The 116,377-nt window shown below is 40.5% G+C and overlaps 1 protein-coding gene across 2 annotated transcripts; it reads right to left on the bottom strand.

Annotated features, from left to right (window-relative positions):
- Window positions 1–7,266: 7,266 nt before the first annotated feature.
- Window positions 7,267–105,571, bottom strand: CUNH1orf21 (chromosome unknown C1orf21 homolog). Of its 2 annotated transcripts, none has more exons than XM_057426976.1 (6): window positions 105,485–105,571; window positions 80,921–81,124; window positions 57,386–57,480; window positions 20,096–20,172; window positions 16,277–16,337; window positions 7,267–8,033 (listed from the first exon to the last, which is right to left on the bottom strand). In XM_057426976.1, exons 2-6 carry the CDS (start codon window positions 81,012–81,014, stop codon window positions 7,995–7,997), a joined length of 366 nt encoding a protein of 121 aa, XP_057282959.1. In that variant the 5' UTR covers window positions 81,015–81,124; window positions 105,485–105,571; the 3' UTR covers window positions 7,267–7,994. The 2 variants fall into 2 exon arrangements, with proteins under 2 accessions (XP_057282959.1, XP_057282960.1); XM_057426977.1 differs by lacking the exon at window positions 105,485–105,571 and adding an exon at window positions 95,849–95,933.
- Between the last annotated feature and the right edge of the window lie 10,806 nt (window positions 105,572–116,377).

Here is a 116,377-nt window from a genome sequence, read left to right as displayed (position 1 = left end):
AAATGTAGTTATAATTCCTTTGCACAAATAACTGTATGGAGGTTTGGACTGAATGAGTAGGGCTTGAAGCAGCTGTGGTTTTTCAGTTGAGAATTTTTTTGTATAGGTTTTTTCGTTCTGTGAGTTTATGTCAGGCACTTGATCATAGGAGCCTTTTTAAGTGTCCTTTGTTACTTTGAGCCCCAGTGGTGCTGTGCTCCCCAGTAGTGCCCAGGCTCAAAGCGACGTGGCCAAGTGCAGTCAGCTACAGGCTCAAAACCATCAGGTGCAGATCACATGTTTTCACTCTGGTAATTCCTTTGATCTGTCAGTGTGCAGTGCCACAAAAGGAGCATTTTTGTTCCCGTGCTTTTCAACATAGACTACATCTTCATACTTGTTAGCTCTTTTGGTGGAAATAGAATTATTTTTATAGCTATAGAGGCCCTGTGGTCATTCTCCTAAGACTGTCAATATAGCAACTAAAGGTTTTCTTCTTTTTTACTTGCGGAAAATTTAGGTGTAGATGTAAAATTTTATTAAAAGATTAACTTTCTTTGCCATCACCAGCTCATTTTGATTTAACTGCTTTTTCTACATCTATTGCTAAAGCAGCAGACAGTAGCTCTCCTTTATGGGATTTTGAACGATCCCAGAGCTCTGTTTGGATTTGAAGCATTATTTTGGTGGTGGCCTACCTCAGATAACTGTTGCCTCCTTCCTTTTGGGTTGGGTTTTTTTTTTTTTTACTGTTTCAGTTTTCCTACTTTACTTTTGAAACCATCATGAGAGCCATAGCTTTGTTTACAGAACTGAATTGGGTATGGTTGACCATTGGGGAAAGAGGAGTAAACTGGGGAGGGGTGGGGGTAGTTTTATTCAGGTTAAGTTTGTAGTTCGTGATGAACTATGAAATGGGTTTTAGTTCAACCTTTCCGTATCATTTGGGAAATAATTCACTTTTCTGTCACTGTCATCTTAAAAAGTGAAAAGAATGTATTCATCAAAAAAATAAAAACCTTTTAGAGAGGGGAGTAAGTGTTCTTCCCAGATATTTAGAAGCCTGCTCCCTCTATGTGGAATATCGGTTGTACATTGTTAATCAGTAATCGCCTCTTTCTTTGGATAGTTTTGTACATTTATTTGTATGGTATTGAACACTGAAGAATTCAGGAATCACAGCTGGAACTAGCACTTATTCCATGACATGTAACTCGGATCAGCCAATTAATTTCATCTTAGTGAATCTTCTTAATTGTTTACATGTGTTGTTTCTTAATGAAGTTTCAAAATGAGCCCAGCTTTGGTTCTCCTCCTCCTGCCAGGGTAGCTGAAGGCGCAGTCATAGGCATGGCAAAGTGCATGTTGAGAGGTTAAAACCAGGACATCTTATGCAAAAGGCATCAGTCAGAACATAAAAAAAAAAGCAAAACCATTCTGTGAATGAAATATTGTATGTTCAGTTTTTATAAGATTTTTTTTTTTTTTTTAGCCAGCCCAATTTACAGCCCTATATTTTCTTATGAAAGATGTCTAATAACGGGTGCTGTAACACTACTGTGGGGTTTCACTGTCTGGTGATAAGTCTATACAATATATCTAAGGGCAACTATGTACTGTGATGTAAAAGTCTGGGCTAAAATGTATATAATCTGTGTACATAATTGTGTACTTGATTATAACTGCTGATTGTAAAGATTTAATAAAATGTAAATATTCTGGTCAGGCTCTGCTAAACTGATGCTAATTTCTGAATTACCCAGCCAGCCGTGTTTGCCTTCATTGTCAGCAAGATCTTTGGTAGTCACACCGGTACTCCATGGCAGGCACCAGAGGAAACCAGAGCCTGGTTTAACCTGTTGCCCTCCTGGCTGCTGGGTCCTTGTGGCTGGTGGAGAGGGGCTTGGAAGGAGGCTGAAGCAGAGCCATGAAGAGCAGCAACATTGTCTCTCTCTTGTCTCTGCTGGACTAACTGGAGAGATTTTTGAGCAAACCCTCAGCAAACAGCATTACTTTATACACACACACACACACACACACACACACACAAACTCTTAAAGGAATCGGTGTTTTCTCTTTGCAATACCCTTCCGCAGTCCTTGAAGGATCTGGCTTTATTGTTCCATGTTCTTCTTCATGACCTTGCTGGCCCTGATACCCAGATGTTTGAATTAAACCAGGAGCCACCATCCCATTGCAGATGGGCTCTGAAACGGCAAAACTATTTTGCAAAATCAATAGCTGGGGTGTACCCCCATTCCTGCTCCTCTTTATTTTATAACAAGGAATCAGGAATATTTAGTTATTTATTTTCCAGTCTGGACACATTCCAAACATTCTTACTCGTCAGGGACATTTGCACAAGTGCGGGGAAGGGTAAGTAAGGCATTGGTATGTCACACCTCTTATAAAAACTATCTTGGTAATTACCTTATACTAATGGTTGTATCAATGGTCTGTGACTCAATTTTCACATTTCCACTTTCTGGTTAGGTCACCCAAAGCTGGATCTTCAGCAGCTGTGACAAAAATTCAGCCTCAGCAGATGCTCATCTCGTCATTCGTGTCAGTGCAAAGCTGCTGGTGGCACGGATCCCATTTTCTTTGGAAGTGCTACTTAAAAAGGTAATGTTGCTATATGTTTCCAACTGGAATGGTCCCTAGAAACCACTATTTGCCTGGGAAGGTTCAACCAAACTATTAAGCCTCAGCATGGATGAGTTCATCTTTATTAATCCTTTGGTGGAGGGTGCAGCAGGTTGGCCTGGCACCAGGGTTGGTCTCTTGGCAGAGGCATTTAAGCCAAAATTGTGCAAAACAACGTGCAGTACTCGGTGACACCTGCACGGCTTCCGTGGAGCACCAGTGGGAGGGCTCAGGCACCCCACTGCCTGTGACGCCAGGACAGACCTGATGGCAGCAGTGCAGGGCAGCGAATGGGAACAAATACAGAAACCCGGTTTCACCCTAAACAAAAACCATCACAAACCCTAGCTGAGTGTTTCTCTGCCTTCGCACCCTTTGCTGGGTGCTGCCATCACCTTCACGGTGCTGTAGGCTGTGATCACTGTGCTGGGAAGGACTCCCTGAATTTGGGGCATAAGCCCCTGCCAAGGGGGTGCTCAGAGGGTTGCGCAGGAACAGGCGGAGCCAGTGAAGTGGCAACATGGGTGAAAAGAAATGAATGAGCAATTCAGAGCTGGCTGTACTGAATCTGATGCATTTGAGGATCTCTCTTGAACCTCTGCTCCTTGTGGGCAGCAGGTTGGCAATAGAGTAAATGTGATCATTAAGAATGTGCGTGATCCTCCCTTCACAGCAAAAGCTGGTTTCCCATCCCTCCTCTGGCCAAATGCTCCTCACACTCTGGTTTAAGATCCTTAGCAAAGGCATAGAAAGGTGTAAGGAAAAAGAAAAAAAGGCACAAGATGTGCAGGAAAGGCCAAAAAGGCATTTCCAACACGGGCTGGCTCTCACGGATCTTTTATGTAACTGAGCACGTGGCCCTCCACGTTTATCTTCAGGCTTGACATGGGTTATCTGATTGCCAAGTAGAGAGCATCTCTGTTAAATGATGTCAATCTTCACCACACTGGCATTACAGAATCATAAAAAATTACATAGCTGCTATTTTGGGCAGCAGCTCTCTCCGACTCAGTGAATAAATGCATCTCCATATGACTCACTCTGGGGGATTATTAATAGACACTAAAGCAGAATGCCAGAACACCAAGAATATTGCTCAGTTCCCACATGTAGCTTTCTAGTTTCTCACAGCAATTGCACTTGAGAACTTTTTGTCTCAAGATTGAATTTTTATATATATATTTTTATATGTGCATGTGTGTATACAAGGAGAATGAATTTTCTATTCAGCTCACACCTTGAAGGCTTGGTGGGGGGGAGGGAGAAAGTCTGTAGCGATGGAGGATGCTCGTTGCTCCAGTTCTAGGCGTGCACGGTACCACACTCCAGCCCTGCATCACACGCTGGGCACACACCCATCCAGGTCAGTGCCTCCTGCTACCAGGCCCATTCAGGTGAGGCTGCCATTATTAGCAAAGCTTGAAATAGAAGCTCAGTTTTGTGATTTAAACAAACCATGCAGGATGGCAGAACAGCAGGGAGGAAGCTAGTCATTCTGAGAGGAAAGAAATCACACACTTCTTTTGCTGTTTGACAGCTGGAGGATCGATCAGCAACAGGAAGCAACTGCCTGATTAAGATATGGCTCAAGCCTGGAGCTCACCCCACCCTGGGGCTCACCCCACCCTGGGGCTGCCTTCAAGCAGCTTTTCAGTAGTTAGGGTGAAAGTCATCCATGGGGTTCTCCACACCATCTTGGCCCCAGTGCCACACAGAACTGCTGCATTCAAGTAGTGTCAGCTTCTGTAACGCAGGTGAACCTTTATGAAAAAGGGGGCTTTTCCCATAAGATGTTTTGTTTTCCTGGTTTTTGTGAAGGATGGGATGAAGGTGCTCCTGGGTTGAAGATTCCACCTGTGGAGCCAGGATTTGGAAAGCACTGCTCCTCCTGCTGTGCAGAAAGGGATGGAGAGGTGCAGTAAGTCACCCTGGGTTCTGTGTGGCCCATCCACAGCTGCAAAGAGGTTGAGGCAGGGTAGGAGGCAGAGCTGGGTCTTCGGGTCCCAGCAGAGACTTAATTAAAAAAAATCCCAACTCTGACTGAAAGCAAAGGAAGAAATGAATGTGAAGGTTTGGATGGGTTGGGATGTTGAAGTCCAGTATCAGAGGAAGGTTCATGGTAATCAGGAAACAGCAGTAGTAGTCACATAATTAACTGGCTGCTTTGATAAAACTTTTCAAGGGTATTTGCTGAAGGGCTGCAGACTGGTTTCTCAGTTACATCAGTTTACCCATCCTCTCCATCTGACTGGTTTCCAGGCTGCTCTGCACTCTTTGATACTGTAATACCTGTGTGCGGCAACATCTACTTGTACCAGGCAAATAAAACAACTGCAGGCACAAGTCTTTGATGGGAAGTTGAAGTGGATCCTCCTTCCATCAGCCCAGGTGTGTTTTTAGAAGGTAAGTCCAAACAGAGATTAGGAGGAATAATTAGAGAAACATCTTAAAACCCACTATGCGGATGGTAGCAAAAAGTGCCATGGCCAAGGGTTTGATGACTTGATATAAATAGGAACATCCCACCATTCACTCCCACCTAATTCTTTTCACATTTCTTGCAGAAGGGTAGAACAAATAGAAGTCTTTCATCCTCACCCCAGTTGCACCAGCCTGGTGGCAGCCCTGGAGCACATCAACTCCAAAGACAGCTACGGACACCCTCCAATCCTTCTGCCCGTCCTCATGCCTCCACAACCAGCAGCAGAACAGACTACCCAGGCACTCACAAATACTGTCATCTAAAGGTCCAACAGTGAGGTTATAATTTATGCAGAAGACTAAAGCACTTGCTGCTGGTCACATTAAGTGCACAGGTTAAGATGGGAATTGCTTTTCCTCTCTCCAAAGCTTCCACTATAGCCCATGCCTTTGATGCCATCATTGGCAAGAAAACAAATATATTAAAAATAATATATTTAATATATTAAATATATATTAACATATGTATTATATATTAATATATAATATATTAAAACTAATGGGAAGCTGAAAGAAACTCCATGTAAAAGGAGGCTGGTGTACTGAAAGATGTACCTGTAACACAGGGTTTGTATAGGGGAATGTATGTAACAGCGTGTTCAGCAGGTAGAAAATGAACCATGTTTCAAAAGGACAGACCCAATTCCATCACTCTTGTATTGCTTGTGAAAGCTTTGTAAAGCACTTTTGGGAGCAGGATTTGTGGGCTCAAGCCCCAGGGCTCTTTATTAATTAAAGTGTTTAAATAATTGAAAAGCACAGTCTCCTGACTCCCCTTAGCACAGCTACCTGCTTGAGAGCTGCCATAAATTATGGAAAAAATCATATGCAAGAGGACAGAGCTACCCCTTGAAGAATTCATAACAGATCAAATGGCTCTGTAGCACTGCAAGGTGCCAACAGCCCTAAGAAGGATGATGTGATGGGAGTAGGTTAAGTCAGTGAGATCTCATCTCCATGGATTCCTGGGACTTGCTGCATGTCCAAAGCAGCTGCCAAAATGTGGTGAGAATTTAGGAGCATTAGAAGTGGCTGGCAATTTCTGACCATGAACAGGATAAAGATGCACATAGTGAAACATGCTAGAGTGAACTCTGCACTGAGTTTTTTGCATGGAAAGTTGCCGAAGCCAGGTAGTGCTTGAGTTGTCCCGTATCTGCGATACAGTAGCCACTCGATTCAAACCAAGGTTAAGAGGAGACCAGGGTAAAAGACTGAGCAGTTTGCAGCACTCAGAAATAGCTTCTACCTTAAGAAGAGGGCTTGATCCTGCAGCCTCACAAATGCTGCTGGGGAAGCTGCTCTTGCTGAAGGTGTTCACATCCAGTCCTGCTTAAGTCCCCTCTGGTGTGTCCTCCCTACCCCACTATCCCACCCACTGCCTTGAAAGCCAAAGGAAAATTCAGTTCAGGGAAGGAAGCACAAGCACTTTTTTGGGGGGGACACATTCTAGGTATGCCACAGCAGCGACAGGGAACAAAATCTGCTGGTGCAGACTGTCCAACCCTACTTGGAGTGAACATTGGAGGAAATCAAGAAAGTCCCTAATGTTTTAGAGATTTTCAGAAGTCACAGGTGATTTTTGAGGGACTTAAAATCCTTTAAAGAGCTCTGATTTTTCAGGAGGTCCAGTGAAAAATGGCCAGTGTTAAAGGGCTTTGGGGTGAGTGCCCCACTCATGGGTCAGCCACTTCAGCAAAAGATGCTATTAATGCAATCTCATGGTCTATCCCACATACATCACACAATTTAGAACAATGAAATCAATACAATACAGAAACCTGTGTCCTGATAAAGCATTCTCCATGGAATGCAATGCAAACCTGGCCCTTATATGGTGTCAAATCAGGAAAAAGTATCAGCACAGGTAACAATCTCCTTTCAAATAATAAATGCAAAAGCTGTATTGTTTCCCCCTTTTTTTTTCTTTTACTCATGACAGCATTTGTTAAAAATATTACGTCGTCTGCTTTTGAGAAGGTATTATCCTCTCCATATAATGTGGAAAAATAAAATCTACATGATACACAACATATACCCCTAGTTGGCAGAGCTGCTTTAGGAGATTAAATTCACAGACTCACCGATGCAGAGGGTTGGTTTTGCCTTCCTTGTCCCCAGACTCTTAAATTGTATTGTAGGAATGGTAAAAGACAAGAATACATAAAAACAGTAAAATGTTTATTTTCTTAGAAAAAAAGAGATTCAAAATGATTGTGATCACACTCCCATTCGTGCTCAGCAAAGCCAATACTGCAAGCTTAGTCCTTGATTAAGATACCTATTAAACAAAACTCTTTTTCCTCTTAAAATACAAATTCCTGCTCCTGTATCACTTCCAGTATTTCAGTGATAACATGCTTTTAATGGATAATAGTTTCTCAACTTCTTCTCAGTAGAGAAACAAGGCCTGCCACGGCAAAAAACATCCCGTCTCCAAAGCTTGCCATCACCAGCATTAATAAGCGCTCCGGCCTGAATGCAGACTGACAGACAGCTTAAGGGTGTTTCTTAGATGCTTGAATGTTCACTTATGGAAGCTTTGTATAACACTACCTCATCTGATAGAAAACAGGCCAGAAGCCTCAATAAAATCAACAACGTCTTTTGGATTAACTTTAAGGATTTGCTGCATATCTGGACACAGAAAAAAGTGAGAAGTTGCAACAAGTTTTAACTAGCAGCAACAAAAACAGTTCCTTACGAGTTCTTAGCAATATTCCTCATCTGTTCATTAAGAAACACTGTAACTGAATGGAGCATATAATGTGGAAATTATCTTCTTCTGTTATGTAGTGCTGTTCGCTCTAGAAGACTTCCAAAAGGTCTCGACTGGGTTGTAATCTATTTACACAGTAGTATTCCTGGTGTGAGTGGCAGAATTGGCACTATGTGACATCCTCCTCTTCTGAACAATAATCACGACCCTGTAAGGAGAAAAGCCAATTTTTAAATGACTACTTGAAGACAGGAATAACATAAATCAAGGGAGCACTTACTAATAATGCGTATCAGTTCCCTAAACTTACAAGATTTTAAGTTCAGAGCTGGGTATAAATCCTAAAAATAGGGAAGAGAGTTTGCACAACTCCTCCAACCATCTCTGGAAGGTCTGCATGGAACCAGGATAGGAGACCCTTCCCTTTCTGTCACCATTAATCTCATAAATTTCACCCCCTCTACTGAATTCCAGGGCGAGTCCAACAAACTGATTCACAAAACTATTTTATGTAAAGATACATTTTGATGGACACAACCCTAGAAATCCATTGAGAAGCCATAATCTCCAAGGCAAAAGCAATGAAGCACGTAACTCTATGAGCAACACAGCTCAGCTGCTGTGAACAGGAATACCTCATCCGATAACCTCATCAAGGGTTTAAGGTAAGAGCAGAAAGGCTACGCTTCACTAAACACAGACTTCTTAGTCATGTTATGCCTTCTATCCCATCCCAAACACAAGACTTGCAGCAGCACCTATCTAGGTAATACCCACAGAAAGGTCTGGAGAAGGTATGTCCCATCCATTACTAGTTGTTTCTTGCAAAGTGGCAAGAATAGGATCTGACAGGACCCACTGTCCCTGTTTCTCTACACAGAAACAGCTGGAGCTGAGCTTTTCAATACACAAGCCACCCAAGATAGCCTGTGTAAAACAAGTGCCTCAAATGTAGTACCAAAAATCTCAACCTCTGGACTATTTCTGTTGTTCCTATGTGCTAAGTGTATCCCAAGCAGTTGCATGGAAAATCTGAGTTCCTGAGCAAAAGGCTGGCAAAGAAGAAAAGGAGAAACACAGATCTCAGCCTGGCAATAACATGTAAAAGCCTGACAACACCCTGTAAGCAGGAGAGACCAACTGAGCAGTGGTAAAATGGGTGAAGCTCCACTCAGTCAAGGTGGGGTACCCAGCTGCCCAACAGTCAAACCTCTCACTGACTTGTCTAGAAAGAGGTGTAGGGATCAGCTTGTCCTGGGTTCAGCAGTAGCAGTCATTTTTTCTTTCTTAGTAGCTGATGCAGTGCTGGTTTTGGACTTTCTGTCTGGGAACAGCACTGCTAGCACCAATGTTTTTAGTTTCTGCTCAAATGTTTGGTCTGACCAAGGACTTTGTGAGCCTCATGCTCTGCCAGGGAGGAGGGGAAGCCAGGAGGAAGCAGAGACAGGACACCTGACCCAAACTGACCAAGAGGTATTCCATACCACAGCATGTCATGCCCAGGATGTAACTGGGGGTTACCTGGAAGGGCACTCACACAGTTCGTTTCGGTCGGGCTTGTTTCGGGTGGTATCGTATTCTCTTCCCTTGTTATTTCCTTTATCATTATTATCATTGGTGGTAGCAGTAGTGATTTGTGCTATACCTTAGTTACTAAACTGTTCTTATCTCAACCTGTGGGAGTTGCATTCTTTTGATTCTCCTCTCCATCCCTCTGCGAGCGGGGGGGGGGAAGGGTAGAAAGGAGGAGGGGGGGCGGTGCTGTAGACTGCGTGCCTGACTTGCCAACAGGGTTTAAACCACGACACAGCTCTACATTTTTTTTCAAGTAAAATATCAGACTCAGAAGGAATGCCAAAATACTTTGCAGAGAAGCCCAAATGCATCGTTTTTTTTCTATGCCAGGGACCACAATGCATTCAGACAAAACCATGAGACTAAGCTGTGGTGGTGATGAAGGCTTTGTCCAACATGCTTCAAGGGCTGTGAAAGCCACCTGTAGCAAATGATGACTGAGGCTCAGGGCATTTCCAGGAGATTCATTTGCCTGGATCCCCAGGCTCCCGCTCAAGAGAGAGACCCCACAATGCTCCACACCAGTGGCTATCAGGGATATTAAAGGCTCAAACAGACCCAAAACATGGAAGAAAGCTGTCCTGGACTTTTCCTTGCCCATTCCTCCTGCCATTCTGCTTCTGGGTTTGCTCTCTGGCAACCAAGTGCATTGCTCCTCAACAGGTTGCCAAGAAACTGCTTAAAAAGCAACATGCTGAAGAAGTCCTTGCCAGCGTGTGGAAATATCACCTCTCACCCACTGCCTGTAGGCTGCTGAGAGCCAGGCTGCTGCTGCCAGACACTTTATTTCCATCTTCACACCAGCAGGGATGGAGCCGTGTTGGTGTCTCAAGGACGGCCTTGGAGCCATGGACCTCAGTCACTGGTGGGCAGGGAGCTGCCACCACACCAAGCTTCCTGCCAGCCTGCTCCTTCCCGATAGCGCATGTGGGCAGCAGTGGCACAGCGGAGATGGGGAGGAGTGTGAGAGCTGCCACAGACACCAGAACATCTCCCACCCCTTCCTGCAGTGTGACACACACCCTCTCGCACCTGCACCCGGCACGGATCCACAACTCCGACCCCACCAGCTCATTTGATGCCCAAGCTGTGGTGACACCTGATGGCAAGGTGAGGAGCCCCGCTGCAGTCCCAGCCCGCTGTGCAGCTCTGCAAGGGAGCTCTTGCTTTAGAAGGGGGGGCCCTGCCAGAGCAACAGCTGGTGGGAAGGGAGAGGTGTGGCAAGGGAGCAGGGGATGAAAACAGCTCCTGGAGCCACTCAGCAGCAGGCTGAAGGCTTCACATCCCCTTCCCCACTCTGCCATGGAGCCATGTGGAGAAGCACACTGTGAGGCAGGGTAGGGATCCATTTGTTACACACCAAGAATCATGCAGCAGCAAAGGCACAGCAGGCTGGCAGCTTGCATACAAAATTGGGGGTTTTGCTCTCACTTGGGATTTACAGCAAGTTAAGAGGATGTTGCTTTTCTTTACCTGGAGAAAGAAGAACCATGACCATCCTCTCAGTAGTGGGATGCAAGACAACCTGTGGGACCACCCTGGTCTGGCAAGTTTAGCTTGTCAAGGGTGGGGATCAGCTGTGACAGCAAAAAAATAGCTTGCATATAGTCCTGCATCCATCCAGCTGTCCTACAACCACTGCCCCAGCTACACTGCGAAGGCCTACACCAACATGTGCCCAGCATTTAATCCCAGCACAGACAACAAACATGGATCTCAGCCTGACAAGGCCTAAAGTGTCTTGGCCCAGTTCAGCAGGGTTGAGCACATACTTGCCTTTAAAGACAAGGGAAACAGCACTTAAGCCCTGGAGCAGCTCATGAGCAGAAAGCTAACAGATGCTTTAGCACCTTCTTGAAGAAGGGCTTGTGATAAGTAAGATCTCCTTGAGTAAATACACAGCAATGGGTATTTATAGCAGTGGGTATTTATCCTCCTAAAAGGAGCAGGAATGGAAGAAACTATACTACAAGGAAGCCCAAAAAATTAGAATTCCCCCTTTTGTCTAAACTTATTCCCTAATTAAATTTTTATCAGTAATACAAGGGGGGTGTTCCTCAGAAAGATCAGTGAAGGAATAAAGTGCCCTGTGGGTTTTTTTGGGGGAGCAGATGTGTGTCAGGAAGAAAAAGAAGAAACCAGAGAACGTAAGTGACAACCCCCCAAACAGAGCAGACTCATAGACGGAAAATGAGGGTGCAGGATTGCCCTGCTGCCCAGGGGAGCAGGCTCCTGAATGCGGATGAGCCACAGGCACAGAGCATGCAGCAAATAACAAAAATGCATGGGTCATCCTTTAATAGCCCTTAATAGCATAGGCTTTTAAGTAAGTTTTAATGATTGGGAGGGTAAATGAACTGTACCAAGGAAGATGAGAGCAGGAACACATGCATCCAAGTCCAGGTAAATCCCCCAAAATCCTATCTTCCTCCCCTGCAGTTTCAAAATCCAACTTTCAACTTTTGTAGATGCTCACAGAAAGACCTTAACACAAGTGTGTGAATTTTAAGTAGTTTAAAAAAAGCCTTATGCTCCTTTCCTGCTGCTTGTTCCCAACCGGAAAAGCTCATTCCCCTGCTCTCCCCTCTTGCTGCATCTACCAGGGCATGCTTCATGGCTGCTGATACCCTTTTAGAGAGAAAAAAAAAAAAGAGAAAAAAGAAATCACAGGAAAAGCCCTTTCCCCCATTGTTGCGGGTGACAGGCCAATCAACAAAACTCCATGCCGCTGGAATGCAGAGGCCTTCCCACTTCAAAAGCCTTTTGTGCGGCTGGCAGACTTGCCCAGGGAGAGAAGGCAGCTAAGGAGATGCTTCTTCCGCCACAGCTCTGCAGCTTGGCACCAGAATCCTCACACCGTGGCCCTGGCTTGGAGAGGAGGAAGAGGAGGCCGGCCGGCCCGGGAAAGGAAAATGTGCTGCACCAAGCAGCCCTTTCTTCTGCAATGGCTGAAAGAGCTTGCGGGACACAGTGGCCCCTTTCAGAGGAGATGGCCGATGCTGGGAAATGTTAGCCTGGCTCTGTGGTGGGAACCCTTTTCATCAATCTGGTTTTGTTTACAGTGCTCACAGAAAGGACAGGAAGAAAATGCTGAGAGGCAGCACTAAATAATTGTATACTGTGCTAATTTTTGTCCGTTTCTGATTTTGTTAGAGGAAAATCAATCGAGTCATTAAGAGCAATCCAGTTTGCTAATGAGTTTTAGGCTAAGAATTCCACCCTTGCATACGTTTCAGTTAGCAACCCCCCTTTTTCTAACAGCAGTCTTTAAATACGATACAAGGAGCTGCATTGTGTCTTCCTCCTGCATTTCATGCCCAGTTTTACTAACAAGGAGATGGAGCGAATTGCCACCAGGCATCCCTCCCATGGCCTCCAACAACAAACTGGTAGTCTCCAACCCAGCTCCCAGTGGCCAGGTGTGTGGACTGGCAGAGAAAGTCTTGCAAAGCAATTTCAACACCAGTGCTGCTGATCAAGACCAAGTGATCTCTCCACCCACAATGACATCCCCTGTGGCAGTGGAAACACAATGCCCAGGGTCTCAGGATATCCACCGGCCAACATGAGTTTGTAGCAAGACATCTTCACATGCTATGACATTTCTTAATCTCTTTGTTCTTTCACAAGCATGTCTGCATTGTGATTACTTGCAAATCACTGTATCTAAGTAGGAAACAGCTTATGATGATGGGACCAGTGAGGATTTCCTCTGGTGCAGTTTTACCTGGATAGTTTTGGGTTTGTTTTTTTTTAAACTACAAAGCCAGAGACGATTCTGTTCTGGAGGTACAATCCCCAGATACAATCCTAGAAATCACTTGTCAACTGTTCAATTATACCTCAGCCTTGGTATTTTTTCCTACAGTGAGACAGCTGCCTACACACTGTGCCATGGCTTACAGTAATAATATATACTTAAAGGAGACAGATAATTTCTGATGATTGTTTCACTGCTCTGTATGTAGGATTCAGAGAAAGCAGTCATTTTTCAGATTGTTCTCCATGATAGCTATCATCAATATGTTTTCACTAGCAAATGCTGAATGGGGTAGATTTTCTGCGTTCAGCACTTCATGCATCATAGCTTTTAATTTTGCTTTTATTTCCTATTTTCATGCGAGCCCTGGTTGTACAGGGCTCCCTCAAGTCTATGGACTTGAGCCTGCAAAGACGGTCCAGGATTAACTCTCTCTTCCGAGTCATTCTGTTCAATTAATGGGATTTCTTCAAATTTTGTTGCCTCGGGGTTGACTCTAGCAGAATCATCTAACCCTATTGTGAGTCTGACTTTTACATTCTCGGTCAGTCCTACCTCAGCATTCAGTTTTGAGACTTTGTTCCAGCATTTTTCCCTTCCAACAAGCCCCATGAATTGAAGTACTATAATCATATACAGTTCCATACATGCAAGTTCAGCTCTAGCTCTCCAAGCAGGAACACACACTCACACAGAGAGAGGAACAAATGTCTCACTCTGAATATCTCTTGGTGTTCTGACACCAAATTTTGGTAGACAGAAGCTCCATGCACTGGGGTTGGCATTCTGGCTTTTACCTTTGTGTGGTACTTGCAGAAGGCAGTTCAGCTTTGTACATGCAGCCAGGAACACAGGCATGTGCTGGGTACCAACAGGCATTAGACTTTCAGAGAAATTCTGCAGACCATTTCATTGTATTTTTTTTTTGGATCTCCAGGATGATGATAATAATAATACTTCATAATAATAAATACTTCCTATTTTCAGTTGCTAAAACATCACCCTGTGTTCTTTCCATTTCACACTTTGATTGCAGAAATTCTATTTCAGCTGACTTTTCTGTTTATTTGTTCTGATGAGTCTGAAACGCCCATTTAATTTTCCTCTCTAGTTGTTAGAGTTGTTGTCACTTATTTGTACTACATGACCTAACATCCCTTGGAATTTCAGCACAAGTTGAAATCTCTCTGTTCCACAGTTTCTGTAGACACAGCCCATGAAGGCAGCGATGGACAACATGTCTCCATTACATATCCAACACTACTCATGGCTAGTTAACATGTGAACATTACAACATGTTTTGGGACCTCATCAACCACAGGCAATGACCCCCATCCCTGCAGACTATTTCAGGCGTAACTAGCAAGCTGTTCAGTGATATAGTTCTTTTAGCTCTTTGACTGCTGTCCTCTATTTCCCTGAAGAAGGGATTCAAAATAGTACTTAGGAATCAAATAAAGCCCATCATATTTTCCAATCTTTTTGGCACTTGTGGCAGATACCTAGAAAAACAACATATTGTGGGCAAATATTAATTAAAAAATGCCAAAATTCTCTTAGGAACACTATTTCCTTAGGCACAGAAGGTCCCCAGAGAAAGCAAATCCCATGTTCAGTTGTGCATTAACTCATGCCAATCTCATCAACTGTCAGCAGCTTGAAATGCATGGGAGCCATTTCCCTGTCTTTGATAGATAAACCCATGTATTTGCTCTAAATAGGCAATCTCCTAATCTAGAAGATAAACTAGTATAAGAGCCCTGTAGAACACCTGTAAGCATCTGAGAGTATGATCCAAACAGCAAGAAGACACAGTCAACTGCATCTCAATGTGGCAGCTGGTGAGTGAATACTATTACTGTCCTGAAACAAATCTCGAAAACAAAACCTGACCTCAATTCATAATTAGGTACAGACATCAGATGGTCTGCTCTGTAGATAAGATAGGTCTTTGGAAAATCCATTTCATTGGATATTTTGTGTTTGACATTATAGAAAGTGGTGATGCCCAGGAAAAGCAGAAGCAAAATGCATTCACCCAGCAAAATACATTGACCCAGCAAAATACAGACCAAATTCATTTATTCAAAAGAGATGTAGCTATACTATGGATATGTAGAAATTCTACTTTTAAATGCATATAGGTCAAGTAAGATCCTACCCCTGTGAAATACTAGATACCTCCTCACTTCCATTCAGGCATTGACCACCTCTTTAGGAAGCCTGTTCCAGTATTTGATCACCCTCTCAGTAAAGAAATGCTTCCTAATGTCCAGTCTAAACTTGGGAGTACAAATTACTTCATTGTAATTGGGGAAGCAAGTGTTAGTATGAAGTATTAAATAAGACACACCATTCCAAAATTTTAAGTGTAAAGAGTATATTGGTGAGTGAACATCAACTCAAGGAATAAGCAAAAGCTGAGCTCCAGACTCAATCCAAGTAGCCCATTTAATTACTTAAGTCTCAGTTTTCCATCTATGTTGTGGTGCAATTATTTACTACTGTCTCACGAAAAAGCTGAGATTCTCATTTTAAAGATTTGTGAAAAACATGAAAGCTGCTACCAGACAACGAGATAGGCAAAGAACTATTCAACCTCTTCTTCAAAACGTCGCCAGCATTATTTTGCTCAGTGTATGTCCTGAGGCAGGATTATCTGCATACACAGATACACTACTCCTTGGAGCCAGGAGCTATTTTGAAAAGATTTTGCAAGAAATTAGAAGGGTATCCCAGATACTACCGGCATTAAAATTCCAGTTGTTTCCCACAGAGGTTAAATGAAAGAGCAAATCACTAAGGGCATAAACTCCCATTTTGTTCTCCTTTATCCAGTAGGTTAATTTGCCCTTCATCCTAGACTGTTCATTTTTGATTTTCTTCAGTACCTCCTGCAACCTCTTTTACCTTTTCTTTTTTTTTTCTTTTTGCACTTGAACTACTTAACCAACAAGCTTTATCTAACCAAGGGGGATCTCAGATCAGAGCCCCTCCAAGTAGTGAAGAACATGGAGTGCTGCAACAGGCAATGTCGGATTGTCCTCCCCACAGAGCCAGAAAACCTGTGTGCCCGCCACCTGAGTGAAAATGTAACACACTTTATTGTGTCTTACCTTTTCAATCTTTTCATCAAGCATTCTGAAGAATTCTTGTTGGCTTTCAGAGATGTGCATGCTGAAAGTCAAAGGAACATTATGAGTACCAACAGGACTTACTCAATTTTAAAATACTGATGCTGCAGTCCAGGGTTGTCGAGGGGCCAGCTGTAAGCTTTTATCACTGTGCAAAATAAATCACTTTTCACTTTCAGATACAATTACAATTTTTTAAATTCCCCCCCCCCCCCTTTTTTGTTCGCCCATAGAAAGAATATTACATTTAGTTCGGTGTATACATACTAGGCTTGGGATGGTAACTAGGACTCACACGCATCCAGAGGAGACTATTCCCTTTCCCAGACTGCAGACAGCCCACTACCATTTCTTGGGGTAATGAGAGCCCTTTCTGTATCAAGAGAGAAGGTTTTCCAAGACTGTCAAACTCACCACCACAAAATGAGATGCCTGAAATGAGATATGAGATTAAAGCCTTGCACTGGAAGATCTGTGTGCCCTGCTACAGCTGGCTCTGCACTCAACACCTAGAAATGTCTACAAGCCCAGGCTGGTCCTTCCCTCCCAGAGAGGTAGTCCTTACTGCTCCCTAAGCAGACCCAGCAGATGATTCACTTCAATTAATTCTGTGGCACCAAGAGGCTCAGGGTTATTTATATGATTTTGCAAAACTTAAGAATGGAGGCTGGTGCCAGCAGCAGCAGTGATGTCAAATGGTCAGAAGGACACAATCTTGGAGATTTTCTCTGACACTGAAAGCTGATTTGGATTGCTGAATTCCTGCCCCAGTCCTCTCTTCCTCAGCATGATCCTTTCAGCTGTAATGAGCTAATACTTTTCTAAGTGCCCAACATGATGCACTTCCCTACAAAGCTCAGCATTCATACTTCACTTGCTATCAGGATGAACATATACAATGATTTGCTTATGCTGGACATAAATGAAGGCCCAGTTTCAGAAGAGAAGGTCTCAAAAGTGGCATTAAAACCTAAAGCTGGCAATTCAGGAAAGGGAACAATTCAGCTTTCAGTAGCTGTGGGATTTTGTGCCCCCAGCTGACTGCCTGTCCCTCAGGTTTCCACCTACACCTGAAACGGGAAAAAGATGTGTTTCGGGTAGCAGACCCCCTTGCCTGTATATTCAGGTGCCTTGGAGAAGGACCTTAGGACTGTACAGCCCTTTCTGGGTAGCTAAGATATTCTTGCCTTTGCAACATCATAGATTCAGTTTCTAATAAAATGAGATAATACACCCCAATCACAATTTATAAGGAAACTAAATGAAGGGGGGGAAAAATGGAATATTGTGTTGTCATACACATGAAAAGCCCCACAGGAGGTCTTCAAGCCCTTGTAGGCCATGATCTTCAGAGAAGTGTTGGGGTTGTTCAATGTGGAGGAGGCTCCAGGAAGACCTTATTGTGGCCTTTCAATATCCTGAAGGGCCTTACAAGAAACATGGATAGAGACTTTTTACTAGGACCTGTAGTGACAGGACACAGGGCAACCATTTTAGACTGAAAGAGGGCAGATTTAGACTGTACACAAGGAAGAAGTTTTTTATGACAAGCGTGGTGAGACACTGGAACAGGTTGCCCAAAGAAGTGGTCAATGCTCCATCTCTGGCAGTGTTGAAGGCCAGGCTGGACAGAGCCTTGGGCGACATGGTCTAGTGTGACAAGTCCCTGCCCATGGCATGGGGGTTGGAACCAGATGATCTTAAGGTTCTTTCCAACCCTAACTAACTAGCCTATGATTCTATGATTACCCAAACCATTCTGTGACTTTGTGATTTAGGAGAGTAAAAATGGTATCAAATACTATTTTCATTTTATGCTTCAGGCTGCTGTTACTCCATGAGTTATGAACATGTCTCCGTGTACTTGATGTGGCATGCCTTACCACATAGCAGTTTTGAGGATGATCAAACACATTAAGTGTCTAAGAGGTTGGGGCAGGGTGCAGGAATGAAGCCCCACGAAGGCATGGCAGGTATCAGGATGCAGTATAAGGGTGAAGGACCAATTTCTTGGCCTCCTTCAAAGACACATCTAAAGCTGGCTCCCTACATACAGTGCATTGAGGGTCCAGGGTTCTAGAAGTAAAAATCTGAATCCTTCTACAAAAAGGAAGAGCCCTCACAATCTTACTTTTACAGCCAACATATCAAAACTACCTCCATTGTAAATTAACTTATCATGTGGTACATAGTCCATGTTTTGTTTTGAAGTACCACCTGTTCTACAAGAACAGTCTTACAAGATGCATCTAATGAATTATCTATTTAATTTCTGCTCTTTTAGCTGCCACCCATTGCCACTCCTCCTTGCAGTCAGAATTACCAGGGTTTTTAGAGGATAAACCTTTAAAAAAAATTGCACATTATAACAGAGATTTGCTGGCTTGGTGCTTAGCAACTCAAACACATATAGCCACTTCATAAACAGAAACGCAATGGTAGGTTGGGTAAACAGCAGAGGCTTAGGCAAACAGTGGTTTTACTCAACAACCTAATGTTACATTCTGTAACTGAGAAGTTTCCTTATTTTTGCAAGGACTGCAATAGAAACCTCTGCCGATGCAATGTCTTTAGGTTTTTTGGTGAAAGAAGGTCAGTTCTGATTTCTGTGGAGACTTTCAAAAATATCAGATTTTGATGAAAAAATGGACCCCTTGACCCCATGCAGTTTCTCTGCCTTGGATGCACTAGAAGAGATGACCCATCAAAAGAAACAGACCTTTTTTAAGCCCAGGTTCATTAGCCTCCCATTAGAGCATCTTCAATACATTTCTAACCCTCCTGGGAAGGACCAAGCCACAGTTATGAAGCACAGCTTTGCTGAAGGGTGATTTTATCTCCACCTCCTTACTGCGAACTTCTTTGCAATTACATCTGACGCACTCCATTTTTCCTTTTGAAAGGAAGCTGAATTATACTGTCAGTTGATTAGAAAATTAGTAAAGTTTACAGACTTGAAACCGTGCACAATGCACTTGGTATGCAGCAAGTTTAAGTTAGTAAGTGCCCCAAAGGCACGGCATAAAGAACAGCATTTCTGCTATTGTTTAAATTCCAGCAGCAAAGCTGTATCACTTCTTTGTTATGAATCTGATACACGTCTCCATGTAATCTGTTATTTTCAATCCAATTAGTGATTAAAATGTAATAGTGATTTAGGTAAAGAAATGAGTTACTAATATCAATGACCAGCTCTGTCACAAGAGTTGAGTATTTCACGGCATATGTAATGTGGACTGATATCAGGCAGAGTACAGGCACAGAACAGCAAGCAAAGGATGGAAAAAGTATCAGCTACAGAACAATCCTCATTTTAAGAAACAAATTGACAATTTTCAATGGAAGAAGTTTACCATTCCTAATCCTAGACAGTATAGCTCCTAACCTAAGCTAAGAGCTAGCAAAAACTTTCCTGAGAACTTTACTGATAGCATTTAGGAACACTAGCGCATACAGAATTTTTGGTTATGAGTAAGTTGCATAGAAAGCTGAGAAGTAACATAGTATAGCACTCCTAAAAGGCATGGCAAGATGCATCTCATGCAATTTTAAATCCTGCTTCTTAGCTGGGCAAACGAGAGGATGATGCAGGGATGTTGGCACAAGTGCTGTCCAGTTGTGTTGGTGGTCTCAGAACATAAGTGACCATACCTATTTTATGTAAACTGAGCATGGTTTTAGGGCTGCTGGAACTGCCAGTTGGTTTTCACTAGGCAGTAATCGGGAATCTTACAGATACTCCTTAATTCTGTGTTTATTTGTATTACAATTAAAAAAAACCAAAAAAAACAATGAACTTACTTTGCTCTGGGCTGATGTACTAATCCTGGGATCTCTTTATTAGATTTAAGTCTTGCATTTGAACTGGCACTTTTTTCCTGAAACACACAAAACACACACAACAAAGATACCATCAGTATTTATTAACCACATAAACTGCAACAGGCATTTGTCATCATGGTGTCACAGTCTGCTGGATTCAAGCTCTTCTACCTGTACAACCAAGTAAGAAAAGATCATTGAAAACAAAATTAAAGACAACACAATGCAATGACCCTAGGCAGGCAATTTTTAAATGTCACTGGCTCGATGGCCTGGGGGATTGCCTCTGGGTTACCAGGCAAAATCCATCTGGGACATATAGCCATCAAACACTGCGCTATCTAGTAACTCTCCAGTGGTCCATGGAAAATGAGGTATGCAGCTGCAGCTTGGCTCCTCAGAGAGTCATATCAATAATAACACCAACTGGCACCCTTAACAGAGCAAGGCAAAGCACTGAAAAGACAGAATCCCAGATCACCCCAGACCTGCAGGTTTGCTCAGAAGAGAGGTGAGAAACCTCAGCATCATGTGGAATACCGTATGTGGGAGAAAGCATACATTGAATATGCCACGAAGAAGAGGAGCAATGGCAGACCTGCCCAGCCAGAAAACTGGACACAAGGGGGCCAAGAAAACAAACTGGAGTATAAGCAGGGACACAAACACGTCCTCCACAGAAGACCAGAACCATTTAGAACATCTAAAAAAGTCATGGGGAGGGAAGAGTTTGAGAGCCGACACTTCAAGGCAACATATTGTCCTCACATCAAAAATGTGAAACCCAAAGCTCAGTGCACACATATATCTATTGTCTGCAAAACCTGGAGAATGATACAGCCCCTTCTGGAACTTCCCAGCAGTGTGTTACAGCTCACCCACTCCACAAATCCACCTGAATTTCTTAGCCACACCATACCCATGACAACTTAAAGAGATGCAAACCCAAGAATTAGTGCTTTTGTAGGTAATTTTGGTGGTTTTGTTTTGTCTTAGTCTTTGAATGTCTGAATCACACAACACAATTTTAAGAGGGCTACTAAACCACTGAACAAAAAAAAAAAAAAAGAGGCTGTCTAGCAGTTATTTTTTTAATGAATAATTCTACAAGGGCTGTAAACATCAACTGCCTTAGCGTATTTAACACTGTTTAATACATATCTTCTAATCCTCCTAAACAGAAAACAGTGTCTTGCATGAAAGTAATAGCGAAAGAGAAACAAGCCTTTCTTCTAAGCCTTAACAAATACCTCTAAGTATCTGTATGTTTGTTACATCCTATCAGCCACTGCCTGCCCATGATCCCATGATGTCGAGTCAAAGCAGAACAGAAGACAAAATCCCTTGCTTTCAAAGAATCTTCTAATTTTAACAGTGTTAAGTGGAGATTACTATGTACCTGCATGCTATGCGTGTGGTAAACATGCATGTACTTAGTCGTATGATGACTATGCACTCATACAACTGCCAAGCAACTCGTACAATTGTCAAGCAAACTAAAGAGAGGGGGATATGCCTCATGGAGAAGACACCACAACCAGAAATAAGCTAAATGCCAACCTCATGCACCAGATGAGACTTTACCCTCAAATCTGCTCCACCAGTTTGCCACAGGTCAGGGGCAGAAAGTGGGAATGGTCTGCATTACATATGTGGAATGGTACATCTGGATGGTCCAGCCGTAGGCATGTTCTGCAGCTGTAGCACTTCCTGCCCACCTACCACAACACAAGTTTGGGCCACCTTCTGTATTTGCACACTGTCACCCTGGAGGCATGGACCTCTCGTCAGCCATAAACTGATGTGAATCCACTGCATTATTAAAAGGGGAGTAGAAGTTCTGATTTACAGCTCCTGTAGTGAGAGCTGTGATAAATCAGGACAGTGCACAGGTGGCTTTCCACACCTCAGCTTGAGGCTTGGTGTCAGTGCGGCTCTATCAGTAGCTGGAATCAGCACAAATCCCAGCCTAAATAAACTTTTGTCACTTAGGAACAAATAGAAACACACAAGAAAGATATACGAGGCCTCTTCTCTGTGGGTCCCACGGCAATATTCAGAATATTACTTGAGTCATGAGGAAGAGGGAAATAAAATTTCAGTTTACTTGACTTCAAGATCCCAAAGTTTGCTCTTTTCCTCCTGTTGCTTCTGATAATTAACATATCTCGATTACCTATTATGTACAATTCTTCTACTTGAGCAGGAAGTATGTTACCTTCTCCATCTGTTGCCCAGCAGGAACAAACAGAAAAAGAGGAGTTAAGAGAAAAATAAAACCTAACCAGGTCTGGAACTGGCTTGTTGCTTTGTTTATAGCTGTTATTTACAGCAGTGAAATTTCACTGCACTGACTGAAATATTGGCTTCAATAAAAATAGATATTAAAAAATAATTCTTCCAAATACAAACAAAAAGAATATTTTTTCCACATCACTTTGAAAACAAACTGACTCATCAGAAATTAACGGTCTGGATTCTACTATTGAGCTTATAAAAAAACCCCACACCAACCCAAAACCAAAACCAAAAATAAATTCTTTAATGCAGTCAGACTGCTCTTCCAGACTGACTTGACTTTGATTGAAAGGTCACTTCTTTCAGTCTAAACTCATTTTCTCCCTTGTTTAACATTAAATAAGTTACCATGCATCAACAGAACTGTAATTGGTTTAAGAGACCTAATCTACTGCAAATAGAAATTAATATGCAAAAGTTTGTTTTTAATCTAGTCCTGCTTATAAGGATTATTTAAAGTAAATGCAGCAAATGATACAACACAACAGACGCTTAGAAAGTAAACCCTCCAGGACGCTGTACTTGGATAGCAGCATTAGCTTGTCTATAGTAAAAAGGCAAATAGTGGACATTTTACTTCCCATTATTTTGCAATTAATCATTATCAAGATAAGGCTGGGATCAAATCAAGGTGATTTCATTTGACAGATTCACTAATTATTGTTAATTCCTCCATAAAGGATGCACTGTATTCAGAATTTCAGGGCATTAACAGATGGCAGTGACTGCTGCCAGATGCTATTAACACTGCAACAGCCACTACTGCCATTATAATTAAATATCTGTCAACATTTCCCTTGATGCTCCCCCTCTTACAAACTCATTTCTACAGAAATGTGAACTTCATTTGAAGTATTCCACTTTTTTTTTCATAAGACTGCCACAGATGGACTCAGGTAAGCTGCTAATGGTCCTTCTTCTCAACTCAACACTCATGGCTTAGTAGAGGACTGATTTTTAAGAGATCACAGTATCACAGTATGCTAGAGACTGGAAGGGACCTCGAAAGATCACCTAGTCCAATCCCCCTGCCAGAGCAGGAACACCTAGATAATGTTACACAGGAATGTGTCCAGGCGGGTTTTGAATGTCTCCAGGGAAGGAGACTCCACAACCTCCCTGGGCAGCCTGTTCCAGTGTTCCGTCACCCTCACTGAGAAGAAGTTTCTTCTCAAGTTTAAGTGGAACCTCTTGTGTTCCAGTTTGTACCCATTACTCCTTGTCCTATCATTGTTTGCCACTGAGTAGAGCCTGGCTCCATCCTCGTGACACTCCCCCTTTATATATTTATAGACACTTATAAGGTCACCCCTCAGTCTCCTCTTCTCCAAACTATAGAGACCCAGCTCCCTCAGTCTTTCCTCATAAGGGAGATGCTCCACTCCCTTAATCATCTTCGTTGCCCTGCGCTGGACTCTCTCCAGCAGCTCCCTGTCCTTCTTGAACTGAGGGGCCCAGAACTGGACACAATATTCCAGATGGGGTCTCACCAGGGCAGAGTAGAGGGGAAGGAGGACCTCTCTCGACCTACTAACCACCCCCTTCTAATACACCCCAGGATGCCATTGGCCTTCTTAGCCACAAGGGCACAGTGCTGGCTCATGGTCATCCTGTCGTCCACTAGGACCCCCAGGTCCCTCTCCCCTACAATGGTCTCTAACAGGTCGTTTCCCAACCTATACTGGAACCTGGGGTTTTTCCTGCCCAGATGCAGGACTCTACACTTTCCCTTGTTATATTTCATCAAGTTATTCCCTGCCCAACTCTCCAGCCTGTCCAGGTCTCGCTGGATGGCAGCACAGCCTTCTGGCATGTCAGCCACTCCTCCCAGCTTAGTGTCATCAGCAAACTTGCTGATAGTACACTCAATTCCCTCATCTAAATCGTTGATGAATATATTAAATAATACCGGTCCCAGTACTGACCCTTGAGGCACTCCACTAGTTACAGGCCTCCAACTAGATTCAGCCCCATAGACTACAACTCTCTGGCTTCTCTCCTTCAGCCAGTTCGCAGCCCACCTCACTACCTGATCATCCAGTCCGCACTTCCTCAATTTAGCTGTGAGGATGCTGTGGGAGACTGTGTCAAATGCTTTGCTGAAGTCAAGGTAGACCACATCCACCGCTCTGCCATCATCCATCCACCGTGTTATTTCCTCATAAAAGGCTAAGAGATTGGTCAAGCATGATTTCCCCTTGGTGAAGCCATGTTGACTGCCCCTCATAACTCTCTTATCCTTGATATGCCTTAAGATGGCACCAAGGATAAGGTGTTCCATCACTTTCCCAGGGATGGAGGTGAGGCTGACTGGTCTATAGTTACCTGGTCCTCCTTCTTGCCCTTTCTGAAGGCTGGAGTGACATTTGCTTTCCTCCAGTCCTCAGGCACCTCTCCCGTTTCCCAAGACTTGGTAAAGATGATGGAGAGTGGTCTAGCAATGACCTCCGCCAGTTCCCTCAGCACCCACGGGTGCATCCCATCTGGACCCATGGATTTATGGATGTCCAGATTGCTCAACTGATCTCCAACCCATTCCTCATCGACTAAGGCAAACCGCTCCGTCGACCTGACTTCATCTAAGGTCTCAGGGGTACAGGGCTCTTCAGGACTGCCTGCAGCAGAGTAGACAGAGACAAAGAAGTGCTAACACATTTTATGAAGAGCCTATACATTATTTTATGCATTTTTAATTGATTGAATTGGCCAGGAAAAATTGACTAAAGATGACAGCAGCAATTCTACTACCTAATCTAATGGCCAATTTTCACTAACTTTCACAATTTGGTCTTTTTTTTTCCTCTGAAGTAAGTATGACTAAACAAATACAGATTCAAATGGCAAAAAAAAACCCAACCAACCAAACCCACATAAACCAGTAAAATGCAGTGTAAGTAAAATGAGGGTCTTAGTTTCAAGGCTATTTTTTGTTTAGTTTGGAAAAGGCTGAAGTATCCAACTTCTATCTTGGAACCACCAACGTTTGAAGGTGGCATGTTCCCCCAGATCGATATAATTTTTACGATTAATTTGTCTCTGTAGATTTACTACTAAAATATATTGAGGTTGATAGAGTCACCAAGGTCTCTCTAGACAGTTATCATGTTTTACTCAATATAGGTTTACAGCTATTCAAATATTTATAAAATAATATTATTGATTTATACCAAGATGACACTTTTCTTCAAAGGAGCCCTCAGTGCTCTTCAAACTGCTTTCTGGAGCTATGTAATTCATTATTAAAATAATGTTATTTGAAAAGAAAAAAAACAAATGCATCAGTTAGAAATGGTATGAAAGATGACGGGTTAAAACTTAAATAGGGGAAGTTTAGATTGGATATAAGAAGGAAATTCTTTCCTGTTAGGGTGGTGAGGCACTGGAATAGGTTGCCCAGGGAGGTTGTGAATGCTCCATCCCTGGCAGTGTTCAAGACCAGGTTGGACGAGGCCTTGGGTGATATGATTTAGCATAAGGTGCCCCTGCCCATGGCAGGGGGGTTGGAACCAGATGATCTTAAGGTCCTTTCCAACCCTAATTATTCTATGATTCTATGTAAAATTTCAATATGCCAGCCAAGCACTTTTTATGTTCTTCAGCTATGAGGACCAGCCTCAGATAATAGCATTTTACATGGACTGTCTTGGTGTACCAGGGTGAAAGAGGGAGAAGTACTGACCTATGAGATTTTACTCAAGTTCCCTTGCTTTACATACATGGGCTTTTATTTTTTGTATTATAATTTGTCAGGAAGAGAGCCTTTCTGTTTCTCTAGCTTCCTGGAAGCAAAACCACTCAAAAATGTTATTTGGGATAACTTTATAATGAAGGGTGAAATCAAGCACTGAAAAATCTCAGATACTAGTCAAAGAAGATTATTCTTAGATGCAATTTCAGAGGAATCACATTATCCCTGCCATAACGTGTATATGTGTCTACATCGGCGCTATGCTGTCCAGAAGGGAGTCTAGGGCATGCTTGGTGACGAGGCAGGGAATGGTATGGATCATGTATATTGGCTGGCAGAGAGCCCATTCCCCTTCTCCTCTCATGTCCTGGGTTTAGCAGTAGCAGTCATTTTTCTCCTTCTTGGTAGCTGGTGCAATGCTGTGTTTTGACTGACGGCCTGAGAACAGAGCTGATAACAAGGATGTTTTGGTCTGGCCAAGGACTTTGTGACCCTCATGCTCTGCCAGGGAGGGGAAGCTGGGAGGAAGCAGAGACAGGACACTTGACCCAAGCTAAGCAAAGAGATATTCCATACCACAGCACGTCATGCCCAGGATGTAACAGGGAGTTACCCGGAAGGGCTGGGAGACTGCAGGGCTGGAGGAGGTATCAGTCGGTGCTTAGTTGGGTTGGGGGGGGCGAGTTATTGGTCAGCGGTTGGTGAGGTGTTGTATTCTCTTGCCTTGTTATTTCCTTTATCATTGTTATTACTGGTGGTAGCAGTAGTGATTTGTGTTATACCTTAGTTACTAAACTGTTCTTATCACAACCCGTGGGAATTGCATTCTTTTTGATTCTCCCCTCTGTCCCGCCGGGTGTAGGGGGAGGGAAGGAAGGGGGGAGTGAGTGAATGAGCTGCCTGACTGGGTTTAAACCACAACATCTCATGATCCTGTGTATGGGATGAGATGATGAAAATCATGAAGTTATCTCACAATGGAGGCAGGTGCCTGCATGGGCTGAGCTTTGGGAACCAGGATGGAGAGGGCCTCAGTTTGCACATACTCCACATGCTCCAGATGCACACTGGCTCCAAAATATACACTGGATCCTGAAGCTAGGGTCCATGAATTTAATCTTCACAGCATATACACAGAGAAATAGCTGGAATAAACAGCTCATAGTGAGAAGACACCTATGAAAGATGTTATCATCACAGCCATCAGAAGGACCTTCTATCTTTCCAAAATAAGTCTTTCTTAAAAGCAACCTTCTACCAGCAATGCTGATGAGAAGAGCCAATACTGGAAACAAAAACCCCTGATCTCTCCAATACACCTTCTAGTTGGCTGCAACTGTGGATGCAGTCACACAGACTCCTGAACACACAACTGTGACACAAGTCACCAAGTGCCGCATCACTCCACTATTGATGCCTGTCTTGCCCTCCGGCTCTTATAAAACATTTGCAATTCACCACAGGAACTCAGTTTTAAGGAGTACCTTATGAGGCAACTGAGGTAACAGTGTTCAGTCTGTCTATTTGAGCAAGTGCTGCCATCCTGCTGCCTGAAGCACCTTGGCCTTCACAATGATGAGTTGATAACACAGCTGTTATTTGTGGATCTGAATGAAGCTTGAAGCCGTGTTTCATAATAACACCTTAGTCTTAAGCGGAATATTTTAATAAATATTATTGCTGTATCAGGCCAAAATTTCCGCAACTAAGCATGAAGGATTTGCCCATCATGCCTCACCCCTATAGATACCTCCATCCTTGTAGATGTCTAAAAGCTGTCTGGACTTCGTCCTGGGCAGCCATCTCTGTGTGGCCCTGCTTGAGCAGGGAGGTTGGACCAGATGACCTCTAAAAGTCCTTTCCAACCTCAACCATCCTGTGATTCTGTTATAAAGTATCTTTCTTAATAAACTGGACAATAGGGGTGAGAGGAAAGTAGGTTTGTTGAGCTTTATTCCCAGATAACAGTGGGAGAAACTGAAGCCTGAAGACTTCAGAAGTTCAGTATGCATGGCTACTGAGGCATGCAAAGGGAAGGCAGATGCCTTTATTTTGGGAAAAGATCAGGTTCTGCAGACCCAGCCAACATCATGTAGTGAGCCTCCACTGACGCTGGATGTATAACCCAGGTTTGATAGAGAAAACCCCTCTGCTTTCACTAGAGGTTGATGGTTTTCTCCAATTTGTCCCAAAGGCAGGCCTTACCCTGAAATGAGCTCCTCCTTCCCAGCTATTAGTGGGAAATTTTGCTGTAGCAACTCTAGCTCCTGAAATCCAATATTGATTTGGAAAGCACAAAAAAACCCACCCCAAATTAATCAAAATGGGATAAAACCAGCTTAAAAAAAAAAAAAAGGAAAAAAAAAAGGAAGGTACAAATCCTGAGGAGCCTTTTAGAGCCCACCAAAAAAGCATCCATATGCTGCAACCTGAGAAATTAGATAATGCTGCTTTTAGTGTTTATTTACCAGTCATACATACATGTATGCACAAACCTAAGCATCTTGCTCAGCAAGACCTAGCTTAGAATCAGCAACAGTCTTTCAACTGAGGGCAAGGTGGCTTTCAGCCCGGCCTTCAAAACACAAAAGAGAAATGCTTGTTGTGCCTGTACAAAATAAGTACAACCTACATGGAGATCCTTCACCAGACTTGGATAAAAAGAAGTCAACACAGAAATTCAGGGCCACTGGGAGTGAGAACAAAATAATGCCACAGAAGAGCATGGAGTACAAGGAAACTGGGTGAATGTGGAAACCAAGAAAATGGGTGCCAGTTGAGAACATGCTACAAAGTCTGAGAGCAGTTCAAATGGTGCCTAATTTACCCCTTGAAGGGAGGAAGCAACCAATCTCCTTGCGGAATGCAGCACTGGCTAGAGGCAGGGCAATGAATTTGCTCTGTCTGCAGTTCTGGTCTCATTTCAGTTCTTGCCATGCTGTCTCTCTCATAGTGAGCTCCCTCCTCAAGGACATCTGGTCTCAAGTTACTTGCTTTCTGTTCAGGTTGTCACCAGGCCTGCTTATTTTATTTTCTTGGATCAGCTGTTTGTATATTTGGCTGAAACTGGTGCAGTAACTAATGTGTAGCTGCTTTTTAAAAATGCCTTTGAGATGTTAAAAACTGAGGGGGAAGGAGGGAAACTATTAGAAGAACTTCTAACATGACCACTACACTCAACTCAAGCTGCTGGATGCCAAAAGAACTGAAAAATCCAACCAGAAGTGTGAAATTGAAAAAAAAAGAGAAGGGGAGGAAAAAAAAAAGAAAAGGGGAAGGGGACGAAAAGAAGGCTGCCTCTGGAGAGAGCTGCTGCAGGACATCTCCTGCAGTATCTAAATATAGTTCACCCTTAGCCAAACCTACTGGTCTTTGAGCTTTGACAGAGAACACCATTAAAGAGCAGAGAAAAAAAAAAAAAGAAGGGCAATACCTAGCACTAAAGGCTTTTCAAAAAGGCATTAATACTTACTAAATCTAATAACTACAACTTTATAAATGTCCACATCAGCTTTTCAACTCCTTCTCCCTCCCAGACAGCACTGGAAATATTAGAAAGCCTGGATTAATTGATTATGGTAATTCCAATTAATTCCGTCAAGTAACCAAGTCCCAGGAACCCTGTAGATGAACTGAAGCAGCTGGCACGAAGACAGGAAATTAAGGCAGGTGAACAAATGAAATTACAAATGAGGAGCATAAATGATACATAAGTATGACCAGGGATACTCTTACATGTATCTTGCCACCCTAGTCAATTCCACAGCTCTGCGGTTTTATCACCCCACATATTTGAATCCTCTCCTTTTTATACACATTGACACACGAAGGTCCAGAAAAAAAAGAAGAAAAGTATACTTCTATCTCATTGTTCTTTCCTGCAGATAGATTGCTAAAGTTCAAAGTGTTCCCTACAGAAAATCAGTATTGTGATCATTAGAAAAATGCGTCTACTACACTGCTCTAAACATCAGGGTTTTCTGGTTCCTTCAGCCTCTGTGGTACTCTGAAAGGTCAGCCAGGATAAGAAAATGAACATCACATTCATAAACAAAGCCAAAACACCTGTATCTATATTACTGCATGAAGTTTCATTTAAAACAGGATATTATATTGCTCCTTCAGCAGGAGTGTTACCCACACAATAAAACTCTGTATGGATAACACAAACAGAAAGCAAAGGAAGGGACATATCTGCAAGATTTCCATTGGGAAGCAATCCATAAAGTGAAGTGTATTCCCCTCGAAGAACAACTTTGCAAGAGGCTGAAAACTGTTCCTCGCAGTTATATACACCAGAAATTAAGGTGACAAGGGATTGATTTAGAGCATGAAGAATCTTACATCAAAAGATACACAGAAATACTGCAAACAAAATGCTGTGGGCAGAAAGACCTGCTCTCCAACTCTCATTAATATACCAGATCTTTAATGGTTTTGGTACATCAGAGTGGTTGAAAGTTTTATCTAGCAAATAAAAAATGGATGGATAAAACTTAAAAACTGCTTTACTGATAACTTGGAAAGACTAGACTGACTTTTGATGAAACTTCAGGGGCACTTGGCACAAGTAACCTTGCTCTTTTGCAGGTATGTCACTCTTCTGGATTGTACAGCCACCCTGGACAACAAAACCTAGCTCAAAAATTAAATTTCTGCTTATTAAGCTTGTGTCATAAATTATTCTCTCTTGCTCAACAAGCTTTTACAAAAATAGTTATTTATAGTAAATGTACATATTACTCATGCTGTTAATTTTTCATGCGTGTCTCCTGAAGGCTGTTTCCGCCAAGTGGAAAGAACATGGCATTAAGCATGAAGCAACAGTGTTCCGTGAAGTCTGTAAAACATTTATAGCCACAAATAAATGGTATAGACAGTCTTGAGAGTAACATGGTGTATTATGCAGCTGGCCTGTATCCATTAGTTTTTGCTTCAAGAAGGCACTTCGCTGGGATGTCAAGCAGGTTATTGCTACTACAATTTTTGCACAGCTTTTTTACTGGGATGGCTTTGAAAAGCTTTATACCTTTCAAATATATACAAGAGAACATATCTGGAGAACAAGATGTACCCAGTTTTGTGGCTTTTTAAATAGCTGGGTCTAAAATTTCAGCAGCTGTAGTGATTTATAAAGCTGGTTTTCTAAAGGCAAATCTGAACTTTTTCAGCTGTTTTCTGGAACATGTCCTACACCCACCCTTTGTAAAATCAGTTCTCTGAGAGATGCCTCTACATACGGCACATGCAAGCAAAGCCTCCAGAGCTCTTCCTGCACTGTCAAAACCAAGACTCCCCATATGCACATATGCTACCTTGCTGCCTTAATACTAAGTTTTAGGGTACATTATAGACTGGGCTTATTAAAAAGAAGGTGATCATCAAACAGCCTCTTTGAGGAGATGTTAAAAGTAACACTTGCTTTTCTTCATTTGCAAAACAACAGCATGTTGATGGTATCTCCTCTTGTAGAGTCTGCAGAATCTCTGGCTTTTGTCCGTGAACTTAAAGTTTGACTATATTTAATGCATGCAAGCAGTCCCATGAAGAGCACCGAGATCCTCCTAGATGTTAGGACAATAGAAGTGCCTCATTAACCCAGTATTAATGGAGAATTTTGCAGGATAAATGAAAGATACTTTCCCCCTCTTGTTCAAACCTGAAGTTTATGAAGGATGGAACAAGGGAAAGCAAAGAAAAAAAAGTCTAGGTTTGTTGTTTACAATTAAGAGAAGAGGAAAACTGGAACTAATTAGAAGAAATGGTGGAAATTAAAAGACACTGTTAAGCCAAAAGAATAAAATGGTAGCAAGAAATTTTGATCAAAGCAAACCTGAGAACTGAGATGCCAGAAAACAGAGAGTAGTGCTACTCATCAATACAAATATATTTGCATCAGGAAGGTTTTGGGCACTAACAGCCTACAGGGATAAGTCTCAGGCATAAAACAAGTGCATAAATACAACCATCTTCATATGTCCCACTAACATGCAAGCATTCTCACACCCATTATTCCCACAATGATGTGTTTCCAGTTCCCACAAGCTGACGTCATGGAAACACATATGAATATGTGGAACATCATGCGCCACATGCAGCATAGATGGACACTGCTTGCTAACTGTACTTCTCACTTGCAGAATTGTGTGGCTGACAAACGGAAAAAAATGTATTATTGCCTGTTCCAACCAGCAAGAAATCCCTACAATGAGCTCTCATTCTCTTAGCCCTGTCCAAGGTTCAAATTTTTAGAATTTTGGTAGACTGCAGTTACATAAATGCCATTGCTAGAACATATTTTCAATGTCTCTCTTTTGCTCCTCTTAAAGTCTGTTTTATTTGCATTAATTCTCAAATTTGCACAAATGTAAGATTTAAGACCTGAGAGAATGAAGTTATAGCTCTTGCTACATGGCAAATTTCAGCAAATATGGATAAAATACACATTTTAAAGAACATAACAGTTTGAGTATTACTAAATATGATCCTCTCCAACATTAACTATTCTATGGTTCTATCTGTACTATGACACATATGAAAAGTATTATGGCTGCAGGATAAGTCTTAAATCTGATTTATGTATTTTGTGACATCTTTTCATTGGCTGGTTTTCTGTTACTTTTGAATAGTAGAAAGGATTATTATTATGTCACAAAGAATACAGTAGCCTGTTCACTTACTGAGTTTCCAGTACATAGATGTGTAAGAATGGATTTTTGCCTGGATTCTCAAAGCAAATTTTTCTGAGAGTAATACAGAGAACAGATACCATATACATCAGAAAGACAGAAATCATTAACAGTTAAAAAATTTTATACGCCATTTAAATCAGTAATGCAGGCTGGGCTTTAAGTGTTTATCTCTAAAGTTTCCTTGAAAAAAGAGCAGATAAAATAAGCATGTCTCAGTGTTAGCAAAAAGAGGCACTGATAAGTAAATATATTCCATCAAGGATGTATAAAAATAGCTTTGATGCTCAAGATGCTGCAGGTTAGAGGAAGATATCCAAGCCAATAGTGGGTAAAGAACTACCTGTTAAAATCCAGTAACAGGCCTGGAAATACTCATGTCCAATACTTAAGATGTCCAGTACCTAAGAGTCCCAAAATGACTGTATGTATGTTATGGCCTTTACTGTCCACTCTGATTTTAATGTGTCCATCATCTCACCTTCTGCAAAGCCACCCCTATAGGCGAGAGAGGACATGAAAAAGACTCAAAATCAGCTTACCCCTCCTTTTCCACAAAGCAGCAGATGTTTTCTCAAGGGAAGTATCAGTACCAGCTGAGGAAAGCAGCTGCTGTGCATCAGTCCCAGCAGTGGCATAGCCATGATGCAGGCCAGTGGTGGGATACAGTTTCTGCTCTCTTGGGAGAGATTAGCCATGGAAAAGGAAGTTTTGTACAATATCAGGCTGGCCAGGGATGGATCCTTCACTCACCCACAAAATTTCAATGGCTCCTTGATTAGACTGTGAAATACCATTGTGAAACTCTACAAGATGAGTCTTCTGAAAGTGTTACATGGTATCAACCACCATGACTGGAAGATATTTCAAAATATCACCTAACTGCATCACTGGAGGGCATGTATCCAAACCACTTCAACAGATTTGTCTTACCTATTCTTCAAATTCCTATCCTGCAGGTTTTCTTAACAGTCTGCCTTTCATTTTGACACATCCCTAAAAGTCCAAATGTTTATTCTACTGCCAAGCTCAAATCCTTGCATGATGTCTTCTTGCATCTCTCAGTGGTCACAGAAAAAGTAATTATTGTCATGCTTTTTAAAACAACCTTTTACATATTGGGTGACTTGTGTTTCTTTCTGTATTTTTAGGCTGAACAAATCAATTCCTTCCATTTCCATTACAGCTTATGTTTGTTAAGCCTCCTATTCTTGTCACTCCCCTTTGGGCTCTTTCCTATCTGCCTACTTCTTTCCTACAGAGCACATTTCCAATTTCAGTCACAGTATTTAAAGCCTTGCTGAAGTCAGGATGTATCACATGCACTGCCATATTTAAGGGCAAGAGAAGTTCCTGGTTTTAATGCGGTTATCTCAAACCAGCGAGGTTAACCTACTGTATTCAGAGATGGCATTTCTCTGTCTGCAGCAGCCCTATCTGAGACTAATAAGCAAATGGACGTGGTTCCACCAACTATTTTTACTGCTGAGGTTTCCCTAAAAAAGGAAAGCACGTTATTTTGTAAAGCAGGTCAGATTATATACGTGGGGATAAGAGAGCCCAACTCCAAAACCAGAGGCAGCTCCTGTTCAAATCTCTCAGACTTCTACAAGCTCTCTCTGAATGTACCCATTTTCTTACTGTAAATCATTGTTTGCCACTGAAATAACATCAAGTTTTATTACCACACATACAGGGGACATCTGTAAACTGTACATTCATACTTCAAAAAAATGTGGTAAATAAATGCTGAAGAAGAAATAAGCTGAGCTTCTCTAATGGGTACATTAAATTTTTGGTACAGTACTCAAGATCTCTCTGAAGCCAAAAAGCTGGTAGGGATGAGCTATTTTCCAGCCTCATCCCTTGGATTATTTAACAAAAATAAATATTTGGTGCTAACAGAGTTATCAGAAAGTAAAATATCTTCATGTTCCATGACTCACAGTCCAACAGGTCTTCCTAGAATTAATGGAATTCACATGAACAAGCAAAACAGGCATTCTTAAATAATTTCAATTTAGCTGTTTCTAATCAAAGCTAGCTTTCAAGTCTACAAGTTGGTTTCCAGCTATTTGCAGATGCCAAGTTTTAACGCACACTCTATTTTCTTTTCAAGTTAGGTAAGTGCAAAGAAGACAGACAGCTGCTCAGTTTCCTCTACCTTGCCCGGTCTTTCAATCGGGAGAAAGGGAAGCCAGGAGGAAGCAGAGACAGGACACCTGACCCAAACTAGCCAAAGAGGTATTCCATACCACAGCATGTCATGCCCAGTATATAAACTGGGGGGCAGTTCCCCGGAAGGGCTAGATCACTGCTTGGGTCAGGCTGGGTATCGGTCAGCGGGTGGTGAGCAGTTGTATTCTCTTCTCTTGTTATTTCCTTTATCATTATTATTATTGGTAGTAGCAGTAGTGATTTGTGTTATACCTTAGTTACTGGACTGTTCTTATCTCAACTCATAGGAGTTACATTCTTTTGATTGTCTTGGAACTCTCAGAGTTTATGAATCATTTCATCCACTGTTGGTGGTACTAGGTCATTCCAGGTTACTGCTGCCAATGAATGGGCATATGATGATGGTGCATTCCATGCAAATTTCCGCTACGTGGGTCATCTGGTGGGGGGGCTGGGAAGGTAAGGGAATGTCTCCTTCACAGGTTAACCACCTGAGTAGGGGAAAAAAAGATGTGTAATTGCTAATCTAAGTCCATCTGAGCCACTTCAATCTTAGCAGCTTTATCCACTTGTTGGCTGTTCTGGTGTTAAGCACTGGCAATATCAATTGTGGCATACCACTTGGCTGCCTTTGACCTCTAAAATTTAATAGGATTGTCCCATCACTGGAATGTTCAGAAAATGATAGACTGGCATGTTACTACCAAGAGATTCAGCACTGCCAAACACAAAAGCTTTCTGCCTAAATCTGAAGTATACTCCAATGCATGTTCATAGACATGGTACTTAGAACAAGGAGAAAACTAGAATTTAGTATGAAAATACCACCTAATTTTTCACTGCAGTGTTGCAGTATTAGCATTCAATTACTTCCCTACCCTTACTTAAGCCTATGCTGAACCTTATGTGATAATGAGAACTTTAATTCAAACAATATACCACATCAATGGTATGATCCTAACAGCAAAAATAATTTTATTAAAGTCACCAAAAGCCCCAGTGCTTTTCTATAAGACTGAGAGCCACATAAAAGCACAGCAGCTGCAACAGGCCAAGAATCTTCCCTGATTGCTGCCAAGAATATTAGCAAATAAAACGTATTTTGAAATAAAAATTCGTAAGCTGTAATTAATATTTCTCACTTGTTCATCTCTCCAGCAAAATGAAAAGCAGAAGAGACACAGTGATCAGGGCTCTCTGCAGATCCTCTACCTGTGTTCAATATTAAGTCATTTGTTCTGTCAATACTTTCAACTTTTGAACAAGCCATAGCAGAAACTCACAACATGTGCTCCTTCCTTGGCCTTTTTCTGGCCCAAGTTTTGTTAACTGTTTAAAACAGACTAGAGACATAGCAAGTTCTAGAAGATCATGACCTAGCAAGGAGCATACATGACCTTCAAGCAAGCTTATCAACTCTACAAGGAACAGCAACAAATGGATCATATAACTTTTACAAAGACAACTGAAAATACCATGCCTGACACTTAGCAGCCAATCTGACAATACTTACCCAAAACTTCTTAACCTGAAGGACTGCAAAATCAGTTTTAAAACAAACTGAGGCATGAACTGTGTGTCAGGATCACTTTTTCCTCTATCAATCAGTGAAATGCAGAATTGCTGGCATTCCCTGACTCTTCATGAAAAGCACAGCCTCCCACACCACTTAGGCTATGGGATGTGATGGAGCACATCTCTAAAAAATCATGTTCTTAAACTTCTTGTTAATAGCTTTCCCCAACACAAACTTTAACCTAGGCACATTTTGTTCCTGGATCTGCAAAGCACTTAAGGGCCCATTTCACCTCATGAAGGTGTCTAAATCCTCCTTAGGTCAATGGTGCATATGCCCATAACACTGCTCTCCTGAATTATGGTCTGCATGATTCTTCTAGCATAAGACCACATATGCTGAAGACTCATTCTGCAGCTTTTAAACATCATGATGACAACAAATGACTTTATGCTGGAAGGACTCTTTGCAACACTGCTATGTATGTTTAAAACAGCTGGGTAACACATGTAGGGAAAGCAAGCTGAAGGGGAAGACAGGCAACCAACCAGCTACAGTTACAGCATGGAGGCCAGCTCAAAAAAGCTGGTGCTATGTATAGGCAGAATTGATAAAATAACCTTCACCAGAGAAAAAAAAAGGGAAAACAGCAGATGGGGGACCACAAGATGGGGGCATATTTTATGATACTTAAACCTCACTTAAGCCAATGGGGATCAACTGAGTGTAACAAGCAGAAGGAAATAAGCTCCTTTCAGCTAAGATTCCTCTACTCATTTCTTCCAAAGGAAAGCACGGCAGCCACACATCACCCTCAACTTGCAGCTATAAATAGTGGGTAGTAACACTGCACCATCCTATTAAAGTTTAGGACCATTAAAACCTTTCTGCTACTATGTATAAGGGCTTGCTTCTTTGCCTCAGCAAACATAATGGCCTGGTGTGCACTTGCTTACAGATGCACTTGTCTCAAACATGAACTTCTGCGTCCATGGTTTCTCTTCTCCAACCCTTCTAAGGACTTTTCCGCCCCTCAAACAGCACCAAGTGAGCTATCTGTGATTATATCAATTCCAGACTGAGATGGTGCCCAGCTATTTCCCTGGTTCGCTCACTTCTGAAAGGGCACATTAAACAATTTGCCAACCAGCCAGCAGGTCAGAGATCACTCAGGATGCTTTCAAGGCTTAGCTGGGAAGACAAACACTTACAGGATTAGGTGGTCCCCTCCTAATCCTCAAATTCAGAGTTTAGCTTAAGCCCCAAATTCCTGGAGCTTAAAATCACTTTCAATTAATATTAGTTGAGCTTGCTGTGAGGGTGGCTTTTGGCCAGGCACAGCTGCCTACATGGACATTCAGCACATTCTCTCCTGGAACGATCAGAAACTCTGGCTAACATTAATAACACAATACATGTTCAGAGAATATTTATCAATACTGAAAGGTATTTATTGACCTCTTGGTAAGACTTTCTCTCTTTAAGAGTGCAGTTACATAGTAAATAGATAGCTCTTTGACTGAGGTCTGCTACTAAAAGGGTCCCAGCCATGCACTTCTGATATGTTCCTTCTGCCAGGACTCAGACTTGTCTGGCCCTGTAAGGAGTCCTATTAACTCACTGATCTGTTTAAAAAAAAACAAAACAATTTTAAGTCTTTTTCTCATGGCTCATTCACCAACTGACTCAAATGGCTGTGCAGCCCACCACATGCCAAAGCCAAAGCAGCAGGGAGGTGGCATAGCCAAGGGAAACCTTCCCCCTCTCTCGGCTACCACCACCACAAAGCTCACCTCCTCGGAAAGCTGCACATTGTTAGTTGTTCTCCCCTGTTCCCACTCTTACCTTGTCAGCCTTTAATTACATATGTATGAATGCTACTGTGAGCAGGAACAAAGATGTCTCTATTGTGGTTGATTCATGGATTTGCATTCACATTAGCCTTCTCCTTCCCTTTCCTCCTACCCATGAGGTACTTTTGCAAAGACTTTAAATAATGCCACTTGTGTCTTTGTGTGATTATAAAGTAGCGCCCATTGACATGGCTACAAAGAAGGTTTTAGAGGAGAAATCATAGATATATCAGGAGTAAGTTCTACATCACAGAGGTTCAATAAACTGGACTTCCCAAATGAATTATGAACATAAATTTCACAGTGTAATTATCTTGCTGAAAGACAAAAGGATCTTCCAAATGTTCTGTTTAAAATTATTTAACATCTAAGTATTGATGAAAACATTTTAGAATGACTATTTATCACAAAAGCCAGATTACAGTGAATAATTTCAAGATAAGAAAACCAATCTAATAATGAGCAACATGTTTTAATTCTACATGCTGTACTCTCTCTTGTTATATTTGGTCTAAGCTATCAGCTACTGTAAAAGCCAGCCAAGAATTCTTCAAGCCCTGCCAGAGCTAGAAATACTGGCCAGAAATATTTGGCATATCACGGCTCTGTTTCCAAAAAGCAAGTTGCTGGACCTTCATAGCCAGGAAAATACAAGGTGCAAAGGACAATAAAAAATGGACTTATTTAATATTGTTGGAATGCAGCAGATCAAATGAATCCATGTGCTCTTAATCCTGTAAGACTGCAGCATGACAAATACACTTCATTTAGATACTCAGTCCCCCTGAGTCAAATCAGTCTAGAAGATTCAGCCACACAACTGCTGGATGCTATTCAATTAGCATGAGGCAATGATTTCCAGTCCTCAGCAATGGAGGCAGTCTTCTCCTTTAAAGAGCCAGGCAGTTTTACCTAGAATTAAATTTATCGATTTTTCCACTATGTATAAATAACAGTGTTGTCAGGCTATTTCAGATGAGTTCACCAACCACAGTATTAATGGATTTTGCTGATTTTTTCAAAGCACTCATGAAATCAAAACAATGGTGTCTTGTAACAAGGTGTAACTGCAGATGCAGCTTCTACAATGCATCTATCTCCGAGAAAAATGTGTTGGCACAGACAAGCCCTTAAGAAGTCGGGGCTTTATATTTACATAAGGTAGGGTGCAATATCTTCAGCCACAACTAGCCCTGTTAGTTTCAGCAAGCTTACCTGTTGCACTAAGCCCTGTTCCCAGGAGAAGGGTACCGGAAAGAATGAGTATCTCTCAAAGAAACCATACCTCTGCTGTTTTATTCAGGACTCAGACCTTCACTAATTCTAGTCAAGATAAGATCCAGTGTATAAACCTAACAAATCAGAAAATTGCAAAAACTTAGAAACAAATCCTAATTCATCTTGGATCAGGAAAAAATTAGGAGCAAAACCTAATTTTTCATCTTGAATCAGTCACAGGCGTGCAGCTGCCTAGTCTCAAAGCCAGGAGAGCTGCTGCAAGATCATGTTTTTCAGCCACCTTACTTTCAAGGAGCAGCAATGTTCACTCATCCAGATAGCGTATTTACCTATTTACAGAGAAAACATGCCCTGAAAACTCTGATTGGAACTGGGAAGGTTCTCCAGATTAGTTCAAGTGTAAATATATAGGAGGTACTGATTCTGAAAGAAATCTATAGCAGGATTTTCATATTATTTCAAAGATGACATTACCCTTTTTCAAGCTCATTTTGACATTGTTTAATGATAAAGCTCACTAGTTACACACCTGTGTTAAATTGATCAGACTGAATCTGAGCTTTGACTAATACTGAAGCGTTGTATAATGAAGGCATTCAATGTTCTTCATTCTGCAGCAATAAAACCTGCTTCCAAAATTCACCCTTTTCCTCTCAATTATGCTTCACAACATAAGCTTGTATTTTAAAGAAAATATCCATTCTGTAGTATTAGTATTTTTAAGGAGAACCTTTACATGGAAAATATGTTGCAATCTATCAGTACTTGAAACTTTGGTTTAGAAAAAAGAAAATAACCAAACTCACATTAATGTAAATCCTGTATTTCAGTTATACTGGTTAGAGTGAACATGTCATACACCTTGATTTTTGTAAGCTCTGGGCATTTTTATAAACAAGTTAGGAAAATCGCGTCTGTCTAGACCTGCTAGTTGAAAGCACTCTAAGATAAGTGCAAAGCTGGCTAAGAAGCCATGCAGAAGGTAGTTTACAATGGCACATTGTTAAAATGAAAGAATCCATCAATCAAGATTTTGTTGGTATCTGTCCTGCAGTTGGATTTTTGTTAGGGACTGAGATCACAGAATCATAGAATAGTTAGGGGGTTGGAAAGGACCTTAAGATCAACCCCCCTGCCATGGGCAGAGATGATGAGTAATAATGAAGTGGAGACTACGACTGCTCTCCAAAACCACAGAGAGAATCAAGTCAGCATGGACTCTGCTTTGCAGGATTCAAAGTTATCCTAACAAATTGGAGAGATGTACTGAAAAAGACAGGACATAATTCAAACAGGGCCCAAGTGCTAGGTATAGGACTTTGGCATGAATAACCAACTGGATATACACAACATGGAAACACCAGCTTATGTAGTAATTCTGCTGAACACGATCTAGAAACTTGCTGAACAAGAGCCATCAATATCATGCTCTTTCAAAGAAAAACAAGCATCATACTGATGCGTGTAAAAGGCATCATGCACCAAGAAGGTCTCAAAGAACCAGAAGAGCAACTAGCTCTACACAAAGCATGACCATTGAGAAAACACTTCATGAACTACAGCTGCTCAACCTAAAAGGTGGCAGAAGTGAGACACAATGAACTTCTGTTCTCCGTATCTAGAGTGACCCCAATAACCATGATCACATACAACTTGACCATTAACTTGGAAGTTTGAATGGCAATTCTGTTAACTATTTCACTACCCAACATTTTGATGGTGGTATTCAGCTGAAGTCCCTGCTTCACAATACCAGTATGCCTCTCCTTTCCTTACAGCTATTGATCCCATTCTTAGTCCACTTCTATGACTTTGTTCCTGACAACTTCTTTATTCACATAAGGGGATGAGCTTGAAGCAAGAGCAGAGTAATCATTTGGTGTCTCCCACTCTAGTGTTAAGTTCCTCTAAACTCAACTAATCATGAAGAACCTCTGGCAGCTCACAATTTGCAAGAAAGATACACCAAAGTAATAAGCAATTTCACATTCTGCTTTTGAAGACAAGCTATTAAATTCACATGGTGCACTAGTTTAATCAGGAATCGTTAATTAACCTGTTCCCTTGATAAAAGTTCTTGTCATTCTGCACCAGCTATACATCACTTTCTTAGGATTCAGACTGTGGCCATAATGCTTCTTTGTAATCTGTCTTTCCAAGTTAATCTGTCACCATCCATAAACTCAAAGTGGATCCAATACATTTTGTTTCACTGGTAACTGAGCCAAGTCTGGGGACACTGAGGACTGGATGGTGAGTGATGCTAGAGCACCATTTCACAAAAAGGTATTGAGGGAAAGCTGTATTACAAATCCCTCCACAGTTTGTCACTCAACATGACAAAATACTTTATTATTTTACTGATATGCGTTATTTCCTTAACTGAACTCAGCTTTATGCTCTACGCTACCATCATAAAATCAATTTAATAACTTACATTCACATAGTAATCATCAGCATACATAATGCTGGAGTCGTAAGTATAGGCTATAAAACTAGGGAGATCTGTAGTGTCAGATTACTAAAAACATTAACATACGATAAGAATCTAAGTCTGAATTTATTACAAGCCAAAATTCCCGGTGATTTTCTATTACATTACCTGAGCAAAAAGACAGGCTAACGCAATGCTTTCCTAAAAAACAGAAAAAAAAAAACAAACAAACAAAAAAAAAAACAACCCAAAAAAATAAAACCCTGGCAACAAAGAAACACCAAAACACATGCCCCCCAACTTAAAACACAGCAGTCATAGGATCTAGATTTGAATCTCTTCTGTTTTAAAGCACTCACAGAAGTACGATACCAAGAAACTTCCATCACTACTTGGCTATGTGACTTAACTGCAAGAAAAGAGCTTTACGAAGTAAAAAAGTGAACAAAATGAAAACTTGGCCAAATTTTCCACATTGGCGCAGGAATCCTTAACTGGGAACACTCTGATATTCTTCCATAAGAATCTGCTAAAATTTACGCCCTGAAAAATGAGCACAGCAGACAAAGAAGGTGCAGAGAAGACAAGACATACCAAGCCTTCTATATAGTCATTTGACCAATTCAATTTAGGTTTTCTAAAAGGCAAACTTACGAGTTGATACCAACTGGCTCTTTTCACACCCTCACAATTCTACAGATAATTTGAAGGAAATACAACCAGAGGAGGCAGTTTAACATGAGACTACTGGATCCCCATCTCCATTAAGACTCCACTGAGCTGGCTCTGGAAAAGCCCCTATTTATGGAGGCAAAAGGAGAAGCATGGAAGGGCACTTATCCAAGTCACCTTTTTTTCTTTTTAATTAAGATAGGAAAATACAGGAAAATAATCTATAGTGTGTTTTATTTAAGTAAGAAATCAAGTACAGCCAGAAGATCAGCTTCCAAAACACAACCAAGCCCACAAGGAATATGCAAGTCCACTCAATAAGCCTTTGAACTGCCTGGTATCTCTTGGGCCTTCCATGTGTTTTTTCCCATTTAATAGTTAGATTTGTTTAGATAAACTCATAAATACAGTTATTTACATAGCAAGATAGAATGGTGTATTTAGGGATTTTAAGCAGAGGAAAATTCTTTCATGCTAATCGTAAAACAAAAGCATGCCAAACTTTAACTAAAGAAACATGTTCTAACACCGAGAAACTTTTATAATTAATCCTTGCCTTAGATCACCTCAGAAAGAGTTATGAGTCTAATTAACATCAGTTTAGAAATTGCTCATGTCTCTGAAATCGCTGAAACTAGACACTGAGTAACAGACAATCTGTATGCTTTCTATCCCATGACCAATTTATGGTTAAGCCCTGACTCACCACATTAAGTCCAAAAATATTTCTCCACATTAGCAATAGCTCAACGCATAGGCACAAGCGAAACAACAGACACCGTCCGTTGTGAGGGGAAAACAATCCCTTCCAAATTTCCCCTCTGTGGATCAGGGATGAAAACAATGCATTGCTAAAATCTTTTGGTGGGGAGGATGGGACCTTTTTTAAAGAGCACCAGTACTATTCTTAGAGGAGTTACATGGTGTGCAGGTTGTGGCTAGCAAAGGCTTGGCTGGCAGCCAGTCGTGGCTGGGTTTGCTGCAAGGCGAAGCAATGCCTTTAGCTCAGTAGAACAGTAGAAGGCTTCTGCAGAGAACTCAATACACAACCTCCTAAGAACAAGCTGTACTTTGGAAAGACATGCCACGTTGTCCTTGCATCTGCCATCACTACTTCCACACTGCTGCCTCAGTCCTGTTTCATTGCTGAATGTTTTCCCTAGGAAGGAAATGAGTGTAAACATCGCTCCAGAAACAGTGTTCCCACACAGATGTTAATCTTTGGAAAAGCTGGGCAGGACAGAGTAACTTAGAGAGCCAGGAGATCTCCAGAAGAAACAAATCCCACAAATATACAAGCTGCTAAACTTGTGCATCCAGCCAAGCCCTTATAAAAAATAAGGCATGATTTGACCTTGACTCACTCTTAGAGGTTATGAAGCAACTTGAAGCCAATTATTTAAGAGCCCTACCAGTCACCTGAGAAAGGGCTGAGGATTTCCTATGTTCAGCTCACGTATGCTGCTAAGGCAGTGTGCTCTCCAAACCTATTAAGAGAAGTCAATCTGGTAAACACACAATGTTTCACCAGCTAATGTTACCAGCATCTCTCCAACCCTGAAATCATCCCCTACTTTCCACCACACCTCACAGTCAAATCTGTCCCTCTTCTCTCTCTTATGGCAGCTACATTTCTCTGAATGGTTAAAGGAAAAAGGAAAAGGGCAGCTTGATGGTGTGCTCCCCCTCACATTCATCCAAACCGTCCTCTCTCACCACAGGGTCTGACATTCAAATGCTGGGGGTATAGGATGGCAGCACATCACACTCAGCTGCATAGCATACCTTTACCCCCTTCAGTGTTTGGCTTTTAATACCCTGGAGTTTGAAAACTTATCCCTAAGTCACTCTCCTGGAAGTACACAGATTTTGGAATAAAAGTGCTGGTTTAGACAAATTGTTTGGGAAGAATTGGTAATATATGAGCCCCGTTTTGCTGTGTTTGCAGGCAGAGTAGCTGCTTCTGATTCCCAGCTACTGCCTTCAGGTGCTGCTGCAATACAAGCTACATTTAAATACATATATATGTGCACACACACAATTATAATATTATTATGTTATTAAAACACATTGGTTTTGTATTCCCATGCATAGACTACCCAGCAGCTTGCTTATTTTAGTTAAAGCTGCCTGTCTTTGATGCTATCCCATGGAAAGATTATATATGAGATAGAACAGCACACAGAAGCACACAGCCAGTGTGGTTTGCACAGATCAAGTGTAGGAGATGAAAGTGGAGCACCGGAGAGCTGTGTTTGAACTCTAATAATGCTTCTTGTGGGAGCAAGGAGCAATTTAAAGTAAAAAAACGTTTTCTTCCCAGTGAGAACAAATACAAGATTGTTTGGTAAGCTGCATATTAGCTTAGTTCAGTATTACTTTGCTATCTGTGAAAACTAGTGCTTCACATTTAAAATTATTCATGTATACAGATTTATGTTACAACATACCTACATGTAATTCCAAACTGCATCATCCCGTGTATTCACAAGAGCCTGAATTATCTGCGCAGCATCTTCATAATATTGAATTGCTTGCTTTTACAAGCATAAATTTATTTTCATAGGGTTTTTTACTCCCTGACTTAAGTAATAAAAAAACAAAAACAACCAATCAAAAAAAAAACCCAACAAAAAAACCCTGAACCTGGGAAGGTTATAATCCTATACTCATTCCCCTTCTCCCAATCCAATTTTCTCTTCCTCTTTCCACCAGATCAAACGTGGAAATCCCTTCCAACGTATGTACTTGAATCTTTCAGCTGCCTGCAGAGCAGCTGGTCTTAGCCATCTTCAAAAGCAAAGGGAACAACTGAAGCTGAAAAGCAAGAATATAGTTAAAAAATAATCAGACTAAGCCCCTTCCAGCCCTGGTTTAAGCATATGTAGTACAGATGGACAGATATGCTCATTGTTCATCCTTAGAGGTGGCTGAAGCATTTCTAGTTCAAGTGGAGGCAGAGAGAGATCCAACACAGGGAATTTCACAACGACTAGCCAGAACTGGTAGCAATGCCAAAAGCATCAACAGTGCCCTATCACTTGCTGGAGAGGGAGTTTATGGATGCTGAGGAAATGAGAACCCCCAAAGTTCACACAGTCCCAAGTCCAGCCCCTATCACTCTATTTAAAACAGAAGCATAAGCTGCCACCTTCAGCTTCACAAGATTAAGAATTTTTTATGCTGACTATATTTGGCAGGTGCCTAACCATGTTCCAGGCATTACAGAAACAACACCACAATTGAAAAAGTCTCTCATTTACAAAAAGAAAAATAAAAATCCTTCAATTTCAGTTAATACATTTTAAAAATAATACTGAAAAAAGAGCCTGCAAGCATCACCTTTATTTCGGCCCCTTCCCCTTCACAGGTCTGTCTTTGTTTCTAGCTGTTTTTTTTTGTGAGGGGGTGCAGTGAGGCTTGGGCTGTACAGAGCATCAGTAATATCTCAAGAACACCAGAAATGTCGTTGGTCTCCCCTATATGGGTGATGTGTGCATAGCTTACATGACCTCGCTTTCATCCACCACTGGGAATAAATCCCCCCATCTTGGTTCACTTACCTCCTCACTGTGGATTGATTATTCCATGGCTTCACACTGCCCTGGAGATTTCTGCAGTGCCTGCCATGGCACCAGTAAATCCCCTTAGCAAGGTGGGTCAATGTAGGCTGAAGAATGTTAACTTCTCAATGGTCCCAAAATGCATGGCAGCCAAAGTATAAATGAGCAAGCTTCTGAGTTATTTCTCTTGAGGAGACCTGGATTTGCCAAACCTGTCAACCCAAGCATGCAGTAATTACGGCTAAACAGCTAAAGAAGCCGTTTAATACAGCTAATGAGCTTCCCCAGCAGCCACCTCCAGTTCTCTTCCACTTTCTTGAGAGGAGACATCATTAAATCATGATGTCCTCCACCCACATGGGGCCTTTACTGCAGCACTGTCCCAGCAAGCCTAAACTGATAAAATGCCTGGGTAGCCCAGCCCCTGCAGAGACCCCTCATTTCCCAGGGAGAATTAAAAAAAAAAAACAAACCAAATCAAACCAATTCACTTTACGATGTCCACAGTGCTTTCAAATAATTTTGTACTAAATATCACCATTTTCTCCATGGCAGATTTTAAATATTTACCAACTTAGTTCACACATTGTGATGAAGCACAATCAAAATATCAAGCAAGCAAACACAAAACAACTGATACAGCAGTGGAAAATGTTCCATTTCGGTAACAATGTGAGCATACAATTGCCTAACAGGTGGAAAACTTAACAAAAACAGTGACTACTGAAACAGGAAAATAACATTTCATACTCATTCAGTACAACAGGCATTGTCTTTTTGAACATTAAATAATTAGCTCTCTCCTGCTACAACTTTTATTCCTGTGAGTACTCCTTATTCTTGATCTTCTACTGTATGTGCTTCTAAAAGCAATTTTTTTTTTCCTATTTCTTACTAAATAATCAAGATAGGGGGAGTGGGATGTGAAAGCATGCAAAAATAATTTAGGTGATGAAGAAACTCTCACATGGATTGGACAGTGGAAGAAAATGACATTGCATATGTAAAAAAGGAGACAAAATGCAAGAGTCACAAAACAATAATGTTGCAAAATTGATTGGGAGCTCCTGTTTTTTAATCCTAGAACAAAGGAGAAATAGGGCTTTTCAGAGAAAAGCAGCAAATTCAAACTGATAATGTTCATTTGTTTATTTGTTCAAGATCAGTTAGAAAACTCTCATTTTCAAACGACAAATCTAGATTATGCAACATGCTGCTATCACATGCTGTCCATGGCAAAAGCTCAGAACTGCTTGTAGAAAGGCTCTGCACTTATTCAACCAGAGTGAAGACCACTAGAATGAAGCACAGACACACAGGACCTGACCCATCTTATACAGGACAACACTGGGTCTGACCACAGCAATCCCTCTTGGATTAAACTGGGAAAGATCACATAAAGTCACCATAATGTTCACAAAACACCTGGAAAGAAAAGCTATGAATAAGCTCCCATCTACATCAGAAAGGCCACATCAAAATAGTTTTTAGAGCTGATGAGTGCCTCAGCTATTGCTATGTGGATTTAACACCAAGTAAAACACTGGCTGGTGGTATGCTACCTTTGCTGAACAAAACCTGTGTGTCTTCCTACACATCCATAATGAGGTGTATGTCTCATTAAGGTAGCCCTATGGGCTACTTGGGATGCCCCATTTCTCATGGAAAGCATGTCTCTCCTCAGCTACGGCAAGCTGGGAAGTTCAGGGCTGTAACAGCCCTCTGAATCTCTTCTCACCTCTCCCTGTAGTGTTTCTGTTCCTTTTCCCCTTTTTTGCCTCGTCCTACTATTCCCCTCCAACCTCTTCCTAGGATAAGTCATTTAACTCCCGCTTGCTTTCAGCAGCTGCTAATACAGATTCCTTTACAGGGCTTTTGATTGTACTCCCCCTAGCAGCACTGCTGGCCACAGAAGATGCCACCTTTCTTGTCTGTCACTCAAGAAGATGCATTAAATTCCACCCAAGAGATATATCCAACACAGATGTCGAGGCCTACTTTGCACAAGAGCTGTCAAGCATCATCTGCTTCACTGCATCTGAGATTAAAGAATCAACAACCTCAGAAGACTGCAGAAGCAATCTCTTCCCCCAAAAACATGAACAAATCCCATCCTTTCATACCAGTCCTCACCTTCAAATTTGATCTCTGAATGTATACAAAGCCATCATAATTCAGCATGAGCAAGCTAAGTTCCCAGCTACTATAAACCACTTTAAAGACTCGTGTCTTTATAAACAGGCCAGGGGATCAAAGTGCTGGCACTGGTCAAAGAAACACACGACAAAGGTAGGAGAGAAGGAAGCATCTGTCACTGCAGAGTATTAAATCCTGAGAACTGAGTGCTGGAGATATTTTACGTACAGGAGACAGTAGTGAATTTGACTGGTTTCAAGTTCACCTCTCAACTGGTTTTTAAGACATCAGTTAGCAAAGTTCACAGAAGAAAACACTTTCCACTGCAAAAGACAGCCACAGTATAAACAGCTTGCAGCAAAAACCACCTCAGCGTCAACAAATCAAAATTAGTAAATCCAGTACTGGTTTGGAGTCTAAAATGGCACATCCCATCTCTCAGCACCTTGAAACTTCTTTTCCAGGTGCAATACTATATTCAAACTGAGAGATCAATAAGGCTGCATGGTTAAACATATAATTAAATATCTATGGATAAATTTGCTTGTTATCTCTTTGTACTTAAGTGGTCTGAAACTAGCATGTCACTGGATAAATATATCCTGGGAATTATGTTTTCTCCATAACCGCCTTAACTGAAGGAGTCTAATGCCTGAAAAGAAAGCTTGAGCAAATAATACCATCTATAACTAAATTTGAACAGATAAAAGGGTCAACTTCTAACCTTGGTGTTATCAAATGGAGGCAGGAGGACAGAAGACTGCAGCTCAGCAGTGGTCAGTGGTACTCTCACCCAGGACTCTTGGGCTAGCAGTCAGCACAACTGCCTGGATTTGCCACCTTTATTCTCTTGACAGTGACTTTTGATGATTTTAGGCATTTTTGTGTCTTCATTTCTGCCTGCATATTATCTTATTTTCTGTTCCAAAACAGCAGAATTAATAATCAACACCTACCAGGCAAGGTGTTGAAAAGCAAGTACCAGAGGACACAGAGAGCTTCTATTGTTGACAGCTTTCAAAATCTTATTGCTCATCCTTGTTAAAGTTTCAGTTCAAGTTTTGAGATACTCAAGCTCTTAAATAATAAAAATAAATAATAAAAATAATGGAAAATTATCTACTTTGACAAGCGATGGGAACATCTCTGCAAGTTTTGTGAGAATCCTTTACATCAATGATGCAAGCCAGTCCTGAAAATTTGCTCTAGACAGCTGCCCAAGGCTCCTGGGCATTAGAACTTCACTAGGTTATTTTTTTCTCCCAGCAAAAGACAGCAAGACTACGATTGCACGCTGCTTCTGTCCACTGTTATTTTAATATGCTTAGAAAGAAATATCATTATATTTTTTAAGTTTTCTACTTTAAAATTGCTTTCATCAAGAGCCTTATAAATTGTATCATTCTGCCTCTCAGCCGGGCAAGATGTAGGTGAAGACAGAAACAAGGTCTAGTCTGAAGATATGTACCTGGAGCAATTACTTTTTATGTTATTTTATGACTCGCTAAGAATATTTATTAATAGCATCCACTTATTTTCTAGATTTTCAAAAATTAACTAGAGGAAAAAATTCATCTTCCACCAAAACCATTTTTAATGGAATCCTGAAGAAAAAGAATATTAATACTCAGTGCAATCATTTACTTTGATGTCTATATAATATGCAGTGACCCATAAGTGGAATGAGCTAAAACTGTCATAAATTCATTATGAGAAGCTGTTCTTTGAAGAATATCACTGCAAATTTGAAATTAAATGGGCAATATGGAAATAAGCTAATTGCATGGCGTTTCAAATAACTAGTTCTAGTAACAATATCTTTTCTGTGCACTTCTCTTCCAGCTGCAAATGCACCTCTTTCAAAAAACATTGTAGAAACTGGTTTATGAAAATTGAAATGTTGTCATTACTTTGCACTGGGTGATATGGCAGCATTCATTTAAGCTCTCATTCTTGAAGGGAAAAAAATCCAAAAGATGATTTTATAATTTTAATTTTCCCGGGAAAAAGAACCTAGGAGTACATGGAGCATAAAATGCACCAATCCAGATTCTACAAATGAAGACTGGAAGAAAACACATCCGATAAATAACTGTATACTCCCAGGGGAATTTCTTAGGTATCATCTTACAAAAGCAAAAAGCGAAATTCTTCTTTACTTGCTTTGCCTGATCCCTCCTGGCACTGCTCAAAGTTGCTCTGCCTGAAGGAAACGACAGCTTTGCCCTTGCAGCTGCTAGGGGCAGGAAGGCTCATGGGTGCCGCAGCCTGCCTGTCTGTCTGCTGGGGTAGGGGATGCTCCCTCCTTTATACTAACACGAACCTTGCCACCACTGGCAGAAAGGAGCTTTATATTCGTTCATCACTCCTTCATTTAGTTACTTTTAAATTTTACTCCCTGGTTTTTGTTTACTTACTTACTCTGGTGGTGGCTTTTGTTATATGGTTTATTTCTTGAACTTGAGAGAGGAACAGTCCAGCTGGGGAGCACCTCTGCACTGGTCTGCGAAGAGCCTGTGGGATCTGTTTCCACAGACCTCCCTCAGGGCCCCAGGACTGGGCTGATTCAGCATTTAGGCAACGTGCCTTTCCTTGTGGGAAAACATGGGGGAGTAGCCTTGCTTTGTAGCCCTCAACTTCACTGCTCTATTTTTCAGCAATCAGGATTACAGGAGATGCAATGACTAGGTGGCACAGGAACCCCTGCATATTATCAAGTCTTTATGCACACCTGGCAGTGCTCAATTTGTTCTTATATTATTCTTATGCTCCAGGAACCAAACAGAAAAGATGCTTCAATTTCTTCTTTCCCTCCCAGAATGACCCAAGCTGTATTTTTCAGTGTTTTTGTGTGTTTTCCTGCCTGGATTCCAATACAAGGGACAACAACATCTTCAAGCTGTTGAGCTGAGGCTTTAGATCTAAAAACAGAAGAAAGGAAAATAAGGTGGCAAGAGGCAGAGAAGTAAATAGCCTCTCCTTGAGATACAGAAAATAGATACCCATCCACCCCAGTGGATGAACCAACATGATGAAATCATTCCAATGCTCATACCTGGAGCTTACACCATGCCAGCGGTGGGACATGAGCTCCTTCATGCTGGATGATGCTGCATACAGCACCGAAAGCAAACGAGGGATCAACACAGGACTTAACACAACAAAACTCTTCAGGATAGACAAAACCTGAGAAAATCTCTTCTTTCTAAGGGCTTGAGGGCTGTTAGTCTTGGTCATTTCTGGTTTCTTTCTCCTTATAAGCAGAGCATGAGCAAGTTCTATCCTGAAATCATGTGTTTCAAAACACGCTATCATTGCAAAATGGTTTAAAATAAATAATTAGGTAACTGCAGCCTGAAATCTTACTACTGTAGTATATGTATTATGATACTAATTTTAATTTTTACAAAGCTCTTCACCAATGTATTACAACAGTGCTGTTACACATTGTGCTGACTGTATTACAACAGTGCTGTGATAAATATATAATTATGCATTTAAAACACAGCAATTCAAAGCTTATCTAGTAACAGTAAGCAGCAATGGCTTTAAAGACTTAAAGGTACTAAATTAATTGTGTTTCCATGCTTAAATTTACACTTTCCCATGCTTAAATTTGCACTTTTAGAAAGGAAAGCACCACAAATACACAAATAAATTTAACTCCAGAGAGTGGTGGCTAGCTGATTTCTTTTAGCTAGCTTATTCTTCATATTCTTTTGTCTCCTAGATTGGGCATCTTGGCAACAGAATTAGAAAGATATTTTCCTAAATTGATGTGGAATTCAGACATACTCCAATATTTGCATCGCACATCACAAAATATTTATGATTGATGTATCTGTAATAAATGTTTTGTATAATACAAATATTTAATAGGCATCTTTCCTTTCACATATTACATTTTATATAGTAAATGCAGTTGTTTCATTCCTCATTTTCTGCTAGGCTTTTAATTTCATACACTTCATTTATCAGATACTACTGTCTACTTTTACTATATGATTGCAGAAAATAACTGGTGTTAAATACAGAGCTATGGAGACTGAAGTTTTGCAATACTAAGGATTACAGAGCTGGATGATAAATGGCAAAAAGCGGCTGGGCTGAGAAGCTCAAGGCATAAGAAATAATAGCACATGCAAGGCTGACAAAAAATTACATTTGCAGGTAAGTGGAGTGGAAATTTACACTTACTGGGAAAAAAAAACCCCAAACAACAAAAACATCATTATTAAAGGCAGAGTGAGAGATAGCAAGAGCAACAGAGAGAAACAATTTTCTTTCAATTCCATCACAAATTCATCTCAAGCTAACATACAATTTCACTACAGAGCTTCAGGACAAAACAGAGGATTATGCCCGATTGTTTTGAGGGTTTGGATAACAAAGCATAAAAATCCCAGTAAGTAGCCTTTTATGCCAATGAAAACCAGAAAAAGTTTTCTATACAAAATCATCTAAAAACTGAACTGCAATAAATATCAAGTTAACCACCTAACACACACACAAGTAGCTTTATGTATTTGATATTTTCAGAGGTATCTGTACTACTACAGACCGTTTCAGAGGAAAACTAATAAAGCTCATCAAGTCTGTTAAAGCATTGCTAAGCTGCATGAATACAACACACCTTCTTGTTTTATCTTTTTTGGCAGTAAAATTTTACAGTGGAAAGCCGTTAGTGCTGCAAGAGTATGGAAATGAGAACAATTAGATTTGTCCTTATTATGGACAAATTATGAATGTAAAGCAGGCTGTTATGATTGTAGCCTGTATATTTAACATGATGGTGTAGATCTGAACAGTGAGTCCTTTCCAAACTAAAAAAAATAAAATAAAATAGTTCTTTAGAAATGGTAAAATATATTATTTATTTTGAACATACCAGCTTGTGGCAGGTACATTTTAAAATAGATTTAAAAGTATTAATAGTCCCTAATTTTAGCATTTTAGCTTTCCAAAGCAACAAAACCAGGTAAGTTACATATGTGATTAGTTTTGGTAATATTTAGGGTCAGAAAAAAACCATCCAGAGCTGCTGAATGGTAAACTCAAATTTGGTAAAACTCTCTTTGCTTTAGAGAAGGCTCATCATAAATCCTTAGTCTGCCCCAAGAAGATGCAGAAATGCAGGAAAACTCATCTTTGTGGAATTACTGTAGATATGCAGGGAGTTGAGGTTTAGTTTTAACATATGTGGGTCCATTACTCCACTTGCCATGCTGGCATGTCCAAGCTGTGCATGGAGACACCACTGTCTCGGCTTTGCCTAAGACAACAACCTTCAGAGGCTGGCTCACGGTGGGCAAAGTCGGCTCACCTGCCTTCCCAGCCACACCAACCCTGGACCCTGATACAACATCACAGTCACCCATTCTGCTTCTCAATGCACAAATAACCATCACATTTGCTTATTTACCTCTAGAAATAATAACACACTTGAGACCTTCTATTCATGCTCACCATCTCATAGGAAAATTAGCATAATTTCAATTTTTTCTTAAATATATATAGCCCAACACTTGTGATTAAAAAACGTACGTAGTACAAACAACTTCTTCCTTTTGCCTATTTACTAGTTCTTTACAGATCAGAGTTCAAATATCCCTGATTTAGCTGAGCAGTTCTTAAAGCACATGGTACATAGTGCCAGCATGCAGCATAACCCCAGCTCTCCAGCACCTAATCCTGCTACATCTCATTCCTGTCTGCAGGCTACAAGGATACGTGTGACTTCCAGCTCAAGACTTTTCCCACCCAGTGGAACATGTCTTGCTTTATTTTGATGGAGAACCCAGGCAGGATGCTCAGGAAGGTACCAGGAGCCAGAGGTACTATGAATGAAACCAGGATCAGAGAGATCCCAGTGGCAAGTGGAGAAGCAGAGAAACTATCTGGATAAAGAAGTGAATCAGGCTGATGGATACAAAGGAACAGTAGGAAAATAAAAAGTGACTTTGGCAGAGTCTGAAACAAGCTTGGCTTTTTTATCTTTTCTTATTTTCTCCACACACCCCCCCTCCTATCCCCTCACCTCCTTTTCAAGAGCCTATATTTTAATTCAAAGACTTGATTATGCCAGAAAATGTCTTCACATGCAGCATTTTCTGTTTCACCTGGCAGACAGTTCTAGCGCAGCCATTCTTGTTGTTAATACATCTTAAAGAGTATTTCTGCTTTACAATTTCAGACTTACTCAGGTTTTGAGCCTTGCTTAAGGCTCAGGTTGAAGTGGAAAAGATTGTGGTTCACTGACAGAGCCCCATTTCTTCCACAGACACCCATGGCTCGTACCAGCCCTTCTCCAGCTTTCTCTCTGAACAGAATAAAAGCCTGGAACCCTGAATACAGTGCCCCAGTACAAAATGGAAATTTGCCTAGTGACTGCCATGTCGTCCCATTCTCTTTATCTACTTGTGTGACCTTTTTTCTTCCTGACTCAGAAATATTGCAACACTAAAGGCAGAGATGGCACCACATCAAAGAGCCTAAATTATAAGGGAAGCAGCTTTATTTTCACTTGAGCAGATTTTTTTTTTAAGCAAGACTTCAAAATATCTTAAAAAAGTAACAGTGTTGATAATGAGACCAAAAAATTTGATGGCATCTGCGTAAGCTAATTCAAACACAAGTTATCAGAGGATAAGACACCCCACACCAGGGCAGTTCCCAGGGAACAGACTATAATGAGATTCAGGTTACTCATCTCATCCGGGCTGCATTTCTGAAGGAGATGTGAATTAGCAGCCCTCTGACAATAAGGAAACGTGGGATTAAGAAACAAGAGAGCAGAGAAAAGAGCCAGTCGATTCTCCCACTGCCTTTTCTTGTTCCTAAAATTTCTGTTGCCTGGAAATGGCTGATGAGAAGATGGGATTATATAAGTGCTTGCCAACTTTTCACACGTTAAGAAAATTAAAGCCTGAGTGATGGGTAGCTTAACCCATCTTCTAAGCAGTGAACTAAAACATGTTTACTAAGGAGAACTCGAACTGTGAAACCCCTTTCAAAATCCTGGAGTGATGAGGACTTGACAATTCTCAGGATTAAAAACCTGCATACATTACAATGTAATCTCCTTATAGTAAGATGAGGAGAAGGAAAATAAAGCTTTTCTGGTGTGCAAGATGGTTTCTGTTTTAAAGTATATACATCCTGTCTGATCGAAGACTTTCTTGTGTTGTCTTTTTTTTTTCTTCTCTCCCAACAGACATGACAGAGAGCTATACCAGCCCTCCAACTCCATACTGATATGTTTTCCAAAACCAACTGCTCCCATTAAACATGATCTGTCAGTAATAAAATAAGAAGTACTCTGCTGTAGAAATGTCTCTTCCTAAATTTAATCAGGCTAACTTTTAAGTGCTAGAAGCAAGCGGGCACTAATGAAAGTGCAAAATATCTCTATCTAGTTTTGAATACAACTTCAGCAACTGCGTCACCTCAGCAGACCTAAGATGTCCTGAACTATTTGTTGTTATCATGTAAGTGGCATCTTATCTTCTGCAAATATTCTAATTTCATTACAGCTGAGGGGCAGTTTAAAATTTAGCCTGCTAAACTTTTCCCACTTTTTATACTAATAAAAAAAAAGGGAATGTGCTCATTTGCTCATTTTTCCTTTTTCTCTGTTTGTCAGCAAAGCATTGGGGTCTCTACAGTGAGGAAAAATTCTTGTAGTCACACTTCTTCCAGTTCAAAATAAACGTGCTTACATTGGCAATAAAGCTGAATGCACTGCAGATGCCGCTAGAAAAGGTGATATTCTCAGCAATGTTTCTCAGACACTGGAAAAAACTTCAAAACCCTGCTTCAAGCTGAAGTTGCGCCATCCACCAGAGCATCAGCAGTGCAAAATTGCAGGTGGCAAATACCTAATCTGGAGACTGAAATAAAAATTGTTTCCTGCTGTTCAACCAGTACTCGAGCAACAAGGCTAGAGCAGCAAAATAAACCCTCTTTATTACAGGAATACATGTGTTGTTATGTAATGCAAGTATGTGTGTCTAGAATATGGAATATGAAGTATCCAAGTTGCCTGGAGCTCACTTGTATCTTCAGGAAAAGAGAAAAAAAAAAAAACAGTGGATTTTTGTACAGCTGCCCAATGACAGCAAAAGGCAAATCCTCAGCTGGTGATAACAGTTATGGTTCCACTGAAATCTGATGATGGCATTTCCCCTTTGGTCTTACTGACGGAAGGGACTAAAAAAAAGCAACCCTACATGAAGAAATGATGCAATGAATGAGTGTAAACAGAAGTAAAATTTTGCACCTGAGTATCATAACTGTGGGATAAACTTCAAAAATTTAAACCTGGGAACCCCCCAGTCAGCCAATTACAAAAATCTACATTCCTTCAGCTCTAGAAATGAAGAAATGACTTATCAGAAATGCCAGATGTGACTCACCATGATTTTTAATTCGCTTCAACAGCATCCTAGTCATTTTAAATAGCATTAAGTTTACCTGTGACTTATTTCCAGAAAGTGAAACTACAAGCTGGCAAGGTGCTCAAATCAGGGAAAAAGAAACTTGCACAAAATGATTCTTTCAACTACTGTGTCACAAATATATTGCTTTTTCTATTCTGAACTGCCTTCTCTGTGAGTTTTAAAATATATAAAACCAGGAAGTACAGAGCAAATAGTACCTATATAAATAGGTCATTTTCTTAATGGTAGAGCACTGCTGGTTTACAACCAGCTTGTTTGCAAATATGCATTTCAAAGTGCATATATTTGGGCCTGTAAAGGAGGTGGGTGAGAGTAACTGGGGAAGCACTCATTCCAAGATCAAGTAGAGCCTAATTCAGAAAGACAAGCAGGAAAAAGTCGTATTTAGCACCTTCTATGTGAGCTTCACAGAGAGTTATGACATTTTGAAGAAAATCCTCTTGCCACATGTAAGCTGTAGTTTGAATGTGCTGCACGTTGCATATTTCATTACAAAAGCAGAGCCATGTTATTTCATTAGATAAGTGATAAGTTCGATCCTTACCAAGTTTTCTTGGTTCCTGGCTGCTATTTTCTGATCATCTTCTCCCCCATTTTTCATGTATTTGACCTCTTCCACTGGTTTGATCCTATACTCATCTGAGCACCAAGGAAAATAAAAAGGAAAAAAAAAAAAGAAAAAAAAATTTGAACCAGTGTAGTTCAGCAGCTGGGATAAAAACCAAACTAAAACCAAAACAGCTGACTAGAAAGGCCCTAGTTAACCAAAGCAACTAAAATCACATGTATATAGTTTCAAAGCTTTAAATGTGACTGATAACAAGGAAATTCTTCCTGACTGAAGCTTCAGTAAGAATTTCTAGCTCTGGTTTCCAGAAATTGTTGTGTAGCTATCTGGTCTGTTATAGCCACAGCACCACAAACAGGGGATGTTCAGTATGTACTCTCCCCCAGATCCCTATTTTTCTGTATAATACATTCAATACAAACAAGTTCTTGCTCCTGCATCATCCCTGGATTTTTATTTTCAGTGGGCAAACAAGCGATGTACAGTAGTTACTACAGGGAGAAGTCTACTCATGGATGTTCCTTGCATTGAAAAAAACTCCTTTGAAATGCAATGCTGATGGATGCCATTAAGTTAAAGCTGGGAGAGGGGGAACCCTCACCTAAACCCACTGTACTTATTTGTTTTCCCTGCACTGTTTGAACTGAGCTAAAGAAAAGGTACACACTGCAAAGTCTTACAACAATTTCTGAAGACCTTATATTGACCATCTTCCTACCCCCACTCCTCCCTCCTCTGACCATTTTTCTTGCACATGGTACCCAGACAGAAATCCAGCATGAAAATAACTTGTAAGAAAATAAAGATTCCTGGTTTGTCCTTAATTATTTATCAGCTCTTCAAACAATAAATTCCCAGCTCCAGTGTCAGCATGAAAATATTATCTAATGTACATGTGCTATCCCACTGTAAACAGCCTCACTAAAGGAATTTTTTCTTTGGTAGGACAAGATGGGATTTCAGTAGAAGTGATTCTTTTCTCCAGCCTGAGAATCCAGTGCTTGCAATATCAACACTACCTTTTCCCAGCTACTTTTTGCTCTGGTTATCTTTATAGCACGTTAAGTCTATCAGAAAAGCACCCAGAGTTTTGTGCCCACAGTCCTCCAGCCAGGATATATAAAACAGAAAAGAAACTTCACACCACAGAAGTGGAAAATGTTAATACAAAATGAAATGAGACACAGTACACTGGGAATAAAAGACAAAACCTCAGCAAATTAAAAGAAACTGCACAAAGTTTATTATTCTTCTTTGGGTTTTCATGCAATTTTATCTCACTTGCTAAGGAAAAAAATCAGAAGACAAACGGATTTTTCTGGGTCACTGTATTGTTTAAAAAAAAAAAAAAGAAAAAAAACAACCAAAAAAAAACAAACATCAAAACAATTTAGAAGGAAGCCTATTTTCAGGAACCCGTTAACCACAGAGTATACAGCTTAAATGAGCCCATCTTTGAAAACAATCTTTTTTTTAAAAAAATACAGTATGGTTTTGCATTTGGCCTAGTCTGTTTCTATATGCCTTTTTTATTACAGAATCTAAATAAAACTGTGAGTTTATGAAATCGGAGCATCTCAGATGCAGAGTCTCAAACAGATGGAAGAATTTAAGACAATATTAGATCAGTAAATGTGAGCAGCACTTTTTTTTTTTTCCTTTTTTAAATGTAATTGAGCTAGTCTAGAGGTGACAATTCATAAAACCAAAAAGGCTGAACACAATAAAGCCTGGGAATTAGAAGTACTTGATTGAGTGCAATTATCTAACTTACGTTTTTCTCACTGCTTCAGTGATCTCTGTTGTGATTAGGAATAAAACCCACATGCAGAAAAAGCATAAAACTCCCATGGTGGCATGTAGGGATTTGAACAGAAAAACAGATGAGAAAGAAAAAATAACAGAAAGGAAGCTTGCACAACCTGCAGCTAGTCCACATTAACTAAAAGCAAGAGGCATGTTCAACCCAGGCTTGTGAAAAACAAGTAAGGTATGGATGCCCTGATGTTCATTGGCAAAAATAAGCTCCAAAATGTGTCTCCTGCTTAATCCAAGAGATCAGCTGTGACTGAACAATAAGTGCATGCCCAGGAAGCAGGCCATCCTCTGTCGACTGTATGTAAGGGATGCTTCCTTGGAAGACATAGTCTCTTGTAGCAAGTGGAACATGATGAGCCTGTAACTAATACTCAGTATAATCAGATTCATAGATGAAAGTTTGAGACAGATTGACAGGATGGAGGCAAGACAGGAAGGAGGGTTTATGTTGGGAACTTAATTCTGTATTTTTTTCTGGAATTGATCTTATGAGAGTTCAGCCAAGTGTTGCTGTTTGGGTGTCTGAGCTGAGGACTTGCTTGTACCTGGCTTCCCAATATTCATCACCACCATTGTGACAACACTCTTGTGATTACTGCACTATTACTACTTACGGATTTATGCTGCTTTTACCAGGTGAGTACAACAGAACAGAACAGGTCAGTTGAAAGGGACTTACAGTGATCACTTAGTCCAACTACCTGACCAGTTCGGGGTGACCAAGCTAAAGCATGTTATTAAGGGCATAATCCAAACGCCTCTTAAACACTAACAGTTCTGAGGCATTGATCACTTCTCTAGGAATCCTGTTCCACAGTTTGACCACCCTCTCAGCAAACAAATGCCTCCTAATGTCCAGTCTAAACCTCCTCTGGCACATCTCTGAACCATGCCCATGTGTCCTATCACTACATCTCGGTGAAAAGATGTCAGCATCTCAGCCTCCACTTTCCCTCCTCAGGAAGCTATAGGGAGCAATTAGGTCACCCTTTTCAGCCCCCTTTTCTCCAAACTAAACGAACCCCAAGTCTTTAGCTGGTCCTCATAGGACATGCCTTCCAGCCCAGCTTGTCATGCTGTGTCTAATGCACATCAGGATGCAGTTTGATCTCTGGGCTGCCTGGGCTGACTCCTATTGAGCAGCCCCAGATCCCTTTCTGCAGGACTGTTCTCCCAGTTTTGTACTTGTGACAGCATCACTATACCCTAGGTGCAGAATTTGGCATTTGACTTGTTAAATTTCATCCCATTAATCATAGCCAAATGCTGCAATCTATCTTAGACACCTCTGCAAGGCCTCCTGTCCTTCATGAAAGGCAACTGCTCCTCCCACTTTGGTATCATCAGCAAACTTGCTAATCATGCTTTCAACTCCTGCATCCAGATAGTTGATAAATATACTGAACAGCACTTGCCCTAGGATTGAGCCCTGAGGAACACTACAGGGTGACCAGTTACCAGCCAGATGTAGTCCCATATACTACAACCCTTTGAGCTCTGCCTTTCAGCCAGTTCTTCATCCAGTGTCCTATGAACCCACTCAACAGCTGTATAACTTGTGCAGAAGGAAGCTGTGAAGGACAGAGTATCTGTGAAACCATGTTGACTGTGCCTGATGATTCCGTTACTCTTTAAATGCCTTTCAGTGGCACCCAGTAGAATCTTCTCCCTAATTTTTCCAGGTGCTGAGGTTAGACTAAGAAGTCTGTAGTTCCCTGGATCTTCCCTCATGCTCTTTTTGTGAATTAGAGTAACACTGGCTAACTTCCAGTCAGCCTGGACATCCCCAGACTTCCAAGACCTTTGGCAGATGATTGTAAGGGGTTCTGCTGTAACATGTGCTAGCTGCTTCAGAACTCTGGGAGGAGTTCCATCAGGCCCCATGGACCAGTGAACATTCAGCTGACAGAACTGGTCCCTTAGGAGATTATAAATTTAAAAAGAAAATCAGGAGGAACATGTAGAAGATACCTGTTTCTGTAGATGTTAGTGGAGTTAGTCTTTTAATGGAAAGTGTCTCACAAATTAATATTAATGTCATGGCTCTACTATATGGTAGGTGTTTGAGCAAGAGAAATATCTACCTGTATCTCAAAAAGCAACGTAAATTTCACAATCTTAAGCTCTGACCTTAAAAGCCAAGAGACTGCTTCTTGGGGATGAGGCACTTTAACGAAGAAGCAGGCTGACTGGCCAACTCAGGCTTCAGTGCCTACATAAATGATTAGCAGACAGGAGTGCCAAGCAGCTAGCAACAACATTAAACTCCTGTGTTTTGAGCAAGAGGTGCATGTACCAGTATCGGCCAACAAGGCACACACAGTGCCGGCCTGTGGAAAACAAGCGATTAAGATAATCTGGTTACTGGGAGAAGAGAGGACTGAGCCATGAACAGCTGTTTTATCAGATACACGAAAAGATGAAGGGAATGGATCAGTGATGTTGAGTTTGAAGTGATATTATTACTCATAAGCTCCAGTAATTTCCTATCACAGGCAAAATATTTTCCTTGAAACTAGGAGTACAAATATAATATATTGGCAACATTTGTTCATATTGAGTAGTCACTTGCTGGAGGCAGGTATAAACAAATAAGATTCCACTTTCAAAGGGGAAAAAAACAGCCAAGTAATTATACAGCCACAGAAAGAAAAAGGAGGAGTCTTCAGCTGACTACAAGCCCTACAGCTTGCCAGGTATGACAAGGCATACCTGGAAGCATCCACCTTTTGAGCCAGACAACACACTGAGGAAAAAACCCACCTCCAACTAATTTCACTAGCCAGTGAAGTAGGCTGCTTAAATATGAGTAACTACCTGAATCACAGTTAAAATGTTGATATATTTATAACTGCAACCTTGCTGCTATATGTAGAGAAACACTGAATTTTGCTACCAGGTCTCCCTCTAGCATTTACAGTACTCAGTAACACAAATTTTACCCTTGATGTTCATGTCAAACTCTCCCTTTTTCTTCCCCCTCTACCTTCCCTCCCCAGATCAACCTAACTTGTAAAATCGCTTCATTTTTATGGCCCACTCAAAAGTCTGTTAAGTAGAGACCTGACATGAGAAATGCAGAACAATTTATGAAACCAATGGGACTAGTCAATATTTAGCATGTTCCCCCAGCCAAGACTGTTTACTGCTATGAGCAGACAACGAAAAGGACAAAGGATGCAAAGGAGAAGGGGACAGCGAGCAGCTTAGCTAGGGAAGATATGGCTAGTTGGTGTAACAGGGAAGAAGTGAGTCTGACGCATAACACATTATTCACTGAGAAAATAACATTATTTCAAATATACTAAATATAGCAATTAAATTCAAATGATTATTTGCAGAAGACAGGTCTTGCACTATTATCATTGCACTCCCGTATTATTGGGAGGACAACTATATATGAACTTTTTGACTAGGTGACGATAACTTTTATCTTCTACAGATAAGGTGTTCAGAAACCACAGATTCTGAGCTATTTATGAAATTATTCTTGTTCTAAAGTTACTGTCAGAATGGAAGTGCTGCAAATGCAAAAGAACAGATGTTTAAGAAACAGACAGACCTTTAAGTATGTCATGAGAAGAATGGGCATTAACAGCTTTACGTGAATATGAAACTTAAAGACAGGTTGGAGGAATGGGCCTTTGATACCTCCCCTAAAAGTAACACCTTTAAACATTTGCAAAAACCTGTTAACTCTTACCTTGATAAGGTAAGAGTGCACCTGGAATTGAAGAATCACCTTTTGATTTTTACCTTCTTATTTCTACTGAAGTAAATACAGCATTTTGAGATACTTTGGTCTGAGTGATCAGAAACAAATTCAAGAGAAATCCTGAAATGCTGAATAAGATCAAGTAAGACCTAATTAAGTCTGACAGTCAACAAGACCTTTAAAATTGTAAGAGGTTCAGGATAAAGGAAATTATACAAAGTTCTATGCATATTTACCTTGCTCTATCTTGCTGAAGAGCAATACCCTTTTCCTTTTTCCTAAATATAGTTTTACATCAAAACCAGAAATGAAATATCTTTATGCCTCTTTCCTCTGCAAAACTAAAAATTGAGTAGTGAACATGATAAAAATTTTAGGACACTATTACTATGCTCCTTTCATGTGTAAAAGTAAAAATCAAGTACTGTCTTCCATTATGTGGTATATTACATAAAAAGACAAAGTTTCCAACAACTTAAACAGGTGAGGAATAGGTTTACAGGACTGCTACAGCAAATACCAAGTTGAAGAAAAGCAGCCCAACTGAATCAACATAAAACCAACATAAAAAAAATGTAAATAAAAGAAACATTATTGAGCATAACGCCCACCAAAGGATATAAACCAGAAAGCAGTAACACCTCTAGAATGAAGCTCTTTGGAAGGCCAAGGGAGACAGAATTTTTAAGTTGAATATGCTACAAAAATTCTCAGTAGGCAAATCTTATGAATGAAGATCTCCATCTGAAAACAGATGATTCTATTCAAACATGTCACCCAGTTGCCATGACAATGTGACAAAGCAAAACAGCACTTATTAATAATTATTTCAGTGATAAATTAGTATATCAACTTATAATATTGAAACAATTACTGGGGGAGAGGGGGAACTGTGGCTGTTCCCATGAGAAAAATTTCTTCAGCACTTCCAGACATCTCTAAAAGTGCCATTAGCACAGCAACATCAGTAATGACTATTTCTGTCCTAGATAATAAAAAAAAACAGAAAACAAGGAAGCAAACAAACCCCTGAACAAACCACCACCCCCCAAAAAAATACCAAAACACAAAAAACAAACAGGAAAAAAAAAAAAACAAAAAACTAAAACCCCAGCACAACAGCAAAAGAAAAGCGTAAATCCATCAAATCTATATCTGCACTCACTAGTGACTTTTGGAAAAAGCTTTTGTTAAACAAAGTCTTAAAAAACTATGCTGATTTACGTTGCACTCCTATTTCAGATATCTAAGGACAAACCATTTTGGCTCTGCTGTCATCAACAGGGATGATGGGTGAGTCTCCTCTATTTTTAGTGATGTATTAAGTATCAGGCAGCAGATAAGCGGTACTTTAGTAACACCGCGAAGAAGAAAGTTTCTAACCACACCTTCATTTTCCTGTCTTTCATGTTTTAATTTAGTATTTCTTGCCCTTCTATCAAAGGGCATGCAAAGATTTATCCTTCTTTTGTAATAAAACACATGTCTATCCTATAAAATATGAACTTTTGTCTAACAAATTTCTCTGTAACATACTTATTCCTGCCAGGTGCAGAAAGCACTCCTACTGCTGTGATCATGAGGAATGCCACAGATCAAAGATTCATGTGCTCTTAGCTTTCAAGTGCTTGAGAGACAAAAAACTATATTTAGGTAAAGGGCTGAATTGCTCTTTCTAAAAATATTTGTTAAAAATCATAAGATATTTTTATGCAATTTAACAAAAACATGTAACAGCAGGTAAGCCACTTTGGTGCTAAACACAAAACATGCCAAACATCAACTGCAATGCCACTAAGCTTCACAGCTACACTGGTAGGACATGAGCAGTGATGAGCTTAACTCTGGAGAAAGCCAGGCTAGGCATCAGGGAAAAAAAAATAAAAATCATTAACCCCAGGGACAGTCAAGAAGTAGAATTAAATTGCTTGGGTGACTGCAGTACCATCATCAGAGTGGTCAGCCCTGAGTGCCGTAGGTTCAAGTCCACCCTGTTTTGGAGCACAAGATGGATGAGATAAGCCACTAGGATTGTTCCAGCTCTGTTACTGTATGCGGATATCAACTGCCTGGATGACAGCAGAAGCTGTGTCAAAGATTTTAAAAAAAAGTCAACAGTTAAAGAAGTTGCCAAAATCCTGTAACCAAATGTTTCTTGAACAAAGTACTTGGTAATAGAGGATATCCAAGTTACCTTCTTAGCTCTAGCTTCAAGTACGCAAAGAAAACAGCGTCTACATAGTTCTTTTGATTCTACATCCTTGTTTTGATTGTCTTAATTGCCGAGATCCGCAGCTGTGGGGGTGGATTTCCATCCACCTGGATGCGGGTTGAAAGTGAAACTTCATCAGAGATCAACCAGCACTGAGTGAGCAGCCCATTGTCTTCCTCTGTTATCAACCCTCAAAGCTATCAACTCACAGGCAATTCTAGATCCCAGTGATCACGTTGTTTTTACCAACATGAACCAAATGAACAGAACAGCTTAGGAAATAAGCCAACCCATTTTTTTTCTAAAAAGACTATCTGAAAATGCTCATTCAGATTTCCCAAATGAAGTTATCTTACCTTAATCCAATTTAAAATATAGCCACTACTCGAAGATGAGACAGTGGATATTAAAGAGAGAACAGGTGCACAAACACCACACCAATTTTGCTAACAAAATACAAATCATCTAAAAGAAAAGCTGTTTAAGAAACTGAATATACCACACAGAACACAGCACATCTGGAAAGACCACCCTCAAGTATTTTTCTTCCTACACAATCCCAACACGTGCCCAAAGAATGCTAACTACTGCTTCTGCACACAACAGCTGTTACTGCTAGGGTTGTTTTTCTGGAGGAAAAAAGCAGGCTGAGACATTCAGTATAACAGAAAACAGACCCTACATGGAAGACTTCTGCAGTATTGGAAGGACACTTTTTTTCAGTGATGTCCAGTGATAGGACAAGGGACAGTGGGTGTAAACTGAAGCATAGGAGGTTCCATGTGCACATCAGGAAAAATTTCTTTACTGTGAGAGTGACAGAGCACTGGAACAGGTTGCCCAGGGGGGTTGTGGAGTCTCCTACATTGGAGATATTCAAAGCCCGCCTGGATAAGTTCCTGTGTGACGTACTCTAGGTTACCCTGCTCTTGCAGGAGGGTTGGACTAGATGATCTTTTGAGGTCCCTTCCAACCCTTAGGATTCTGTGATTCTGTGACACTTGCTCTGAAGCTAGGCAAGATAAGGGTAGCTCTTTTCTAAGCTACCAAGCAGTTCCTACTATAGCCCCATGTCACATCTAGTAGTTTATAAAACATGAACTCCAAGGGTGATGCCTACTTGAAAAAATCTAGCAAATTCCCTTCTACTTTATCAGACTACCCCTTCCCAGGCCCAAATGATGACAGATTTCAACAGTGTTCCCCTGATGCCAACAGGTTTGACAGGAGTGCAGCTCCATTAATGTTAATGGACATCATCTCGATCTTTGCTGCTGTAGAAGCACAAAAACTCATATTGCTATACTAACTTGTTCTTCATTAATGCTGTCAGAAGCCTCTCAATCCTTTGGCTACCTCTGTCCTCTCCCAGGAAAGGCACAGCCTGACTCTGCCTGTGGGAAAAGGTGCTGTTTCCTCATTTTTATAGGTTTCATTTTTGGATTTTGCACATGACTTGGAGAGACACCACCAGTATGCACAGATGTGCAGCTGAATCAAGGTCACCATTACTTGTTTCCTTCTACAACTTGTTTTCTTCTTGGCCAAAAAGCTCCAAAGGCTACTCTGCATTTAGACTGTCAAATAGCCTACAGAATGTGAGAACTGTAGTTGTATATAAAATTTTCTATCATATTATGCATAAAGGATCATGTTAACTAGCCTTGCACCAGAAGCACAGGCCCACTACAGTGTATCTGCTAGGTCTACCTCAGTGGTAGGTAGGTCAGAGGAGCACTTTGGTAGGGGAAAAAAAATGTAAGCATACACACATGTAGGTGTGCAACCAACACCGTTGTTTTGTGGGAAGTAATTTTTCTGTAAAGATTTTTGCTTCATATGCAATGTGTCTAATAACACCAGGTGGAAAAAAAAGTGACAACTAAGCATGGTTTGCACAACTGGCTTCCCTGCACACAGGTCATCCTTCCATGGTCTAGAGATCGGGGTGGGAGGGCAGGGTACAACCTAAAGCTTTTCCTGTTCTAGCTCAGACTTCCTCCACGTTCCTTAGAGTTAAATCTCTTTATGTGAAGAGAAGCATGGAAAGATTCACAAACAAGTGGAAGCCACTGAATACCCAAAACCACTTGAAAAACAATTCCTGAAGACAAGGAGGCTCATGGGTTTGTGTGTGTGTTGTAGGGGAAGGAGCAGAAATTTTTAAAAGACCTGGACCCCATGAAGGAAGACGACACTCTGCTGCTGCTCTGCTCCATTACAGATACCTGACAAGGTCAGGACCCTCCAGCCAGTTGCACCAGTGAATGCCTCTGGCAGGTACATGCCACCAGTGACTGGCTCAAGCATAGGAAACTGTACTACAATCTCAAGAGGCCATTTCATTACATCGGAAAAAGACTTAAAAATACAACCTCAATATCCTAAATTAAACAAGCAATTTCTGCCATGCTTGTATCACCTTTAATGATACAACCTCCAGATCTTTTAGAGACCCGGTCATATTTAAGATCTGAGGAAACTCCTTATATAAGCTGGTACTGAAAAAAGGCACAAGATTGTACAGTTAAAGACTTACGTACTAGTCTGTAATTAAGAAGCCAAAAAAATAGTGCTGGTGGCGTGCACTCATAACTATCTTTCCACTACACAGATTTTTGCTTGCTACAACTATGTAACTCACACATATACACACACACACACACACACATATAGATGCACTTTTCCTCACCTTTTTTTTTTCTTTCATTTAATTAAAACATAACTTTGAGCCAGATACAAGTTGTTCAAAGAAAACCATTTGTCAGGTGAAGGAGATTACAGCCATGGTGCTTGGCAGGAAGGATACTCAGTAAATGCAATTATCTAGCCCACTAAAAAGATCAAATTGAGAAATGAAAGCAGGAGAGGAAACAAGCAGCAGAGAGATTAATTAAAGGAACAGACAGGAGGAAAACAAAGGGTCTGCACCTTGAAAATAGTGCTGTTCATATGAAGCCATGAGGTAGGTTTTTGGATCAAGGTTGCACCACCCTGCCTCAGCATCCCCATACCATGACAGGGGAGCAGCACAGGGCTGGCCCCACACAGCACTCCCTGTACCTTGAAGAAGCTGGAAGTTCAGCATTTCCAATCACTTACTACATTTAAATACCACAAACTTACTTTTAAACAAAATTGTGTGACCCTGCCCTGAAGAAAACTCTTTTTCACGCTCAGAAACTGTATTGAAGAACTGGCTTCACTGCCATAAACCTCTTTGTCGTGGAAGGGAGAGATGTAAGAAGAGGAATAGCTGGGGAGCAAACTGGCAAATATAACATAAACTACAACACAAGAAGCACTTAAACTTCTAATGCAATCCAATTAGGTAGCAAAAACCTATCAAGCTTGTAAGCAGTGATGGTAAGACCTTCTCAGATGTGTAGGAGGGGTGGGTGACATCCTCTTGCCTCTCCACGGCACATTCTGGGAACTATCTTCACACAAATCTGAAAGATGTCACTTCAGCCAGTCTAGACAGCACAGTGAAGCCAGGTCAAACAGGCTATTTCACTTTACTGCTCTGCTTTTAAATTCTCACTTAGAAAGGAAAAAAAAAAACCACAAAAAAACAACCAAAAAACAAACCACCAAATACTAAACATTTCATTCTTTTCAGTTTTTCAACATCATTAATAAAACACCAGGTCTCTGCTGACTCTCGCTGAGCCGGCATCCATCTACCTTCTCCACTGTAAAATATTTATTTTAGCCCAGAACCTTCAGGGTCTAGTCAGAGTCCAGAAAAAAGCTTAACTGAAAAATACTATGAGCATCCTTTGTACAACAATGGAGGTCCTGCTCCTTACAGCCCCATTAATATATCAACCAATTGCTTCAGAGACCAAAAACCTCTTGGGGTGTGTGTGTGTGGGAAGGCATTACCACTCCACACCCCAAAATTCCATATATACTGTAGCAAATATATGACAAGGTGTCTTCGGTTTCCTTGTTGACAAAACAGCTGATTCCTCTTTACTTAACAAGTTATGCCATTCTCAGTCAGCCAACCAACCATTAAATGAGACTGTTGCCCTGAAACATATGACTTGAAATGGATTTTAACATCCTTTCTGGAATAGTAGTTTTCTTCTATTAACATCAGTCTATCAAATTTTCAGTGCTCATGCCCCTCAAAGAGTATTTGTAAATCAACAGCTCTTTCATTTTTACTAATTCCATTATGAAAGGGACAGAATAATAATCCAGGACCAGTAACATACTGAAGATTCATGATGAGCACAAATGTCTCCTCATTGCTAGTACTCTGTAAATCAAAAGGGAAGCAGGGACTAATGAAAACTTCATTAATAAAATACAGCACAAATTTCCAGTGCAAAAGATACAAAAGTTAATCACGCTACCTAAAGGCCATCCAAAGAGATTTCTATTTTACTGGTTACAATATTTAATTTGTTACCTCTGAAGGATGCTTACTTCCCTCAGTAGCATCCGTGTTGCAAAAGCTTTATCTAAAGCAACACCTACCACCCACATGGTGCTGAGAGAGGGAGGCATATAGTTCAGGCAGTCAATGGTAACAATGGGAACACCCTAAGAAATTCCCCAAACCAGAGCAAAGTCAGGCAGCAAGACACCGCCTGGCTCACAGCCCTGTCCAGTCAATAGGAAATGTCTGGTTTAACAGCTCCATTCCCTCATATACACCAAGCTACAAATGAACTGCCAGTTCTCTGTAGCATATAGTCAATGCCCTTCCACTTTGTCTTGTACTGTTAACATTCTCCTCCCTTGTCCCTACTGTCATCTCAAACATAACATATTTATGAGACTGGAAGTACTCATCCACATTCATTGCCTGCTGTCTTACAACCACATTAAAGCCACTCTGTGCAAATAACACATAAACACACACATTTAAGATATGCTAGAAGTGTAAAGATGACTGGGTGGAAAAGAAATTTCAAAAGGCTAGTGATTCTCCATACCTCTTCCCCTTCTCTCTGGGCAAAGCTGTTTAAAAGAAAGCAATATATCAGTGTGTGAGAAAAGGCAGTTTTTAATATCAGCTAAAAAAAAAAAAAAAAATCAAAATAATAAATGTGTGCTCAGAGGACATATATCAGACAAGTACTTTCAGCCTAAAAATATCTCAAGATGCACCCAGTTCCTAGTTAAAAATTCAATACACCACATCATGACTTGATGGGATAAAATGTATATAATTTTAATAAAAACAGCCATTAATTCAATTTAGGAGACTTCCTAAAAAAAAAAAAAGAAACAAAAAAACCCCAACAAACAAACCAACAAGAAAACCAAACAAAAACACCACACACAAACCACACACACCCCTTTTTTCCTCTTTGAATAGACCAAAGAGAAAATTCCTGAAACCATAAATCCTGAAACAAAGGGAATCTCATGCTACTTCCCAGTAAGGCAGAACATTAAGCGCTCTGTATCCCTGTTGCCTGAACAGCTTCTTGCAGTGCTCCCATTACAAGAGAAATACATGATTTAAGAGCACCCTAAACCTGATCCTTTTTGCCAGAGACCCTCCTCCTTGAGATAAGAAAAAAAGGCACATGCTAAGGCATGATTACACCCACCCAGCAGAAGAAAGGCTTTGTTATTTATAACTCCATGAGGCAGCAATATTAAGACAGAGAGAGCACAGTCAGTCCTGGGCCTCAGACCAGGGACAACCTAAGACCACTTAGTTATAGGATTTATTTAAAATACCCATGAAGGCACAGTGTTTTGGAGAAATACCTAATGGAAAAATGCCTTATATATTAGCAAATGAATGTTTGGCTGTAGTCCAAGCACATAAGACAACAGAGCATTTCGGCAGCTTTTAGAAATCAAAGTTTCATAGCAACTAACCTGTAAAGGTATCTCTGGCTGCGTATGGGAGGGCACAAACACTTATTGGTCAGGTTATCTTTTCTTGTATTTAATAGATATTTTTCTTGTATTTAATAGATATTTCTAACAGTATATAATCCTACTATAAAATTACAGCCTTGTGTTGCTGAAATGAATATGCATCCATGCAGCTTCACAAGGCTTACCTGAGGAATCACAGAATTTTCCCCCAGACTGAGGTTTCCCTGGCCAAATTTCCGCCTCTGGGTTTAATTTTTCAACTTTGTGTCCAAGTAATACGACATTTAGAAAGTGACAAAAGGAACACAGCAGTAATTGAAAGTATGTGGCATTTTTACCATGATTCTTCCTTGCCTGTAACTACAGGTAGGCAATGAATACAAAGGATTCTGTCTTCAAAAGATCAAGTAAAAAAAAACAAAACAACAACAAATGACCAAGAAACAAAAAACAAACTTGTCTTAAAAATAAATGGATTTCCTTCAGCATAAAGGCTGCCAGAAGACACATCCTGGCTTCTTTCTAGCAAACACCAAAGGCGGATGTATGCCCCTATTTATAGTACACTAATGCAATTGTGAATGCATACCCCATGCACCTTATTTGTATTCCATTTTGACTATATTCTTCATCAAGCTAAACAGATTGTGGGAAGGGTCATTTCCAAGAACAAAACTGTGTTAACCCTGTCCATATATCAACTGTCCTGCATCCTCTGATACATCTCCGACACAAACAGGCAAATTGCAAAAGGTGAAATTAAGAAGCAGGGAAGTTACAACATGCCTGTGATTAATTTCTCCCCCCTCCACCTCCCAACTGGGGATTACAACTGCTTCTCCACCTTGGTTCACTTTCTATCTTTATGCTATAAATCCCCACTAAAGGTGCTGAGTCTGACTGCATCCATATCATGACAAACCCAGCAGACACCAGTCTGGAAACCCAGGTGTCACTGCAAAGCAGATAACAAACAGTGGCTGTACTAGAGAAGGTCTATATAAATACAGTGCTCTTACACTAAGTAGAATGACTTTGCAGAATAATTCCTTCATCTAATACCATTACAAGGGGTTGTAAAAATTGCAAGAAGATTAACCACCAGGAGAAGATAACTGTAGGGTCTGAAGGCTATCTAGCTAATTTATAGGTACCTGCTCTGCTTTAAGTCCAAGCAGGAAAACCTCAGCAACATTTATACGGCAAAGATCTACTATCTGTTTGGGAAAGTAACCCCATTTGGGGTCTTTCTGATTTTTTTTTTTGAGGGAAAGAACTGAAATAATAGAAGACAGAACTCCAAATATACACTGAGGACCATCTTCAACCACTGTTGCTCTACTGCCCTGAAACAATTTACAACTAAGCAATTTGGCAACACCCAAGTATTAAAAGAGCTACTCTACCATCAGTTCTGACCTAGTTTTCTTCACTGCTGGATCAGTGAAACTAGATGCTGAAAAACAATCTAGCTGAAAGCGGCAAGGTATCTTCTTGGAGTCTAGAGGAACCTTTCAGTTCATTTGGATGTCATTCCTAAGGACCACCAGACCAGCATCTTGCTGCTTTCAAGTAAAAATAAGATGGGAAGGAGTAGAAGGGAGAGATAGTTGAATCACAACCGTTACATAAAACTCACAATTAACAAATAGATGCTGTCAGGGCCCTGAGTGCACTAAGAGGCCATGGCCAACCTCATGAAACCCCTGCCTGCATTTTCTGCTCATGAATCTAGGAGCATGTCTCCATGGAAGCTTGGGCCTTCAGTCCTTGCCAGACTTGATCAGCCTGTCTCTAGTACTGCCTCAGGTCCCATCTTCTGGAATGACCACAACCCCATGTTGTAGGTATCTTATCTCCTAACAAAGCCCTCAGGAAAACTCTAGCATGTCCCTAGCCCTGTCTTCAGCCTCCTGCTGCTCCTCGCTGCTCACCTGGACCTGGTTCACTGCTGTGCTTGGTACTGCTGACAAACCCTACCACCAGCAGCTAGCCCTGGCACACCACCCTCAGCTTCAAGCTTTTCCTCCCTCATAGGGCAACCCTGCTACTGCTCCAAGAGAGATGTTACACCTTCTACAGACGACTCTTATTATTATTTGTATACATCTACATATATTTACTTGCTGGAGGGAGATGAAGAGCTTGTTTTGCTATTACTCTGAGTAAACCCATAGTCCAGAACAGCTTCTTCCTTATACAGCAAAAGCAGTACCTTTTCCAAGAAAGCTATAATGATGAGCCTCTTCTGTTCACAAAGAAGTGAAAATACAGAGTTTTATTTCATGTGGAAACCACTTTCTTTGCATACACTGATCATGAATACATGACTAGACAAAACCTGAAGGTGGAGTTTTATTTTTTTTCAAGCCCTACTGCTTCCTTATGGGAATAAAATAGTAAATTATTGACTTACCAAGGGTGTTCCCAGAGTTACACAAATACATCATAAACCTAGATAACAAATAGAATTTTATTACCTTTCCCACATGAACATAACACCAAAGTGGTTTTTGGTGCTATTGTCTCTCACTTCCTGAAACACTTTAAGGAGTGACCCCTGTTTACTTAGATATGAAGCAGGCTATCACCAAAATGTGTTTGAAAAGAGTAGATAAAACCCAAGATGTTGTTAAACTAAAAAAGAAAAAAAAAAGTAAATAAAAAAAGTGAGGAAAACCACAGTCCAGTATAATTCTGGAAGATGCTTTTGCACTTCAGCCCTATACTGCAATGCACTCATCTGCTTTTATCTTTCAATCATCGAAGCAAGATCTACTTTATAACATGAGCTGCTGAAATAATGACCAACATGAAACCTACACTTTCAGAAGCTCAGCCAGAACCTGAATTTAAGCAATAAAAATCTCCTCTGAAGGTTTTCAGATGGCGGGGGCCTACGTGCCACTTACTTCCATGGATTAAGCACTGCATGGAATGAGTGCTTGTGGTTGTACAAAATGTATCTGTTCATGTTTGAAAATGTGTTTTAAAAAGGTTATTGTCTTGAAATAGCCAGTATGGTATTATGACACTGCATGGTGCTGGTCCCCTTAATGCATAATCACTACTGTCCCTAAAATGAATAAGCTCTGACATTGCAGAAGCATGTCAGGACAGCCAAATTAACTGAAGCAATTACCATTTGAGTGTTAACCAGCTGACCAACACAGTCAATATAATAAATGCTGCCAGGCAAAGTGAGTTGTGTGTTTGTGTGATGCCTGGTGCAGCAAGACTTTCAGCATGCATTCATGGTCAGTATGACAGAAGTTACATTCCTTAAGCTACGGCTTTCCAGATAGTTTCAGTTCAGTGAGGATGGGCATGCTATTTTTCAGAAGAAAGAATTTGTCCTTCTCAATTTTAGCATTTTTTCTGACAGCTGAGGGAAAAGGAGAGATAACAAGATGGCGTTATTCACTGTAAACACTTCTAATATACTTTGTTCACTTCAAATTTTATCTAAAACTTCCCAACTTCAGAACTTCAAATGGCCAGAAGATGACCCACAGAACTTCATGGACAGGAACTAGTTCTCTCATATTAATTAGAGACATCTGAAGAGTCACAGATATTTTGAAGTGTCCTGAGCAACAACATGAGACTGAAGTTTTGAATAAGATCATACTTCTAGGCTTGCCTATTAAGGAGAGTCTTCAAAACAAACTAATCTCTACAAAGATTTGGGCACAGTATTTTTGGAGATCACAATGCAAATTTAGGAATTGTAAATCATAGTCTGAATTCCCCTTGCTCTTCTCTTCCTGTGTATAGTGAGCATGTTTTAAAAGTTTCAGTTACTTTAGCATCTTTCGGCACTTACTTCAAATGCACATGGCACAGAGCTCTGCTGTCTTGGGCAGTGGACTGAGATACCCCACATGGATGAGACATGGCAGACACAAGGCAGGAAATAATTGAATGTCACAAGGCAGGGATTAGCAGAAGTGAGACAAAACCACAAAACATTTAGGAATAAAGAAAATACCAATATGAGGTAAAATCCTAACAAGCTGAAAAAAGATTTTGGGTTTTAAATGCTGGTATTGGTGAACAAGAAACCAAGTAAAGCTACTTTCTTCCACTTCAGTTATGGTTGCTACATAGCGGTGTGTTTGTTTTGGGCAGCCAAGCTGAATGCTTCAATCTGGTGGGAAAAAGGAGCCCGGCTGGTAAGACTGGCTGCTGCTTTCCCAACACATCAGACTGACTGCCATCATACATGATGGGTAAAAACTTGCCATAGTTAAATACTCCCAATTTTCCTGCTTGGATTTTGAACTATGGCATTTTCAAAATATTTGGGAAAAAGAATCAACACAGGAGAAAACTGTTTAAAAAAACCCCAAACAAGTGAGGAAGAGCAGAGCAGAGCAAAGGGCATGCAGATCTGCAAGTGATCTGGTATCAGGTCCCTCACACATCATCTCCATGCTGCCCATCTCTAGAACAAGGGTGGGTCTGTAATACAAACTAGGGAAGTTGTGAAGATGACTACACCACAGCTTCTGAAGCAGTCAAGATACCATGTGCATCAACCAGTTTTTCAATCTCATTATGATACGTCAATGCTAAAGATTTCATTTTCTAATATTCTCCCAGCTGCTCTGAGATAAACTGGTTTATAAACTATTGTGCTTTGCATTCAGCTTTATTTAGACTGGTTTAGAAACTTGAGCTGCTGTTATTACCGGAAATCCTATTTGGCAACTGCAGCACAGATATTCACAGTTTGCCAGAAGATTCTTACCTGCTTGTTTACTTTTACTTTTGCAAAGCACCCAAGAGCTCCATATAAACATCTGAATTAGCCTCTCGGATTAATAAACAGATCCTAAAATAGGGTTTTTCCCCCCCACAGCAAATCACATTACCAGTTATTTTCTTACACAAAAAATTATGCCTATAATGTCCTCCACAAATGAATATCCCATGATTTTTTAAAAAGGCATATATAAAATTAATCTACAAGAGATGTTACATTATTAAAACATATGCTGAAATCAACAACGCTCAAGGGTCTATCATGGCATTTTGTTCTTCACTGGTATTTACATTATTATAGTTCTTATGTATTGCCCTGGAAATCAGCTTTGAAGTGGAATGATGAATAAATGAAGATGCATTATCACTATCCTTATTAGAGGGATTTTAAAGTCATTAGAGACCAACAAGACATAATAATCATATTATATTCAATCTTCTCTAGAACATCTTTGATAGGCCTGCTAACTCAATTTTTAAAATATGTATTATAGCAAAATGCAACGTACCTTCTACAGTTTTCATCTTACGGAAATTTTTGTGTTTGGCTTTCAGTTAGCCAGAATTTGTTCTTACAGAATTCATGAGTTTCATGGCAGGTTTCTTGGTTTTAAACACCAGTCTAAAATTTACAGTGAACCCTGGGTCAATACATCTACATCAACAAACCCAAACCAAAAAAAATAAACCAAAGTGCAGTGACTTTTAAAAGTAAAAAAAGTCCTAACACAAGCAGTAATCTCTCAAATAGTCAACAGACTCTGCTTCAACCAACCCCACCAAGGAGAGAAGCAAAAGGCATCTAGAGGCTTTGAGGAAGAGCAGAAATAGAACTGCACCACTCCGAGCAGTTTAGAATACAGAACATCTGGATTCAAATTGGTATCTATAGTCAAGCCAAATCTATTGATCAGAAAAAATATCCAAACACTGTATACTTGGAAATTGTTTCTTTTTCTTCTAAAGTGGGGTGGATAAACCCTAAGACAAACACCATGACCAGTTAGGAAAGCTTTGGAAATGTTAAGCGGTCTTCTAGACAGGCTACCTTCTGACGGCTTGGAGGGAGGACTGCAAAACATGTTTAAAGCTTGTGGCATGCAAGCTGACTGACAACAAAAAGGCAGAGGGCAAAGCTGCAGCCCTGTTGGTGCTTATAATTCCTGCATGGCTTCTTTGCCTGCTTTTCCCCTGAAAGGAATAGGAAAAAGTGCTGAAGGACTATGTTCACAGTAAAGGAAGTCAAAGTTGGCAATTCAATAATGACACAGTTCTGGCAACTTCTGCAACATGAACACAAAATTGCTGTCCAAGGCACAGAGAGCAATGACCTGCATAGGAATTACTTAGGTGCTTTCCACTCTTCCTTTGCTCATGAATTCCAGTACCATAAGCTTACCCCAAGCTTAGAGATACAACTGTATTTACTCAATTCTGAGGCCACCTTCATGTCTTCTTCAGTTCAGTCAACTAATGATTGTTGTATATGTATAGCAGACCTCTTTCACAGGAAGAAACCATGTTTAACTACAACCAGACACATCTCTCTTCCCCCAGCACTCTCATTATAGTTACAACTCTTTCCATCAGTTACAAGACAGAAATTTATAACCCTAGGCTATAACTAACCCCCTTCTCTGCCTCTGAAACTTCCACCATTACTCAATCTTGATGGCAGAGGTGGCAGAGTGACCCCTGTGACTGTAGGGTCTCTATCACCGTGGGCTGGCAGTGGCAGTTGTTAATGTCAAGACGGAAACAAGTGCAACGGTATCAATGACCATTCCTCAGTAGTTCATTCTTCAGTGGCTCCACTTGCTACTTGTAGAGCTGCATTAGAGCAGCAGAGCAAAGTGGGAAAGCTCTTGAGCACCGAAGACAGAGCTTACAGAAAAATCATGTGAATGACTGTCTTGTTGCCAGTGCACTTATTTGTGGAAAAAGAGTGGTATGTGGGAAAGTGAAAGTTTCTCAGCTGTGTGGCTAATGCTTACAATTACTCAGTACAAAAAAAAAAATCCCTAAGTGGCTAAAAAAAAACCCCAGCAGCCTAAGGCATAGGTAAGAGCAAATCTGGCTAGAACCAAAGGAAAGTATTTTCATACCTCTCCTCACTTAAAATTACACATCTAATACAGAAGCAAGATGGAAAGTACAGTCCTTACTGTTAACTCTTTTTGCCTGCAACTTGGCTGGGGATGACGTACAAGGAAGAAAAATGAACACTGTTTTCATCTCAGATTTTAGGCAAACAGCAACAGAGAATATATTGTAAGCCACATCTTTCATATCACACCTGCTGCCCAGGGAAGGCAGAACCAGCACTGAAGTATTTTCCTTTAATTCTGTCATTGCTGTTCCAGGTCCTTCAGGATTTTCTCCACTTAGCTCATACTTGCTACTTCTGAACAGGCACCTTACATCAGGTAAGTCCTCAGATAAAAACGCTCCAAGTCGCCACCATCTATGAACATCATGATATACACATACCAATATTCTCAGGATGTTATTGATGTTATCACTACATCAGCCACCATCCAACCTCACTTGTTGTATCTGTTTCTTTTACTTTCCTGCCTCCTTCCCCAAAACTATTTATCTTACTAACTACCTCTAATTGTCTTTCCATTACCTTCTTGCTCCTCATGAACCCTCCAGTTTTCCTGCTATTCACCTTAGCCTTGCTCTGCCTAGTCATTCTGCAGTTAATTTTCAATCTCTATAGGCTACAGAGATACTCTGCTCTTGGCTACTGGCTGGATGAGACACTTTTGTCCCTTCCCAGAAATAAAGAAGGAAACATTCAGCAGTTCTTGGCACCTGGAACTGGACAGGCAAACAAATGATGGAAGTGGCGCAGTGCTTTTCATTTTGTTGACTCTGTGGATCCTCATGCATCTCTGGGAACTAATTCTGCTACAATCTGTCATCCTAGTTGAGATCATCTGTTCAAACCCAGCACAACAACGCTCTCTCCTTGCAGGAAGTTGATGGTAACAGCCCTGCAATATTGCCACTGACTTCCTCCTTGATGACTTAAGCAAAAACTGCAGAATGTGTTAGATTGAACTAATTTGGCACTAACAACATGAAAGTTTAAAAGGAAATTAAATGGGCAGAATATATTAAGCTTTCAGACCTAACTCATCTCAAACAAGGAAGAAGAGGGAGCAGGAATAATATTCAGTCTCCTATGAAAGAGCTCTAGGCATTTGTCAAGTCCAGAAGATTGTTAAGAAGGATGATAAATATGACATTAAGGTGTCATTTTTTTTCTACTGGTTTTTTTTGTTCAGTTTTGGTTGGTTTTTTAAATATTTATTATTAAAAAGTTGTTTCAGGAACTACGCAAGGCACTGCACACACAAAGCACGCAGCTTCCTGCTTCTGGGCGTGTAAGCATCCTGTTGATTATTTCTAGGTCCCAAAAGGACAGCAGTAAAGCCAGGTACACTTCAGCTCACCTTTCTTATAACCCAATTCCTAATCTACAGGCTATCGCTCAGCAGCAAGGGAGAAAACGTGGCTTCTGTGCTCATTCTGGTTACCACTCAATAAGTTCTTTAAGTCAGACTCCAACTCTTTGCTAAAAAAAGGATCAGTCATGGAACTGAACCTTTAGTAATGACAAACTGCATAACTAAATTTATGCCAGAAAATGGTTAACAGCAGGGAGTATTCCTGGTATTGATAGGCTTCTCTAAAATAGAGAATGAATAACAGCCCTCAGATGGACCCCAGAATGGCTAAATGACACCAGTCCAGCCCTATAACATGGGAGCCTTTTAAAATCCCTTCAGCCTTCTTGATTCTCTGCCACCAGAAGTTACTTTAAGTTTCTTGTCACTAAAGTTACGATCTTTGGCCTGCAGAATGCAGTTCAACAAAACAAAAACCAACCAACCAAAAAAGCCCTGAGACACACATTGCCAGAATTTGCTCCTTAACTAAATATCAGCTAAAATATAAACTCAGATTCCTCTGAGAAACTAATAGAGCCTTTTGTTCATGACAGCACTTAAAACCGGTTTTAACAGAAGTAACATACTGAACTCACAATTCCAAAACCAGCATCTCTCAGGTTAGCGTAGAAAAACACAAAAGAAAATAACCCATCACTTTGTCCTGAAGTTTGCTGAACAACTACTTTCTCTTCAGATTACACTTGTAGGTATCCTTGCTTTGGGAACTAATGCGAGAGCAAACTAGTCCTCAAACAGGCCAAAAAAGTGAAATTAAAAGGAGGTGGGGTTTTTTTGTTTTTTTTTTTTTTTGCTGCTCGATGTGTCATTCCCACTACTACAGAAACAATTGCTATAAAAAAACTGCAGAGAAGTTTGGCATACTCAGTAGCAATGCACCTATTTTAAGAATAACAGTACCAAGTTAGTTTATTCACAGCTGACTTAACTTTCAGATAAATATCTGGGCAGATCTAGAAATTCCACTTCAGAACAATCTTCCAGAAAATTCTGAATATTTTAAAAACTGAATTACGATTTATATCATCATCTAGAAACCATTTAGCATGTATTAACAGGGGTGGGTGGGAATTGAAGCTGACTATGCATTTTATCTCATAACACTTTATCTTTCCCGATGCACTTTGACAAGACCTGGATCACAGACCAGTCTTCCCACACAGTGAACAGATGTTTTCCTCCCACATTTAGAGCTTCCCAAGACCAACCAATCCCTCACAGGTTACTTTTAGTTTCATTGTACCTTCAAACCCTGTTTGCTATAGGATTTCAGATCTAATGTTTTATTGCTTTAAAGAACAATAGTATTTATTTTTAAGAAATGAGTTAACTAATTTGGCATCTAATTAAAAAATATAAATAGGCACATAAAAATATGAGGGGTTGTGCAACTTGTTGTCTTTGAACTATTCCAGGATTCATGGAGTTAAAGACTGTGCAGTACTGTACATCAATTAGAATGTTAATTTTCTACAAAGGATTTCACCCGGACCTCTGTTTCAGATGTCATGGTACTGTCCCCTGGAAAGTCCAACTGTACTACAACTGAGATTCATTTTAACATAATTTTCCATTATATTTTGTGAAAGTTTAAGACTCCCAAATATACCTTCCAGAACATTCCTGATATTGGGAGAAAGATGAAATCCTGCAACACTTACCACCAAACACATCTCCGTTCTGATAATTTTTCCCCTTCTGAGTTTCCTCTTCGTTTTGAACAGTAGAAACATGCTTGGCAGAGGCACAGCCCATCGCTTCATTCAGACAGCTCCAGCTGGACCGAAACAGATCATGTCTAGAGACGCATGCTCATTGTTTTAAAAATAATCCACCTTCCTGCTTGGTTGTCAAGTCACTTTTACCTAAAGAAGGCAAAAAAAAAAAAAAAAAAGAGAAAAATGTTGACAAAAGGTGGCTTCTAAATGTGGATCTTCAAGAAGACAAATAATGAGGTTTCTGAAGAGGAACAGAATACCACAGGCTCTCTCCATCATCTCAGGTTGCTAAAACCGTATTTAATAAATGTCTGACACGGGTAGGTCATGATACAGGTATATCAATCCTGCCTTGGGACAGGAGTGCAGGAGTGGAACCCGAAGTCTCTTCCAGCCCCATTCGTTTAATCTGTAGCTTGACAAAAGGCACTTCATACAAATATGTTTCCACAAACCCAGCTATTCTCACAGAACAGGGGATATTTTTGGAAAGAAGATAAACCACCAATATCCGCTCCTCCTGTTCATTTCAATCTACCCATCAAGCCAGATTTCTTACAAAGTGTTTTAGTGATTAAGAGCTGCTAATTGCAAGTGTTCAGACAAAATAACCCCCCCTAAATCAATTAAAGATCTTATGTTACTAGATGTGAAAGGCGATAGCCAGCTGTACTATATTTTTTCTACGTATTCATTACTCTACTTAATTCATAAAACCTCCACTGCTCAAAAAGGCAACTATCCCCGTTATAAGATGGAATAACACTCTCCGAACAATCCAGATGTCACATAAAACAAAAGGAGGAAGAAAAAGCTAATTCATAGCTGCAATATTATATGTGAAAACAAAACCAAAACAACTCTTTTATTGCTAAATGGTTCTGCACTTGAATAAAAACAACTTAAAAGTTTGGTGAGATGACCCGGCTCTCTTTTGCACCAGCCAAACCTTTTGGAACAAGAGAAAAGCTAGAGAAAAATGAGAACCAACCCTCTCTGCTGAGTTGTTTAGTTCAGCTATAGCATAAGATTATACATACAATTTCTTGACTCATTACTTCCGGGCATTTACTTTAAAAAGATGTGGCTCATTTTACTCCATGCCAACAACAATAATTTTATCTATAACAGCAGATGGGCCCTCTTACCAAGGATATATCAGTATCCATCCCACCAGAAATGTATAACTCCAAAGAAAATAGTCTGAGATTTATTTCCCTGTGTGCTCAGTATGAACAGCACACCTGCTTGGGCCAAGGCAGCACTGGGACACATCAGGACATGGTCTAGGAGGGCTCCACAGCTGCCCCCAAAGTGATTTCCTCGCCCATTCCCAAAGCCACAGGAACAAGGATGTGGCCACCAGGTTGAGAGCAATTCTGCTTTTGCTATTGCAGCCGCAGGTTCCCTGACAAGCAGCTTTTACTATGCAAGAGGAAGGACTCTGGATAGATCCACCCCTCACGTCTATTCACAGACCAGCTTCTACCTTCCATCTTGCTCTGCACATCTTTCTCTATTTAAGTAGGGTATTCCACTCAAAGTGTACAACACATATATGCTCAATCCCCGTTCTAAGCAGCTAACCCTCCCAGGCACCCCTTTACCTGCGTTTTCCTTTGGGTTCAGTATATTCTCCACCATGCTTTCTCCTATATATGCACACTTGAGCACAAATTTCTAATTATCACATCCTTCTCTCTTAGCGAGAGCTAGCTACTCACTTTAAAGCGCAGGATTTTAAAACAGGCATTCATGCTGTCCGTGACAGATACCGCTGAGCTACATTTTAACCTTACATGGTTACTTTTTTAAAAAAAACAACAACAACCACAACCACCAACACAAAAATACAAAATAACCACAAAAAAAAACCACAAAAAAATACAAGTAACCCCCCAAAACAAAAAAAAAAAACAACAAAACAAACCCAAACCAAACAAAAAAACCCAACACCCCAAACCCCCAAAACAAAACAAAAATAAAAACAACAACAAAAGAAAAGAAAACCTTGTTGTAGCACAAGTCAGTATTGAACTATGGAATCTTTCTGCTTCCTCAAGCAATTGCCAAGGATATTTTTCAAATTGTTGTAATGCATCTACTTGTCACTTGTACAGACAAAGCTACAGCACTCCTAAGCCACTAACTGTTCTCAGAATTCCTCTACGCACATCCAAGCAGTCAATAATCCGGATTAGGCCATCCTAATTACACTGCCATGCATTGTGAATACCAATACACTCATTTTATGCAAACTATATTGGTTATTCTTAAGATTTTGCAACACAGTGAAGGTTGCAGCAGACAATTCTTGACGTGTCCAAATAGCAGGACAGCTTGCATTAAAGTAATATGTTTTGTCTCACTACTGGAGTCAGAAATCAAGATCTTTAAGCATTTCAAGAATCAGCTACACCTGGAGGATGGTATGGGAGATGGAGGAGAAATAGCAGACTGGGAAGGGTAATTTCTAAGTGGCCTGGAAATTAAACATGGACTGATTTTCTTAGAGGATGCAAATCTGCTTAAAGGCAATAACTTTTAATGCACCACCTGAAACAAATGAGGGAGTAAAATGATCAAGTTTTTACCTCAGAGTCTGTTTCAGATTTCAGATGAAAGCAAGAGCCCCAAGGTAAGCAGAGTCTAAAAAGAGTAACTTTGATTGCCAGTTTAAAATATAACCAGTTATATTATCCCACGGAAAAGGATATATCCAGCTATGTGGCAAAGAGCAAGGGGAAACCAAATGTAACCCCAGAAAAGACAAAGATGTGTAGCTGGGACTGCTAACAGACTGTACATGGGGAAAATCACTGCACACTGTAAAACCGGCATCTCACAGAACAGCTGAGCTGCTCTCACAGAAGTACCTGTTGAATGAATTATCCTCTTGCCTTGTTCAACTATTTTTCCTCTTTCTTTTTCTGTCTTTCAGCAGGGACCCTTTAGAAAAGGGAAAGAGCTGCTTAGTAATGAAAAATTTACTTCATAACATAGCAGTGGCTTGATTTTTAGAGGGGGATTTTTTGTGAAGCCTTATACAAAGCCAATATGCAGCAATACAAATCACAAGATACTTAATTGTTGATGAGTACCCAGGAGCGGGATGGTCCCATCTCACAGGACCACAGTGAGCTGTAGAAGCAATCGGAAACAAAGAGATGCAAAACATCAATGCAGAAGAATAAAGCTCTTTGGGGGAGGGAAGGTAAAATACACAGTCAAATCTCTTTTGCAGCATCTTGGTAGCACACAACAACCTAACTAAAAATATGGTCACATTCAAAGGCATGCTGTGATTAAAGGAAACAAATAGGAATACAAGAACTGGAAGTTTCATCTTTTACATTTAAGAACAGTAATCGCAGCAGTGTCTGAAAAAACTACACTACTAATACTTGATTACGGAGGCAATTTCTTCTGGAGCCAATTAATTGGGCTGAGAAGGCTACTCCAAAATGACCTCCAAGATAAGTCTAACACACATTTCTAGGCAAAATTCTTGGACTACTGTCAACATAGTGCAGAGCAACAGACAAGACAAAACACAGTACTTCAAGTGGCAGCAGAGTAACATAGCCATTCTGCCTCCTCCCCCACTTTTGCACAAATACAATTTTCCCTTTTGTTTTCCTGAGCATTTGGGGGTATACAGATTTTTAAGAAGCCAAAAATAAAAGGAGTAAGAAAACCTCAAACCATTTGCAGTTCATGTTCGCCACCCACCATCATTAATTATCAAGATTTGAGAGACAATTTACAAGCTCCAATCTGCAAAAAGCTAGTGAGAAAAACCTCTTAGGCAGATCAAAAGTGTCTACACCACCCCCAAATTAAATGCGACAGGTTTAAGATTAACATCTTATGTGCAGGTCGAGAGAAGGCTACAGACACTTTCAGATGCTGTACCTTGTACCTCAAGTTTCTTCTGAGCCAAAAAAAAATGGGGAGCTCAATTCTTAGAATACAAACTGCCTTTGGAAATTTAAGCAATTCCCTTTTTTTTTTTAATTGGTTTGTTTGGTTGTGGGTTTTTTTTAGGCATGCCTATGTTGTGCTTTTTATTTTACCAGCTCTTTTAACACTTTGTTAATCAACTCATCATCCCTTCACCTCTTATTTCTGGCAGTCACATCCAATGCTGCATCCTCAACAAAACATATTTTGCTTCCACAGCTGAAAAACACATACTTGCTAGTAAATGGAGGATCTCCAGTGTTTTACAAGAAATGTATGTTAATGATTCTATTATCACAGGTGTATTTGTTTTCATCCTTATTGCACTGAGATAACCAATCGTTCATCTTTTTCAGGCTGCAGATATATCTAAAAGTTTTCTTCCATGCTGGCCACACCAGAAATGAGGTTAAAATTTTACAAAGCTCAAGAGATCAAAGCAGTGAGCTTTGTGCAGGCATCAAAAAAACCCCTAAGCTACAAAGAAACACCACACTGGCTTTTCCTAAAATACAACAATTTTTCCTAAAACACAACAATTGGCAGATCCCAAGGATTTAACTTGCTGCTATTAATCACACTTATTTCCTACAAGAAATAGGCCAGTTTTATTTCCATTTGATTCCTCCCCCGCCCCCCAAAAAAAAAAAAGAGAAGAAAGCAGCAATGTCTTCTGAATTTGTCCTCCATGACTTCACTGGAAGTTAGCACCTGGGAGTCCTCCACTGTGACATCCCTCTTCCTCAGCCACCTTCCATCACATCTGCCAGAAAAGATGGGGTTTGGGGAGGTTTTTTTTTCAACTGCCAAAAGGCATTTTTCAGCCAAAAAGACAGTACCTCTGCAGTGCATCAATGGCCTAAGGAGGGTATAAAAATAAAAAGATTAAAAAAACCCTTTAATATAAGCTCTCTTTCTTCTTCAAATTATTTGAACCTGCATTGCTGGTGAATAGCACAGTTATATTGAAAATGAACTCACTGACTTTGTAAATGAACAGGCCAAGTTTATGGCAGAATGAGAGTTGCACACACTCTGAGTATACCTTGCAGTGGCAGAAGGGGAAAAAGAAAATATCAAAGTGAGCGGTGATGATCTGTTCCTTCGAACCCATAAAACATACTCCCTTCAGCCTGTTGATACCAACAGCCATGAAAGTAATTTCTCCCCTTTTTATGAATTGTCTCTGCGACGCAAAATTTCAGTGTTTATTACCACATTTCAGCATCCTATTGAAAACACGCTGTTCCGGCCAGCTGGGCAAATGCAGCAGTAATCTCACTGAAAGGGGAAAAAATTAGCATTGTGCTATAAAATCAATAGTGCACAAGGAAACAGAGAATGCACACCAAAATTTTATAGCATTTTACTCAAGCTGCACTACAAATATCATTGACAAACTAAACCAGCCCAGTTAGTCAGATGGTGGAACTGCCATTTGCATGTATCCTCTCTTGGGAAGCCACACTCAGCAGAAATCGTATTTGAAGCATTCACTTTTCAAAGAGCAAACGAATACTGCAATTTGACAGCTAGAGACCTGACAGAAAGAACATAAAAGCTCATCTACATAGATTTTCCCATCAGGGAGGGCCTGGTTTGAATTAATGCTACTGATTCATATAATCAGGTTATTCTTTCTATTACAGGACAGACTTTGCCCTGCTGAGGCTTATCTTACCTTTTTTATCAGAAAGGTTAGTGTCTTATTTTTGTTCACAATCAGCATTTCTGCTGATCCAATACATTGGTTTTGATGTACTAAAGCAACAAGTAATTTCCAAAAACACACTAGAGATGCTATGTTTCTTATGAGAAAGCAAGAGTTTCATACGCATTTCACCTGCACAGCCTGTTTTAAACCAGTAGTGGTGCCACAGCTTCTCTTCACCACAGTAGGCAGCGGCACTCAACCAGAATTTCCAAGGAATCAGGACATTTATCCTACGTACTTTGCAGAAAAAATAAGCACTTTTCAATAAGTGCTAACATAACAGTAAACTGAGAACACCTTAAGTATTTCCTGCTTTTATACGAGCCATTGCTATAGCTGTTACAAGGAAATTAGAGAGTCGCAGTAGAGATTTCTATAACACTCACCCAAAATGTTCAGACCTGTGTTGGGTACCAAAGATGTTTCAGAGATGGAGGGCCAACACAGCATCTCAGCCCATTGCTCCTCTTTTGGGTTACAATCAGTGCTGTATGATTGAAAACTCAACAGAAACTAGCATAGGGGACCCAGTAAGACCCTTTCCACTGACTTTAGGTGGCTTGAGGTTACTTCCTAAACCTCACATTTCATGGAAGGAAGACTGTTTTGTGATTCATTTCCAAAGGGATTTTGGAAATGTAGTGCTGGTGATCACAACCCAGCCAGGCACACTGGTGTGTTGCAGATATTAGACAGGACTACAGAAAAGCCAGGTTCAATTCTCCCTAGTACAACTTTCGTATATATCTGAGCATAATCTCCAGCATTAACGGTAATAGGAAGAGTGCCCAAGTACCTATAAGGAAAACCAACAATAAGCTCTCATATTTAATTTTATTTCTGTCTTCATGGTTTAAGAGCAAGATGTGGTTTACTGAACAAGATACAGTAAAAGGCCTGAGGTAAGGAACAGAGATTTATATAATGTTCTGTACATGACTAAGTACAGGTCTGAGTATCATCTCCCTTTTGAGAACTCACTCCTCTTGCTTTGCTTTACTAAAATTAATTTAAATACACAACCATTACACTTAGCCAATCAACCCCACCATTTAGAATTAGATTAAAATTAAATGATGTATTAGCTGTAGCTGCTCTGTCAACAAAACCATTTGCTTTGGAGAAAAACCTTGAGAGATAATTACCACACTGTGAAAATTCATCCACCTAAATTCCTCCCGCCCTCTTCCCACCAGTGATGGGGGATACACAGGCAGATGTAAACACTGACTTTGGCCTGAAGCTGAACTCTTTTTAACACTGTCCCTCTCCCAGAAAAGCAGTGGCACCGTGTCTCCTAAAAATATGAACCACATACTTATTTCAAACAGTAAGAGCATCAAGTATCTAATATGACATATTGGTGATACTAGACTTGGACTTTTTAGACTTGGAGGTCTGATCTTTATTCTTTATTTTTCCTCACTTTTATTTCCTTTCCAAACTACTTCTCAATTTTTCTCATGTGCTACCATTAATGTTGGATATAACATACAAACATGGATCTGGTAGATGCCTCCAGCTATGTGAGATGCAACCTCTTCACTTCATGTGGTGATAATTAGCATCTTTCAAACCTCAGAGCACCTTTAGCATCATCATATCAAAAATCCAGCAGAGCTATGTTCCTCAGCAAAGGGAATTGTAGACTCCCTGAGAGGTGGGGTGTATACAGGAGTCTCTATCCCATGCACCTGAGGTGATGGTGGCAGTCCAAAGTGATGGTGAAAGAAAAAGATTAATTCTTCACCTCCAACACCAGGGTACAGCATCTGCTATTATAGCAAATCCCTTTCATACCCAAGACTGAAACTGCAGCGAAAGCACTAGTGCCACAGACCCCATCATCTCTCCCCCATCTCCAGCTGTATCAATGAAGGATGACCACAAGTACAGCAACAATTAATCTATCTCCCCAAACAATCACCTCCAAACATACAGCATGGGATTATCCCACCTTGCCTTGCAAACCTACTTTCAGTCCCTCTACCCTGCCCTGAAAACATGCTCTCCAGTTAAACTGTGCACTTCCAGATTTTACCTGGAGACCCTTCCTTGCTCCCCAGTAAGTCTGGCAAAGCAGCAAGTTACGCCAAATTCACCACTGCAGGAAACAGGGGAACAGCTGCAAGCTGGAGGGAGACTACTGAATGTCCCTGCAGCAATATAGAGTACACAATTTGCATCCCGTGTCACCTCCAAGGCATTTTGCATTTAAAGAGCTGTGGCAGGAGCTCATGTGCCACTTACACTGAAATTAAAACAACTCAGCTATACAGAAGCCAAGGGGATGAGATGCCAGAGACCTGCTAATGTGTCAGCAAGGAAACATTTGCCATATGCACCTCTGCTATTTCTGTGCAATTAAAGCATGAAATGATTTAAAGGGGCCTTTTTTTTTTTTTGCAGATGAGCTAGAGAAAGAAATCTTTCTTCACTAACCCAGTAACACTTAGATGACAGAGTAAGTGCAGAGATACTGCTCAAAATCACAGAAGGTGGCTCGTCCAGGTCAGTGAAGAATAATTCCAGCACAGGCACCCATTGCCATACACAGCTGCCTTCTCTATAGCGTAAACAACAGCTACAATCTAGCTTAAAATAACCAGTTAAAATTACTGATAAAATCTAAAACTGGCTCATGTCACTCAGCTTTTTTGCACAATTGTAAATGGCACAAGTAGGAATGAAAGGAATGCACACTGCAACCTGCATTCCCAAAATTATACTACTGACTGCTCCTTCCTGCTTAGCAGGGTTATTCCACGGGATCAAAGAGAAGAAAACAGGATTTTTGGTGCTGAAGGCCACAGTCCCCAGATGTTTGCATTTGGCTTGATCTGAGAGCCTCATGCAGTACCCCATCTGATACCACACACTATCACGCATCCAAGTTGGGTGGGGGTGGGCAGCTGAGAAGGCAGGCTGTGCTGAGGAGCATGAGTTTCAAAAACCTCTGGCCGAGACCAGGCAGCTGCAAAAGCATAGGCGAGAGAGGGGCTGGGCTATGTGGAGGAAAAGCAACATGTTGCCACTCCTGTGACACCTGCTGTGATCCATTCCCTTCTTTGATTGCATGTCCCCATCCAGTGCTCAGCACTTCCTGAGCAGGACATCCCTGCTGGACCTTCAGTGCTTGCAAAAAAATACTTCCTTACTCCACTCCCTCAACACAGATTTAGGAGCTTACCCAAGTCACAGCCCTGGGTAGGGGTATTTTCCCTGGTAAATGGATATGTGCATAACCAAGCCTGGATACTCAAAAAATAAGATCTAAACCACCTTCCAGCCTACGATATGAGCAAATGAGCAATAAACTAACCAAAACCAAGTGAAATATTTTTAGTTCACATTAACACAAGTATAACCTAAACACAACCAGCAAGCCCAGAGCTGGATCAGTGGCACAGCAGCAGTGAATACTGCAGATCTCTCCTCCCCCTGATGATGCTGATGGAGTGCCCGACCTCCCTGGGTCACAAGAAGGAACAGTCAGGGCAGCAATTGACTTCATCAGCATTAAAACCATAGAAACCATCTTCTACCTTCTTTAAATGAGCTAAGTATTATTCAGACTGTTAGCATCCTGCCCCTCTACTTCGGTCTAATGTTGCATACCCCAAAAAGTGATCATGTTATTTTTCTGTGTGCAGGCAACTGGCTCTTATTCAGTATCTCATATGCCACAGAGTGCTCTTGTGCTTTGACCCACAGTTTAGGGATCTATTCGAACTCAAGAAAACAGTGTTTAAGGCAACTACATATAAAACAAGTTAAATCTTTCAAATTAGAAATGTTATGGAACAACACGTCAAGCCAAACTTTCTATTTCACTGTGTAAACTTTTTCTGGATACCACTTGAATTTATTTAAACAGAACACCATGCAGAATAATAATTATGAAGTAATTTGGGGTACAGAAAGAGGTTTAAGAACACTCATAGAACATAGAACTCTCCTACAAATCCCAGCTCAGAAAAACCCCTCCAGATGTGAAGGACAGTTAAGATCAAGGGCACAGTATCCTTCTGGAAAGGTCTGTTACAGTTTGGGTGCTGTTACCCACCAGCTGCTCACTGCTGACCATCAGCTGGATATTAACATCTCTAGCTCTGACCTGCACTAATCCACCGTCAGAGTATTTGGTATCTACTTCAACTCAAAGGTCAGCCAGCTGAGCAACAGCTCCAACTCAATGGTCCATGGCTGCTGAGGTTACTGCTCCCACCTGCTTGTGTTGTTCCCTCTTCAACTTGCTTGCTCCCAGCAGAGTGAACAGAACTACTGTCACTCTACCCCAGATGTCAAGGTCACGTCCATCTGCGCCCTGACTTCTCTTGCAAGTTGCCAAATACAAAAATGTTTGCAGTTGATATAATCAAGACTTGAGAGTGACTGATCCAGCTGCTGTCCCAAAATGCACCCACACAGGATGGGTACATGTGAATTCACTCAGTTCATCCAAAGCTGGTTTGAACTTGCTTTGCAGATCAAATGTTGCAACTCCCCAATGCAGGGAGTGCAACATCAATGCATGCAAAATACCACGCCAGTGACAATTTGCATGCACAGCATGGACTCCATGATTGCAGAAGGCATTAAATAATTTTAAGTTGTTTCTGCAAAGTGTGCATGTGCCTTCGCATCTCTGTGGGAACAGTGAAGACTACAGACTAATGAGTTCTGCTCACCATCAAAAACTGAAAGTGGAACTGACTCAAGGTCTGGGAACCATCCAAAAACATTTGGAGTACTGCGGAGCAGGGGGTCATACATCAGTCTAGCTGCAGGACTGTAAAGTTTCTAAAGTCAGGGAGATGAATTGCTGGCTTGAGCTGCTGAGGTTGTGAAAGATGTATAACTGAGCACAAACACGCTGGAGGAAACAGTCCTGACAGGAAGCAGCAAACGAAGTGCTCTCCCACGCCCCCTCACAGTTGCCTGGCCATACAGTAGAGCTCTCACCGTTTTTTCTGCCAAACTTACATGAATAGAAGCAAGGGGGGAAGGGGATGGACAGGAGGTGGAGAGGGGAGGAAACAGCTGAAAATATTACAGCCTCACAGGAGGCAAAGCAAGGAGAGAAACCCATGACCAGTATAACACACATTCTGCTCAAATGTAGGAGCACGGAAGAAACGTGTAAAAAATAATTGAAAAAGGTTCAGAATACCATTGAATGATATTGGTAGGAATTTTGTGGGTTGGCTTTTTTTTGTTTGCTTGTTTGGGAGGGGGTTGTGTTATTTTGGGGGGTTTGGGGTTGGTTTTTTGTGTTTGGGTTTTTTGTTTTTTGGTTTTTTTTGTTTGTTTTTTGTTTCATTTGTTTGTTTGGGTGGTTTTGTTTGGGGTTCTTTTTATGTTCTTTTGGTGTTTTTTTTTCATGTTCTTTTTGGGTTTTGGGTTTGTTTTTAGAATTGAACTGTCAGAACAATACAATTGGTTACAGGATCATAACTCTTGTGGATAACCCACACCAAACCACAACAGCACAGAAATCTAAAAACACTACAACTCTGCAGATACACACCCAGGGACAGAAAACTGATGGAAAGAAAAGTTAATGCAACACTGCTCAATTTGCAGCCAAACAGCATACATACTTATGTCCCTGTTGCATTTTTAAAGTCTTTTCAGCCTGTTGTAATCCATATTTCTGTCTTCTTCAGGAGACCTATATTATTTTGTTCCAATCCTGCATATATTTGCGTCCTCAGAGCCATCACCTGCTCAGCTCCTCCTCCAAGGATGCAAATGCATCACCCAGGCCAGCTTTCTACTGGTCCACATTGGATCTTTTATTCATATCCAAGGGCAGAAGACACATCCATAGACATGTGGAAATTTCACCTACTGTACTGTTTTCATCATCTTGAAACCAGAACAACCCTGATTCAAAAGTTTTTTCCAATTTTTTCTGCTATGCTCCAAGTAGGTCTCCTTTCTCATGTAGATGAGCTGAGCTGGCCCTCCACAAGCTACCTTGACTCCTTTTCCTTTTGTCTATAATGAATTCTCCTTACAATTACATTCTTATTTAAATGCTCAAATATTGCTCCTTTTCAATTCAATGTCAACTAAACTAAGATGTTAGTTACTTACATACTGTCACTAGCAATAAGTAGCCAAGGAACATGCACCTCTGCATACTACCCACAGAGTCACAAAGAATTACTAAAGCCAACTCAGCAGCCTTCAAACTTCAAATATTTTGACCTACTGCTGATACTTGTGCAGAAAGTACATGAAAACAATTCAATAGTACTTCTACTCAACAGCATAGCATAATTTTTGTTTTTTTGATAAACTCTCTAAAAAGATATCATATGGCTGTAACATCTTCTTCTAGCATGTTTATTACTTTGAGATGTAGTGTTGGTTAAATTTGATTTATTTTTGTTCCTTCTTTATTTTGTTCCTACTTCCCCCCTTGCGTCCAGTAAGGACAAACTGAAATAACCTGCTCAATTAAATTGTTTCTAGCCCTGCAGGTTCACCACTCCCAGCCACATCAGGTCCATCAGGACCATTTCACCAACCAGGGCCCAAGACTCCCCGTGACAATGAAACTTTAACGCAGCTGCATCCAAAGTTAAAAGTCAGCCAACCGACAGCTGTACAATGTTAAGCTCATTGGCCCCTTTACTCCCACATTTAACTTTTTGTGCATGAAAATGGCAGCTGCTTTCCTGAGAGTAAATTCTGCAATATCTTTCTAGCTTTCCTCTCCCCCTTTAGGTTCAAGGATTTCATTTTAGAAGTAGAAAAAATAAGTAAGTTTATGAACTCTAACAGCAGGCAGGCTGTCTTGGATATGCTTTTATGATGTTATGAATGCAATACTGAGACTAAACTCAAAAACCAATGAATTTTATATTAATTAAGGAAAAAAAAAAGCAGAATCAAATTATTTCAAGTTGCAGTACTTCTCCAAAAGCTAACACTCAATATCAGAACTTACCAGAAACTTAAAAGACACAAACCCATTCACATCAGAGCAGAACGGGGCAGAGCAAATCTCGGCCCTTTGCAGGAGGCCTGCTCATTGACATACAGCCCACCTGGCTGTGGTCTGCCACAGTCCTCCCTCAGGTGAAAATCACTGCATGTCTTTTTAATGCTTGGGGGGTTTTCTTAAAGTAAGGCAGCACCAAGAAAAATTTGTACTAACACACACAAATTCTATCCAGCTCTCTTATCTTGGTTTTCCCTTTTGCAATGCTAAAAACATACACAGTAAAACCACTCCTCTTTCCCCCCTGCCAAGAATGTGATTGCACCACACAAACTCAGCTTTTAAACAGCGCAGCTATATGGTTCCGAGTATAAACCAGTGATGTACAAGGTCCTGCACGGATTGTGCACCTCTCTTCCAAGCCCAGGAATGTAGATGATCACAACTGACCAAGGAGCCTGTAACTGAAAGCTGGTTCAATGTTATTTCTAAGAAAAAAAAAAACAAACATATAACCAAATCCAGTTCCCAGAACAGCATTTAAGTCAGAACAACGTAACTGTAAATGCTGGCATCATTTATAGCACCTGTAAATCATATATTGCTAGACAACTGACAAACACAGTCTCATGAAATGCAGCTCCCAGAGCAGTATGTACCAAAACACTATAAATCCTTCAGTCAGTATTACTGTATTTTTCCATCCCCATATTATATGCAAATTATGCCCAACTGAATTATGATACTGTAGCTGAGCACTTACCAATTATATTTTAAACAGACTATTTAAAGGTGCCTACATCCCACTGCAAAAAACGTCATTATAATAGAGATAGCAGAAAAGCACCAAGCCCAGAAGCTAGTAACAGGATTCTTCTCTCATTTTTCTTCAATCAAGTGTTTATAATTAAAAAAATTACATGACATATAGCCACTGTTTTGTCATCTACAGTGAATCGTTTAATACATATGTCAGTGTTCATAACTAAACCATACTGCATCAAGATAAAGTCGAGATCTTTGAGACACCAAAGACTAAATCCAGAACATCAACGCAAGAGCCTGAAGCTAAAAAAGAGAAAAAAAAAAAAATAAAGCAAGGAAAGAGACAGTATTTTTGGTTCCTCAAGGAACGTGGAAAGAAGAGCTGTTGTGCATGCAGAAGCCTTCACCACTGCACCTTCTACGGTGGCATGCTAATGTACAAGCACCAACATGGGAAATTCTCTTAGTGACCATCATCTGTTTGGAAGAGTGACAAGTCTTAAAATATACTGAAATAAAAACTAAATTTTTTTTCTTCCCTTTCCTAACAGAGAAGTTAAGTCTAAATGCTCAGATTTTTCAAATACGCTGTAAACAAAAACTAAAAAATGAGGACATTCTACCTAGAAATCTTCTAACTTTCTATTATGATAAACAGCTTGCCGTGACACTCCCTCATCATGTTATTTTGCTGTTTGACAAAGCCTGTGGCTTTCCTATTTATGACACTGCCACTGCCACCCCTGGAAGAGGTTTTTCAACACACCAAGTCCCCACAGCATGGCAGGCTGCAGCTGGAGCAAGGAGAGCTTGCTTTGAACACTACCATACAAACTCAAGAGGAAATCAAGTGATGTGAGAAGCAATTTGATAAGGAATTCAGTAAAATCAGCTTTGTGTTACCAACGCCATCCTGCCTCCTCACAGCAAGATTATGGGAATTAACAACTGCTCACCGGGATGGAAGAGACCCTCCCAAGTCCTCCCAAAACACCAGGGAACAGAGAAATGTCATGGCAATACGGGAAGAAGTTGCTTAGCAACTCTCTTATTCTGACAGACCAGTTGGCTGAAAGAAATTAAGAGAAATTAAACACAGAAACTTTGCTTTCTGCAAGGTCCTCAGATGATGTGAACCACATCGCTTGGGTGACTTTTGTAGGGCTAAGTCAGCCTGTGTCAGTTGTGCATGCAGGGCAAAAATAACAAGTATCAACAGCTACCCAGTAAAGAAATAAAGCTGCAAAAGAAATGGGGGTAGGAAGCCTTGATTACCTGCAGGCTCCATTCTGAAGGCGCACAAAAGCAGCCACTTGGATTTCATTAACCAAATGCCAATAACTGCAACAAAAAGATGTTACACAGGCCTCTGAATTCAAAGGACAAATGACAGTGTTTAAGCTAGAACATGACAGGAGGAATGATGGGAATGATGTGGATGCTCACATAGCCCAGAGTTAAAAGCTGGGCTTACCAATGGTTTCACGTCTTCACTCTGGACAACCCACTTCCCCAGAATGCACGGATCACAGAAGAGAGATTCAATAAAACAACAGATTTATTTGATGCAAACAAGCCTTTCTGTAGGTATAGTGGTTTTCAAAAAACAAAATAAAAAATTCATTTTTCCTATTATTTGACACAGAAGACCAGCACATTTCAATCTATAATGCACCTGATCAAAGTTTAATGGAACATTAATCTTGGTTTAAGACTGCTTAAGTGCCTTATTAGGGAAAAGAAAGGGGGGGAGGGGAACTTGATTTTATGTAAGCCAAAGTACAGACACGGAGAAGGACCTTAACAGGTCTTTTATTTGTGTATAAAACACAAGCCTGGCATTTCAGAGCACAGCAGACTTTCTCAGAAGGAGGGGAGCAAGTAATCCAATTTTTACATGACAAGATCCACCACTTTCATATTTTCATCACAGCACTCAGACTTCCTTGGTGGTTTGCAAGTGAAAAGCCAGCCCAGGATGGAGACCTCCCCCCCCCCCCCCCCCCCCCAAGCCCCAAGGATTCATTTCACTCCCTCAGAGCGGCCATGCACCCTCTTGGAATACCAATGACATGGGATAGCACATCTGAGAATCAAAACAAGGGGCTCCAAAACAGGATAGCAGATTGCAGGCAAGAAACTCACTTTCAGCAGAAACAAATTCTGGTTTGATTTGCTAAAATAAACACAGACATAAAATAAATGCATTGCCCTGCTCACTTCTCACCTGCTGCACAGCTGGTAGCTAATGGATATATTACAGGCAGTGTCTGAGGTGCGGAGCATGCCCATGACACTCTCTACTTTCCAGTTTGCAGGGATACAAAATGTTTTATTCAGTCAAAATTTACCAGGGAAAAATAGTCCATTTTCCATCCAAGCTAGCTAGAGGGAGAAGTGGGAAACTTTCTGCAACAACCTTAAAAATTACAGATTGATCAGCCTTCAGAAATTCATGATAGTGTTTGAAAACAACTACAGAAACATGTTACATCAAAAAATTGTAACCTAGCTTCAGTCATGGAAGTCAAATGTCACATACCTGAACACTCAAAAGCCACCAACAGCATCTTGGAGGGAGTTTATTGTAGCACCCTGGCAAGTCATTTGTAAGGAACCTTAGAAAGTCACCTGGTATGCCAGAGAGAAAAGAAGGAAGATCTTCTTAAGGGCAAGTTTACCCTTAAAAGGCTTCACTGACTGTCAACACAAGGAAATAACTCACTCAGGAGAGCTGAGCAGTCCTACAGCCTGCCTGCCTTTGTTCAGTCCTCATTAACTCGTGTCCAATCACATAACAATAAACTTCAGTACAGAAAAAAAACAAACCCAAATCAAACCAAACAGACCCACAAAATAGACTTCACTAAATACAGAGATAAACCATATCTCCAGAAAAGAGTGGCCAGGGAAGAGCTATACATGATGGGTGGCACTAAACTGGGCAAATTAATCAAGAATAGAGAAAACCGGAAAATCCCATGGGGCCAGAGAAGGGCCAGACAATTAAGCTGCCCAGTACAGGAATAAACTTATCTTGACAAGCACAAGGTAACACAGATTAGAAGGAATAAAGTGCAACTGTGACTTAGGCTTTACTGTAGACAGCTCAATGACAACCTATCTTTGGGATTTGGAAAACACTGTAAAGACATGACAAAAAATAACACAAAGGTACATTACCATATAATATTTTATGTCTTGCCTTTATTTCATCATTTACCATAGGATGTTCTGCATACTGAATTAAAATATAAAACAAAACCTAAATCAAAACAGAAAAATGATTAATTTATACTGACTTGACAGGCTGAGAAAGTTGGGGCTGTTCAGCCTGGAGAAGAGAAGGCTGCGTGGAGACCTCATAGCAGCCTTTCAGTATCTGAAGGGGGCCTATAAGGATGCTGGGGAGGGACTCTTGATTAGGGACTGTAGTGATAGAACAAGGGGTAATGGGTTAAAACTTAAACAGGGGAAGTATAGATTGGATATAAGGAAGAAGTTCTTTACTGTAAGGGTGGTGAGGCACTAGAATGGGCTGCCCAGGGAGGTTGTGAATGCTCCATCCCTGGCTGTGTTCAGACAGAGCCTTGGGTGACATGGTTTAGTGTGAAGTGCCCCTGCCCACGGCAGGCAGCCTGGAACTAGGTATCTTAAGGTCTTTAACAACCCTAACCATTCTATGACTTACATAGCAAGATGAAGTATAACAGATACTCAGTCTTTCTTTTGGTGACCAGGATTATCTCTTATGATCACCTTCACACACACTTTGTTTATACATACAAACAGTCAACTGGTCTTACTACCAGGCTTCACCCTGGTACACTGTAATTTGGTAGTTCTCTCAACTTCTAAAAATCCCTCTTGAAGGCATAGCATCATTTCATAGCAAGTTTTAGTCAGTGAAAAACAGTTGGAAGAGATGTCATGATCTGGCATAATAATATGCAAGACAGTTCTTGCATATTATGCCAGTCTCTTACACAATCTCTGGTTAAAAACCTGCAAGTACCTTGCTGCTGCACGCTCTTAGTAGATCCAAGCTGCAGCTCCTGTTCCCCAATTTCTACGGACCAGGGTATCTCACTTACAAAGATTAATTTTTCATGCTTAGCATGAAAGACTCCATATGCACATTTAGATGCATGCCTTAAGAGGGAAAAATTTGTAATCTTTAACAACAACACTGTCATCTTATGCTACCAGACAGCTCCTTGCTAACATCCCTTCATTAAGTCTCCACCTCAATGCTAAACTTCCAATTCCACAAGTTGCCCCATCAGTAGATGTTTTCCCTGTAAACAGGCCTCATATTTTGCACAAGGAGGCTCAATCAAAACAACAGAACAAGAAGGACTGAAAAATAATCCTGACTCCTACGTATTTCCCTAGACTAAAGGCAATACATTCTTCCCCCTTGGATTACCTTCTGTTGGCCCCACACACCTAGTCTATACATTTCCACTTATTTCACAAGAAGAGTTAATTGAATTTCCTGTTTTCAAGGAGAATTCTGGACCAGGTTTTTAGCCTAGAAAAATTCTGGAGCAAAGCTCTACATCAGCTTTTGTTTTTTTCCTTATACATTTTAAGAGAGTTCATTAGATGCTTCGTAAGTAGTACTGCCTGTTAGAGGTCAAAACCCAGTCACCTTCTTTTTCCCTAGACACCTCTATGCTTGGCTCAGTGAGGAAAATTTGTATCTTCCAATTCCCCAAAATAAACCAGGCAAATCTAGTAAAAGCTAAGAATGAATGACCAAGCAGAAGATGTGCTACAGACTACCACACTCAGCAGCCCAGGCTGCAACAGCACAACTTGTGCAGGGTATTTTCAGGCACCTCTGAAAGTGTTCATGTTCTCCTCTACACTCTTCCTTTAGACATGAAAATGTTACAAAGGTGCATGTGCATGTATATATACATATATATGTGCGTACACACATACACAAATATCTATCTCCTATAAAGTGAAACAAAATATTTAGAAGATACAATGCACACGTCTTTGTATTTCAAAAACAAGATTCCTAAAAGTGCCCATCCTCCTCCTCCAATGGTGCCAGGCCCTGCCAGGTCAAACAGATTTAACAATGCTCTGTGCTAGGGCTCCTGCCAGCTGGTTTTGAGGACAGAAAACATCTCTAGCCCTCTTAAACATCAAAACTGCTTTTCAGAGTTGCTGTCCGGCAAGGTTTAAAACCATTTTTCTGTGACTTTATCCTAAAATTGCCTTTTTTTTTTAAATAATTTTCAGTATTGTTTTAAATATGCCCTCTGATTATAAAAGCTACATTTATTTATTGCCTTTAACTTAAGCCTCAAGTGACCTTGATTAATACTAATCCAAACGAGACCTCCCCAAAAATAATAATATTGCATGGCATTTCTAAATTAAAGTAGGATATTTTTTTATTCTGCAGCTTTCTTCCAAGGAGTCATGAAGAAATGGCTGCAGTATAGGAAAGATGGGGTGGGGGAGGAACAGCTCATAACACTCGCAACATGTGCACATCAAACTCCCTACACCAGGGGACTTTCAGCAACTAAGATAAATTTTCAGTAAACCTGGGAAGCTTCATTTTTTACAGAAAAAAACTCAAGCCTTCACGTTTATGTAATTTCTTCTTGATGCCAAGCAACAGCCAGCCACCTCTGCCGAGTTGTGTTCTGATGGTTCAGATTAAGAAAAAGACATGAAATCACTGCAAAATTCCAGATGCGCTATGCCAAGCAAAGAAATAGCTGCACCCTGTTAAGGTTATGCTTGCCATGCTGTTTTCAAACATGAGATTAAAAGTATCAAGTATCGTTAATTTATTTAACAGGCTGGCTGAGCATCAGATCTAAGTGTTAAAATATATCTTGCACAGAATAAACATCTTTGATTGCAACTAATAGTAATATGGATTTTAATTAAAACACAGTTGTCAAAGAGCAACTATCTGGTATCTGCTACAAAGAATGCTACTTTTAGCACTGGACTGCTTTCAAGTTTGGGGTTGGGTTTGGTTTTGAGGTTTCTTTTACTGTCAAAACCAAAGCATTTGTTATGAACTGACAATACCCTTATTATGCAAATCAAAAAATCTTCAACTCTGAAGGCTACCAAAGACTTTAAAGCATTAACAAGCACAAAGCATATTCTGAGAAACCTATGGAGGTAAAGAGCTGTTTTACAGAAAGTTTCAAATGTTACTAATATTCTTACTTAATTGTAGGATTCTAAAGAGATCTACTGTTAGAGCTTCACATTACAGTGGACAGAAAAAAAACATACATGAAAAATAAAATTACAAAAAATTTGCTCATGCTATTCATAAATATTACCTATCCTATCCCTTGCAGTAAATAACTAACAGTTACTTCTAGTAAAACAGTGGGAGGGTAGTTCAACTTGAAATCATAAAAAGGTTATATTAAAGGTTTTTGCTTGTTTTTACACCTGCTTTAAATTTTGATCTCATCTGCTGAGCAGAATCTTGTTATCTTGCCTTAGGTAACAAAAGAATACGCAGAGTTTGACAGTTCTCACACAACTTCCCTCTGTACCTAAAACAATTTGTCTCCTAAAACTATTTGTCTCTGAGTGCACGTATTTCACAATCTTTAATTTCTTTGATTTAGTCCCTAACAACAACAGTCTGTCCAGAAGATGAAGAAATATTCACAAAGCACCTCTTTGATTCTTACCTGCAGACACAGCTGCAGCTGCTCAGACTGTAAGGCCCTCTTGGAAGTAGATTATTTACAAAAATGGGGTTTAACAACCACAAGTGTCAAATAATTTGTCTTGTTTCATTAGGTACAGTACAAGTGAACGTCTAACAAAGGATGCTGATTTGTCATCATACAATAAAGAACAACCATACCACTAAAAAAGATCAAACTAAAACATTGACCTCGTGTGCTAAGCAAACCCACCCCAGCTTATCTCCCATGCAGTGGCCCAAGAAGAGAGATCATACTGGGATCCAGCTGACCCACATCAATGCTGAAGCTCTTGAGTGATACAAGAAGACAGCAGATGATGTTTTCAATAAGCCTTTGAGACAGTTCCCATTCTTTATTTAAACATTTCTTTATCTTGATGCTATTTTATCATTTGGTTTAAATTTAAAATAGCTCTGGCCTAAAAGAAAATCCCTCTGAAACCACAGCTCACTGGACAGCCAAACCCTGACTCTTTTCAACAGGATTCTTCTATTGCTTATGAACATCACCAGAAGAGATGCTACAAGCAAATGATGAGTATTTATACTGTAAATACCCATTGAATTGTGTAAACAGATGATACAAATCAGTCCTCCTCCTACAAACAGATGTTGTTGGTTTACGTAACATCCATCTTCTAAATACCACTAATGTCTTATTTTACATTTGGTTTTACTCCTTGGACCTGAAAATCCCCCTTTTGGTGTCTCTGTAGCCTCTCTCACCATAGTTTTCATCATGATCAAACTGTTCTCCTAGAAGCATTCTCACAGGTGTGTGACAAGAGACCAACCCCACTTATCATAGCATGGGTTATTACATGGTGGACTTTTTCTATAAGACTGTGTACCCTATAAAAATCACTCTCTCCTAATACATTATGAGCAAGTGAGTAATTCCACTAGGACTTAAGGATTCCCCTTATAGAGAATTTTATTATATTAGCCAAAAATGCTTTAAATGTTTCACCAAATGTGAAGAAAAACCTTGCTTTCATCAGAGAGCCTCCAATTCAACTTTGTGATGAGACACGTTTCCTTGCAATGCCACTCAAATGCATTTTACTAGCGCTGACCCCTATAACTGGCTGCACTATAAATCCTTAGCATTAATACAGTTGCTTCAAAACATAGCTTGGTTTGCAAGTGACAGTCGAGGTCATCAAATAGATGGGCTTTTATTTTCTTGAGCTACTAAACAGTGAAAGAGCTCTTTGAGTTCAAAATGAACGTTCAAACTTACTTGAAACAGCTTGTGCAAACCACTGCAGAGGACCACACACATGTAGCAGGATTGGGAGCAATATTACTCCTACACAACTCTTCTCCCATGAAAACATGGCTCCTCTGCGCATCCTTAACAGCCCAAAAATTTGCCATGCAAAAATGGAAATCTCCACTAATCCTCTGGATCAAAAAGAAGCTTAGGGATTTGGATATCCTAGAAACGATGTTCTTACAGAACTGTGTACATGTTAGACTCCTTTGCTTATTATTTCTTTAAAATGGCATTTAAAAAAAACACCAGTACATTAGATTTATCCTTTAAAACTGCAATATACTGCATTTGAAGTCTGATGTTTTCATACAAATTATATAATTAGGACTTGGGCACAAAGATCAAGAAAAAATTGTATGTAGTTTTTTTCATTGTATAACTGCAGATATAATTTTTAAGAAAAAGCTGTGTTTCTGCCAAGAAAAAAGCCTGTAGTAGAAATTCTTCGGGGTGAAAGTATCACATCCTGTTCAGCTTGCAAAATACCAAGTATTCTCAAAGGCGAGCAAATAGCTGGGGAGCATCAGTTAAAGATGTAAATGCTATTGCAATCAAAACAGTAAACCGTAATAAAAATAAATTTTAGCAGACTAAGTAAAACACACTTTAACATAGCATCTTAAAATATGATACCTACCAGGCATCACAGCAGCAGAGTTTAGTCATTGTGCTTTATAAATAATCTCTCATGAGCCAAGAAGTATGAGATTATATAGTCAACAGTTACCATGAAAATAATTACCAAATTGGTTATCACTGCTGACATGTATGAGGCATAACCTTTTAACAAAATAAGAAAGCACTTTTACTGGAAATAAAAATGATTTCAGTGATAATATAGTAAGCTGTGACTCGGCAAAGATTACTGGTCTGCCCTATATAGAGATATATCTGCATGTAAGGCATGTAAGGTGCACAAGAGTTTTTCAGCACATTATCCATTTTTCAAGATAATTTGTATTTTGGGGGGGGGGGGAAGGCACCAAAACAGTAACAACTGCCCCCTCCTTTACAAAACAGCCATAACTTCAACAGCAGAGCCAGAGGCTCTCAAGCTGTGAAAAGTAAACATGCAACGGGGAGGCAGACTAGAGAATATAAGCTCTGCACAATGATAAACTGAAACTGCAAATTAGACATCCTCTCAAATTCCCAAAGCTACCTCAAAAGCTGCGGTATGAGCCCATTCAGGATCTGCAACGGCAGCGTTTGGATTCTAGATACAAGCAAGAAGCGTTTGTTGCCAACAATAACAGGTTTGGTGAACAAAAGGAGAGGGAGGATAATACTACAGAATTTCTAACTAACTAAAAAAAAAACCAAAAACCAAAATAAAACCCCAAAACAAAAACAAACAAAACAACAAAAAAACACCCCAAAACAACCAAAACTAACATTTGGGTGTTCATCATTTCCTGATCCCAAATGCTCAGAGAAATACAACCCTCAGGTTCACTTGAAAAGGCATGCCTTGAAGTACCAGAGGTTATAAAATTCCGAGAACAGGATAGTAATACAGCATACTAATATATTTAATAGCTTCTTAAATATTTATTTGGCAAACAAAAAGAAATACACAGAATCACCTTCAATTTCCTCAAACTTCTGAAATAAAAAAAAAAAGTAGAAGCATTAGCTAGACTATAAACACCCATTACTGCACTTTCATTCACCCGATCAAGGATTACTTTAGTTTTCTGTCTTTTCCAAAACTTTACTGTGACAGTGAATCCATATTAAAAAAAATAATAATTTGAATACTTACAAACACTTTTCAACAGCCCTGCTCAACATGACATCCTATAGGGCTGCCTTTCCAATACAAATGTTTTAATTCATACAAGTCAACCAACATGCTCACTGAAGTGAAACTCCCCCAGGAAAACATTCAAATGAGCTCATCTATTAAATTTAAAAAAAATACATATCTGCCTGCAGTTGTTTAACAAGCATTTGAGTTTCAATAGGGCATCCTTCAGTACTTAGAAGGAGCATGCTCCCATACTGCTCTTACTAAAGGAGTATCACTCCTCTGGAAAGGTTAACCATTTTTGATGTACAAAAAAAGTGTATGAATATATTTAGGACACTACTCATCATTAATGACAATACTGCATCCTGTCTCTTCTATAACTTCTATGAACAAGAATAGTTGCCATGAACAAGAATAGCTGCCATGAACTACCTGTACTGTACAGCTGGAACCAGGACTATCAAACACACACTGCAGCAGTGCCAAGGAGTAATGGATCAGGAAAATTTTGCCCAAGGGTGTGAAGGAACAAGGCAGCAAAGGACAGGGAAAACACATCCAGCAACAGAGAGATCTGCTCTTCCGTGGGTCTGGAAGAGAAAGACAGTGCAATTTTCACATAGCACCACCTGAACACAACTGGAGGGGGGGTGGGGAAGTGGTATTTTCAATCAGAGGGGTAAAAGTCAGTAGAGCCAATTATCACTGCTTTTGTAGGCTTCCAGTCCCCAAAAGCAAATAAAATCATGACCTTTCATATGCATGTGCTTTGTTTATAATTAAAGAAAGGAAGATATTTCCTTTATTAAAAAAAAAAAAAACAAACCCACAAAACACCATTGTTCACCATCAGCCTTTACTTTCAGTCACTTGTGAAAACCAGCATCCTACATAATTCAAATGCACTGGCAGTATTTCATCTCAGTACCAGAGACAGCATTGCCAGGCAGGTCAATGATATCTGAAATTAAACAAGCTCCTTCACAAGCCTCTATGCAGATGTGCAGGACAACAAGCTACATTTCACAGTACTCAATCCCAGAAGGGCCAGCATTCATATAATTATTAAGAAAGCAATTGAGAACTGTGCGCGGTTGTTCAGCCTTTTAATGCCGCGAAGGCTGCATTCACAAACGTCTGCAGAAACAAGATCTGCAGTGTTTAATTCTTGTACTTGAAGAGTTTCAGATGACAGCAGAAGAAAACAAGATTGATAATGGGAACCAAGAATTTGTTGGCGAATAATTCAAATGTGAAACTGTTAATTAAATATGCAAACTACTTCCAGAAGCAGCGACAGACAAAAACTCAAATGCCGTGTCTATTGTAAACAAGTGAACATGCAAAGAATAAATATATCTACCTTTCAAACTGGGATTTGACTTTCTAATCCCTTGTCTACAGATTTTGGATTTGCCTCTTTCTTAAACATGTTCTGCGAAGGATGTTCCTGCAAGATTAAGACAGGAAGTAAATATTTCAGCGTTCAGAAAAGGGAAAAGTTGTTTGTTGTTTTAGTTTTCTTGAAGTCCTCAGAACACAGAAAACAGCTTCTGCTCCTGTTTAATGTAAAGTATTTACCAGTTTGTAAGTGAACAGTGCTTCTTGTTACCAAACAGGCAGCAGGGAGCTGTGACAAGCTCAAAACAATTCTAAGCACAATGCACAGGGTTTCAGATAAGACAGGTGAAAGGAGGAGTTGATCCATTTAAAGAAGTTTGTGTGGGAGACGAGAGAGAGAGAGAGCTGCATAAAATTTCATTATTACTTAAATATCTGCAGGATGCAGGAGTGGCAGGGAAAGAATCCTACTGCGCTGGACACTGTAAACATGGAACAAGAGCAGCCTCCTCCAAAACGCCTATCACTAAAGTATTACAAGATAAACAAATAGTAGTACAAAGTCAAACAGAAGACAATTTCCAATTCTTATTCAAGCTAATTTGATTTCTGTTGAACCCACCAGAAATTTCAAAAAAGGTTTAATGGTAAATACTATGACGACTATTGTCCAGCCCATATAAAATGCTGCTCGTTTCAGTCTGGTTTTCAGAAGATGGAGGGTACCACAATTCCCATTTTACATATGGGTAAACAGAAAACATAATTGCAGCAGGTTCCAGATTAAAATAGATCAGCCTTCAGCCCCTGAACAAATGAATCATCCTCAGCTTGAAAGTTGGTTTTATAAAAGCAGATCCAGTCAGTTGAGGTCTATGCAGCAAGTCTGTATCATCAGCAAAATGCACCATGATCACAAAGATGGGTGGATGGGACACTGCCAGGCTCCTGACAAGAATTTTTATGGGGAAAAGGGGATAAACCTTTTGGGGGGAGTTTTATGGGGAAAAGGGAGATGCAGAAAGATCAGGATGAATCTTATATATACAAACCGACAAGGAGAGACATGCTGTGATTGACACTGTATGTAATAAACACAACTGGTAAAGAGTCTAGACAGGCTTTCAGTGCATAAATTATATGCAACATGCTGAAGGGGACTTGAGGCAACCTATAATTTTAAGATTCTACCTCAAATTTAAAAGAAATACAGTGATATCCTCCCTGGCTCCTGCCCCAGGCAGATTCTGCTGATTTGCCTAACCAGACAAATCAGATAAACCCTGTGGTTTATTAATGCCTTTCAAGTTTATTCTCAATAGATAAATTGAGAAAAACTATGGGTTTGGGGGGGTTTTGCCCCTTAAGAGAAAGTGGGTAAGGGAGAAGAGCGTCTGTTTCCCCATGTAACCTGTTCATCCTTCTTCGTTCTCACAGCGACCTATGAAACTTGAGTTGCGCCCAGCACCGTCCCTGTGCTGGCCAGTGCACAGTGGATGGCTGCTTTTTTACCCTGAGAACAACAAGAAAATAGTTTCCCAGTGCATTGTTCCCAAGCATTTTTGCCTATACTATTAAAACACAAAGTTAACTCCTCCTACCACAACCCTTCTCTGTAAACACTTCACACAAAGCACATCTCAATCCATCAATTCAAGTCTGTCCAATTTCAGATACATTTCAGAAGTGCACCATAGTATGAATGCAGCTCAGCCTGAACACAGGGAAGAGAACTGTGGGGGGATTACTAGAATCATATAAAGAAAACTCAAACTGTAAGAACAAGAGATGCTTCCTCTGAAATCATTCCTCTTGGGTGTGAAGACAAATCATGAGGTTTTCACTTGACACAAAGCCATCAGATGTAACTCACCCATCTCACAACAAGCTACCTCTTTGTGCCTGCACATCTGTGATGCTTCAGCCATGGAAAGAAGTGGAAATTAAATACTTGCCTGCACAGCCTTGTCTTTGGGTGATTTACACCAAAAATTTTCCTTTTTGCCCCCTTCTTTCCTTTCTCTTCATAAGAGAAAACTTAGACAATTAAGGTGCCAGCAGACCCATCTAGAAATGTCAGAATTGCATCAGGAGGTTCTCTGACAGCGAAATACTGGCATTGACAGTGAGTATTTAACAATGGGAAACAACAAACCTGAATCCCACTAAGAAAAGTCAGCATTTAATACTTTCCATCTCCTTCTTGGAGATGGCTTTTGGCTGATTTTCTTCTCAGCCAAAGCACTTTAAACACACACACTTCAACCACAACCAGCTTACAGGCTCAGAGTCACATGCTTGTCAACAGGTTCTGGTGAAAGATGACCAAATCCACCAGCAAAGGCTTTTGGACCAGCAGCAAAATGGCCAGCTTGCTGTGAGTACTTCCACGTGAGTATATTGACCATGCTAGGCCAAAAGCAGCATTGTGTGGCTATCTTATTAACAAGTTTGTTTATCTTAAGTATATCTGACATCCCCATCATTCAACATCAGATGCTATTCTCCAGCTCTGGTCTCCTCCCCTCCTTCAGGCTTCCAGCAAAAATCAGACCTTGAATTAAGCTTCCAGTAATATAATTACAGTTGGCAGGTATTTTTCAACAGGGATTTGGAAGCCAAAAAACCAAAGCAAAACAAAATAAAATAGAAATTAGCATTACTCAACTTTCCTCAGAAACATCATGTTCTGTAGATCAGGTATTTTCACTGGTGGATGATTTTACTCTACCACTATTTCACATGCTTCATGAACTTCAAAAAAGCATTAGCTGGACAACTTACTCATTTTTCCTAAGATAAAACAGGGAAAAAAGCATCTTATATAATCACAGAATCATAAAATGGTTTGACCTCGAAGGAACCTTAAAGATCATCCATTTTCAACCCCACTGCCATATGCAGGGACACCTTTCACTAGACCAAGTTGCTCAAAACCCCATCATAGAATCATAGAATAGTTAGGGTTGGAAAGGACCTTAAGATCATCTAGTTCCAACCCCCCTGCCATGGGCAGGGACACCTCACACTAAACCATCTCATCCAAGGCTTCGTCCAACCTGGCCTTGAACACTGCCAGGGGTGGAGCATCGTAAGTCCTTCAAAACAACAACAAAATGACGTCAGAGAGAAAAAAAAAACTGCTCAAAAACAGTGGATGCTTTTTGTGGGGAAAACAATGAAAACAAAAAGGAAAGCAAAAAAGTAACAACCTAATAGGTTCCCAAAGCACTGGCCACTATGGGAAGAGGTCTGGCTTGGAAGGCTTTCTTCATATCCCCAATTTGAGGAGAAAAGGCACCCTCTGTCTCAGGTCTCCTGACCAACAGACACGCACGTGAGGCTGGACAGGAAAGTGTGGAATTTACCTCTGACCTACTCAATCTTCTCCACAGCTGAAAATAAGGATATGACACAAGTCGTTATCCACAGTTTCTGCACAAAGTAGGAAACACTTACTTAAATTCAAGTAATGTAAATTCTCAGTGAGGTAACCCAAATGATCTTCTCCATTTTTACTGGCAGGTATTTTATTAAAGAAAGCTGCCTTGTAATCATTTGGTAACCATTAAATCATATAAAGATAGCTTTCTCTTGCTAAAAACAGAACTTTTTTGCAAACCCAGAGGATATACTGTTCCTAATAAATAATTTCATAGCTTCCCATACATTTACCATAATTCCCAATGGTTCATTTCTTTTTGTTAGAAAGTGTTTCTTTCTTAGGAAATACTACATTATTTTGATACAGGTCAAACTGCAATTGAATACAACATGTCGTCCTGATTTCTACCATGCTGCTTCTTAAAAAAAAAACCCTGCTTGTATCACGGTGCAGATCTTTAGGAAATCTGCATGGGGCCAGATCAACATCAACAGACAGAAGGGACATATGTTGAGTGGTTTACTTTCAGGTCTTTTGTCTAAATACCCTCCTTTCTTGCATATTACTCTTGGTATCTCACTGCTCTTTACTCCATCAGAGCTCCGAAAGTGCCTACATCCCATACTTCAGCTCCTCACTGCCTGGGGACCAGCACACAAAACTACCATGCTCACAGTGAACATGCCTAGAAGCAGGACCCCTGGATGACATTTCTCTTAGTAAGGAATTGCAATAACAGTTCCTTCTCACCCAGACACAGATGAGATGGTTTGGGTTATTTTTCCAGCTGAAATGTGAATCCAGAACACAGAAAAAAAAAGAAAAAATTATGTGGCAGCCCTGTCTCAGTTTCCTCAAATCTCTGACCAACAATGACATTGTCCTCAGCATACACAAGATGCCCTCCTCCCCCCTCTAAACCATGGCGCTTTTGATTTTTGGGTTGTCTCATTTGAAGACAAAGAGCCAAAGGACACAACTGATTCACACCAGGTGGAAGAGTCAAAAATGCATTTGTGTTGACCACCCAGAACCTACACGAAAGCAGCACATGCAACATCTGATGCTGCAAGACAGTCCCCACCCAGGCCCTTGGGATAGGCTCTGCAGCTCTGAAAAGGCAGTAAAGCAGTAATAGGCTTCCACATCCCACATTACATTTTGCCACATAATACAGTTATATTTTTCTAGCAATTCCATGGGGGACTATTATAGGGGGAAAAAAAACACATTAAAAAAAAAATCACTCCAATTTGCACAATATCTAGGGAATGATAAAAGGAGAAAAATAGGGTTGAAGGAAAAAAGAAGCAGCTTCCACATGAAGAAGCACAACACACAAGAGCCCAAGTCCTTCACTCGATTTCTAAGAAGCCTCCACTACCATCATCACTTTATTTTGCATGCAGATGATATGCTAACAAGCCCTATAGATAACTTAGTCCGTATATAGGCATTTGCTAAAACACTACTGCCAGTATCCAGTCAATACAATGGGCACTGTTTCTATTTTACTGCATTAAAAAATTGTAGAAAGAGATCACAGAAAAAAATACTATGAGAGAGAACTCCCTTTTCAGAAGTATTTCAAGTCAGTTCACCTCCAGTTTATTTTTCACCAGAAGCAAACGTCAGAAAGCCATTTCCTTCTGGCATTGCTAATTCAGCACTTGCTTTATTCCCACACTTTATCATTCCCCTTTCCTGTTTTTGTATTCATTGCTGCCTTCGAAAAAGGATGAGTAGGGCCAGGAGGAAGATCAAGACAGGAGCCCCTGGCTTTCTGAACGGGTGCCTCAGGAAGCGAAGCATTTAACACACTGAAATGCTGAGCTTTAATTTTCAGGTCAGTTAACCAAAGATGTGATGTACAGAAGGGAAAAAGTGACATCCTAACAATCCCCAAGGTTCAAAAAAAAAAAAAAAAAAATAAACAAACTTGTCTGTCCACAAAAAGAAAATTATTCTCACTGCTTCTTCCTCCGTCCATAGCTACTATTTCTTTTTCGTCCCACACTCTTAAAAATACAGTATGTTTAACAAAAAGTGAGCAATATTTGATTACAAACACAGGTTGCCAGCGTAACTCTCAAACTGCCTAAGGGCTTAAGATACTCAGATGCTTTAACTAATAATTGAACACGACACTGCATTTCACAGGTGGCTTCAAGACCTTTGTCAGAGGTTTTTTTCCCCACATATACATAGTGAAATGGATGTATCATTCTGGAGATGAGTCACTACTGAAAACAACAGAAAAAACTCCCATGAAATGCTGTGGGGTTTGTGCTTAATATTCTCCAGCACCTTTTTTGGAGTATTTGGCAAGTCTCTGGCAAATGCTCCTCCCACAGAAGTCAAGTGATGATTTTGTCAGTGAAATAAATCTAGTATTGCTTATATATTCATTTCAATCTCCACTTACCTTACTCTGCTTGAAGTCTGCTCCCTCCCAAAGCTGTCAGAGGAGAAAGAAAAGCTACCAAGAGCAGGGCAACTGCTGATACTGAAAACACTATCAAGATGGGTTTCCAAAGCTCCAGACCACAGGATATGCTCAAGCAGATTTGCTGCTGTAGCTGTTTCTGAACATCACCCTAGATAAAGTGCTTGAATGCATACAACACTTGAAGGTTTAGATTGGCTTTCACTTCTAAAGGGTTAGGCAACAGCATCTTTCAACTAAAGGCCAATTAACACATATTAATGGGGGCAAAGTAAAATTCAAGGGTAAGCAAGTCTTTGGTGCACAAGGCAAGGCAAAGTAAAAGGAGCCAGTAGAAATCAAACTTAAGCCCAGCACATAGTGCTGTCATGATCTATCTGCTTTATACCTGCCTGCTTCTCCAGAAGTCTTTACATACTCATACACACTTCCTTCAGAACAGACACCACAATAATCACTGTGATTCAATTCAGTCTGCATATAAATCACTGATGAAGTGACATGCAAAAGGTACCAAATCTAGAATCACAGGCATAGTCTCTTGTCACCAGCCTTAATCTCAGGCACATCAGGGGACTCTGGGTACTTATCTGGGTTGCTGGCCTGTGTTGCAATCTGCCTTGCTGTACCTTTCATATACACTGCTACTTATTTAAAAGCTATGATAAACATTATTCCTAATGTTACAAATACACCTTCAGTTATCACATATACATTATGCTATGGACACTTACACTTTTGATTAGAGTTACTTTACAGAAGCATGTGCATTTATATTATTATTGATCTCACATCTGTACAGAGTATATAATTTCTTTTGCATCAGCGGATACCATGACTAAGTAGCATTAAGAGTGAAATGGGTATCGCAGCACAATCAATATTTTGTGCAATTCATCTTACCCACAGGATTCTGCACAGTTCCGTGGTAATGGGTGAGCAGCAGAAACAGGTGGGAGCTGCAGACAGGCATCTGCAGCCACAGACCTGCATCTAAGTGGTGTACAGCAGATGGCCATCCACCGCTGACTTTGATACCCAAACACCGTTTAATATCTCTACAAGGGATACGTAGTTGTTTCTATAATGAAAAAATGTGTGTATACACACACGCACAGAAATAATCAGTGCTTCCCATTCACTTAAAACAGCATTCACATAAGGAGAACTTTTATTACAGGTATTTTCTTAATACACTTGCATTTGTCTTTTGTATTCTCTCTTGCATTCACTTCAAATGAATAAAAATACATCCTACTTAGCTTATAAAACATTCACTTATTAAAAAAGTTGATGTGAACTTGTTTGAAAGACAGAAACACGGAAAAGAAACAGCAGAGTTGTAATCATGCACCAGACTCACACTTGCTCAACTGCATACCCAGCACAAAGGCATGACTGAATCCACAAATCCTACATATATTTTTGTCATATAAACTGAAAGCAAACCTCAGTCAGGTCTAGCGGCAATTGAACCTGAGGACAGGGCTTTGAAGGATAGCATGCAGCCACAGGCTGCAGTACTCACACCCATCTTAAACGTGGCTGGACATTACAAACCCTTTATGCTTAATGAGCTGCTGCTTAATAATTTCTGTAATTATATGCTGTCTTTAACTAAGGGAAGAATCTGATGGAGAATGGAATACATTGTTAAATTACTATAAAAGTTAAATCTGGATTAAAACAAGTATTCTGATTGGTTATGCATAAGGTGAGGAGGCAGGAAACATGAAAAATGTACTTGCAGACTCTGGAGGAGAAAAGTACAATCTTAGAAAATGTGACCAACTTTAAGTTCATTTTTCTACTGGCTTAAAAGAGACTAAAAATAAGGAGGTTTTAGTAAAACAAATCATTAAGCGTATAAACATGAAAAGGAGTTTTCCTATTAAACAGCATTCATACATCAATCACCAAGTAACAACATGCAAGGAGCAAGTGCACTGACACAACTCAAACTTCGCTATTTCAATTAGACAGTCCCCTAACAGATGATAATCCATCATTTCTTGGAGACTGCAAAAGTATCAGCACTTCTTTTAGCACTCATCTGAGAGGAAGACAAGAAAACACTGTAAAAGAAATGAAAGACAGGCAACATTCCCCCCCCCCCACCTTGCAACCCGACAGAACAGGTGCTCCTTTTTATGAACAAGGGAAATACTTTGCTGTCACACTGAACTCTTACTCGTTTGTCCCCATGTACTGTGTAGGGGTGGTTTGCATTTTTATAACATTTCGCATAGAGGAAACCAAAGGAGAAGCAGCACGGCACAACAAGAGAATTCCCACCTTTATCACCCTCTGCTTTTATACGTGTGGCAGAAGTAGGCCTTTTTCTAATTTTGACATCAAGCTTACATTATATTCCTCTGCTCTCCAGAATTGTTATCCAATAAGCTTAACAGCTTATTGTACAGAAACAGAGGCAATTGCTTCTTCAGAAAGCCTCCTGTGGAACCTCCCAGTCCCCCAAGCCATTCTATGCAGACTCCACAAGCCCAAACAGACTAGAGATAAGCTGACAATGCAGAATTATTGTCAACAACTACACTGGGTTGGACTAAGGGTCCATTTCATCCTGCACACAATAGAAATCAGAAGTGGAAACCTGGGAAAGGGTGTAGGAATACAGATCAAATAAACAGTGAAATCACCATGTAACACTCTCTCCTACCCCAGGTGAAGGTACAGGGACAACTTTTTTCTCGTTGATTCAAGGTGTAACTGAAGTTGTACTAAATGCAATGCATCAAGTCAACATTGGTCAATCATCATGGCCCTGGGTTGCCAATCAGGCTTTCCTGTACATTTCCCTGTCCCCACTCAGCCTTGGTTGCTCATCTCTACCTTGTGAGCTTTGGGAAGCCAAGATCCTTGCCAAAACTCACAAGTATGCTTTATGCTTCCCAGAATGACACCTGATCTAATCAGGAGTTTCCTTGTGCCAACATCACACATTTAGTAGCGGGGCAAGGGCTATTTTAAGAAAAGTAAACCTAAATGGGAAATGGTGTTAGTGCTGGTGAAAGGAAGCTCCCCAGTACAATCATTTTGACTTATAAGTAAAGTTAATCAAGGAGCCACCTTTAAGGTGGGATTTTTCCAAGTTTAAGCTTTTATCATTATATATTTAGAGACTCTTTAAAATGTTAATACCAAAGACACCCATGACACAACTTTATGTTGCCTAGGACTTCGCATATACTACATAAACAAATTTCCCTACCCAAAACCAGCACTAATGCACTCGGTCTTAGATACAAGGCCCTGCTGCAGCAGGCACAGTGCCTTACCTCCATTACATCTGCTGGCCTACAAGACAGTTCCTGTTCTTTGGTGTTCTGCCAGAATTTCTGTCAAACACATTGTGTGCCAACACAAGTGGTAACAGGAAACTCCACAAAAATTCATGCTGTTTTCGGTTTTGCAGGGCTGCTGCGCAACACAAGATAGAAAGGGTGGTGGACATAAAACAGAAATGCAAGCAAGGCTCAATGCTCAATCAGTCCTACAAAGCAGGTGCATTAGCAGGACCATTAACCCGTAAAAGCTACTGAAATCATGAAAGTCGAGGTATTCCCATAGCCAGTGTTTGCAGGGTCAGCCACTGCCCCCTCTTTCCCAACAGTATGTTAGTGCTACAATGAGCCTATGATTTCTTCCATCAAGCCCCGTCTCAGGTTCAACAACTGAAGGCTGATCCATAAAATTTTGTCCTCGCCTTTGGTTGTCCGCAAAAGACATACTCCTGGATCAGCTATAGTTAAGGTACCATGATGAAATGGATTCTAATCAAATACAATTTTTTTTCTTGTTGCTTTGCCTTTTGAGCACTTGTCTATTTGTCTGTCTTACATTTCTTGCATTGTCACCTCTAAAAGGAAAACAACATGAATCCCAGCATCCTGCATCGCAACCTACAGAATATGGCTCTGGCTCCGAGAATATACTCAAAGTTTTTATTCATAATACACACCATAAGAACAGAAGAAGGAAGCATTTGATCATTTCTGCCCCCTGAACCACACACCTTGAGATAATAACGCAAAGCATGCATGTGGTCTTACACAATTTCCTTTTCAACAGCAAGTGCCTTTTGGTTTTGTTAGTCTCCATCTCTTTTTCTCCTGCTACTTTTCCAGCCTTGTGCCATCAGATGTTTAGCTCTTCACATTTCACCTCCAGCACTCTACCTTGTCACCTTCTTGGTTAACACGTTTATGAACAGACATACTATTCCTGCTCTCCATACCATTTCTCTGCTTATTGATAACAGCTCTTGATGGTCATCATCATGGCTTGACTCCACGAACAAATATTTGGGAAGGGCTTTACCCATGCTTACTACAAGCGCGCTGATGACTAAAAAGGCCAATGTAAGATAGGCAAATCCGGCTGCAAAAAGCACAGCAAAAGGTCTCCTTGGGTGCTATCAAGCAGTGCTCTCCTTGAAAAAAAAGGCTGCTTGGTCATTCAGGATGTTGCCGAACAAGACTGTCATCTCCTGGGTCAGTCTCGAGCAACCACTGTCCTGAACCACCTGCATGCAGGTCTGCGACTTCCAGTGCACCTTATCACCTGCCGTTTCATCCCTCGCCTATCGCTACAGGGCTTTGCAAGTGTGGGTAAACCCTTCGGGCCTGCACAGTGGATTTTTTTAGGTGAGGCACAGCATGCGCAGAACTGGCCCCACCCTTTACACCTGAGGTTTATCTGCCAGGGCCTAGCGAGCTTGGACAGTGACAGCAAAGTCCTCAGGTCGTCGGTTTGATTAGAGTATCCTTCTCTTAGATGGATAGCCTTACAGGGCTATAGGAGCTCCATCTGCCCAGGTTTGAAGTTAGAGTTGTCCTTCTCCTAGGATGGTTGCCCGAAGGCTAGTGAACCCATGCTGCTCATGGACACACTTTGTCTGACCCTTCAGTTGAGACCTGTCTGGCATGGGAGACCCTACCGGAGGCATGTGCCACCACCGGCACAGCTCCCAACCTCACAAGGGCACGTAAGCTCTTTCCCCACGACAAGGGGGTGTCCGCGAAAGAGGCTCTTGATGGTAATGACTCAGGAAAAAAAAACAA

The sequence above is a fragment of the Pezoporus wallicus genome, unplaced genomic scaffold (genome assembly GCF_028554395.1).
Source record: "Pezoporus wallicus isolate ANWC-B61680 ecotype Strahan unplaced genomic scaffold, APGP_CSIRO_Pwel_v1 scaffold_7107, whole genome shotgun sequence".
NCBI classification, from domain to species: domain Eukaryota; kingdom Metazoa; phylum Chordata; class Aves; order Psittaciformes; family Psittacidae; genus Pezoporus; species Pezoporus wallicus.
This window is presented reverse-complemented; position numbering and strand designations above follow the sequence as displayed.

Excerpts from the sequence above, each read along its gene's own strand:
- CUNH1orf21 (XM_057426976.1), bottom strand. The coding sequence starts at position 81,014 with ATGGGCTGTGCCTCTGCCAAGCATGTTTCTACTGTTCAAAACGAAGAG. Across the intron at positions 20,173-57,385 it reads CCAGGAACCAAGAAAACTTG|GAAAAAAGTGCCAGTTCAAA; the intron begins GTAAGGATCGAA and ends TGTGTGTTTCAG. Across the intron at positions 16,338-20,095 it reads GTACATCAGCCCAGAGCAAA|CATGCACATCTCTGAAAGCC; the intron begins GTAAGTTCATTG and ends TTTGACTTTCAG.